General features: G+C 36.3%; 1 pseudogene; it reads right to left on the bottom strand.

The window, feature by feature from the left end:
* Positions 1 to 126,881: 126,881 nt before the first annotated feature.
* On the bottom strand, positions 126,882 to 127,310 carry LOC116623091 (annotated as a pseudogene).
* Positions 127,311 to 144,179: the final 16,869 nt, after the last annotated feature.

The following is a 144,179-nucleotide window of genomic DNA, read 5'->3' as shown; positions in this document are numbered from 1 at the left end:
GAATTCTGTTTGTGCCTATTTTTGCTTGAGCAGGTTTTTGAACACTGAATATCAGAAAGGGTATTCAAAAATTAATCCAATTTTGTAGAGTATAACACTTAACTTCCTACCTGTTTTGATTACTGTTAATGGTCAGTAACTGTCTTTTCTTTTTCAAATTTTAATTATATGCTATTTGTTTAATACATGTATTTTAAATTGACAAGTTGAGTTACCATTGTCATCCTCATCTTTATAATTAAACTGTCAAATGCATAATAAATAGCTTATATCATTTCTGTGGCAGTTTTAGTCATTTGGATGATAATTTCCATTCCATAAAGACACTGTTGGTGAACTTCAAGAAATAATCTACTACACTGTTCCTAATAAAGATGAAAGTTTCTGTTTCCATACCAAGTCAAGTGACATGATATACAAGGACATGTATATGCCCACACCATCCATATGCACATACATTGCCTGTATTTCATAGATCATAATAAAAGTTAAAAGTTAATACATTTTTAAATAATCAGAGGTGTCATAAATATTCACTGTGTAGGATATCCTCAATAGGCTGTCAGCCTGCTGTAGATTACTCTGCAGACACAGTGTAGCCCTACTTAAAGATGGGTCTCTTGAGAGCAATAGAGACAAACTGGAAAGTAGGAGGAAATAAAATTAATACAAAATGCAAAGACATTTCTGTATTTTTGCATCAGCAAATTTCATGATAATTTTTTTCATCTTGTAAATATTTGGGATAAGTCCATTTTTTTTCCAACTTTCCTTCACTAAAACTTACCTAGATTTTAGAGGTCAATGTGAAGAATACCAAAGTTCTAATACCCACTTTTAATAAAGTCTCATTCCAATAACATTTAGAGTAGTTCTATTGCATTTCAAATTCAAGTCGCCAATATATTTAGTGGATTTAAAACTGTAAAACTAGGTGCAAATGGAAAAGAGACTATAAAGGATTTAAGCAAGATTCCGACGGGCTCTGCATTAAAATGGCCAACCTTCTGACTATAAAGAAGCATTAGTGCAATGATTCACAAGACTGAAATGCCATTATTCTTGAATCTACAGATTTTTTGTCCCTTTTTTAAAATTGAACTCAAATTGTGCAAGACTGTTGAATCACAGATCTGTACCTCTGAAACAAATAATGCAATATATGTTAAGAAAAAAAAAAAAGAAGAAGAAGATAGCAGGAAGGGAAGAATGAAGGGGGGAAATCGGAGGGGGAGACGAACCATGAGAAACGATAGACTCTGAAAAACAAACTGAGGGTTCTAGAGGGGTGGGGGGTGGGGGGATGGGTTAGCCTGGTGATGGGTATTAAAGAGGGCACGTTCTGCATGGAGCACTGGGTGTTATGCACAAACAATGAATCATGGAACACTACAACAAAAACTAATGATGTAATGTATGGTGATTAACATAACAATAAAAATTTTTTTAAAAAAATCAAGTATTTGATATTTTGTTTGACTTCAGAGTATCTCAGTGATAAAGAGTTGATTTTCCTCTCCCTAATTTTAAAATATAAACAGTAGTCTCTAAGCAATCTCTTCCATTCCAATTCCAATGTTGTTTTTATTTTTCTTTTATCGTAGCATGAATTTAGAGCTAGATAAAAAAAAAAAATCACTTCAAGAACCAGAGTGCCAGTTGGGACACCTGGGTGGCTCAGTCGGTTAAGCGTCTGCCTTCTGTTCAGGTCATGATCCCAGGGTCCTGGTATAGAGTCAGGCATCAGGCTCCTTGCTCAGCAGGATAAAATAAAATCTTAGATTTTATTTATTTATTAGAGAGAGAGAGAGAGCACAGAGGGAGAGTGAGAGGGAGAAGCAGATTCCCTGTTGAGCAGAGAGCCTGATGCAGGGCTCGATCCCAGGACACTGAGATCATGACCTGAGCCAAAGACAGATGCTTAACTGACTGAGCCACCCAGGCACACCTAAATAAATAAAATCTTTAAAAAAAAATAGAACCAGAGTGCCAGCATTACACAAATATTCCTCTCTTTGACCTTACTAACATTCTGCAATGAAGGGTGCTTTGTTTCCTAGAGCATTTTTGTTAAAAGCATTCTAGGGATTAAAACTTCTCATATATGAATCTCTGGTGGACTTAAAATATGTATTATAACAACATGCTGCCAAAAATATCCCCCAATGTCTTCTTTGCAAATGTCCCCACATAAAAAATTAGAGAAAAACTATCACCTTACATCTCTGTTTTGTTCTCTGCAAATATATATAGAGAAAATAATGTTCTACTGTACACATACTCTCACCTCAATCACTCCACTTTTCAGTCAGAGGCTTCCAATTTAAGCATTTTCTAATTATGCTGTAAGAGGTGTACAATTTGTTTTAAAAATTAAGGCCAGGGTATGGGTCATAAAATTATAAGTCTGGTAAAATATTTCTATTCATCAAAACCGTCACTAATCTTAGAAATATGAGTAGAATCTTTGAGAGAGGCAGAAAAAATGTTTCCTTCTCATGTCAGCTCAGAGCAGGGTCGTGAATAAGCCCATTCTCCCATACAATAGTTAGCAAATCAATTTAATGAAATATTTATCATAAGAACAGTGTTTATACATTTTCAGACAAAAATGTATTAAATATGGGACGCATTTCTGTTGTCATGTGCATACCTGTTAAATGCTAGGTATCTAGACATATTATAGCAAAAACTATTTCACCTACTAGGTTTTTGTTGTTCTTGTTACCAGTCTCCAAGGTAGTAGGATATAGGAATTTTAATTAAGCTGGCCTCATAATGTAGATTGGTTCTGAACATTATTTCAAAAACATTGTAGAGTAAGTTAATTTTCACTATAACATCTCTGATACAGCCATATCTTGGTACTAAGTTATCCTAAAGGCACTCTCTTAGACACATACATATTTTCTCTTTCTGTCTCTGTGTTTCTCCCTCTGTGTCTCTTCTAGTACATATTCCTGAATATTGGCTTATTTATGAAATATCAATTTAGGATTTAAGTAATAGAGAATAAAGAAAATTTGGGTGACTCTATCCTCTTAAGACAGGAAAAGACCCACAGAAATAATCCAATTTGTTAACATCTAGTAAGATGAAGCAGATTGTACTTTGAAAATATCTTCACTTTCACTGAACAATGAATCTTCTATTATAAAGGCAAGATTGTTAGCTTCTATTCTTTGCCAAAGATGAGACAGAATTTGGTATGTTTTTGAATCAGTTTTTGCAAGCAAAATGTTCTCAGTGTTTCACTACTTTTATTGAATAATAATGAGAGGGCATTCATATAGGAATATTATACCACTGCTGCACTATCTGTATTGACTCTTTCCCATGGCCTTTCCAGTTTAGTGAAAGAACATTCACTGTGGTATGGAAAATTGCAATTCTACTGATGCACACTAAGACCTTGGAAAGTATTCTTACTTCTCTGAGCTTCACTTTAAGTGTCTGTAAAAATGGCCTATCTCATAAGGTTTCTGTGTGAGGATTAAGTTAAATAATATATGCAAAACACCTAATAGAGCATCTGGTATATGTTGGGAGCTCAACATAAGTGCCAGGTTTCCTAATATTTCCTCTCCACAGCCCCACTCCTTCCTTGGGGGGAAAGATTTACAAGGAGATATTGGCACTGACATCTTCAGGCCTCTTAGTAAGTTATACCATATATTTGTGAAAAGATTGGCTACAGTGAAAGAATGAGGGTTCTGTCTGAAGCACAAGGCTTTGACCAAGGTTTCTCACCCTTAGCACTATTGACATTTTGGGGTGGATAATTTTGTTGTGGAAGATATTTGCAGGACCTCTGGCCTCTACCCACTAGATGCCAGTAGTATCACCCACTTACCCCCGAGATGTGACAACCAAAATTGTTTCCAGACACTGGTAAATGTGTCTTGCAGGGCAAAAACAAACAAATAAACAACCTTAATTAAAGCCACTGCCTCAAGCTAATATAGGGGCAGAGACTTCAACTAATGAGTGCCATTGATTAACCAACTGGGCTAAATAATATATCTGTGAATTCATGTGATTTAATGACTCCAAAATTATTTTTAAACAATATAGTTAATGTAATAAGGTGTAATAATGTAATAGTGGTAATTCTAAGCCACACAACTTTGTTCTATTCTCTATTATCCACATTCTTATTGTAGAAAGCTATTTTACAAACACAATTTCATAGATGATTTGGTGGAAATTTATAAACATATAACCCCATTTGAAAAAAAAATGTCAAGGTGTATGACGTATAGAAGTTGCATTTTGATTCATCTAGATGAGATAGTTAAAGGAGCAATCTAGGAGTGAATCCACTATAGTATAAAAGGAAGATACTTTATTTCCATTATAATAATCATGTGGCTTTAATAAATGTAAATTTTTCCTCAGGGGTATATAAAATATAATGATTCAGAGGGGTGGGAAGAAAGCTTAAAATAACAGAATTAGTCATGATCACATTAAGTCTTCTCTTAATCTTACTGTGAATTACAGTGTAATTCACAAATACACTGTTAATTGCCAGTACTGCCTTCATCTTTTTTATAAAAATAAATTGTTAAAATGGAAAAGAAAGAAGAAAACAGCAAAGGGGGTCTTTGTAGAGTATAAATTCTATACCCTGACAATTCAAACAATTGAGTGAAGAGTAAGATAGCTGTCAGAGAAATCCAATCCATAAAGTCAGAGTATCTCACAGCAGCATATCATTCAATTGCCCTCTACATAGGGGCTGGTACAGTCAATGCAATAAAATGAAACTTACACTTTCTTTTGTGAAACATGCAGCAACTGCCACTAAGCTTCAGGTATGACAGTTTCCAAAGTGGTTTTTGGATATACTCAGGACCCTGTGTTGTTAGCTGGTGGCCCCTCATGACAGCTGAGCAATTCTCTACTTAAACAGACTCAAGTCCCATTGAAGCAGAAAAGAGGAAAGGTTTTCTCTCTTTGCCTGTGTCAGAGTATTACTCTGTGAATACAGAAGCGTTTTTAAAGGTGTTTGTGAATATCTCACCAAGAGCCTTTACCTAACATTCATCTCCCTTCAACTCTTTGCACCATAGAACAAACTCCTCTAAAAGTCCATTTTTCTTCAAACTTGGCTTTGTGTAACAAATTATTCTCCTTCCTCTTTTCTCTCCCTTAACCACACTTTCCCTATCTCCATCACTGGTTTCTTCCTCCCACACAGAAATATGAAAACTACTTAAGGTTCTATCCTTGGCTTTTCTGCCTTTTTTTTAAAGTAGGGCATGGAGCCCAAAGTGGAGCTTAAACTCAAGACCCTGAGATCAAGACCTGAGCTGAGATCAAGAATCAGACACTTAACTGACTGAGCTACCCAGGCACTCCAGCTTTTCTACTTTTTATTTAGCATACTTTTTTTTTTAAAGGCCTTTTATTCCATGTCTTGAACTTTTTATCACTTTTATTTAGATGACTCCCAGACCTCTTTCTCTAGACCTAACAACTCTCCTGATCTCTAGTCTTGCATTTAATGTTGCCTACTGTATAATTCTAACAGTATGTGTTTTTGATAGCAGGTCATGATGAACACAGCTTCCCTTCTAAATCTAAGTTTCTCCTCCAACCATTATATAAATATTTCTAAAAGATAGGTCATATTATTTACTCCTTGCTCAAAATCTTTCCATAAATCCCCATATGCATCAGATAAAATGTCAAATGTCTTTGTCCGATTCTTACAGCCATCCCAAGTCTGGCAGTGAGATATAGTGGAGAAGAGAGTATAATAAAAACTATTGGTTTAAAAGACCTGGGTTCAAGGCTATATTTAGCCACATTATAGCAAGAGAGTATTGACCAAGTAAATTAATGATTTGGGGTCTCAGTTTATTTACACAAAATGAATGGTTTTGAACTAGAAGATTTTTAAAAATTCTTCCAAATTTTAAATCTGTATCAATGTGGTTCTTTTTTCCAAGCTTATCTTTCAGGAAACTCACAGTATATACCCTATACATCAACCATTCTATACTATTACTATTTCTTGAATGTGAGTATTCCCACCACCATATATTTGTCATGACTATACACTTTAACATAAATATCTCTCCTTTTCTGCCTATTGAACACTTTATCCACTCTCAAGGCCTTGCTCAAATGCTACCTTCTCCAATAAAAATGCTTTGTTTGGTCTCCCCAGCCTTTACTTTTCACAAGTCCAGGAGTATTTCATTCATCTCTTTAGGTCATTCATCATACACTTATTTGTATTTTCATTTTGTGTGATCACTAGTTAATTAGTGCCTGAAGGATAAAACATCATGTCTTAAAATCATGGAATTTTTATATAGAAGCAAACTCACCTTGTACTACTTCCCATCTAGTGTAGGCAGCTGTTTTGTCATATAATTCACAGACAGCAATACAGACAATGCTTAAATAATATCTGTGATATAGTACTCTGCCTTATGAGACAGGCTATCTAATAGATAGAAAAGTTTAATGATGGAAAAGTTCTTTCAGCTAGTAAGACAAAACAGATTTCTCCATGACTTCTATGTAGTCTTATTTTTCGAATTGGTTGTCTGTGTTTCCCAAGTTTTCTCCTTTTTTAGTTATTGTTTCTGTCATGGGGAACATTGCTGCTTCATCAAAAGTATGAATCATAGATCTGTGGCATAGTTCCAGTGCTGTTGAATTTTTGCTCCAGTTTCTCCTTTGTGTCACACCAAACTCACTACAATATCTTGATACCAATTTCAGCTCCCTACCTCCTTTGGATGATTTTCATCATTTATTTATTTATGATTATTTCATTCACGATAGGGTTCATTTATCCTATCAAATATATCAGAGATTAGGAATTTATTCTTCAAGCTCATTAATCCATCCATCCAAACATAGAGTGCCTATCATGTTCCAGGCACTGTGTTGGACTCTGAAGACAAGATGGTAACAAAACTAAACACAGACTCTGTCAGAATGAAGATCACAATATAAAAATCAAGACAGACTTTGTGAAAAAATTAATATTAAACAAAAACCTGCAATGCTAAGAATGCTAATGTTATGAAGTAGAGGAGCATTGGGCAGCATTTAATAAAAGAGGTTGTCCTAGTTAGGAAGGTCAGGGAAAGCTTCTCTGAAGAAGTGATACTTGAGCTGAAATATGAGGAATGAATATCAGTTAACTAAGCAAAGCCTAGGGGAAGGAGGGAATTCCAAGCAGAGATAAAAGGATATGCAAGGTCCTGGAGCCAGGGAACACAAAGACATTTTGATAAACTGAAAAAAGATTAGAATGACTGGAATATAGGAAGTATGGTGGGAGTTGAGGTTGAAGAAGAAAGCAAGAGTGAAAGATTTTAAGGAATATTAAAGATTTTAGTTATATCTTAATAACATAAGAGATCATTGAATTTGAGTGTGGGGGGCAAGGTGGTAAATGATCAGATATGCATTATTTTTTATTGAGGTATAATTTACATATGGTGAAATGCTCATATCTTAAGGGTTCTGATGAAAACATATCAAGTCACAGAACATTTTCATCATGATGAAAATTCCCTTGTGTCCCTTCCTAGTCAACCCTTAACTCCCAGAAGCAACAACTGATCTGATTTCTATCACCTCAGGTTAGTTTTACCTACTCTAGCACTTCATATAAGTGGAATCATGCAATATGCCAGCTTCAAATTAGCTTCTTCGACTCAGCATAATATATTTGTATTGGGCTTTGTGTATATGTGTGTGTGTGTGTGTGTGTGTATTATGCTCTCACTCAAAATAACATATTTGTGTTATGTCTCACCCCTGTTGTACATAACAGTTTATTTATCCATTCTCTTGTTGATTAGATTATTAAAAATGATTGAAGAAAGCAAGATTCAAAGTGGATCCCTTTAGAAGGTTGTTACTTTATTTAGTACAAGGGAAATTTTATAATAGTATGAATGGTTTATTTAACTAGAGAAGGAAGCAAATCAGTGGTTTCAAGAAATATTTAGGAATTGGTAAACAGGATTTGGTGATGGATTGGATTTGGAGGTAAAGGTGATGAAGGGATCAAGGGTAACCCTATCTTTTTGGTTTATGTATGGTGGTATGCAGAATACTAGGAAAACATGATGAGGACCATATTTTGGACATGTTTAGAAGATTCTGTGTATTCTATTTTGGTCATGTTGAGTTTGAGGTATTGTCTTTGAGCCATTCAAGTGGCAACATCAAGTAATCAACTCAATATATGCATATGTAGCTAAGAAAAGAGGTCATGATCCCCACCTGGATGCACTCCTTCACCTCCTTTTCTAGTGGGGAGAACAGTTTTCATTTATTTCATGCAGAAATGGTGGCTGCCTTAAGCCAGAACACAAACACTGCAGCTTTTCTTACAGTGCCCAGACTTTACATGACTGAAATTATATGACTAAACTTTTAGAATAACCATAATAGACTTTATGCTTTGAATTCCTGGTTTCTAGGGGCTCTTGGGAACATAGATTTAAGTGATACTGACTAATTGACCTCCCTACTAGCTTTTCCCAACCTAGATAGATAGTTTTTCATAGCTATGGAAGAGGCTAACATCTTTCATCAAAAACAACAAATATATAGGTACCAAAATCTCTTTACTTCTTTTAGCATCTGTTTCCTATAACAATATACTTCTGTAAAAGACTGCCTTTCACATATTAATAAATGATGGATGTTCATATCCAGTGTAGTCTGCCTTCAACAAGAAACTCATAAATAATAGGACCTATGACTTATTGAGTAGTACTCTAATGTTCTATTCAGCACCACATATCTAAAAGTACTGGATAAATATATCAAATCATGACTTTAGGCACAGGTGGATAAGAGATATGGAAGAATAAGGGATATAATTATTTTAATGTATAAACCTCATTTATCCCATGATTAAAAGTATTTTACAAGAACCAGCAAGAAAATAAATAAGTTGTTCTAGAGAACATGAAGAGAATTCTTATTTTTTAAATACAAAAATAACAGGACATTACATGGTTCTTGAATCTAAAATGCCTATGGAACAGAAAAGAAAAAGGCATTTCAATAAAAATAGCAAGTTTTCAATATTTAAATAGAATGCCTTCCCAAAGCCTCTCTTCCTCTAAAAACTCATTAAGATGAATTGGCTCATTTGTTTCAAAGAAAATTTAAAGTGAATTAAGTTTGAAAAGTGGACTGAAATGGAACTCATACTAATGATGAAATGTGGAAATATAAATATAAAAGTGAATTAAGTTCTTTGTATTTAGCACTTTATTCAATCATACTGATTCACACTGATACGAATCAGTGGTTCATAAACATCTAGCCTAATATTTCTCAAAGTGTGTTTCAGGGATCACACTTAATGCTTAATCTTGAGAGATTACACTTTAATTTCAATTGAGATTGAGGTATAATATCCTTCATTACAGTTTTCTACTCAAATAACACCTTCTCTGAGAGGTCTGTTTTTACCTCGTGTCTAAAATAAACTGTACCCCTATCATTCTTCATCACCTATCCTGCTTTAATATATACTTCACAGCAGTTTCATCTACCTGATATTAACATTAAATATTTGCTGCTCATCTATGTCCTTCCCTAAAGTCTAAGCATCATGATGGCAAGGCCTTGTTCTCCTTTGTTCAACATTGGTTAAACAGTATCTGGAGCACAAATATTCATTGGATAAATAAATGAGCAAATGAATAAATAATCCTGTTTATATTTGCTTAACCAAATATTCCAAAAATTGTTTGATTATGTATTCTTCTTTCATATTACACATATTACATATTACAGATATTAACATCTTAAGGAACTGATGTTCTACAGAACACCACTCAAAAATTCTGATCTTGACTGATATAATTTGGAAAAAAGGACATTGCCAGAGGCTTAGAAAGATGAAATAATCTGATTGGTGGAATATCTTAGACATCTGGAAAATGTTTAACTCCTCATGTTAGTGTTGCAATTGAGAAGAAGAAAAGAAAGACTGTTAAATGCTCCAATTAATATACTTAGTCTATATAAAAACACTTTTAATTATTTTCAAAGATTCTTTAAACTTATTAGCTGATCAAATTATAAATTATGTTTTACTTGTGTGCTTAAAAAAAGTAATGCAAAAGGAGGCAGAGGCTATATTAGGCAAACATTTTAATTGTATTAATGCAGTAAAGGATGTTATGATTAAGTTATTTAATGAAAGAACTAACCCAGTTGGCTTAGTTAATTAGTTAACTTAGTTAAGTTGGAAGGTGAAACAACATGACTCAGTTTTTGCTTATAATTTAAAACTTTTAGTCTCCAACATATAAACATTATCTTTTTTTTTCCTTTTTTTTTCTTTCCAACTAAATTCACACCTAGAAAAAATTGAAAATGAATTTGAAGAATTCGAAGAATTTGAATGACAAAATTGTGGTCTCAAAGAAGAATTGCAGTCCAACTGGATCTGCTCGTATTTCATTCATTTCGGTATATCTGAAGTAAACTTGTACATGTAAAATAAAGTTAATGAGGTCTTTACTTGCCAGGAGATAGAAGGGTATTTTTGCTGTATTACAAAGGCAAAATTAATATCAGCAAAAGCTCCATTCAAGGTCCAGGACATAACAAATTTCTTTCCAGCTGCTTGGAGTGAGGGTGGGTGGAGGTGTGGATGGCAGGGGAAGAAGTCTATGGGTAGTGGGAAAAGGAGACAATCACTCTCATAAAATTTAGTGTGTTCTTTCTTAGACTACTGGAAAATAAGAAAAAAAAAACTATCTGATTTTCCATCTCATAAATAATAAAGCTGAGCAGTTCTAGCATCTCAGGAGAAATATGTTTGACAGAGAGATAAGATAAAATAGTGATGAAGGGTTTCAACTATCTGTTAGTGCACAAAGAAGGAAACATGGTAAAAATAAGAAAGATGTGTTTTCCACTTAATGCAAGGATTGGCACAACTACAAAAGCGATGTTAGATATTCTGTTTTTACAAGTGATGGAGAGGAAATTTTAGAAGTGACTGGGCCCTTTTTCCCAGAGTTTGCATTATGCAATAAGGACAATACATTTATGTTATAATTAGCACTCTCAGGCTTCTGAGTATGCAAAATTAAAAGTTAAAAAATTGATAATACTTACTGAATAAGAAGCTACTTTTCAGAGAGGAAGGAAATTGATGATCCATATGTATTAAGGTGTGAAACTCAAAAGAAAATTTCTAAGTAAAACAAATACATTATCTCTGATCTAGCCACATTTTGCCACCAGTAATCTTGCAACCGGTGATGTGCATTAGGGGGCAGATGAATGGAGTCAGGGATAGAGGCTATATTATTTGAACAGAGAAAAGTAATTGATATCTACAGAGATTGAATTCTAAAATTTGAAATATCCAGGTTTGGCTTCTAACATAATGAGTACCAAATGTTAATCCATGGGCCATGGTTCTGGTTAAAGCTTCTGCTCTTACTAGTCTGTGGTAAAATTATGAAAAGCACAATTTTAGGAGCACCTGGGTGGCTCAGTAAGTTAAGTGTCCAACTCTTGATTTCAGCTCAGGCCATAATCTTAGGGTCATGAGATTGAGCCCCACATCAAGCTCTGTGCTGGACATGGAACCTGCTTAAGATTCTCTCTCTCCCCTCTCCTTCTGCCCCTCCCCCCTGCTTTCTCTCTCTCTCTCTCTCTCTCAAAAAAAAAAAAAGCACAATTTAATATAATCAGTTCAATCACCTGTTCTTTTTTTCAGAAGGATTGCTCTTTATCTTTTCTATTTTGTAATGTTAACATGTTCTTTCTTATATGAAACAATGATAATACTATATGAAATCATGTGTTTTAAACAGTAAAATTGATCAGCATAATCAAAAGCTGGTAACCTAACTTGGTCCTCAAAATTTTAGGAGTATTTTATTTTTAACCCTCAAATTTAAAACCCAGTGCACATTCCCATTTTATAGCTTACCAATTTCTAAGAGATTTAAAATCAATTGAGTTTTATTTCTAATGCAATTGAATAACTCTATCATCCCCTAATCAATAAATCCTAGGAGAACAACTCATCATATCATTGAATAGAGGTACATCTTTATATAGGCAGGTATTTGTTATTTACAAATGAGTCTAATTATCTTTACATGTTAATGAATGACTGTAAAATATCAAACTTTATGGGACTTCCATTTATACTAGTAAAACCATCCAAGTATCATGGCCATTTTTTGAAAAAGAAAACCAGAAAACCATGACTGAGAACCAACAGAAACAGACAAGAGAATATTAACCCATCAAAACTTCAAGAATTGGAGCTGTAAGACACATAATGTTAAATAATTATGTTTAATGTTCAAAAAATTAAGGTGAGGTTTGAAAATACAAGTAGTAAGTTTTTAGATAAAAAAGAAAAAAATAGAATTTCAGAATATTTAATTTATAATTTTATAATTTAATAATTTTGAAAATCTGAATCATGTGTAATATCATTAAATGTAGCTAACAACATAGAAAAATGGAAGATAGAACTAAGGAATCATTGGTATGCCACATGGAAAGACATAGAGATGTAAAATACTCAAAAAGAGTTTAATAAATATGGAATAGGGAGCAAAATGTTTTGCCACCCATGTAATTGGAATTCCAAAAGGAAATAATGGAGAGAAAGGGGCAGAGGCAATATTTAAAGATTTAATGACTAAGAATTTTCCAGAACTTAAAAAAGAGACAATCTACAAGTTCAACAAGCACAATAAATCTCAAAGAGTTTACATAAAAAGAAATCTACTTTTATGTACATCATAGTGAGAGTGAAGAATACTACAAAGAGAAGATTTTAAAAGCAGCAAGAAAAGCAAAGACATGACAAATTACATACAAAAAAGTACAGTTATACTGATGGCTGACTTTTCAAAAGCAACAGTGGAAACCAAAAGACAGTGGAACTGTATCTTCTTTGTACTGATAAAAAATAGATGTGAACCCAAACAAACAAGCAAACTAACAAACAAAAAATGGACTCTTAAATACAGAAAACAAACGTGGCTGCCAGAGGAAAAGTGGGTGGAAGCATTGGTAAAATAAAGGGGATTAGAGTACACATTGTGAACAGCTCGAGTGATGTATGGAATTGTTGAATCATAATGCACACCTGAAGCTAATATAACACTGTATCTTAATTAAAAAAATAGATGTCAACCTGGAAATCTATTCCCAGGAGAAATATAATTTAAGAATGTTGGTGAAATAAAGACAATTTAGGTCTAACCAAAATATATTAAGGTTTATACTACCAGATCATCACCAAAACAAATATCAAAGGAAGTACTTCAGTCAGAAGAAAAAATATCCCAGATGGAAGGACTGAAATGCAAGAAGAATATCAAAAATAGTGGTAAATATTGACTTTATAATTATAATAATATCTCAAGGAGTTATAATATAAAAATAAAATACACAACAGTAACATATGAGTAGGAAGGGAAAAGTGTCCTTAATGTTTTCTATGATTCTTAAATCGATTGGAAGAATTCAAAGATTTGATTAATTTAGGCATTCAAAAATTAAGTAGTCATGTTACATTTTGGGAGGTTCTCATTTAAGAAATAGTTGCAGAGTATATACATTATAAAATAGTAAAGAAAACAAAAACTAATGGGAAAATGGGACACCTGGGTGGCTCAGGTGGCTCAGGTGGTTGAGCGTCTGTCTTTGGTTTGGGTCATGATCCCAGGGTCCTGCACTGGGCTCCTTTCTCAGTGGAAAGCCTGCTTCTCCCTCTGCCTCTGCCCCTCCCCCTGCTTGTGCTCTCTCTCTCTGACAAATAAGTAAATAAAATCTTTTTTAAAAAGTAATGGGAAAAAATAAAAAGCAGTCAAGAAAGGAGAGAAAAACAAATATAGAGAAGATGGGGCAAAGAGAAGTCAAAATATAAGATGGTAGAGAAATATGCAAATATACCAACATTTATAATAAATTTAAATGAACTAAATAGTCCTTTTAAAAGATGAAGATCACGTGCGGGGGTGAAGAGCTAAGATGGCAGTGTAGTAGGAGGACCCTGAGCTTGTCTCCTCCCTCAAACACACTAGATAACTATCAAATAATTCTGAATACCCAAGAAATCAACCTGAGGACTGCCAGAACAGACTGTAAAACTACAGGAAAAGGCCACATTGAGGAAGGTAGGAAGTACAGAGACATGGTTTGCAGGAGAAATGGAGGGCAGGTGCTGTGGAGGGGAGGGAGCCCTGGTTGCAAAAAAGGAGAGAGAGATCAAAGTGCACAGGAAAACCCACAAGAGAATACTTTCCCAAAGCCAGTGGATGGGTAAAAGAAAGGGACTGATTTTGATGAGTTTTTGCAAACAGCAGGGCTCAAGGACTGGAGTTTTAAAAGTTGGCAGGCTTGGCTGGGCTAGAGCTCTAAGGGCACTGCCCTATTCCTACAGAGAAGGCAGACAAACAGCCCTGCAGCAGATTGCATAATCTGAGGATCACCCAAGGCACACGGGAGAGAGACTGTTCCCTCTTCTTGGAGCTCATCTATAAGAGGTGGCATTCACAGAAATATCTCTCTGGGAACAAAAGAGCCTGTGGGTGCCATTTCCCTCCCCTGCCTCGTAGCTTATGTGCAGAGACACCTGTTGAGGGCTTCTCACCCCCAACACTGGCTGTTTAGCCTGCTTGCTCCAAGTCACACACCCCTGCACCCTGGTGCTACTGCCCTTCTTGGTCAAACTTACATCCATCCCAGCACACTGAGATTCTTCTCCAGAACGTCAGTGAAGGGCCCCACCACAGGAGGTCCCTCAAATTTGGAGGTTTAAAAGTCAGCAGACTTGACTGGGATAGAGCCCAAAGTGCACTGTGCTGTTCCAGGCAAGCAAGCAACCCAGAGATAATGAGAAAATGGCGATCTGAAAAATGCCTGAGACATAGGAGAGGAGATATTTGCTTTTCTGTGAGTGCTTCTATGAGAACAGCAAATACAGAGACCGCTCTCTGGGGACAAAGGAGCTGGCTGGTACCATGTCTCTGTCTCTGCCTCACCCATCAACATAACATTTAGTAAACAGCACAGTGCCAACACTGGCTGCTTAACCTGCTTAATGAAGTCCCTCCCCCCCGCACTCTGCTAGTACTGCTTTTCTAAGACAAGTGTGCCTAAGTCCCAGTGCAGCAGGCCCCTTCTCCAGAAGACTAGCATAAACCTTTGCACACACCACACCCCCCAAATAGAGAATTCTGCAAGTCTTCAGTTCTAGTGGAAGTAGCATCAGGTCTCATTTAACAAGCATACCAGAGAACATCTAATAAAAACTGACCACACTGGGGCCAAGGACCATACACTATCCATTGCCAGCAAGGAGAGCTTCTGCAGATGACTGGCCTGAAGGATAGAGAAGCCAAAACACAGCAGCAGAGTGCACACATCACACAACACAGACATTCTTTGAAGCACCAGGCCATGGACACTATATGACCTTTTCCTCAAAAAGCCATTACTCTCAAGAGCAGGAAACATAACAGTGTTTTCTAACATACAGAAGACAGAGACATAAACAAAATGCTAAGATGGAGGAATTCATACCAAATGAAAGAACAAGAAAAGGTCATGGCAAGAGATCTAATTGAAACAGATATAAGTAATATTCCTGATGGGGAATTTAAAGCAACAATCATAAAGATACTCACTGGGCTTGAGAAAAGAATGGAAGACTTCAGGGAGGTCCTTACTGCAGAGATAAAAGAGTTAAAAAACAGTCAGATATGAAAAATGTAATAACTGAGACTCAGAACAGACTGGATATAATGACCACAAGGATAGAAGAAGCAGAGGAACAAATAAGTGATATAGAAGATAGAATAATGGAAAATAATGAAGCTGAACAAAAGAGAGGAAGAAGAATTATGGATCAGGAAAATAGACTTAGGGAACTCAGTGACTCCATCAAACATAATAGCATTTGTATTATAGGAGTCCCAGAAGAAGAGAGAGAGAAGGGGGTAGAAGATTTAATTGAGGAAATCATAGTTGAAAACTTCCCTAATGTGGGGAAGGAAACAGACGTCCAATCCAGGAGGCACACAGAACTCCCATCAACATCAACAAAAGCAGGCCAACCAAGACATATTGCAATTAAATTTGCAAAATATAGTTATAAAGAAAAAAAATCTTAAAAGCAGCAAGGCAAAAGAAGTCCACAACTTACAAGGGAAGACCCATAAGGCTGGTGGTAGATCTCTCCACAGAAACTTGGCAAGCGAGATGAGAGTGGCATGATATAGTCCATGTGCTAAATAGGAAAAATATGAACCCAAGAATATGCTATCCAGCAAGGCTATCATTCTGAATAAGAGAGATAAAGAGTTTCCCAAACAAAAATTAATGGAGTTTGTGACCACTAAACATGTCCAGCAAAAAATATTAAAGGGGACTCTTTGAGTGGGAAGAAAAGACCAAAAATAACAAAGACTACAAAGGAACAGAGAAAATCTCCAGAAACAGGAACAAAACAACTAATGAAATGGCACTAAATATATAACTGTCAATAATTATTCTCAATGTAAATGGACTAAGCCCTCCAATCAAAAGACATAGGACATCAGAATGGATAAAACAACAAGTCCCATTTATATGCAAGAGACTCATTTTATTATTTTTTTTAATTTTATTATGTTATGTTAGTCACCATATAATACATCATTGGTTTTTGATGTGGTGATCCACGATCCATTGTTTTCGTTTAACACCCAGTGCTCCATGCAGTACGTGCCCTCCTTAATACCCATCACCGGGCTAACCAGTCCCTCCTCCCCCCTCCCCTCTAAAACCCTGTTTGTTTCTCAGAGTCCATAGTCTCTCATGGTTCATCTCTCCCTCTAATTCCCTACCCCTCATTTTTCCCTTCCTTCTCCTAATGTCCTCCATGTTATTCCTTATGTTCCACAAATAAGTGAAACCATATGATAATTGACTTTCTCTGCTTGACTTATGTCACTTAGCATAATTTCCTCCAGTCCCATCCATGTTGATGTAAAAGTTTGGTATTCATCTTTTCTGATGACTGAGTAATATTCCATTGTATATATGGACCACATCTTCTTTATCTAGACTTAAAGACATCTTCAGATTGAAGGTGAGGTGTTGGGGAAACATTTATTATGCAAATAGAGATCAAAAGAAAACCAGAGCAGCAATACTTACATCAGACAAACTAGATTTTAGAACAAAGACTGCAATAAGAGATGGAGAAGGGCAATATATCATAATAAAGGGTACTATCCAACAAGAAGATCTAACAGTTGTAAATATTAATGGCACCAAATGGGAGCACCCAAATATATAAAACAATTAGGAACAAACACAAAGGAACTCATTGATAATGATACAATAATAGTAGGGGACTTTAACATCCCACTTACATCACTGGACAGATCATCTAAGCAGAAAGTCAGTAAGGAAACAACGTCTTTGAATGACACACTGGACCAGATGGCCTTAACAGATACATTCAGAACATACTATCCTAAAGCAGTAGAATACACATTCTTTTCAAGTGCACATGGGACATTCTCTAGAAAAGATCACATACTAGGTCACCAATCAGGCCTCAACAAGTACAGAATGTTTGAGATCATACCACACATATTTTCCAACCACAGGACTATGAAACTTGAAGTCAACCACAAGAAAAAAAAATTGGAAAGGCCACAAATATATGGAGGTTAGAGAACATGCTGCTAAAAAATGAATGGGTTAACAAGGAAATAAAAATAAATAAATAAAAAGGACAGGAAACAAATAAAAATGAAAACTCAATAGTCATAAACCTCTAGGACACAGCAGAAATGGTCCTAAGAGCGAAGTATATAGCAATACAGACCTACATCAAGAACAAAGAAAAATCTCAAATAAAGAACCTAATCTTACACATAAATGAGATAGTAAAAGAACAAATGAAGCCTAAAGATAGCAGAAAAAAGGGAAATAATAAAGGTTAGAGCAGAAATCAATGATATAGAAACTGAAAAAAAAAATAGAACATATCAAGAAACCAGGAGGTGGTTTTTTGAAAAAATTAAAATTGTTAAACCCATAGCCAGACTTATCAAAAAGAAAAGAGAAAGGACCCAAGTAAGTAAAATCACAAATGAGAAAGGAGAAATAACAACCAACACCACAGTAATGGAAACAATTAGAAGAGAATATTATGAAAAATTATATGCTAACAAATTGGACAACCGGGAAGAAATGGATAAATTCCTAGAAACATATAAACTAACCAAAACTGAAACAGGAAGAAACAGAAGACTTGAACAGACCGATAACCAGCAAAGAAATGAAATCAGAAATCAAAAGTATCCCAACAAATAAAAGTCCAGGGCCAGATGGCTTTCCAGGGGAATTCTACCAGACATATAAAGAAGAGTTAATGCCTATTCTCAAACTGTTCTGAAAAATAGAAATGGAAAGAAAACTTCCAAATTCATTCTATAAGGCCAGCATTACCCTGATTCCAAAACCAAAGATTCCACTAAAAAAGAGAACTACAGGTCAATATCCCTGATGAACATACATGCAAAAATTCTCAACAAAATACTAGCAAATAAAATCCAAGAGTACATTTAAAAGAATCATTTACCACAGTCAAGAGGAATTTATTCCTGGGATGCAAGTGGTTCAATATTTGCAAAACAATCAATGTGATATACCACATTAATAAAAGAAAGGATAAGAACCATAGGATCATTTCAGTAGATGCAGAAAAAGGGTTTGGCAAAGTACAACATCCATTCATGATAAAATCCCTCAACAAAGTAGGGATAGAGGACACACCTCAACTTAAGAAAGGCCATATACATAAAACCCACAGCTAATATCATCATCAGTGGGGAAAAACTGAGAGCTTTTCCTCTAGGGTCAGGAACAAAGCAAGGATGCCCATTCTCACCACTGATGTTTAACATAGTACTGGAAGTCCTAGCCTCAGCAATCAAGCAACAGACAGAAATAAAAAGGCATCCAAATCAGCAAGGAAGAAGAAAATGTTCACTATTTGCAGATGACATGATACTCTATACAGAAACCCCAAATGAATTCACCAAAAAATTGCTAGAGCTGATACATGAATTCATTAATGTCAAGGATAAAAAATCAATGGACAGAAATCTGTGTTGTTTCTATACACCAATAATGAAGCAGCAGAAAGAGAAATGAATCAATCACATTTATAATTGCACCAAAAACCATAAGATACGTAAAAATAAACTTTAACAGGCTGGGGAGATGGGGTAATTGGATGATGGGCATTAAGGAGAGCACGTGATGTGATGAGCACTGGGTGTTATATGCCACTGATGAATTATTGAACACTACATCTGAAACTAATGATGTACTATATGTTGGTTATTGAATTTAAATTAAAAAAAGAATAAACCTAAACAAAGTGGTAAAAGATCTCTACTCTGAAAACTATAAAACACTGATGAAAGAAATTGAAGAGGACACAAAGAAATGGAAATACATTCTACAGTCTTGGGTTAGAATACAAATACTGTTAAAATGCCTATATTACCCAAAACAATCTACATATTTAAAGCAATCCCATCAAAGTACCACCAACATTTTTCATAGAGCTAGGACAAACAATCTTAAATTTTGTAGGAAATCACAAAGATCCCAAATAGTCAACAATTCCAGACTTCAGGTTATATTACAAAGCTGTAGTGATCCAGAAAGTGTGGTACTGGCACAAAGACAGACACATTGATCAATAGAGCAGAATAGAAAACCCAGAAGTGAAGTCACAACTATATGATCAACTAATCTTTGAAAAAGCAGGAAAGACTATCCAATGGAAAAAAGACATTCTCTTCAACAAATGGTATTGGGAAAACTGGACAGCAACATGCCAAAGAATGAAATTGGACCACTTTCTCACATCATACACAAAAATAAATTAAAAATGGATGAAAGACCTAAATGTGAAACAGAAAATCATCAAAATACTAGAGGAGAATAGAGGCAGTAACCTCTTTGACTTTGGCCTTAACAACTTCTTACTAGATATGTCTCCTGAAGCAAGGGAAACAAAAAAGCAAAAAGAAACTATTGGGACTTCATCAAAATAAAAACTTCTGCACAGAGAAAGAAACCATCAGCAAAATTGAAGGCAATCCTCAGAATGAGAGAAGATATTTTCTTTTTTTTAAAGATTTTATTTGTTTATTTGTCAGAGAGAGAGAAAGAGAGAGGACAAGCAGGGGAGCAGAAGGCAGAGGCAGAAGCAGGCTCCCCTCTGAGCAAGGAGCCAATGCAGGACTAGATCCCAGGATCCTGGGATCATGACCTGACCCGAAGTGAGCCATCCAGGCATCCTGGGAGAAATTTTCAAGTGACATATTTGACAAAGGGTCAGTATCCAAAAAGTATAAATAACTTATCAATCTCAACACCCAAGAAACACATAACCCATTTAAAAAATGGGCAGAAGACATGAATAGATTTTTTTTTTTCCAAAGAAGACATACAGATGGCTAACATACACATGAAAAGATGCTCAACATCAGTCATCATCAGGGAAATACAAATCAAAACTACAATGAGATACCACCTCACACCAGTCAGAATGGCTGAAATTAACAACATAGGAAACCGAAGGTGTTGGCATGGATGCAGAGAAAGGGGAAACCTCTTACATTGTTGGTGGGAATACAAACTGGTTCAGCCACTCTGAAAAACAGTATGGAGTTAACTCAAAAATTTAAAAATAGAACCACTTTATGATCCAGCAATTGCATTACTAGGTATCTATCCAAAGGATACAGAAATACTAATTTGAAGGGATACATACTCCCTGATGTTTATAGCAGCATTATCAACAATAGCCAAATTACAGAAGGAGACCTAATGTCCATGAACTGATGAACTGAATTTTACTCAGCCATAAAAAAGAATGATATCCTACATTTTTCCATGAATTGGATGGAGCTAGAGAGTAGTATGCTAAGTGAAATTAGTCAGTCAGAGAAAGACAAATACCATATGATTTCACTCAAATGTGGAATTTAAGAAAGAAAAGGAATACGGGGGGGAAATGAGAGGCAAATCAAGAAACGGTCTTAACTATAGAGAACAAACTGATGGCTACTGGAGGGGAGTTCAGTGGGAGAATGGATTAAATAGGTGATTGTTATTAAGGAGGGCACTTGTAATGAGCACTGGGTGTTGTATGTAAATGATGAATCTCTAAATTTTACAAGTGAAACTAATATTACACTGTGTGTTAACTAACTGGAATTTAAAAAAATTGGAGAAAAAAATTAAAAAGACAAAGATCATCAGAAATTTTTATATACAGCTATATTTGCTGTTCATAATAGATACAAATAAAACATAAGGGAAAAAAGAGTGAAAGTAAAATTATGAGAAAAAGTGTGGCGTATACTATTTTTAATAAAACCAGTTTGCCTATATTGATATCAAATAAAATATACTTTATGGTAAATTAATAAAGAAGAAACTAAATGACAAAATTTCATTTTACCAAGAAAATATTACAATTCTAAATATGTATGCCCCAATAACGTAGTCTCAAATTATATAAAGCAAAAACTGATACACTTAAAATAGAAATTTTAAAATCCACAATTATAGTTGGAATTTTTTATCTAACCTCTTTCTCATTATCTGGAAAAGTAAAAAGGCAAAGAATTCAGCAAGGGTATAGATTATTTGAACAATCTAGTTAACAAATCTAATCTAATGGATAAATATAGAACTTTGCAGAGTACCAATCATTCAAATCACACTTAGAAAAATAATTACATTCTGAGTAAAAATCCATGTATCAATAAACATAATATATATTGGCACTATACAGAGCAAATCTGCTGAAAATAATAGAGTTAAATTATAAATCAGTGACATAAAAATACACTAGAAAATATCCATATGTCATTAGGAAATTAAGAAACAAACTTTAAGTAACTCTGAGGTCAAAGAAGAAATTATAGGCAAAATTTAAAAATCGTGTTAATAAACAACAGTAAAATACTATATATTAAAATTTCAAAGACACAACCTGTATCACATTAAAGTTTGCTACAAATTCTTTGGCACTTTTCCCATTGAGATGTGGGGTCTATTTCCTCATATTTTCCCATCCTCTTGAATCTGGGTGTAATAGGATTTCTTTGGCCAATAGGGTAGGGTGGAAGTGATGCTATGTCAGTTCCAGACCTATCTTTAAGAGTAGAAGCTGCTGAGTCAAAAGTCCTCTGAAAAATCAGAAATTTAGAGAACCGTCTAAATGTTATCTATTCCCTGGTTCTTTTCAGAAAGCACTAAAAGTACATGCATGTGCACATACATACATACCATTCTATTTGTCCACATCTTAAACTCCTTTGCAAAACACTAGAGAAATATAGGAAAAAACAATTACACAAATTACAACGATTGCCAAGAAAGCCAGTAGAACAGGAGTAGTACTGTGTTAATTGTTGTGAATATACTATGTGTGGAACCTGGGAGAGGCAGACCACCTCTCTTCAAAAATGGAGCAGAGAAAAACATCAAATAATATTTTACCAGACTCTTCAGAAATACAGAATTTATGTAATTGTAAAGAGTTAATAATTGTTACCAAAACTGTCTTTAATATTGATGCTATGTGGAAAAAATTACAAAAGTGAGTATATATAAGAGAAAGGAAAATATTTGAGTAAGTGTGGTAATTTCTAGATTTGCCTAGGTATAATACAATGAAAGAGGGGAAAGAAAAAGGTAATAACAATTTGCACCTATGAAAGAACTTTTTTTTATACTTACATGTCCTTTTACCCTAATCAAGTTTATCTCATGTTATATTTGTTTATACTATCTCATGGCACAAACTAAGTAAACTCTTTATTATATGAAAGATTCACTTTTTACATCACTTCTTTACATAGACATTTGCAAATGACTGTTATTTTTTTAGTGTTGTTATGAACATTTTATTAAATCCCCCTTTTTTTATTATGTTATGTTAATCACCATACATTACATCATTAGTTTTTGATGTAGTGTTCCATGATTGTTTACGTATAACACCCAGTGCTCCATTCACTATGTGCCCTCTTTAATACCCATCACCAGGCTAACCTGTCCTCCCAATCCCCTCCCCTCTAGAACCCTCAGTTTGTTAATCAGAGTCCATGGTCTCTCATGGTTTGTCTCCCCCTCTGATTTCCCCCCCTTCATTTTTCCCTTCCTGCTATCTTCTTCTTCTTCTTCTCTCTTTTTTTTTTTTTTTTTTAACATATAAGGAACTATTTGTTTCAGAGGTACAGGTCTGTGATTCAACAGTCTTACACAATTCACAGCGCTCACCATAGCACATACCCTCGCCAATGTCTATCACCCAGCCACCCCATCCATCCCACCCCCCAACTCCAGCAACCCTCAGTCTGTTTCCTGAGATTAAGAATTCCTCATATCAATGAGGTCATATGATACATGTCTTTCTCTGATTGACTTATTTCACTCAGCATAATACCCTCCAGTTCCATCCACATCGTTGCAAACGGCAAGATTTCATTCCTTTTGATGGCTGCATAATATTCCATTGTATATATATACCACTTCTTCTTTATCCATTCATCTGTCAATGGACATCTTTGCTTTTTCCAGAGTTTGGCTATTGTGGACATTGCTGCTATAAACATTGGGGTGAACATACCCCTTCGGATCCCTATATTTGTATCTTTGGGGTAAATACCCAGTAGTGCAATTGCTGGATCATAGGGTAGCTCTATTTTCAACTTTATGAGGAACCTCCATACTGTTTTCCAGAGTGGCTGCACCAGCTTGCATTCCCACCAACAGTGTAGGAGGGTTCCCCTTTCTCCGCATCCTCACCAATATCTGTCGTTTCCTGACTTGTTAATTTTAGCCATTCTGACTGGTGTGAGGTGGTACCTCATTGAGGTTTTGATTTGGATTTCCCTAATGCTGAGCGATGTTGAGCACTTTTTCATGTGTCTGTTGGCCATTTGGATGTCTTTTTTGGAAAAATATTTGTTCATGTCTTCTGCCCATTTCTTTTCTTTTTTTTTTTTTTTAAAGATTTTATTCACTTATTTGACAGACAGAGAGACAGCGAGAGAGGGAACATAAGCAGGGGGAGTAGGAGAGGGAGAAGCAGGCTTCCCACCAAGCAGGGAGCCCGATGAGAGGCTCATTCCCAGGACTCTGGGATCATGACCTGAGCTGAAGGCAGACGCTTAACTGACTGAGACACCCAGGCGCCCCTCTTCCGCCCATTTCTTGAATGGATCATTTGCTCTTTGGGTGTTGAGTTTGACAAGTTCTTTATAGATTTTAGATACTAGCCCTTTATCTGATATGTCATTTGCAAATATCTTCTCCCATTCTGTCGGCTGTCTTTTGGTTTTGTTGACTGTTTCCTTTGCTGTGCAAAAGCTTTTTATCTTGATGAAGTCCCAATAGTTCATTTTTGCCCTTGCTTCCCTTGCCTTTGGCGATGTTTCTAGGAAGAAGTTGTTGTGGCTGAGGTCGAAGAGGTTGCTGCCTGTGTTCTCCTTTAGGAGTTTGATGGAATCCTGTCTCACATTTAGGTCTTTCAACCATTTGGAGTCTATTTTTGTGTGTGGTGTAAGGAAATGGTTCAGTTTCATTCTTATGCATGTGGCTGTCCGATTTTCCCAAAACCATTTGTTGAAGAGACTGTCTTTTTGCCACTGGACATTCTTTCCTGCTTTGTCGAAGACTAGTAGACCATAGAATTGAGGGTCCATTTCTGGGCTCTCTATTCTGTTCCATTGATCTATGTGTTTGTTTCTGTGCCAGTACCATACTGTCTTGATGATGACAGCTTTGTAATAGAGCTTGAAGTCCGGAATTGTGATGCCACCAGCTTTGCTTTTCTTTTTCAACATCCCTCTGGCTATTTGGGGTCTTCTCTGTTTCCACACAAATTTTAGGATAAGTTTTCCATTTCTTTGAAAAAAGTGGATGGCATTTTGATAGGGATTGCATGGAATGTGTAGATTGCTCTAGGTAGCATTGACATCTTCACCATATTTGTTCTTCAAATCCATGAGCATGGAATGCTTTTCCATTTCTTTGTGTCTTCCTCAATTTCTTTCATGAGTATTTTATAGTTTTCTGAGTACAGATTCTTTGCCTCTTTGGTTAGATTTATTCCTAGGTATCTTATGGTTTTGGGTGCAATTGCAAATGGGATCGACTCCTTAATTTCTCTTTCTTCTGTCTTATCGTTGGTGTATAGGAATGCCACTGATTTTTGTGCATTGATTTTATATCCTGCCACTTTACTGAATTCCTGTATGAGTTCGAGCAGTTTTGGAGTGGAGTCTTTTGGGTTTTCCACATAAAGTATCATATTATCTGCAAAGAGTGAGGGTTTCACTTCTTCTTTGCTGAGTCAGATGCCTTTTATTTCTTTTTGTTGTCTGATTGCTGTGGCTAGGACTTTTAATACTATGTTGAATAGCAGTGGTGATAGTGGACATCCCTGCCGTGTTCCTGACCTCAGGGGGAAAGCTCTCCATTTCTCCCCATTGAGAATGATATTCGTTGTGGGTTTTTCATAGATGCTTTTATAATATTGAGGTATATACCCTCTATCTCTATATTCTGAAGAGTTTTGATCAAGAAAGGATGCTGTACTTTGTCAAATGTTTTTTTCTGCATCTATTGAGAAGATCATATAGTTCTTGTTCTTTCTTTTATTAATGTATTGTATCACATTGATTGATCTGTGGATATTGAACCAACCTTGCAGCCCAGGGATAAATCCCATTTGGTCATGGTGCATAATCTTTTTAATGTACTGTTGGATCCTATTGGCTAGTATTTTGGTGAGAATTTTTGCATCCATGTTCATCAAGGATACTGGTCTGTAATTCTCCTTTTGGATGGGGTCTTTGGTTTTGGGGTCAGGGTAATGGTGCCCTCATAAAAGGAGTTTGGAAGTTTTCCTTCCATTTCTATTTTTTGGAACAGTTTCAGGAGAATAGGTATTAATTCTTCTTTAAATGTTTGGTAGACTTCCCCTGGGAAGCCATCTGGCCCTGGGCTCTTTGTTGGGAGATTTTTGATGACTGCTTCAATTTCCTTAGTGGTTATAGGTCTGTTCAGGTTTTCTATTTCTTCCTAGTTCAGTTTTGGTAGTTGATACATCTCTAAGAATGCATCCATTTCTTCCAGATTATCTACTTTGCTGGCATATAGTTGCTCATAACATGTTCTTATAATTATTTGTATTTCTTTGGTGTTGGTTGTGATCTCTCCTCTTTCATTCATGATTTAATTTATTTGTGTCATTTCTCTTTTCTTTTTGATAAGTCTGGCCAGGGGTTTATCGATCTTGTTAATTCTTTCAAAGAACCAGAAGCTAGTTTTGTTGATCTGTTCTACCATTCTTTTGGTTTCTATTTCATTGATTTCTGCTCTGGTCTTTATTACTTCTCTTCTCCTGCTGGGTTTAGGCTTTATTTGTTGTTCTTTCTCCAGCTTCTTTAGGTGTAGGGTCAGGTTGTGTATTTGAGACCTTTCTTGTTTCTTGAGAAAGGCTTGTATTGCTATATACTTTCCTCTTATGACTGCCATTGCTGTATCCCAAAGATTTTGAACAGTTGTGTTTTCATTTTCATTTGTCTCCATGAATTTTTTAAATTCTGTTTAATTTCCTGGTGGACCCATTCATTCTTTAGTAGGATGCTCTTTAGCATCCATGTATTTGAGTTCTTTCTGACTTTCCTTTTGTGAGTGAGTTCTAGTTTCAAAGCATTGTGGTCTGAAAATATGCAGGGACTGATCCTAATCTTTTGGTACTGGTTGAGACCTGATTTGTGACCTAGGATGTGATCTATTCTGGAGAATGTTCCATGGGCACTAGAGAAGAATGTGTATTCTATTGCTTTGGGATGTAATATTCTGAATATATCTGTGAAGCCCATTTGGTCCAGTGTGTCATTTAAAGTCTTTACTTCCTTGTTGATCTTTTGCCTAGATGATCTGTCTATTTCAGTGAGGGGGTGTTAAAGTCCCCACTATTATTGTATTGTTGTTGATGTGTTTCTTTGCTTTTGTTATTAATTGGCTTATATAATTGGCTGCTCCCATGTTAGGGGCATAGATTTTTACAATTGTTAGATCTTCTTGTTGCATAGACGCTTTAAGTATGATATAGTGTCCTTCCTCATCTTTTATTATAGTTTTTGGTTTAAAATCTAATTTGTCTGATATAAGGATTGCCACACCAGCTTTCTTTTGGTGTCCATTAGCATGGTAAATAGTTTTCCACCCCCTCACTTTCAATCTGGAGGTGTCTTTGGGTCTAAAATGAGTCTCTTGCAGACAGCATATCGATGGGTCTTGTTTCTTTATCTAATCTGATACCCTGTGTCTTTTGATTGGGTCATTTAGCCCATTTACATTCAGGGTAACTATTGAAAGATATGAATTTAGTGCCATTGTGTTGCCTGTAAGGTGACTGTTATTGTATATTGTCTGTGTTCCTTTCTGGTCTATGTTGCTTTTAGGCTCTCTCTTTGCTTAGAGGACCCCTTTCAATATTTCTTGTAGGGCTGCTTTCGTGTTTGCAAAGTCCTTTAGTTTTTGTTTGTCCTGGAAGCTTTTTATCTCTCCTTCTACTTCCAGTGATAGCTTAGCTGGATATAATATTCTTGGCTGCATATTTTTCTCATTTAGTGCTCTGAATATATCATGCCAGTCCTTTCTGGCCTGCCAGGTCTCTGTGGATAGGTCTGTGGCCAATCTAACGTTTCTACCATTGTAGGTTACATATCTCTTCTCCCGAGCTTTCAGGATTTTCTCTTTGTCTCTGAGACTCGTAAGTTTTACTATTAGATGTCGAGGTGTTGACCTATTTTTATTGGTTTTGAGAGGGGTGTTCTCTGTGGCTCCTGGATTTTGATGCCTGTTTCCTTCCCCAAATTAGGGAAGTTCTCTGCTATAAATTGCTCCAATATACCTTCTGCCCCTCTCTCTCTTTCTTCTTCTTCTGGGATCCCAATTATTCTAATATTTTTTCATCTTATGGTATCACTTATCTCTCGATTTCTGCCCTTGTGATCCAGTAGTTGTTTATCTCTCTTTTTCTCAGCTTCCTTATTTTCCATCATTTGGTCTTCTATATCACTAATTCTCTCTTCTGCCTCATTTATCCTGGCATTTAGAGCCTCCATTTTTGATTGCATCTCATTAATAGCCTTTTTGATTATGAGTTGGTTATATTTTAGTTCTTTTATTTCTCCAGAAAGGGTTTCTCTAGTATCCTCCATGCTTTTCTCAAGCCCAGCTAGTATTTTTAAAATCGTCATTCTGAACTCTAGTTCTGACATCTTACTAATGTCCATATTGATTAGGTCCCTGGCAGTCGGTACTGCCTCTTGTTCTTTTTTTGAGGTGAATTTTTCCGTCTTGTCATTTTGTCCAGAGGAGAATAGATGAATGAGAGAACAAAATGCTAACAGGATAACAATGACCCCAGAAAAATATACTCTAAACAAATCAGAAGAGACCTGAATCCGGGGGAAAAGTAAGGGAAAGAGAAAAGAAAAAAAAAAAAAAAAGATAAAAACAAACAAACAAAAAACAGAATATGATCAGGCTGGTGCATAGATCAGTGCCACACACTAGATTTTGGGCATATTTTGGTCTGTTAGAAGAAAGTGCTTCCCAAATTTTTAAAGAAAGAAAAAATTATATATGTACAAAAATAATGGTAAATATGATGAAGGGATGGAATATGACTGTAAAGATGAAAATTATAAAAGATTTTATAAAAGCAATTGATAAGAATTTGGTTGAAAAAAGAAAGAAGAGGATTTAAAAAAAGGGGGGAGAGGATGTGATCAGGCAGGAGACTAGAACAAAGCCATATACTAGAGATTTAGGGTATATTTTGGTCTGTTAGAAGAAACTGTATCCCAAAATTTTAAAGAGAGAACAACTTATATGTGTGTATGGTATAAATATATACCATATATATATATATATATATATACACATTTGGTATATATATATATATATATATATATATATATATATATATACCAAAAATAAGGTCAACTACTATGAAGGGATAGAATATGACTCTAAAAATGAAAAATAAAAAATATTTTTAAAAAAGGGATTGATAAGATGTTGGTTGAAGAGGGTAAAAGAAAAATTCAGGGGCGCCTGGGTGGCTCAGTTGGTTAAGCGACTGCCTTCGGCTCAGGTCATGATCCTGGAGTCCTGGGATCGAGTCCCACATCGGGCTCCCGGCTCGGCGGGGAGCCTGCTTCTCCCTCTGACCCTATCCCCTCTCATGCTGTTTCTCTCTCTCTCTCTCAAATAAATAAATAAATAAAATCTTTAAAAAAAAAAAAAAAAAAGAAAAATTCAAAAAAAAAAAGAAAGAAAGTTAAAAAATTAACTTTGAAAGACTAAAGAATCATGGGGAAAAAGCCATGAATTCTATGTGCAGTATTCCCCTAGCACTGGAGTTCTGCCATTCTCACTGATCACTAAACTTGGTCTTGGCTGGCTGTTCTTGCTGATCTTCTGAGGGAGGGGCCTGTTGCTGTGGTTCCCAGATGCCTTTGCCAGAGGCGGTACTGCCCCACCCTTGCTGGGGGCCAGGTAAAGTAATCTGCTCTGGTTTGCTCTCGGGATCTTTTGTTCCCTGCAAGATTTCCCTACAGCTTTGGAGGAGGAGAGTGAAAATGGCGGCCTCCCAATCTCCGCCCTGGAGGAGCTGAGAACTCGGGGCCCCACTCCTCAGTGCACCCCCAGAGAAAAGCAGTCAATCACTCCCATCTCCCTGGTCTCCGGCCGCACTCTGTGCTCACCTGGCCTGTCACCGAGCACCTCTATCTCTGGCACATGACCCCCTGTGAGGTCTCCAAACCCAGCAGAGTCCTGCGGTGCACTGCTGCGCCGTTCCTCCTGGAGGAGGAACGGGAGTCTCCCTGGTTCTGCTGCTTGTTGTGTCCCTGCTGGAAGAGCAGTGGCCTGACTGTGCCGCGGATCACGGTTTATGGCAACCCCAAGCTGAGAGCCCGCACCTTGGCTCCATCTCTGCAGCCAGCTTCCCCGCTCTGATACCTGGGAGCTCTGCTGCACTCAGGCACCCCCAGTCTTTCTGTGATCCCAAGGGTCCTGAGACCACACTGTCCCAGCAAGTGTTCCACCCCCCACTTAGCCACTGGAGCAACATCCCTCAGCAAAGCCGACTTCTAAAAGTTCCGATTTTGTGCTCTGCTGCTCTATCACTTGCTGGTAGCGGCTGATGGAGGCCCCCTCCCCCACCATCTATCTTCCCGAATATTGCCTTGGATTCAGTTCTCCGCACGTCCTACCTTCCAGAAAGTGGTCACTTTTCTGTTCAGAGGGTTGCTGCTATTCTTTTCTTTGATCTCCTGTTGAGTTCATAGGTGTTCAGAATGGTTTGATCCCTATCTAGCTGAATTCCTGGGACCAGATGAAATTTAGATCTCCTACTCCTCCACCATCTTGCCCCTCCCCCTGCAAATACCTGATTTTTAAGAGACCACATGGTTAGAATGCAGAATGCATGATAATAAATTTCAAGTACATTGTTTCAATTATTGCAATGATTCAGGACCAAGCACTGGACTGCAAGGTCAAGCAGTTGCACCAATTTACTTGTTAAGGAAAACCTAAACCATAAATCTTCTGGCTACTGAAATTATATTAACAACACTTAATTGCTAACCAGTTGAGTCATCAATAAATGTAACTAAAACAAAAAAGAAAATATATTAAAATCCTCAACATATTCAGGAGATAATATTTCACAAAGGGAATAAAAATTTATGATAGCCATCTGTTTGTCCTTGTAGGAATATATTTTTTCTAGAAAAATTTTGAATTCTCTCAAAAAACCCTATTTTATATGAAATCTTTAGTGACCTTTAGTTCTCGACACCCAAAAGTAGTTTTCTGACTCCCCTGGACATCTCAGAGAAACTCTCAGAGAAACTCTATTCTCACAAAAGAATATCTAGAAACCAGAATAGAGGGACCACCAGGCTATGCAACTCTCTCTTTTTTTTCCAAATCTCTTTTCATATTTAAGACACTGTACAAATTCCAATTTGATTTTTACCTTATTTCATTAAAATAAAAATCAATGTAGTCTATCATTTATAGCCAGAGTAATGTGAAATGCATTCCATAAATTTCACTATAAACCTAACTTACAATTTTGCTTATACTTCCTAAAAACTAGAGTGTGCCAAAATGTTAAGATACGATTTCTATAAATGGAATTTTCATTCATTTTTTAAATCACTTTTTTTCACTCAAACTATCATTATGTTCTAGCTTCTTGTTCCAAGTTCTTAACTGAGAAGTCTTGACTAAAATCTTGCCAAAGCAGAGATGACTGTGTGCCAGAACACTACATAACCTTATTAATGCTCAGTCACTCAGAACTACTCCATCTGGGTTTCTGTCCATCCAAAGAACCAGCTGCTTGAAACAAATGCCTTACTCATCTTGCCTGTTACATCACTAATTGAAATATGCTACTGCCATAATTACCATTCTCGACTTCTGAATAGAACCAACAAACAACTAACAATTTACTGAGTACATGAGCTGGTGCAAGTGTGCTCCCTGAAAATTCAATGTGGACAGCATGTTAGCTTACACACAAAATGTGAATCTGTGACACTGAAGTAAATATCAAGAACTGAAAATTTTGGAAGGTGGTGAATACCTTCGGAGGTTAACTACCAGTGAAAAGTGCTCAGATTAAAAATGATTACTTATATAGAAAGGTATAGTTTACAATTGATTTTTATTGCCACTGCTCTGAGGGTCCAGCTTGCTGGGAAGTGTGGGACATTTATGATGATATCCCTAAAGATTTTCTGGATATACCTCTCTAGCTTCAAGACTAATTCCCATGACAATAGTAACACTGAGGAAAAAGGAAATGCAAAATAAGAGCAATGCAGGAAGCCTGATCTATCTTTTACTAGGCACTATAACTGAATAAATTAGGGCAACTGTGCAAACTGCCTTCCATATCATCCATGCAAGCTCCCTACTAGAATGTAATTGAGAAGAAGGATTTTACTGTCTCTCTGGTGCCTAGATTAGTGTCTGGAATATAGTAGATGCTCAGTAAATGTTTGCTTAATAAATGTGGAACAAATTTGAGCTTACATCAACAGGTTTTTGCAGTCATCTTTCAATGCCAGATATCTACCATATTATCTAATACTTATAATATTGGAACCTAATTGTGATTTATATTTATTGAGTTAAAATGCATATGCCCTTTGAACCAACAATTCCATTTCTGTGAATATATCTAGAGATATGTTTGCATATGCACACAAAGATAAACGTGCAAGAATATTCATTGTAAATTTGTCTATAGTAGAGAAAGATTGAAAACAACCTTTATGTTCTTTAATAGGTGATGGGTTACATAAATTGTGGTACACCCATAAGATGAAATAATATGCAAATACTAATAGGAATAGAAAGCTCTCTTTATATTCAAATACAATGATATTCAATATATATTTTAATTAAAAAGGAAGATGTAGAACAGAGTATAGAGTGTGTTTCCATTATTGTTAAAACAAATGTAAATTTAAAAATTTTTTAAATATTTTCATTGGAAAAAATAAAACAAATGAAGATATGTACACATAGATTTGATTGTATATTTATAGACTATCTCTGGAAGAATATCTAGGAAATTGATATTATAGATTTTCACTGGGGAGCAGGAGACAAAAGGCATGGGGATTGAGGTATGGGAGACTCATTTGTCACTGCACAAGTTTTTGACTAGTACAATGCTTGTCATGTTCATTAATTATACCAAAGAAAATTTAAAAGTTTTTTAAAGACTTATTTATTTATTTGAGAGAGAGAGAGCAGGGAGAGGTGCAGAGGGAAAGAATTTCAAACAGACTCCCTGCTGAATGTGGAGCCTGACATAGGGCTCAATCTCAGGACCTAGAGATCATGACCTGAGCCAAAAGCAAGAGTTGCATGCTTAACCGAATGAGCCACCCAGATGCCCCCCAAAATAAAATTTAAAACAAAAGAGCATAATGTATTTTGTAACACATAAATATGCATATTTGAAGAAATAATTGGTTGGCCAAATTCTTTCAGCACACACATGTTAGTATTCTCTGGGAGGGAATATATCTGACAACTTTCAGGTCATTTGAGAATGTAGTACTGGACTCCCATAATACCTGATTCCCTGATATTCCCTTTCTGCTTTTATTTTTCCAGGAGTCAGTTTTTTTGTAATGATTTACTGAGAGTTATAAAACAGATTCAACTTTAGGCAAAATTGTAAAGGCTTAGTTGATATTTTTCAAAACTGTCTCTCTCTTCCCTTTTCTGTTACTTAACCCAGGGCCTGGACCCACAAACATACCCTGACTTCTAAAAGAAATCTTATAGAATACCTTCTTAGATTTAGCCTTTATGCACCAAGTAGTCATCCTTTACTAGTGAAATTTTTTCTCTCCAGTTTTCTAATCTTTACTGTATTGTCTAAGTGTTTTTAAAATTTTAAACATAGAAAATCCAAAAAATTCAATGTATTAATGGTTGTTGAAGAATATTATATTTTACTTTTCATTGGTCATCTATTTCAAGAAAGGGTTTTTAAAAAGAGAGTCTTTTTTAGTCAGGTGCTTGATTAAGCCAGTTGGGGGAGTTAGTCTGGAGTTCGAATCTTGTAAATCACTGACCATGCACTGAACCCATCTAATGAAACATAATACCAAGCAAGTATTTTATGGCTCAGCAAATATCTATTCAAAGGTGGCAGAAGACAAGGCTCAAGAAGAAGAAATATGATAAAAGCAGAGGGAAATTTGGTTTCTGCTGGTACATAATTTTTTCCTTTGAAATCTGAGAGAAGTCAATCAGGCAAAATAAATCCAAATGTTGGCCTATCATATGCCTTTACCACAAGTTCTTCACTACTGGACTACTGGGTGTGGTTTGATAAAGCTGATAAGAGTAAGCTCTTGATTTCTGTTTGGTTCACAAGTGACATCTCCTAGGATCTTAGCCTGTTTGGAGAAGAGACATTCTCTTTGTTTATGATACATTAGTAAGCAGTAAAAGAGACTTTTACAAAGGCTTTGAAGTAGGCTCCTCAGAAAGGAAAAGAAGTACACAGAAAAAGAAATCACAAGGATTTTCAAGAAATTTAAGAAAAAAACATAATTCAAATCTTGTTTTCCCAACCCTGACAGTTTCCTTCAGTAAACTATTATATTTAACTAAATATATATTGAGTTGAAGAGAAACACATGTTTAATCTTTCTAATTTCTATCATTTGGTATATTTCTATAGGACAAAAATCCATTACCTTTGATATATCATACAGCACATTATGTCCACACACAAAGTAAGTCAAATATAACAATATATTACAACTACATTAAGATAATGAATGCAACTAGTTTGCATCATTTTCAAAGTACAAGAGAAAATTAAATATATTGTTTCCTATAACTATAATAACATTTCTAGATCTAAACATATTAAATTGAACAGTTTATGTAAGTAGAAGGTTAAAAATTCATTTGAAATATGTTTCATTGGGGTGCCTGGGTGGCTCATTCTGTTAAGCGTCTGCCTTTGGCTCAGGTCATGATCTCAGGGTAATGGGATTGAGCCCAGTGTTGGGCTCCCTGCTCAGCAGGGAGCCTGCTTCTCTCTATCCCTCTGCCTCTCCCCCTGCTTATAATCTCTCTCCCTCTCTCTCTCTCTCTCTGAAGTCAATAAATAAAATATTTTTTAAAAAATTAAAAAAGAAATGTTTCATTGATTTTAATATTACAGATACATGACTTATAAATGTTAATTTTGGAAAGTACATTTAATTCACAAAGCAAATTGAAGTGTATTTATATGCATTTGCTTTAATAACAAAAATTCTTCAAAGGTAGAATTAGGTGGAACATTTTACCTTGTTAAATATATTTCTATCCATTCTAGTATCTAATGCAGTGACTTATACATGTAATATTTATAGTTTTATAGTTAAGCCCCATTTCTTTCCTAACAGATTTGAAGAAACTATTGTTATGGACTGAAAGTTTGTGTCTCTCCAAAATTCATATGTTGAAGTCCTAACCCACAGTGTGACGGTATTTGGAGGTGGAACCTTTGGGAAGGTATTAAGGCTAGATGAGGTCATGAGAGTGGAACCCTCATGATATGACTGGTCCTCTTATAAGAGACACCAGGGATCTCTATCTCCCAGTGTGCACAAAGAAAAGTTCATGTGAGCACATAGTGAGTGGCCCTACAAGCCAACAGCCTCAAAATGAAACCTACCTTGCTGGCACCTTGATCTGAGATTTCTCAGCCTCTAGAACTGTGATTAATATATTTCATTTCTATCATTTAAGCCACCTAGTCTACAGTATTTTGTTATGGAAACCCTAGATAAGACACTATCAAAATAAAACATAATATAATTCATGGTAATTAAAGATAAAGAAAATAGAGATCATTAAAGAGATCTAGAGAAACTGAATGTCCTTGGGTACCTGAAATATGTTAGTTACTACTGTTTAAGACTGAAATTTTCTGTTTTCTAGAAGCTAAGGCACAATAAGAAACATGCTGGAGTACTTAGAATTGTTTGAAAAGAAAAGAAAAAAAAAGCAAACATTGTGCCCATTTTCAAACTTTACCTGAGAGGATAACAACCAAAATATAGAGTCTGTGTGGAGAAGCTCCAGGAGTCAGCCCAAGGGTCATCAGTAAATGTATCAATGCTGAAGAAAGTCTAAGACCAACATGGCATTTAAAGAGAGCCATTAAGGCATATATTTTGGTCACTGAGACAGTCTTCATCCTCTCTTACTTTGGAAAGGGTAATCTTATATTTAGTTAAATAAGCATCAACTTTCACTTCTGGAGAGGCCCAAACTTCAATAATATCTTTTTACAAAGTTTTCTGTGTTGGGGAGGAAGAACTTCCTCTGTCCTATGGTCCTTCTAGCTAGACTTAGAATCACAACTGATATGATATAGATTAACAGGAGAAAATCAAGTTTAATAGGCATATGTATGGGGAAGCCACATAGAAATGAAATTCAAAAGATAATGAGGTAACATAAAGCTTGTATGAGCTAAGGAGAGGGGTAGGGGTCTGAGGATACAAAGGGGAGAAAGATGGTTAGCAAGAAAGTGAAAGGAGATGTTTGGAAAAACAAGGTTGACTTATTATTCAGATAAGTTTCATAGGTAAAGGGGAGTCTCTGTTAATAGCTCTCTTCCTGGTACAATCTCTCCTTTCCATTGTAAATTTAGGCACTTGATGCAGAAGCAGAAAGATTTTCCTGCTTCTGCTGGGTTTTGATATTTTTAACTTGAAATAATCTTTATGCCAAAGTGGCCCATCATAGAGTAGCCTGCCCTTGGCCTCTACAGCTGATATGCCTGAAGTTTCACCATTCATTCTTTCAGGTTGAGAGAAACTATCTCCAATAATTCACCATTAAGATGGAGATTAAACCTCTCACTTAATAAAAGCTGAAAACTCTTTTGAAAATGTTTCACTCTACACAGAAATTTATTCTATATAGTGACAATATGAGGAAATATTTGGGAAGAATTTTAAAAGAAGAAAATTCAATTCTGCAGTACTTTTTTCAGGATTGTAAATTGGATACTGATTTTAACCTAAAATAATTGTGTTCTCCCAGTAGGTACACAGTTAATATATTTTTATGTTTCTTTTAGAATTCAGATCTTGCATGTTGTGGACATTAATTGCCTTTGCACTGACTTGTAGATGGTACAGAATATTAGGTTGTTTGTTTATAGATATCTATCAGGATATGCCTTGGGATTCTCTTTTTTGATTAAATCTCTGTTATCACCTTGCTTTCTTCTAAAAATAAAGAAAAATGAATTTCTATATTTGAATGACTATAATCCAATTAATTGGTATTTTATTGTATCATGAGAAAGGCTACATAGGGAAAGAACAAGGTAGACCCCAAATATTCTTTTTTCAATTAAAATCAGTGTCCAGCTCACAATCCTAAACAAATATTGCAATTCTCAATTAAATTTCCTTCTTTCAAAATTTCCCAAATATTTCTTCAGATTAATTTTCACTGTATGAAAGAAGTTGCCATATATACAATGGTTACCATGACATCCTTTGTATTATCTGCATAATGCATGTGTAATTCATTCCAGTGTAAAACATAATTAGAATAATTCACCTTTACCTGAAGCATAGCAATTATATGAAATGCATACAGTCAAATCATAGGCGCTGCCACAAAGGGGAAAAATAGGAAGAAAGAAAAGAGAAAGGAACTAGGTTACTATTATTTGTAGGTTGCAAGACCACCAAATTAGTCACAAGTAGGTTGAAACCTCCACTCTAATATGCAAAATCCTAGGCATCCTAGTTTGTTTTTCTTTCTTTTTTTTTTTTAAAGATTTTATTTATTTGACAGAGAGAGACAGAGTGAGAGAGGGAACATAAGCAGGGGGAGTGGGAGGAGCAGGCTTCCTGCGGAGCAGGGAGCCCAATGCGGGGCTCGATCCCAGGACCCTAGGATCATGACCTGAGCAGAAAGCAGACTCTTAACGACTGAGCCACCCAGGCGCCGCTATTTTGTTTTTCTATTGTATGGTCAAAAGGTGGCACTGTTCCATTTATTATGAGGTTGTCATATAGTTCATGGTGTTACAATCTGTAATGTTTTCCACTGGAACTAGCAAGGCGTGCATCATTAACCATTCTGCTTCATGGGCTATAATATCATGAGGATCATACCAGCAGCTACTCTGACATACTCATTAAGAAACTGTTGTAAATAAGAATCTTGTAGAAAAGCATAATGGCAGGATGAATCAGCTTTCTCACCTCAGAAGGAAACTAAATCCTTGTGGCTGACCTGCTGTTGGGCAGAATTAAATTATTTACATCACAAATGATGGAGGCATTCCACCAAGCATGAGACAGTTACAGCTGACTCTGTGGTTTTTGATTCACTTTTCTCTCCAAGCCCCATCCAAGCAAAACGATTTATTCTCATGAGCAATGACTGAAATATTTACCTATTCACCTGGTCAGGCAGTCACGAGCACATCTTAAACAGCTATGGGAAATGGTTTTAACTGACCTTAGAGATTCCTGATTAAGAGCAAACAGGTGTTTAACTTTCTGAAACAAGTTAGCCAAAATGGGAAAAAAAATACAAAGCTGGCTCGAAGCTTTACCCAATTTCTCATCAGCATTCAACAACAGTTCCTTATGGCTTAAATCAAACAGGAAAAAGATCCTGAAAAAAACACAAAAGAGATCAGTGAAAATTTCCCATCACCTAGAGTCAGACAGAGGAGATAAGAGATAGGGGCTGTTTAAATGCCTCTTCTTTTTGGTAGAAATATGATGGATATGAACGAAGAAGTAAGATGTAGCTCCCAAAACAATATGCCCTGTCAAGTACAATGTACTAAATATAATCGCATTGCTTTTAGCAGCTTGTATTTGTTAGATTTTCTCCATCATATAAATCAATTTCACATTTTAAACCTGGCTTTAACAAAATATGTCAAATTGTTTATACCATAAATGTATATTTAATTGTTATTTTCCTGTCAGTAATTACATTCTGAGATCAAAACACAATGGAATAAATACCTGGATAATTTCAGGCAAAAATTAAAAAAAAATCAAAGCCTGGATCATTTGTATAACTGAATTCTTCAATTCTTCACTTTTCATTCTGACAGTGGAAAGTGACAGTTTAATGCAAAGGAATGGCACAGCTGAAATGTCTCAAGTTATTGTGAATGAAAAGAGGCCAGTCAAACTCAAATGATGAAGTTCTCTAATTACTAAACCCTATAGCAGTGCACCTGCCTACACTCCAGCCTGTCCCAACACACATGGGAGTGGATGGCCCTTTGTTGACCACTTAATGCACTTTGTAGTCAGAGCACTGCTTCAGTGAACAAAAAGAATGCTTTTTGAAATCACCTGTCAGGGAGATTGCAATTACTAAACTCATTAGGGAACAGGTAGAAATCTCCCTATTATGAAAATGAGACTTCAGAAGTAGTTTTACTTGAATGATATTTTGTCAAAGATCCATGGGTGCTGATGCCTAATCCTCTTCTGTTTAAATTAACAAGTGAAAAGCAGCATTTTAGAAATTAATGGAGGAAAATGAATGGGACACAATATATGTAGAGGATGGTAGTACGAGGTGACAAGAAATGTTTCACATACACACCTATAAGACACTGCATCCCCATAGCCCATGGCAAGATTTCGGGGGTTTTTTGATGTCTGCATAAAATTCCATTGTATATATATATCACATCTTCTTTATCCATTCATCTGTTGATGGACATCTTGGCTCTTTCCATAGTTTGGCTATTGTGGACATTGCTGCTATAAACATTGGGGTGCATGTACCCCTTCGGATCCCTACATTTGTATCTTTGGGGTAAATACCCCATAGTGCAATTGCTGGGTCATAAAGTAACTCTATTTTCAACTTTTTGAGGAACCTCCATACTGTTTTCCAGAGTGGCTGCACCAACTTGCATTCCCACCAACAGTGTAGGAGGGTTCCCCTTTCTTCGCATCCTCACCAATATCTGTCGTTTCCTGACTTGTTAATTTTAGCCATTCTGACTGGTGTGAGGTGGTATCTCATTGAGGTATTGATTTGGATTTCCCTGATGCCGAGCGATGTTGAGCACTTTTTCATGTGTCTGTTGGCCATTTGGATGTCTTCTTTGGAAAAATATCTGTTCATGTCTTCTGCCCATTTCTGGATTGGATTATTTGTTCTTTGGGTGTTGAGTTTGATAAGTTCTTTATAGATTTTGGATACTAGCCCTTTATCTGATAAGACATTTGCAAATATCTTCTCCCATTCTCTCGGTTGTCTTTAGGTTTTGTTGACTGTTTGCTGTGCAAAAGCTTTTTATCTTGATGAAGTCCCAATAGTTCATTTCTGTCCTTGCTTCCCTTGCCTTTGGCGATGTTTCTAGGAAGAAGTTGCTGCGGCTGGAAGGTCGAAGAGGTTGCTGCCTGTGTTCTCCTTTAGGTTTTGATGGACTCCTGTCTCACACTGAGGTCTTTCAACCATTTTGAGTCTATTTTTGTGTGTGGTGTAAGGAAATGGTCCAGTTTCATTCTTCTGCATGTGGGTGTCCAATTTTCCCGACACCATTTGTTGAAGAGACTGTCTTTTTGCCATTGGACATTCTTTCCTGCTTTGTAATAGAGCTTGAAGTCCGGAATTGTGATGCCACCAGCTTTGGTGAGTGCTGTGAATTGTGTAAGACTGATGAATCACAGACCTGTACCTCTGAAACAAATAATACATTATATGTTTAAAAAAAAAAAAAAAGAAGATAGTAGGAAGGGAAAAATGAAGTGGGGGGAATCGGAGGGGGAGACGAACCATGAGAGACTATGGACTCCAGGAAACAAACTGAGGGTTCTAGAGGGGAGGAGAGTGGGGGGATGAGTTAGCCTGGTGATGGGTATTAAAGAGGGCACGTATTGAATGGAGCACTGGGTGTTATACGCAAACAATGAATCATGGAACACTACATCAAAAACTAATGATGTAATGTATGGTGATTAACATAACATAATAAAATAAAATTTTTTAAAAAGTACACATTAAAAAAAAAAAAAGATACTGCATCCCCGTGCCTTACTCCTTACTTTTGAACTTGTAGGTCTATTGTTTATATGCTATTTTGTACATATTTTATGCTAGTAGGAGGTGTGGAAGTTGGATTGTTACATTTTCCTAGTGGTCAAGGCGTAGGTATTGAAATGTTTGAGAAGACAAAGAAGGAAGGTCGTTAATGACACTGACAGTGATTCAAGAGAGCTAGACCTACCAACAGTACACCTTAGTTCTCCTCTCCCTTCCTGTTCCCACCAGGAAGCAAACAATGCAAAATATATTTTGGGGCACTTTTCATATATGGATGGCAGTCATGTGAATAGAAATTTGCCTGAAATAATAATTCTCACCTAAAAAGAATTTTATCTGAAATAATTATGCACATCATAATATAGTCAATTAACTATAGCTTTTATGGAATTTCATAAACATATGTAATTAACAAAATTCAAAATAAAATAGCCTTTATTAGCTCCTATTTGAGGTTCCAGGTGAAACTCTCAATGGCCTCAGATTTTGCTCCTATTATTCTCCAGACTGGAATACTTTGCCTTTCATACTCTCCCACCATTCTCTGCTGCTTGTCTAGATCTATCTTTCTGCATGTTCTAATTTAATCCCCAACCTCTATGTGGTATTTTTACAGGCATCACTAATCCACATTTTGATATTTATAATCCTTTCCCACAAATATCGCATATATCTTTGAATTGACAGTAAAGGGTTATAGTGCTTTATATGCAGTAGCATTTTAAAAAGCTTTTGGTTGCTACTCCTACCAATTCACTTGATTTTTGTTCCTCAGGATTGTAACTAACACATATGATAAATATGGTGACACAATCAGCCTCTCTAAAAAGAAAATGAACTCGCCTCAGAAGGTATAAACTATTAACTATCAACTAATAACTGATTAACTGTTAACATGAGGTTCAGGCAAAAGGATATGTTCATATCAGAGGTGGTGACTAAAAACAGATCTAGAAATTGCATGTTTATGCCAGGTAAACCCAGCAGGAAGTATAAAATCCAGGCAGTTCCTACAGAATACACAGTTGAGAGCACAGCTGTACAATTTGGAAGTTTCATGAGAAATTATTTTTGTGAAATTGAGCTATTAAGCTCATGTTGTCAAACCTAAGTGGTCTGAATAAGTATAATATCATCTTTTAGCCAAATCCAAGTATATGCATATTTTTTCATCACAAATTTAAATGGCACACAAATGTGACTGGTGATATAAAATGGGTTGTAACAACTTCTTGGTTAAAATTACCATTCAAATCCTTTTAAGACAAAGTCAAATAAAGGGGAAAATCCATACATCTTTTCACTATGGAGCACTTGCTATTACCAAATGTGGGTGGTCTTTCAGAGGGAATGGCAACAGTGATCACAAAGCCATAGAATTTCTGTTGCAATGTAAGAGCTTGAGAGTACTTTGACATAATGCTATTCAAGTCAAAAGATCTAAAGGCAACTGCCTCAATACTTTGCATTTATAGATAATTAAGTTAGATCTATTTTCAGGCAATTTAACAATTTTCATTTCAAATAATTTCTTGAATATGAAAAATTAAAGGATGTCACCATGCTGTTTTACCTTTCATTTTACTTTTAGCAAAAACTCTTTGCCTTTCCTACAGTGTATAATCCATTTTTTTCCACTCACTAGAACCAGAATTTCAGAATTGTGATCATAGAAAGAGTGAATAACTGGGCAATTTGGACAATAGATACTCTTATTTCTACTTTGAGTTAGAACTTATTTGCTGTATTGATTACAACATGGTATTAAAAATATCCACATCGGGCGCCTGGTTGGCTCAGTTGGTTAAGCGACTGCCTTCGGCTCAGGTCATGATCCTGGAGTCCCTGGATCGAGTCCCGCATCGGGCTTCCTGCTCGGCAGGGAGTCTGCTTCGTCCTCTGACCCTATCCCCTCTCAGGTGTTCTCTCTCTCTCTCTCAAATAAATAAATAAAATCTTTAAAAAAATAAAAAAATAAAAAAATAAAAAAAAATAAAAATATCCACATCACTGGGCAAATTCCCGTATACGCCAGTTGGTTTCATGTCATGTTCTAATCATAGAAGTCACCCCTAATTAGTTGGCTTGCTTGCAGTTGTGTGCCACAGGTCATAAGACACAAGGAATGGAAATTATTTTTCATACAGCCCCATCCTGCTTCTGACTAAACAATCCAAAGCTCAGTACCTATAGACTCTTGATCACTATTATCTCTGAAGATTAAAGACATCACATTTCTTGTTAAAGCACTTGATTTCCATGATATATACCTTTTTAGGCATGTATGAAGCACACATTACTTTGATATTTACTTTGTCCTAATGTTTCTTATTGACTTCCATTATAATGATGTGTGCTTACTGAATTACAATGATTTTTTTTAATGAAATGTTATTAAAAGTAGAATTTCCAGGGGAATACTCTGAATTGGTGATACTAGCAACATATAACTACAAAGTCAGAAGAACACAAATATAAAAACAAATATTTTGTGGTAGAAAAACACATATACTCTGAGTCTTTGTATAGTTGAAAAACAACGACGGTAAGTTTGATTATTCTTTTAAGCTGATTTCCTTTGGCATTAGAAAAGGAGGTGTGCTACTCAGTCCTCACTTTGATGAGGGAGAAAAATCTAAGTCCTGAAGAAGATAGCATAATAAATCTCTAACACGCTAATTGCAATAGCATACATACCTGACTCTGAGATGTGTGTGGACGAGATAGGTGATACATTATATCAACCTTCATACAATCTGTATAATTAACAGGTTTTGCTGAGGTTGTTCTACACTTCTGAAATATTTTTACTACCCTGTCCTCATGCTGGAATGAAATTATGGACCGTTTGTTTCCATGAAGACCCTGAGCATATGGCTCATAGATATGCATCAGAAAATAAACAAATTGCAATCCCTTACCCCATAGTGCTCACCTGCAACACCAACTGACTGTCTTTCAGCACAGCTTATTGTCAAAAAGCATAAGTTAGCAGATGAAGAGCCACATTTTGATATTTATAGTTTTGAAAGCATTAATTCCATTATAAATTTGGAAATTTTACTCTACAGATGTTGACAGTCTATATATCTTTGTTTGTTTCTCTGTTCTGTATGATGATCATAGGGGAGAGCAGAAATAGTTCCTCTCTTCAAGTGACTTTGTTATGAGCTCATTCTCATTAACAATGCCACTGATTTTGATGACATGCTTTACATGCATATAATTAAAAAAATCTTTCCCCAGTTCTTAGTACTACAAAAAGCTTGATTAGGCAATTTGCTCTTTTCATTATGTCAGCTAACAAGACATCAACTGAAAGAACAGGGAAAACCAGTAGAAGGCATGAATATTAATATGGAAAAACCTCTCTAAATGGGAAATGCCTTAAGGACTGAAAAAGAATAGGAGATATGCCAAAATGTCTTTAACTGCTCAGAGTAGTAACAAAAGCATGACCAAATGCAGTTAGATTTGCACTGGCTCTGATAAACAAGGAAGCATTCCATAAAACAAAGTTTTCCTATGGCTTCAAGAAATGGAATCATTACAGTATAGATGCCTGTGTTACTTACCTTACTATAGAGTTTTTTGTTAAATATTTTATTTATTTATTTGAGAAAGAGAGAGAGCATGAGTGGGGAAGGGGCAGAGGGAGAGAGAGAAGGAGAAGCAGACTCCCCTCTGAGCATGGAGCCCAACGCAGAGCCCAAACTAGAGCCCAACATGGACCCCAACATGGAGCCCAATGCCGGGCCAATCCCCTAACCCTGAGATCATGACCTGAGTTGAAGTCAGATGCTTAGCCCACTGAGCTACCCAGGGGCCCCTTTTACAGTAAGGACTTTTAAAGACCCACTCTGGTTTTTAAGTTTGAGATCATCTTGTAACCCATTTTGTCATTTTCAAAGTCCACATAAGCTTTATTTCTAATGGTAAATAATGAAAGTCATTATTTAACCATACAGAAGTTTGTATATTTAGAGTGTACACCATTGCTGATCATTTTATCTATATGCTCACCCACCCACACTGATAACATAATAGGTGTGTCTCTGAGTGGTTGTTTTTTTGATTTGTATAACTATATACTAAAAATAAATGTGAATTATATATTTTGTAAATTGTCCAGTGTGTTAGAATAACTCACAAATAATAACAATGCATATCATTTCAGAGTAAAACAACTTTTTATGATTTTTCCCCAGGAATTTTCATTCCAGACGCAGTGAGTTTTTCTCAGTAAACTAGAAGTAGTATATGGCAGTCTGAAGTCCCAAAATATCTACTTTACCATTAGATATACTGTCTTTTGAGTCTTAGAATGCTATTAGAAAAGGAGAAAGGGATCCTGAATGAGGACATAGCAGGCAACTAAAGATTAATCTCACCCACTTTATAATTTTGCTGTATTTCAATTCTGCTACACACAACACAAATACTGGAATTATGTCACTTTCTGTGAATTGAGTGAATTTAAACTCAGTGATCTTGAAAGTAAAATTGCTCTCCCAAGTGACATCTAACAATGAACAATGCCTCCTCATGGTGGTAGTCCAGAAAAATTCAGTTCACTGAATGGTAGAGTGAATCATTAATTAGTGCAAGAATTTCATAAATTGCTGCTGTTCTTTGAATCAATTCAGAACAGTCTTATTATTTATTATGTAAAGTATATTTTTATACTGCAAAGATCAAAATGTAGTTGGCTCAATAGTCAACATAATCCATATCACAGAATGAGGCAACCTCGTTTGAATTACTCCTAATGCCATAGAATAGCATACCTGCAAATAAACAAACCCACCTTCTTATCTCCTTGAAAATCTCCAGAGCACTTATGTGATTTTATTTTGTCTCCATTCATATTAAATATGGAAGCTAGCTTACGAGAATGTTTATTTTCATAAGGAAAATACATTGCATCCAAGCTTTATGATCTTGAATGCATTTCTAGTTTAATAAGCAAGTAACTTAATTTAGGACCTATGTCTAATTACAGCACATGGCAATAATCTTTTTCCCATTATTATCTATATGAGGATTTTCAAATAAATTGAAAATTAATTACTTACCCCCTTGCTTTGCAGAATATTTTGTGTGCATCTGTGTACTTAAGCAAATTTCTCTTACTGTGTTAAAAGGCAAAGATATATTTGATGCATTAACCTTCTAGGTAGCATAAGGCAAGATTGTATAGATATACACAAATCAAACATAGCATCTTGGCTGAACCTCTATGTTGATGATTTTGTTTTTCTTTCTCTGAGTACAATTGCACAATTTTATAAAAATAGTCTAATTCTCCTACTGCTACTTCTAGATCTGAATTTATCACACACTTATTAATACCCTGGATTCTGAAACTTCACTATAACCTTGTTTTTATGGGTGGCATACATGAAATCAAACTACATGTGAATCAAGATGTTAAAAATAAAATTTTAACTTCTGAATAGCCTTTTAATTTTTAAATCAAGATCTAAAATGAAATCATATTACACAAAATTTTACTCTATCATGCATCATGTTATAAAGGCATCTGTATTATGTCTGTGTCACTTATGGATACACTACCTAAAAGACAAAGTACACAAATTTAACCAAACACCTTCTTTCCAACCACTTGTCGGGTACAAATTGTTTTCTTACTCAGATTGTATGAAATTATACTAAAGGTCACTATTGACTTGTAATGTCCTATAGAGTCAGTCGAACAACCATGACATTAGATTTTCAACTTCAGAGTGTGTATAGTATAATTTTTGAAATACTAACTTTAAAAATGGGGCATGGCTCAACATCTTCAAAGAAAAATGTGGCTAGATTTGTTTTATTCTTGAAAGCAAGCACTTTCTGGTATAATGCCATCAGAGCTAACCGAGCACAACAGGTATCTGCTGTGTGCCTACATTTTTAGGGTTTTTAAAAATTAAAATGGATTAGTAAAGTTGATTTTGCCCTAGGGGTCCTAAAATTTAAAGCTTGTACATGTTTGGGACAATCTGGTATATCCTACCTGAAGGCAAGTGTGTGAACTCAATAACCTCCAACATTATAATTGGATTTTTTTTTTTTACTCCAAATCTTATTAATAAGACTTATGAGAAAACTTTTCTGTCTCCTTTTGAAAGTTTTTGTTAGGGAGAAGCAAGGGTAAGATATGATTTGGAATATAATACATCTGTCTTTTAATCATTTGAATTTTCAATTACTTATTCAATGTAATCAGAGAACAAAAAAATCATTTCTCTGTGTAGCTATAAACAGACTATTTATTATTATCCAAATATGCTGGGTATTACTCAGTTTTGTCTTTGGCCATATTAAGTGGCATGATCTATTTGACAACTCAGAATCCAAAAGGAGATTATCCTCAAAAGAATAATTTTTAAATATCAAATGATTTATATAATGGAGATAAAATTATGAATAAAGTTACTTTCACCATTATCATTCTCAAAGAAACAGGAGGAGATTTTCACAAATGCGGACAGTAAACAGAATGGAATACTAAATAGCTACCACGTTGTTAAAAATCACACCCTTATAATGGATTATTGTGAGTCCCTAGAATGAAAAAATAATAATAGAATAATAGAATAAATAGGAAAATAGAATAAACCTTTGAAAACAGGGTGTGTTTTCTTCTGCAATAATGATCTGAAAGCAAGATGGACTATTTCAAAATAGCCCTTGCCCATGAGGTTCTGGGAAGCTATTGTTTTTCCAATTTGGGGAAGGTAAAAGAGATAGTAAACATAACTAAAGTGCCCTAAGATAACCACCAAAATCTTGCAAAATCATGAGTATGGTCAGAAACAAGTTATGGTGGATTAGTAAGTGAGAAACAAAATATTTTGTTAGCTAACAGTAGTGAGTGTGGTAGTGCTTCTTGCCAGGAAGAAAAATGTTAAAGATAATAAACTTAATCTCTATGAAGAATATTCACTTAATGACTTAAAAAAAATAAGGACAAATTTTCTATCTAATGGGCAGTTGCTTAAGAAATTGATTTCAAGAAGCTTGAAACTAAAAATTATATGTCCTTATAAGACATTGTAATGGTTACTTTTATGTGTGAACTTGGCTAGGCTATAGTACCCAGTTATTTGATCAAACACTAATCTAGATATTGCTGCAAAGGTACTTGCAAATGTAGTTAATATTTACAATCAGTTGATTTTAAGTAAGGGCTATTACCCTAGACAATGTAGGTGGGCTTCATCCAGTTGAAAGACTTTAAGAGCAAAAAGTGAGGTTTCCCAGCAAGAAGAAATTCTGATTCAAGAATGCAGCATCAAGTCCTACCTGAGTTTCCAGCCTTCCATTTGTTCTACAGATTTCAGACCTGCTAGCCCCCACAATTATGTAAGTGAAGGGTAGCAAATTTCCCCCCTCCAATATATGCCTCTTTGGCATATTCAGTACTTTAAGTTGGTTATTTTAAGAAACTGCAGACATAAGAGAAGTTCTGAAAACCAATAGAAGTTACCTTTTTCTGAGATACATTTGCAAAGGAAATCTCCATTGATATGGGTATCTCCCTTGCTATACCAGGAAGAGGGGAATGACAAAATTTCTAGGCACTCTTATCAATGGAGAAACAAGGACTTAAATCTGCATAAAAATCTTACCCTTGTTTACTGTGCTTTTCCTGGCAATCTTCCATAACTGACTCCTCACCCCCAGTATCTTTGTCTTTAGCTGAGGATGGTATGCATATAGTGATGGCTTTGGCCATTTTGGGGAGTTACTCAATTTTTCTGGGTCTCTCCCATATATACATATTATTAAATTTTTTATTTGTTTTCCCCCAGTTATATCTGTTTTATGTCAATTTAATCCTTAGACCAGCCAAAGAACCCAGGAGGATGGAAGAAAAAATATTTTTCTCCCCAACATGGCCAATTCTTTAAATTTCTCTCTTTCTCTCTCTCTCTATAGATGATATAGATATAGATAGATATAGATATAGATGATATAGATAGATAAAAATATATAGATAGAGATAGAGATAGAGACATAGATGATATAGATATAGATATCTCCCCCTCCCTCCTCACATACACATAAATATATATCATATTATATTGGCTCAGTTTCCTTCTCTCGAAAACCCTGACTGATACAGATATGTGCACATACACTCATGCGTACACACAGTCTTTAAAGATTTTCACAAATGGAAATGACAAAGATTCTTATTTTGAATTATCTGGCAAGTGAAATGATACAGTATACATACCTAGAACTTATAGCTTATATTTCATAATATGGGTCAGTATAGAGAAGTCAAAACTCAGGTAAGGTCACATCTAAACAAAAACTGATTTAAAGCAAACTGGAATTTTTGTTCTAAAATAATGGTTTCATAGTTATTTGCACAGAGCCAAACAGAGTCCAACCTAAAGAACAAATAATTTTGTGAGTGACCTCATTACTATCCTCATAATATTGGGGCCTCCAAGGAAGTGAGAAATGAGTTGCTTCACATCCCCTCAGGTTCTTCAAAAACAATACCCTGATAAAAAATAAATTAAAAGGACAACTACCCTGATCTACCACCAACAAAAAGCAACAACAACAACAACAACAACAAAGTAATGCACTTCTTGTAAAAATTGACTGTTCTTGGGCCACCTGCATGGCTCAGTCACTTAAGTGTCTGACTCTTGGTTTTGGCTCAGGTCATGATCTCAGGGTTGTGAGATCAAGCCCTGTGTCGGGCTCTGTGCTTAGTGTGGAGTCTCCTTGAGATTCCCTCTCTTGCTCTCCCTCTGCCTCCCCTGCTCGCTCTCTCTCTCTCTCTCTCCTCTCTCTCAAATAAATAAATAAAATCTGTAATAAACATAAATGGCTGCTCCTGGTATCTGAGAAGATGGCAGTGGAGTGGGAGGACCCTAGGCTCACCTTGTCCCACAAATAAAGTTAGATAACTATCAAATCATCCTAAATACCCTAGAAACCGACCTGAAGACTGGCAGAACAAACTCAACAACTAAAGATGGAGAAGAGGCCACATGAAATAGGGTAGGATGTGTGGAGATGTGGCCTGGGAGAGAAACAGATTGTGACCACCATGATGGGGAGGGAGCCACAGTCATGGAGAAGAACATAAGACAAAGTAGCACACAGGGGAGTCCACACAGGGAAAACAAATCCCCATAGCAATTGGCTGGAAGCACAAGAGGCACTGAATTTCCTGAGTTCTTTCAACCACAGGGCTTGGGGACTGTTTTAAAGGTCAGCAAGCTTGGCTCAGGCAGAGTTCAGAGGGCATTGGGATAGCTCTTGGAGAGAAGACAGGGCAAACAGATCATGGACATACAGCATAGAAACAGTGATCTGAAGAGCACCAGGGACACACAGTGGGGAGGTTATTTGCTCATCTCAGAGCTTGTTCCAGAGAGGCAGCATTCACAGAGAGACCCTCCCAGGAACAAAGGAAATTGCACGTGTCATTTCCCTCCCCTTCCCCTCAGGCCAAGCACAGGGCCACCTGTGGGAACCAGTGCAGTGCCGACACTCCCTACCTAACTTGGTCACACCAATCCCACCCTCTCCCAAGCTCCAGTGCAACTGCCCTTCTCAGTCACATTTGCTTCAGCCCCAGTGCAGAACCGAGCCCCTGCCAACACTGTATCTCCCAACCCAGGAGTTTTGCAGGGCCTCACTTCTGTTGGGAGTGGTGACAGGTCTCATTTCACAAGTAGACCAGAGTACACCTAGTTAAAATGTGCCACATTTAAGCAAGGAACCAAACATTGTCCACAACAGGCAAAGAGAGCCTCTGCAGACAACAGCCCTGAAGGATAAAGCATCCAGGACAAAATAACAGAACACATGCAACACACATTGGAGACACTCCCTTAAGTGCCAGGCCCTGGGGAACAGGGGACACTACACTGCAGGTCACTACAGGACCTCTTCTTCATAAGGTCAATACCCACAAGAAAAGGAGACATAACAGACTTTCCTAACACAGAGAAACAGGCACAGAAACTTAGATGAAATGAGAAGACAGAGGAATTTGTCCCAAATGAAAGAACAGGAGAAGACCATGGCCAGTGAACTAAGTGGAACACATATCAATAACATGTCTAGTAGAGAATTCAAAGTGGTGGTCATGAAGATACTCACTGGACTTGAGAAAAGAGTAGAAGTCATCAGTGAGACCCTAAATGAAGATATAAGGAATCATATAGCAGAGATAAAGGGTTAAATAAATGAAGTTAGAGACACACTTGCTAGAATGTATAACAGAATGGAAGAAACAGAGGAACAAATTAATAACCTAAAAGACAGAATAATAGAAAGTAATCAAGCTGAACAAAAGAAAAAAAAAGAATTGTGCCAAATGAGAATAAACTTAAAGAACTCAGTGACTCCATCAAACAAAATAACATTCATATTATAGGATCCCGGAAGAAAAAGAGTGAGAAAAAGGGTCAGAAAATTCATTTACTGAAATAATAGTTGAAAAATTTTCCTACTCTGGGGAAGAAAACAGATATCCAGATACAGCAGGCATAGAGAACAACAAAATCAACAAAAAAAGATCCACAACATGACATATTGCAAATAAAATGACAACATGTAATGATAAAGGAAAAAATTAAAAGGCAGCAAAAAAAAAAAAAAAAAATGGAGAGAGTTATATACAATGCAAACTCCATACAGCTATCAGCAATTTTTTCAGCAAAAATGTGGGAAGCCAGAGGGGAGTGGCATGATATAGTCAAATTGCTGATGGAAAAATCTGCAGCCAAGAATAAAAGGAGAGATAAAGAGTTTCCCACACAAACAAAAACTAAAGGAATTCATGACCACAAAACCATCCCTGCAAGAAATATTAAAGGGGACTCTGAGTGGAAAAGAAATACCAAAAGTGACAGTATGAAAGTAGGAAACACAAAAACATTAAAATGAATATTTCTGTAAAAAATCAATCAAGGAACTCACAAAACAAAAGGAAGTAAAATATGCCACTATATATCTAAAATATGGGGAAGAGAGGAGTAAAGAATGGGTTCAAAATTAAATGATGATCAACTTAATATAGACTGCTATATGCAAAAGATGATATATACAAACCTAATGGTAACAACAAATAAAAAAACACTAGTAGATAGGGAAAAAAAATAAAGAAAAAGGAATCCAAATACATCACTAAAGAAAACCAGCAAAACATGAAAGAAAGACAATAATGGAACAGAGAAAAACTTTGGGAAAAAAAAAAAACACAAAACAAGTAATAAAATGGCAATAAATACATATCTATCAATAATTACTTTAAATGTAAATCGAATAAATGCTCCCATCAAAAGACAGGGTGACAGAGTGGATAAAAAACAAGACCCATCTATATGTTGCCTACAAGAGACTCATTTCAGACCTAAAGACACCTGCAGAATGAAAGTGAAGGGACCAAGGAAAATTTACCATGCAAATGGATGTCAAAGGAAAGGTGGAATAACAATACTTATATCAGAAAACTAGATTTCAAACCAAGGACTATAACAATAGATGAAGAATGACAGTAATAATAATAAAGGGTACAATCCAACAAGAAGATATAACAATCATAAATATTTATGCAACCAATATATGAGTACCCAAACATATAAAACAGTTAATAATAAACATAAAGGAACTAATCAATAGTAATATAATGATAGTAGGGGACTTTAACACCACACTGACATCAATGGACAGAGCATCTAAACAAAATCAATAAGAAAAAAATGGATTTGAGGGGCACCTGGGTGGCTCAGTCGTTAAGCGTCTGCCTTCGGCTCCAGTCATGATCCCAGGGTCCTGGGATCGAGCCCCACATCGGGCTCCCTGCTCCGCGGGAAGCCTGCTTCTCCCTCTCCCACTCCCCCTGCTTGTGTTCCCTCTCTCGCTGTGTCTCTCTCTGCCAAATAAATAAATAAAATCTTTAAAAAAAAATGGATTTGAATGACATATTGGACCAGGTGGATATAACAGATATATTTAGAACACTCCATCCTAAAACAACAAATTCTTTCCAGGTGCACATGGAACATTCTTCTGAATAGAACACATACTAGGTCACAAAACAAGCCACAACAAAGTCAAAAAGATCATAGTTATACCATACTTTTTTTTTTTTCTGAACACAACACTATGAAACTAGAAATCAACCAAAAACCTGGAAAGACACAAATACATGGAGGATAAATAAAATGCTACTAAACAATGAACGGGTTAACCAAGAAATCAAAGAAGGTATCTAAAAATACATGGAAAGAAATGAAAATGAAAACACAATGGTCCAAAACCTTTGGGATGTAGCAAAAGCAGTTCTAAGAGGGAAATTTATAACAATACAGGCCTAACCCAAGAAGCAAGAAAAATCACAAATAAATAACCAAACCTTACACATCTAAAAAAGGAGAACAAACAAAACCCAAAACCAAGAGAAAGAAGGAAATAATAAAGATTAGAACAGAAATAAATGATATATAAATTTTAAAAAAACAATAGAAAAGATCAATGAAACAGGAGATGGTTGTTTGAAAAGATCAACCAAATTCATAAACCTTTAGTGAAACTTATCAATAAACAAAGAAAAATGACTGAAATAAAATCACAAATGAAAGAGGAGAAATAACAAACAACACCACATATATAAAAACAATTGTAAGAGAATATTATAAAAAACTATATGTCAACAAATTGGACAACCTAAAAGAAATGGATAAATTCTTAGAAACATACAATCTACAACAACTGAAGCAGGGAGAAATAGGAAATTTGAATAGACTGATCACAGGCAAGGAAATTGAATCAGTAATCAAAAAAGTACCAAGGAACAAAAGTCCAGGACCAGAGGGCTTCACAGGTGAATTCTACCAAACATTTAAAGAAGAGTTAATACCTATTCTTCTTAAACCATTCTAGAAAGGTGGAAAAATAAGGAACACTTCCAAATTCATTATATTAGGCCAACATTACACTAATATGAAGACAAGATAAAGACACCACAAAAAGACAGAACTATAGGCCAATATCCCTGATGAACATAGATGGAAAAATCCTCAACCAAATACTAGCAAACCAAATACAACAATACATTAAAAAATTATTCCCCATGATCAAGTGGGATTTATTCCTGGGATGCAAGGGTTCTTCACTTTGGCAAATCAATCAGCATGATCCATCACATCAATAAGACAAAAGATAAAAACCGTATGTTCATTTCAATAGATGCAAAAAAAAAGCATTTGATAAACTACAACATACATTCATAATAAAAGCCATCAACAAAGTAGGTTTAGAGGAAACATATCTCAACATAATTAAGGCCACAGATGAAAAACCCAGTGAACATCATACTAAACAGGAAAAAATGAGAGCTTCCCCCTAAGATCAGGAACAAGACAAACATGTGCACTCTCACCACTTTTTTTCAATATAGTTCTGGAAGTCCTAGCCATAGCAATCAGTTAACAAAGAGAAATAAAAAAGCATCCAAATTTGTAAAGAAGAAGTAAAATGTTCACTATTTGCAGATGGCATACTATATATAGAAAACCCTAAAGACACCATAAAAAAAAAAAAAAAACTAGAACTGATAAATGAATTCAGAAAATTCATAGAATACAGTACCAATGTGCAAAAATCTATTTCATTTCTATACTCTAATAATGAACCAACAGAAAGATAAATTAAGAAAACAATCCCACTTACAATTGCACCAAAAATAATATGATATCTAGGAATAAACCTAACCAAAGAAGTAAAAGACCTATTCTCTGAAAACTATAAAACACTGATGAAAGAAATAGAAGACAACACAAAGAAATGGAAAGATATTCCATGCTTATGGCTTGGAAGAACAAGTAGTGTAAAAATGTCTATACTACCCAAAGCATTCTACACATTTAATGCAAACCCAATCAAAATACAACCAGCGCTTTTCACAGAACTAGAACAAACAATCTTAAAGTTCGTATGGAACCCCAAAAGACCCCAAATTGCCAAAGCTATTTTGAATAAGAAAAACAAAGCAGGAGACATCACAATTTCAGACTTCAAGTTATAATAAAAAGCTGTAGTAATCAAAACAGGATGGTGCTGGCAGAAAAATACACACGTAGATCAATGTAACAGAATAGAAAACCCAGACATTAACCTACAATCATATGGTCAATTAATCTTTGACAAAGTGGAGAATATCCAGTGGGAAAAAGACAGTCTCTTCAACAAATGGTGTTGGGAAAACTGGTCAGCTACATGCAAAAGAATGAAACTGGATCACTTTTTTACACCATACACAAAAATAAATACAAAATGTATTAAAACCTAAATGTGACACCTGAAGCAATAAAAATCCTAAAAGAAACCACAGGCAATCAGGTCTCTGGCATCGGCCATAGCAACGTTTTTATAGATATATATGCTGAGGCAAGGGAAATAAAAGCAAAAATAAACCATCGGGGCTATATCAAAATAAATAGCTTCTGCACAGTGAAGGAAACAATCAACAAAACTAAAACACAAAATTCTACATGTGGAACTACTAATACATTATATATTATTTAATTGATTTTAAATAAAATTAAAAATAAAGAAAAAATAAAACACAAGCTACTGAAGGGAAAAATAAGATATTTGCCAAAGACATATTTCATAAAGGGTTAGTACCCAAATATATAAAGAACTCATAAACACTTTAAAAAAATAATCCAATTAGAAATGGGCAGAAATCATGAACACACATTTCTCCAAAGAAGACATCTAGATGGCCAGTACACACGTGAAAAGATGTCAATATCACTCATTATCAGGGAAATGCAAATCAAAACTACAGTGTGGTATCACCTCTGACCTGTCAGAATAGCTAAAATCTACAACACAAGAAACAAGTATTGGTGAGTATGCACAGAAAGGGGAACACTCTTACACTGTTTGTGGGAATGCAAACTAGTGCAGCCACTCTGGAAAACAGTATGGAGGTTCCTCAAAAAGTTAAAAACAGAACTACCCTAAGGTCCATTAATTGCACTATGACGTATTTACCCAAAGATTACAAAAATACTAATTCAAAGGGATTACTTGCACCCTGATGTTTTTAACAGCATTATCTACAATTACCGAATTACAGAAACAGACCAAGTGTCCATCAATTGATGAATGGATAAAAATGTGGTATATGTATACAATGGAATATTACTCAGCCATAAAAGAAGAATGAAATCTTGCCATCTGCAACATCGATGGAGCTGGAGGCATAATGCTAGGTGAGATAAGTCAGTCAGAGAAAGACAAATACCATATGATTTCACTAATTTGTAGAAGTTAAGAAAAATGAGCAAAGGGGAAAAAATAGAAAGACAAATTAAGAAACATACTCTTATTATAGAGAATAAACTGATGGTTACAAGAGGGGAGGTGGGGGAATGGGTAAAATAGGTGATGGAGATTAAGTAGTTACACTTGTGATGAGCACTGGGTGATTATGGGAATGTTGAATCACTATATTGTACACCTGAAACTAATATAACACTGTGTGTTAACCATATGGTTAAGCATCTGCCTTCAGCTCGGGTCATGATCCCAGGGTCCTGGGTTCGAGCCCCACATCCAGCTCCTGGCTCAGCGGGGAGCCAGCTTCTCCCTCTGCCTCTCCCCCTTCTCATGCTCTCTCTCTTTCTCTCTGTATCTCTGTGTCTCAAATGAATAAATAAAATCTTTAAAAAAAAGAAATTAGTTGTTTTAAAAATAAAATTTTAACTATGTACATGTGCTACCAAGTCAAATAAATAAGTTTTAAGATAAAAAAAATACTGATTGTTCTTTCAACAATGGATATATCCATCACATATATGTGGCAGAAAAAGAAAACCATTAAATCAATGGAATTCTCTTTATGGGCCATTTTTAAAGTAAAAATCATGGGCGCCTGGGTGGCTCAGATGGTTAAGCATCTGCCTTCGGCTCAGGTCATCATCTCAGGGTCCTGGGATCGAGTCCCGCATCGGGTTCCCTGCTCAGTGCAGAGCCTGCTTCTCCCTCTCCCTCTGCCACTCCCTCTGCTTGTGCTCTTCTGTCTATCTCTCTGTCAAATAAATAAATAAAATCTTAAAAATAAATAAATAAATAAATAAATAAAGTAAAAATCGTTATTTGATTAAGGAGATTAGAATCTTCTCAGATACTGAAGTCAAACAATGTAATAAATTGTGTCCTTAAGAGAGTCAATGGAAACCCAAGTTCGCTATTTCTCCCCCTTTAAAAATTTAATGGGCATTCTAAGACACAGTTTTATCACTGAAATGCTTGCTTCCATTTAATCTTTTCAAAATATGCACATGCTTTCTATAACTTAGATTTAAAATATTTCTCTATCATTGCTCCTCTCCTTCTCTTATGTTAGAACGCAAACACCTGAATGATATTTGAAATTATGATGGATATAATGTGTCTTTTCTCCTAGAAATAGTTCTCAAGAACTGAGGTCAGCTTTTTGGGAAAAAAAAAATTACACCATTTTCCTGGAAGGAACAAACCTAAGGCAACTATAAGGATAAAAGAAAAAAAATAGAAATAGTTTCCTTTTATTCCCAAATGATTTTTTCCTATGATTCATTGAAAGCCAGACTACTTGTGAAGTAATGAATATTCAATAGAGCATTCTGCTACTACAGTGTTCTAAGTGAGATTGACCCAAAAACCAAAACCAACCCCCCCCAAAAAACAAACCAAAAACAAAACAAACAAACAATAAAACATGCAACCAGCTATCATAGTACCACTGTAAAAAGTGTCTTTCAAATTTAACTATTAAGTATTTCCTTCTTAAGTATTTTTCATGGCAAAATATGCCCCTTGTTTTTCCTTTGGGAAAATGTTTAATTAGTATTATTTTATGTTTATTTTTCTTTTCACAAAGGAAAGGATGTCTATGATAATATTCCTTGCAAACACAAAGAGAAAATGAAACAAGGCATTGGTATACTTAGACAGAATGCAGTGTAACAAAAATTATTTAATAAATATGCCCAGTCATATTCATATGACCAAGGAACTTTTAAAATATTCTCATCCTCTGAAGAACCTAAGGAAAGGATCATCAAATTTTTAAAAATTTATAATCAGTAAAATATTGATTATCCAGAACTCTCATTAGGTTTTCAACTCTTGCTATTACTAAATATGTATTTCAAATTTATATACTAAACATAGAAAATGTTTAAAAGATACTAAGCATAATTTTACTGTTCCTAATAATTGAGTGTCACCCTAATAAGTTCAAGGTGTACTAAAGAACAGGAGTCTTTGCCCCACCATATTATCCTTTGTGAGCTTTTTTTTTTTATCACCTCCTGGATGTAAGAAAATTCACTATGACTTTCTTCTGCCATCAGAGAACCTGCCTATAATAGTATCACTTCCCTTTCTTCATTTGCACCTTTTATTCTCTAATGGCTTTAGAAACCAGATAATGAAGGCTTTTTGTCATTTTATTTTATTTTTTCAATTTGTTATTTAAATTCTAGTTAGTTAACATAGAGTGTAATATTGATTTCAGGAGTAGAATTCACTGGTTCATCATTTACATTCAACACCCAGTGCTCACCATAACAAGTGCCCTCCTTAATACCCATCACCCATCTAGACATTACCCTACCCACATCCCTCCATCAACCCTGTTTGTTCTCTATCATTAATAGTCTCATATGGTTTGTTTTCCACTCTCTCTCTCTCTCTTTTCCCCTCCTACATGTTCATCTGTTTTGTTTCTCAAATTCCACATATGAGTGAAATCATATGGTATTTGTCTTTCTCTGACTGACTTATTTCACTTAGCATAATACACTCTAGCTCCTTCCATGTAGTTGCAAATAGCAAGATTCCAACCTTTTTTATGGCTGAGTAATATTTCTTTGTGTATGTATGTGTGTGTGTGTATATATATATATATATATATATATATATATATATATATATGTATGTATATATCACTTCTTCAACATAGTTAACACAGTGTTATATTAGTTTCAGGGGTACAATATGGTGATTCAACAAATCCATAATCACCCACACCCCACTTCCCCTCTGGTAACCATCAGTTTATTCTCTATAATACTAGATGAGCTTGAGAAAAGCATAGAAGACACTAGAGAATCCCTTTTTGGAGAAATAAAAGAACTAAAATCTAAGCAAGTCAAAATCAAAAAGGCTATTAATGAGATGCAATAAAAAATGAAGGCTCTAACTGCTAGGATAAATGAGGCAGAAGAGAGAATTAGTGATGTAGAAGACCAAATGAGGGAGAACAAAAGCACTGAGATTAAGAGAGATAAACAACTATTGTATCAGGAGGGGAGAACTCAAGAGATAAGTGATACCATAAAGTGAAACAATATTAGAATAATTGGGATCCCAGAAGAAGAGGAAAGAGAGAGACAGGCAGAAGGTATAATTCAGCAAATGATAGCTGAGAGCTTACTTAATCTGGGGAAAGAAACAGACATCAAAATCCAGGAGGCACAGAGAACCCCCTTCAAAATCAATAAAAATAGGTCAACACCCTGACATCTAATAGTGAAACTTACAAATCTCAGAGACAAAGAGAAAATCCTGAAAGCAGCTCAGGACAAGAGGTCTGTAACCTACAAGAGTAGAAACATTAGATTAACAGCAAACCTATCCACAGAGACCTGGCAGACCAGAAATGACAGCCCTGATATATTTAGGGTGCTAAATGAGAAAAATATGCAGCCAAAAATATTTTATCTAGCTAGGATGTCATTCAAAATAGAAAGAGTGATAAAAAGCCTCCACAACAAACAGAAACTAAAAGAATTTGTGATCACCAAACCAGCCTTACAAGAAATATTAGAAGGGGTACTTTAATCAAAGAGAGAGCCCAAAAGTATCAAAGACCAGAAAGGAAGAGACAACTTTACAGGCAACACAATGGCACTAAATTCGTATCTTGCAATAGTTACTCTGAATGTAAAAGGACTAAATGCCCCAATCAAAAGACACAAGATATCAGATTGGATACAAAAGCAAGACCAATTGATATGGTGCCCACAAGAGACACATTTTAGATAGAAAGACACCTCCAGATTTAAAGTGAGGGGATGGAAAATCATTTATCATGCTAATGGACATCAAAAGAAAGTTGGGATGGCAATCCTTATATCAAACAAATTAGAGTTTAAAACAAAGACTGCAATAAGAGTTGAAGAAGGACACTATATCATACTTAAAGGGTCCATCAAACAAGAAGATCTAACAATTGTAAATATGCCCCTAACATGGGAGCAGCCAATTATATATTATATATAATATAATTTATATATTACATATTTATTATATATATAATTATAATTAATATGCCATATTAATTATATATAATAAAATTAAATATAATATATAATAATATTAATTATATATAATATAATCATATTACATATATAATATTATATATAATAGATCACATAATTATATAATAATTATTATAATTAATTGGTTTATATAATATATATTATATAAGCCAATTAATAACAACATCAAAGAAACACACTGATAATAATACAATAATAGTAGGGGACGTTAACACCCCCCTCACTGCAATGGACAGATCATTTAAACAGAAGATCAACAAAGAAATAAGGGCTTTGAATGACATACTGGATCAGATGGCCTTCACAAATATATTCAGAATATTCCATCCCAAAGCAACAGAAAACTCATTCTTCTCGAATGCACATGGAACATTCTCCAGAACAGATAACATCCTGGGTCACAAATCAGGTCTCAACCAGTACCAAAAGATTGGGATCATTCCCAGCATATTTTCAGACCACAATGCTTTGAAACTAGAACTCAATCACAAGAGGAAAGTCGGAAAGAACTCAAATACATGCAGGCTAAAGAGCATCCTACTAGAGAATGAATGGGTCAACCAGGAAATTAAAGAAGAATTAAAAAATTTTGTGGAAACAAATGAAAATGAAAACACAACTGTTGAAAATCTTTTGGATGCAGCAAAGGCAGTCCTAAGAGGGAAGTATAGAACACTACAAGCCTTTCTCAAGAAACAAGAAAGGTCTCAAGTACACAACCTAACCCTACACCTAAAGGAGCTGGAGAAAGAACAGCAAATAAAGCCTAAACCCAGCAGGGGGAGATAAATAATAAAGATTAGAGCAGAAGTCAATGAAATAGAAACCAAAAGAACAGTAGAATAGATTAACGAAACTAGCTTCTGGTTCTTTGAAAGAATTAAAAAGATCAATAAACCCCTGGCCAGACTTATCAAAAAGAAAAGAGAAAGGACCCAAATAAATAAAGTCATGAAAGAGAAGTGATCACAACTAATACAGGAGAAATACAAACAATTATAAGAACATATTATGAGCAACTATATTCCAACAAATTAGTCAATCTGGAAGAAATAAAAGAAGAAATGGATGCATTCCTAGAGACATATAACTACCAAAACTGAACCAGGAAGAAACAGAAAACCTGAACAGACCCATAAGCATCAAGGAAATTGAAGCAGTAATAAAAAATTTCCCAAAAAACAAGAGCTCAGGGCCGGATGCCTTCCCAGGGGAATTCTACCAAACATTTGTTTAATTAACATATAATGTATTAATTGTTTCAGGGGTACAGGTCTGTGATTCATCAGTCTTCCACAATTCACAGTGCTCACCATATCACATACCCTCCCCAATGTCCATTACCCAGCCACGCTATCCCTCCCACCCCCCTCCACTCCAGCAACCCTCACTTTGTTTCCTCTGATTAAGAGTCTCTTGTGGTTTGTCTCCCTCTCCAGTTTCATCTTGTTTCATTTTTCCCTCCCTTCTCCTATCATCTTCTGCCTTGTTTGTCAAATTCCACATATCAGTGAGATCATATAATTGTCTTTCTCTGATTGACTTATTTTGCTTAACATAATACCCTCTAGTTCCTTCCATGCCATTGCAAATGGCAAGATTTCATTTTTTTTGATGACTGCATAATATTCCATTTCTACCAAACATTTAAGAAAGAATTGATACCTATTCTTCTGAAGCCCTTTCAAAAAACAGAAATGGAAGGAAAACTTTCACTCACTCTATGAGGCCAGCATTACCTTGATCCCCAAACCAGACAAAGACACCACCTAAAAGGAGAATTACAGACCAATATCCCTGATGAACATCAATGCCAAAATTCTCACCAAAATACTAGCCAATAGGATCCAACAGTACATTAAAAGGATTATTCACCACGACCAAGTGGGATTTATTCCTGGGCTGCAACTGGTTCAACATCTGCAAATCAATCAATGTGATACACTACATAAGTGAAAGAAAGGACAAGAACCATTTGATCCTCTCAATAGACGCAGAAAAAACACTTGACAAGGTAAAGCATTCTTTCTTGATTAAAACTCTTCACAGTGTAGGGCTAGAGGGTACATACCTCAATATCATAAAAGCCATTTATGAAAAACCCACAGTGAATATCATTCTCAATGGGGAAAAAAATGAGAGCTTTTCCCCTAAGATCAGGAACATGGCAGGGATGTCCACTATTACCACTGCTGTTCAACATAATACTAGAAATCCTAGCCTCAGCAATCAGACAACAAAAAGAAATCAAAGGCATTCAAATTGGCAAAGAATTTAAACTCTCATTCTTTGTAGATGACATGATACTCTATGTGGAAAACCCAAAAGACTTCACCTCAAAATTGCTAGAACTCACACAAGACTTCAGTAAAGTGGCAGGATATAAAATCAATACACAGAAATCAGTGGAATTTCTATACACCAACAGTGAGAGAGAAGAAAGAGTTAAGGAGTCCATCCCATTTACAATTACACCCCAAATCATAAGATATCTAGGAATAAACCTAACCAAAGTGGCAAAGGATCTGTACTCAGAAAACTATATAATACTCATGAAAGAAATTGAGGAAGACACAAAGAAATGGAAAAACGTTCCATGCTCATGGATTGGAAGGAGAAATATTGTTAGAATGCCTATGCTACCTAGAGCAATCCACTCATTCAATGAAATCCTTATCAAAATACCATCAACTTTTTTTCACAGAACTGGAACAAATAATCCTAAAATTTGTATAGAACCATAAAAGACCCAGAATAGTCAAAGGAATGTTGGAAAAAAAGAAAAAAAAAACTGATTTTATCACAATTCCAGACTTCAAGATCTATTACAAAGCCGTAATCATCAAGAGAGTATGGTACTGGCACAAAAACAGACACAGATCAATGGAACAGAATAGAGAACCCAGAAATGGACCCTCAATTCTATGGTCAGCTAATCTTTGACAAAGCAGGAAAGAATATCCAATAGAAAAAAGACAGTCTCTTCAACAAATGGTGTTGAGAAATTTGGACAGCCACATGCAGAAGAATGAAACTGGACTGCTTTCTTACAACATACACAAAAATAGACTAAAAATTGATGAAAGACCTAAATGTGAGACAGGAATCCATCAAAATCCTAAAGGAGAACACAGGCAGCAACCTTTTGACCTCAGCCACAGTACCTTCTTCCTAGACACATCTCCAAAGGCAAGGGAAACAAAAGCAAAAATGAACTATTGGGACTTCATCAAGATAAAAAGTTTTTGCACAGCAGAGAAAATAGTCAACAAAACCAAAAGAAGACTGACAGAATGGGAGAAGATATTTGCAAATGTCTTATCAGATAAAGGGCTAGTATCCAAAATCTATAAGGAATTTATCAAACTCAACACCCAAAGAATAAATAATCCAATCAAGAAATGGACAGAAGACATGAACAGATATTTCTCCAAGGAAGACATCCAAATGGCCAACAGACACATGAAAAAGTGCTCAACATCACTCAGCATCAGGGAAATATAAGTCAGAACCACAATGAGATACCACCTCACACCAGTCAGAATGGTTAAAATTAAGTCAGGAAATGATAGATGTTAGCAAGGATGCGGAGAAAGGGGAACCCTCCTACACTGTTGGTGGGAATGAAAGCTGGTGCAGCCAGCCACTCTGGAAAACAGTATGGATGTTCCTCAAAAAGCTGAAACTAGAGCTACCCTATGACCCAGCAATTGCCCTACTGGGTATTTACCCCAAAGATACAAATGTAGTGATTCAAAAAGGGTACCTGCACCCCAATATTTATAACAGCAATGTCCACAATAGCCAAACTATGGAAAGAGCCCAGATGTCCATTGACAGAGGAATGGATAAATAAGATGTGGTATATACACACACACACACACACACACACACACACACACACACACACACACTGGAATATTACACAGCCATCAAAAAATGAACTCTTGCCATTTGCAATGACGTGGATGGAACTAGAGGGTATTATGCTAAGTGAAATAAGTCAATCAGAGAAAGACAATTATCATATGATCTCACTGATATGTGGAATTTGAGAAACAAGGCAGAGGATCATAGGGGAAGAGAGGAAAAAGTGAAACAAGATGAAACCTGATCGGGAGACAAACCATAAGAGACTCTTAATCAGAGGAAACAAAGTGAGGGTTTGCTGGAGGGGAGGTGGTTGGGGGAATGGGATAACTGGGTGATGGACATTGGGGAGGGTATGTGTTGTAATGAACACTGGGAATTATATAAGACTGATGAATCAGATACCTGTACCCCTGAAATAAATATAACATTATATGTTAATTAATTGAATTTAAATTAAAAAAATAAATAAAACCAAAGTCATTTTTCTGGGAACCATCACCATACCCAACAATTTTTTTCTTCATTTACTGTCTTAACCTCACATTCTATTGTCTTGCACACTAAGAATGGTTTGAATGTTGAGGTACTTATTATTGGGTTAAATTGAATTAGATAGTCTTAAATAAGTATTCAGTTTCATTATCAGGGCACAGAATATGTGACTAAATGGGCTATGACCAAATTTGCAGACAGTGACAGAGGTATCTGAGCTTCTGTACTCACATTATGCCCTCCTGCCATAATTCATCATCATAATGAATGGGTCATATCCACCATAGGTGGTGTTCATTTGGCAAAACCATGTTTCCTATCAAAGCACTCTCTGCCATCTTGAATTTGCCCCAAATGGCAATTTATATTATTGAAGATGAAATCATTTGGGATAACTTTATTATTTTTTAAAGGTTTAACACCAATTTATTATCTTATAGTTCTGTAGGTTGAAGTGTGACATGGTTCCCACTGGGCTAAAATCAAGGTGTTGAGAGGAACTTTCTTTTTGGTGGCTTTAGGGGAAAATTTGTTTCCCTGCTCATTTGGGTGCTTGGCAGGATTCAATTTTTTGCTGTCATAGGGTTGAGATCTCTTTCCTTGGTGGTTGTCAGTCGAGAGCTGTTCCCAGCTTCTAGTGGCCAACTGCATTCCTTGGGTTATGGATTCCTTCCTCATCTTCAAAGCCAGCAACAATGGATTGAGTCTCCTGCTTTGAATTTATCCTGCCTCTTCTTCAGTCTCACCTCCCTGACCCAAACTTCTGCCTCCCTCTTCCACTTTTAAGGACTCATGTGATTAGATTGAGCCCACCTGGATAAACCAGGCTAACTTCCTCATCTCAAGGTCTTCAACTTTAATCACATATGCAAAGTCCATTTTGCCATATAAGGTATGTATTCACAGGTTCTGAAGATTAAGATGTGGACATCTTGGGAGGGGCATTATTCTGCCTACCACTTAACCAATTTTCTAGTTCAAGGGAAGACAAATCTTAATTCTCCTATTTTCTTTCTTTCTTTTTTTTAATAGGTTCTATGCCGAACATGGGGCTTAAACTCATGACCCTAAGATCAAGAGTCACCTGCTCTACCAACTGAACCAGCCAAGGACCCCTAATTCTATTCCTCTTGTGTGATTTCTTTTTTTTAATTTTTATTCAATTAGCCAACATATAGTACATCATTAGTTTCAGATGTAGAGTTCAGTTATTCATCAGTTGCATATAACACCCAGCCTCATGTAGGATTTAAAAAGAATTTCTTCAGGGCATCTGGGTGGCTCCGTTGGCTAAGTGTTTGACTTTGACTCATGTCATGATCTCAGAGTCCTGCGATCAAGCCCCATGTCAAGCCCCATGTCAGCCTCCCCACTCTCCATTCAGTGGGGAGTCTGCTTGTCCCTCTGCCCCTCCCCCCACTAATTTTCTCTCTCTCTCTCTCTCAAATAAATAAACCTTATAAAAAAGAGTTTCCTCCACCAGGACTAACTACCCAACACATAGCTTGTATACATTTAAGAGATTCTAATTTAGAACCTGAAAGATGGAAGCATCCATATTTCTTCTCTGCCCTTCCCTTTGTGCACATATCTGGCTTTCCTACTAGATTGTAAATTTTTTAGAGTATAAGCATTGGGTCTTAGGAACCATTACATCCCACACTGTACTGTACAGTCCATGTAATAATTGTTAAATAGTTTTAAAGAATGATACTAATGGGTCTCTTCCTACGCTGAAGGCTGAAATGAGATTTACAATCCAGGATATTTAAGGACATTTCATCACAGTTGCTGGGGATGGAAATGTTAGGATTCTATAGGTGAAAACAGGACAAATCAAGATTAGGAGAGTGCCCTTTGGTGTGGAATGAAAAGGGATGGATTTGAACCCCTTTTTACCATTTTGTAAGAGATTGGCAGTGGAAGTGGAGATTTCCTATATTCCATAACCATGCCAGTAGCAACTAGGGTAGAGCCTCAACTGAAGAGCAGAATGGGACCCATAATGCTAGAGCTTGTTATTAGTTCATGAAGTAGAAGCAGTGAAAGTGGCAGGTGGCTACAAATAAAAGGACTAAAAGGCATTCCTCTGGTAGCACAGGGTACAGAAAAGTTGCTCTAATTATAGGAGCAAGTCACAATTCTTTGTAAGACAACTGTCCTGAAGTGCATAAATGTTATCTTCTAGATTTAGCAGTTACAACCAGAAAGCATTACATTTGAGGACAGGGGTCTAATTTTTCCAAAGTATTAAAGTGAAAAATGAGAAAGCTATATAAATATACTATGTTTTCGGTGACTGAACCAAATTAGGTGTTCTTAAACTGAAGTACGTAGTGTCAAGAGTCTGTGAGCTATTGAATTTTTAAGTAAAAACATTTCTGTACACGGCTTTTGGTGGATCATCCATAGCTTTCATCATATTCTTAAGGGAGCTTCTGAGCCCACAGAAGCTTAAGACCACTGATAGAGGTACTATTTAAGTTTCCTTTTTACATATTGTTTATTATGTTTCATTGAAGCCTAAAACAGTTGTCTTTTAACAAAATATGTTGCTATTTCTACAGAACACTGATTTTTTTCTGTAGAAAACTCAGGCAACTTTATAACTCAATATTTTAATATTAAACATTACAACAATATTTTTTTTGGTGATTTTTCAGATTTTGCAATTGCACAAGACAAATATTTATTTTACTTAACAATAAAATTCTGAAGCAATTGATAGGTACCATTAGAATACTAGGTTAATTTGGAAATGCTTAGAATTATTACTAATGCCAAAAAAAATTAGATTCTATTTAGACCAGAAGGTTAACCTAATCTCATTGTACTTGCTAATATTTTTTATAAGAGCTAAATATTTTCAATCATTTGAATTAATAAAATAATTATTAAGCTATTAAAAATAACCACTAAGTATAATATTTTCTTTCAAATTTTTATTTAAATTCCAGTTAGCTAACATACGGTATAATACTAGTTTTAGGTGTAGAATGTAGTGACTCGCCACTTAACATACAACACCCAGTGCTCATCACAAGAGCCCTCCTTAACACCCATCACCCATTTAACCCATACCCCTGCCCACCTCCACTCCAGTAACCCTCAGTTTGTTCTCTAGAGTTAAGAGTCTGTTTTATGATTTGCTTCTCTTTTTATTTCTCTCCTACGTTCATCTATTTTATTTCTTAAAATCCACATATGAATGACCTCATATGATATTTGTTTTTCTCTGACTGACTTATTTTACTTCGAATAATACTCATTAGCTCCACCCACATCATGGCAAATGGCAAGATTTCATTCATTTTTTATGACTGAGTAATATTTCATTGTATATATATATACCGCCTATTATTTTTTTTACTTATTTATTTTTATTATGTTATGTTAATCACCATATATTACATCATCAGCTTTTGATGTAGTGTTCCATGATTCATTGTTTGCATATAACAGCCAGTGCTTCATGCAGTACATGCCCTCTTTAATACCCATCACCAGGCTAACCCATCCCCCTTCCTCCTTCCCCTCTAGAACCCTCAGTTTGTTCCTCAGAGTCCATAGTCTCTCATGGTTCATTTCCCCTCCGATTCCCCCCCTTCATTTCTCCCTTCCTGCTATATTCTTTTTCTTCTTCTTCTTCTTCTTCTTCTCCTTCTTCTTCTTCTTCTTCTTCTTCTTCTTCTTCTTCTTCTTCTTCTTCTTCTTCTTCTTCTTCTTCTTCATCTTCTTTTTCACATATAATGTATTATTTGTTTCAGAAGTACAAGTATGTGATTCAACAGTCTTACCCAATTCACAGTGCTCACAATAGCACATACCTTCCCCAATGTCTATAACCCAGCCACCCCATCCCTCCCACCCCCCACCACTCCAGCAACCCTCAGTTTGTTTCCTGAGATTAAGAATTCCTCATATCAGTGAGGATATATGATATATCTTCCTCTGATTGATTTATTTCGCTCAGAATAGTACCCTCCAGTTCCATCCACGTCATTGCAAATGGCAAGATTTCATTCCTTTTCATGGCTGCATAATATTCTATGGTACATATATACCACATCTTCTTTATCCATTCATCTGTCGATGGACATCTTGGCGCTTTCTATAGTTTGGCTATTGTGGACATTGCTGCTATAAACATCCTGGTACACGTACCCCTTCGGATCCCTACATTTGTATCATTGGGGTAAATACCCAGTAGTGCAATTGCTGGGTCATAGGGTAACTCTATTTTCAACTTTTTGAGGAACCTCCATACTGTTTTCCAGAGTGGCTACACCAGCTTGCATTCCCACCAACAGTGTAGGAGGGTTCCCCTTTCTCCACATCCCCACCAACATCTCTCATTTCCTGACTTGCTAATTTTAGCCATTCTGACTGGTGTGAGGTGGTATCTCATTGAGGTATTGATTTGGATTTCCCTGAGGCCGAGCGATGTTGAGCACTTTTTCATGTGTCTGTTGGCCATTTGGATGTCTTCTTTGGAAAAATGTCTGTTCATGTCTTCTGCCCTCGTTTGGATTATTCTCTGGGTGTTGAGTTTGATAAGTTCTTTATAGATTTTGGATACTAGCCCTTTATCTGATATGTCATTTGCAAATATCTTCTCCCATTCTCTCAGTTGTCTTTAGGTTTTGTTGACTGTTTGCTGTGCAAAAGCTTTTTATCTTGATGAAGTCCCAATAGTTCATTTTTGCCCTTGCTTCCCTTGCCTTTGGTGATGTTTCTAGGAAGAAGTTGCTGCAGCTGGGAGGTCAAAGAGGTTGCTGCCTGTGTTCTCCTTTAGGATTTTGATGGACTCCTGTCTCACATTGAAGTCTTTCAACCATTTGGAGTCTATTTTTGTGTGTGGTGTAAGGAAATGGTCCAGTTTCATTCTTCTGCATGTGGCTGTCCAATTTTCCCAACACCATTTGTTGAAGAGACTGTCTTTTTGCCATTGGACATTCTTTCCTGCTTTGTCGAAGATTAGTTGACCATAGAGTTGAGGGTCCATTTCTGAGCTCTGTCTTCTGTTCCATTGATCTACGTGTCTGTTTTTGTGCCAGTACCATACTGTCTTGATGATGACAGCTTTGTAATAGAGCGTGAAGTCCAGAATTGTGATGCCACCAGCTTTGCTTTTCTTTTTCAACATTCCTCTGGCTATTTGGGGTCTTTTCTTGTTCCATACAAATTTTAGGATTATTTGCTCCATTTCTTTGAAAAGAGTTGATGGTATTTTGATAGGGATTGCATTGAGTGTGTAAATTGCTCTAGATAGCATTGACAGCTTCACAATATTTGTTCTTCCAATCCATGAGCATGGAATGTTTTTCCATTTCTTTGTGTCTTCCTCAATTTCTTTCATGAGTATTTTATAGTTTTCTGAGTACAGAACCTTTGCCTCTTTGGTTAGATTTATTCCTAGGTATCTTATGGTTTTGGATGCAATTGTAAATGGGATTGACTCCTTAATTTCTCTTTCTTCTGTCTTGTTGTTGGTGTATAGGAAGGCCACTGATTTCTGTGCATTGATTTTATATCCTGCCACTTTACTGAATTCCTGTATGAGTTCGAGCAGTTTTGGGGTGGAGTCTTTTGTGTTTTCCACATAAAGTATCATATCATCTGCAAACAGTGAAAGTTTGACTTCTTCTTTGCAGATTTGGATGCCTTTGATTTCTTTTTGTTGTCTGATTGCTGTGGCTAGGACTTCTAATACTATGTTGAATAACAGTGGTGATAGTGGACATCCCTGCCGTGTTCCTGACCTTAGGGGGAAAGCTCTCCATTTTTCCCCATTGAGAATGATATTTGCTGTGGGTTTTTCATAAATGGCTTTTATGATATTGAGGTATGTACCCTGTATCCCTATATTCTGAAGAGTTTTGATCAAGAAAGGATGCTGTACTTTGTCAAATGCTTTTTCTGCATGTATTGAGAGGATCGTATGGTTCTTGTTCTTTCTTTGATTAATGTATTGTATCACATTGATTGATTTGCTGATGTTGAACCAACCTTGCCACCCAGGGATAAATCCCACTTGGTCGTGGTCAATAATCCTTTTAATGTACTGTTGGATCCTATTGGCTAGTATTTTGGTGAGAATTTTTGCATCCATGTTCATCAAGGATATTGGTCTGTAATTCTCCTTTTGGATTGGGTTTTGGGATCAAGGTAATGGTAGCCTCATAAAATGAGTTTGGAAGTCTTCCTTCCATTTCTATTTTTTGGAACAGTTTCAGAAGAATAGGTATTAATTCTTCTTTAAATGTTTGGTAGAATTCCCCTGGGAAGCCATCTGGCCCTGGGCTTTTGTTTGTTGGGAGATTTTTGATGAGTGCTTCAATTTCCTTAGTGGTTATGTGTCTGTTCAGGTTTTCTATTTCTTCCTGGTTCAGTTTTGGTAGTTGATACATCTCTAGGAATGCATCCATTCTTCCAGATTATCTACTTTGCTGGCATATAGTTGCTCATAACATGTTCTTATAATTATTTGTATTTCTTTGGTGTTGGTTGTGATCTCTCCTCTTTCATTCATGATTTTATTTATTTGGGTCCTTTCTCTTTTCTTTTTGATAAGTCTGGCCAGGGGTTTATTGATCTTTTTAATTCTTTCAAAGAACCAGAAGCTAGTTTCGTTAATCTGTTCTACTGTTCTTTTGGTTTCTATTTCATTGACTTCTGCTCTGATTATTATTTCTCTTCTCCTGCTGGGTTTAGGCTTTATTTGCTGTTCTTTCTCCAGCTCCTTTAGGCTTGGGTTTGGTTGTGTATTTGAGACCTTTCTTGTTTCTTGAGAAAGGCTTGTATTGCTATATACTTTCCTCTTAGGACTGCCTTTCCTGCATCCCTAAGATTTTGAACAGTTAAATTTTCATTTTCATTTGTCTCCATGAATTTTTTTAATTCTTCTATGATTTCCTGTTTGACCCATTCATTCTTTAGTAGGATGCTCTTTAGCCTCCATGTATTTGAGTTCTTTCTGACTTTCCTCTTGTGAGTGAGTTCTAGTTTCAAAGCATTGTGGTCTGAAAATATGCAGGGACTGATCCTAATCTTTTGATACTAGTTGAGACCTGATATGTGACCTAGGATGTGATCCATTCTGGAGAATGTTCCATGGGCACTAGAGAAGAATGTGTATTCTATTGCTTTGGGATGTAATCTTCTGAATATATCTGTGAAGCCCATTTGGTCCAGTGTGTCATTTAAAGTCTTTACTTCCTTGTTGATCTTTTGCCTAGATGATCTGTCTATTTCAGTGAGGGGGTGTTAAAGTCCCCACTATTATTGTATTGTTGTTGATGTGTTTCTTTGCTTTTGTTATTAATTGGCTTATATAATTGGCTGCTCCCATGTTAGGGGCATAGATTTTTACAATTGTTAGATCTTCTTGTTGCATAGACACTTTAAGTATGATATAGTGTCCTTCCTCATCTTTTATTATAGTTTTTGGTTTAAAATCTAATTTGTCTGATATAAGGATTGCCACACCAGCTTTCTTTTGGTGTCCATTAGCATGGTAAATAGTTTTCCACCCCCTCACTTTCAATCTGGAGGTGTCTTTGGGTCTAAAATGAGTCTCTTGCAGACAGCATATCGATGGGTCTTGTTTCTTTATCTAATCTGATACCCTGTGTCTTTTGATTGGGTCATTTAGCCCATTTACATTCAGGGTAACTATTGAAAGATATGAATTTAGTGCCATTGTGTTGCCTGTAAGGTGACTGTTATTGTATATTGTCTGTGTTCCTTTCTGGTCTATGTTGCTTTTAGGCTCTCTCTTTGCTTAGAGGACCCCTTTCAATATTTCTTGTAGGGCTGCTTTCGTGTTTGCAAAGTCCTTTAGTTTTTGTTTGTCCTGGAAGCTTTTTATCTCTCCTTCTACTTCCAGTGATAGCTTAGCTGGATATAATATTCTTGGCTGCATATTTTTCTCATTTAGTGCTCTGAATATATCATGCCAGTCCTTTCTGGCCTGCCAGGTCTCTGTGGATAGGTTTGTTGTCAATCTAATGTTTCTACCATTGTAGGTTACAGATCTCTTCTCCCAAGCTGCTTTCAAGATTTTCTCTTTGTCTCTGAGACTCGTAAGTTTTACTATTAGATGTCCGGGTCTTGACCTTTTTTATTGATTTTGAGGGGTGTTCTCTGTGCCTTCTGGATTTTGATGCCTGTTTCCTTCCCCAAATTAAGGAAGTTCTGTGCTATAATTTGCTCCCATATACCTTCTGCCCCTCTCTCTCTTTCTTCTTCTTCTGGGATCCCAATTATTCTAATATTGTTTCATCTTATGGTTCACTTATCTCTGGAATTCTGCCCTCGTGATCCAGTAGTTGTTTATCTCTTTTTCTCAGCTTCTTTATTTTCCATCATTAGGTCTTCTATATCACTAATTCTCTCTTCTGCCGCATTTATCCTAGCAGTTAGAGCCTCCATTTTTGATTGCACCTCATTAATAGCCTTTTTGATTTTTACTTGGTTAGATTTTAGTTCTTTTATTTCTCCAGAAAGAGTTTCTCTAATATCTTCCATGCTTTTTTCAAGCCCAGCTAGTATCTTTAAAATCATCATTCTGAACTCTAGTTCTGACATCTTACTAATGTCCGTAATGATTAGGTCCCTGGCAGTCGGAACTGCCTCTTGTTCTTTTTGTTGAGGTGATTTTTTTCTGTCTTGTCATTTTGTCCAGAGGAGAATAGATGAATGAGAGAACAAAATGCTAACAGGGTAACAATGACCCCAGAAAAATATACACTAAACAAATCCGAAGAGACCTGAAACCAGGGGAAAAGAAAGGGAAAGAAAGAAGAAAGAAAAAGAAAAGAAAAAAATATAAAAAGAAACAAACAGGGCACCTGGGTGGCTCAGTTGGTTAAGTGACTGCCTTCGGCTCAGGTCATGATCCTGGAGTCCCTGGATCGAGTCCCGCATCAGGCTCCCTGCTCGGCAGGGAGTCTGCTTCTCCTTCTGACCCTCCCCCCTCTCATGTGCTCTCTCTCATTCTCTCTCTCTCAAATAAATAAATAAAATCTTTAAAAAAAAAAAAAGAAACAAACAAAAAAAAAACAGAAAATAATCAAATATGATCAGGCTAGTGCATAGATCAGTGCCACACACTAGATTTTGGGCATATTTTGGTCTGTTAGAAGAAAGTGCCTCCCAAAATTTTAAAGAAAGAAAAACTTATATATGTACAAAAATAAGGGTAAATATGATGAAGGGATGGAATATGACTGTAATTTGAAAATTATAAAATATTTTATAAAAGGAATTGATAAGAAGTTGGTTGAAAAAAGAAAGAAGAGGATTTGAAAAAACAAAACAAAACAAAGGGAGAGCATGTGAACAGGCAGGATACTAGAAAAAAGCCATACTCTAGAGTTTTAGGGTATATCTGGGTCTGTTAGAAAAAACTGTATCCCAAAAATTTAAAGGCAATACAATTTATATATATATACCAAAAATAAGGTTAACTACTATGAAGGGATAGAATATGACTCTAAAAATGAAAAATAAAAAAGATTTTTTAAAAAGGGATTGATAAGATGTTGGTTGAAAAAGGGAAAAAGAAAAATTCAAAAAAAGAAAAAGAAAAAGAAAGTTAAAAAATTAACTTTGAAAGACTAAAGAATCATGGGGAAAAAAGCCATGAATTCTATATGCTGTATTCCCTTAGCGCTGGAGTTCTGCCATTCTCATTAATCGTTAAACTTGGTCTTGGCTGGCTGTTCTTGCTGATCTTCTGGGGGAAGGGCCTGTTGCAGTGGTTCCCAGATGTCTTTGCCGGAGGCAGAATTGCCCCGCCCTTGCCTGGTCTGGGCTAAGTAATCTGCTCCAGTTTCCTCTCGGGAGCTTTTGTTCCCTGCAAGCTTTCTGTACAGCTTTGGAGGACGAGAGTGAAAATGGTGGCCTCCCAACTCCGCCCTGGAGGAGCCGAGAACTCAGGGCCCTACTCCTCAGTGCACTCCCAGAGAAAAGCAGTCAATCACTCCCGTCTCTCTGGTCTCCGGCGCACTCCGTGCTCACCCAGCCTGTGACCGAGTGTTTCTATCTCTGGCACACGACCCCGTTTGGAGTCTCCAAACCCAGTAGATCTCTGCGGTGCACTCCTATGCCACTCCCCGCCCTGGGGAGGAAGGGGGGTCTCCCCAGATCTGCTGCTTGTTGGGTCTCTGCTGGAAGAGCAGTGGCCTGACTGTGCCACGGATCACGGTTTATTGCAACCCCAAGCTGAGAGACCACTCCTCGGCTCCGTCTCTGCAGCCAGCTTCCCTGCTCCGATACCTGTGAGCTCTGCTGTACTCAGTCTTTCTGTGACCCCGAGGGTCCTGAGACCACAGTGTCCCAGCGAGGGTTCCACCCCCCACTCAGCCACTGGAGCGACGTCCCTCAGCAGAGCCGACTTCTAAAATTTCCGATTTTGTGCTCTGCTGCTCTATCACTTGCCCGTAGCGGCTGACAGAGGTCCCCTCCCCCGCTGTCTATTTTCCCGAATATTGGCCTGGGATTCACTTCTCCGCATGTCCTACCTTCCAGAAAGTGGTCACTTTTCTGTTCAGAGTTGCTGCTATTCTTTTCTTCGATCTCCTGTTGAGTTCATAGGTGTTCAGAATGGTTTGATCCCTATCTAGCTGAATTCCTGGGACCAGACAAAATTTAGGTCTCCTACTCCTCCGCCATCTTGCTCCTCCCTACCATCTATTCTTTATCCATTCATCATTCAATGGGCATTTGGACTCTTTTCATAGTTTGGCCATTGTTGATAATGTTGCTATAAACATCAGGGTGTATGTATCCTTTCAAATCAGTGTTTTTGTATCATTTGGGTAAATAATTACTAGTGCAATTGCTGGAACATAGGGTATTTCTAATTTTAACTTTTTGAGGTAGCTCCGTACAGTTTTCCAGAGTGGCTGCACACTTTGCATTCCCACCAACAGTGTAAGAGTGTTCCCTTTTCTGTGCATCCTCACTAACACCTGTTGTTTCCTGTCTTGTAAATTTTAGCCATTCTGAGTGGTTTGAGGTGAGATCTCATTGTAGTTTTCATATGTATTTCCCTGATGATGAGTGATGTTGAACATCTTTTTATGTGTCTGTTGGCCATCTGTAGGTCTTCTTTGGAAAAATGTTGATTCATGTCTTCTACCCATTTTTCTAACTGGATTATGTGTTTTTTGATGTTGAGTTTGAAAAGTTTTTTATATATTTTGGATACCAACCCTTTATCAGATATGTCATTTGAAAAAATCTATTCTGTAGGTTGCGTTTTATTCTTGTTGATTGTTTCCTTTGCTTCACAGAAGTCTTTTATCTTAGTGAAGTCCCCAACAGTTTATTTTTGCTTTTGTTTCCCTTGCCTCAGGAGACAGATCTAGCAAGAAGTTGCTACAGCCAATGTCAAAGAGGTTGTTGCCTGTGTTCTGTTCAGGGTTTTGATGGTTTTCTGTCTTACATTTAGGTCTTCCATCTATTTTGAATTTATTTTTGTGTATGGTGTGAGAAAGTGGTCCAATATCATTCTTCTGCATGTTTCTGTCCAGTTTTCTCAACACCATTTGTTGAAGGGACTTTTTTTCTGGTGGATAGTCTTTCCTGCTTTGTCGAAGATTAGTTGGCCATATAGTCGTGGGTTCATTTCTGTGTTTTCTATTCTGTTCTATTGATTGATGTGCCTATTTTTGTGCCAGTACCATACTGTCTTGACCAATGCAGCTTTATAATATAACGAAGTCTGGAATCATGATGCCTCCAGCTTTTCTTTTCTTTTTCAAGATCGCTTTGGCTATTCAAGGTTTTTGTGGTTCCATAAAAATTTTAGGATTGTTTGTTCTAGCACTGTGGAAAATGCTGGTTGTATTTTGATAGGAATTGCATTAAATGTGTAAATTGTTTTGGTTAATATACACACTTTAACAATATTTTTTCTTCCAATCCATGAACATGAAATGTTTTTCCATTATTTTGTGTCATCTTCCATTTCTTTCATCAGTGTTTTATACTTTTCAGAGTAGGGATCTTTTACTTCTTTGATTAGGTTTATTCTTATGTACATTATTGTTTTGGTGCAATTGTAAATGGGGACAATTCCTTGATTTCTCTTTCTGCTGCTTCATTATTGGTATATAGAAATGCAACAGATTTCTGTACATTGATTTTATATCTTGCTACTTTACTGAATTCATGAATCAGTTCTAGCAATTTCTTTTTTTTGGTAGAGGCTTTTGGGTTTTCTCTATAGAGTGTGATGTCATCTGTAAATAGTGAAAGTTTGACTACTTCCTTGTCAACTTGGATGTCTTTTATTTCTTTTTATTGTCTGATTGCTGTGGCTAGGACTTCCAGTACTATATTAAACAACAGTGGTGAGAGTGGACATCCCTGTTTTGTTCCTGACCATAGAGGAAAATCTCTCTGTTTTCCCAGATTAAAGATGATATTAGCTGTGGGTTTTTCACATAAGACCTTTCTTATGAGGTATGTTCCCTCTATCCCTGGTTTGTTGACGGTTTTTAATCAAGAATGGATGATGTAATTTGTCAAATGCTTTTTCTGCATCTATTGAGATCATATGATTCTAATCCTTTCTCTTATTAATGCAGTGTATCAAGTTGATTGATTTATGTTCATTGAACCACACTTTCAGCCCAGGAATAAATCCCAGCTGATTGTGGTGAGTGATTCTTATTATGTACTGTTTGGATTCAGTTTGCTAGTATTTTATTGAGAATTTTTGCATCCATGTTTATAATGGATATTGGCCTATAGTTCTCTTTTTTAGTGGAGTCTTTGTCTGGTTTTGGTATCAGGGTAATGTAGGAGTTTGCAAGTTTTCCTTCCATTTCTATTTTTTGGAACAGTTTGAGAAGAATAAGTACTAACTCTATTTTCAATATTTGGTAGAATTTGCATGTGAAGCCATGTGACATTGAACTTTAGTTTGTTGGAAGATTTTTGATTACTGTTTCAATTGCTTTCCTGGTTATGGGTCTATTAAAATTTTCTAATTCTTCCTGTTTCAGTTTTGGTAGTTTTTTATAATTCTAGGAATTTACTCATTTCTCCCAGGTTGTACAATTTGTTGACAAATAGTTTATCATAATATTCTCTTATAATTGTTTGCATTTCTGTGGTGTTGGTTGTTATTTCTCCTCTTTCATTTGTGATTTTATCTATCTGGGTCCTTTCTCTTTGTGATAAGTCTGGCTAGGGGTTTATCAATTTTATTAATTTTATCAAAGAACCAGCTCCTGGTTTCATCAATCTGTTCTACTGTTTTTGTTTGTTTGTTTCTATGTCATTTATTTCTGCTCTAATCTTTATTACTTCCCTTCTTCTGCTGCTTTAGGTTTTGTTGTTCCTTCTCTAGCTCCTTTATGTGTAGGTTTCGGTTGTTTATTGGAGACTGTCCTTGCTTCTTGAAGTAGGCTTATATTGCTATATACTTCCCTCTTAAGATTGCTTTTGCTGCATCCCAAAAGTTTGGGATGTTTTAATGTTTTAATTTTCATTTGTTTTCATGTATTTTTTTATTTCTTCTTTGATTTCCTGCTTGACCCATTCATTGTTTAGTAGCATGCTGTTTAACCACCATGTATTTGTGGTCTTTCCAGATTTTTTCATGTGATTGACTTCAAGTTTCATAGCATTATGGTCAGAAAATATGCATGGTATAATCCCAATCTTTTTGTACTTGTTGAGGCCTGATTTGAGACCTAGTATGTGATCTCTTCTGGAGAATGTCCCATGTGCACTAAAAAGAATATGTATTCTGCTGCTTTAGGATGAGATGCTCTGAATATATCTGTTAAGTCTATCTGGTCCAGTGTGTCATTCAAAGCCATTGTTTCTTTACTGATTTTCTGCTTAGATGATCTGTCCATTGATGTAAGTGGGGTGTTAAAGTCCCCTACTACTACTGTATTATTATCAATGAGTTCCTTTATGTTTGCTTTATATATTTGGGTGCTCCCATATTGATGCCAAAAATATTTATATTTGTTAGATCTTCTTGTTGGATAGTCCCCTTTATGATGATATAGTGTCCTTCTTCAACTCTTGTTATGATCTTTGGTTTAAATCTAGTTTGTCTGATATAAGTATTGCTACTCTGGTTTCTGTTGATGTCCATTTGCATGATAAATATTTCTCCATCCTCTCACTTTCAATCTACAGGTGTCCTTAGGTCTAATGTGAGTCTCTTGTTGGTAGCATGTAAATGGATCTTGTTTTTTCTTTTTTTTTTAATCCATTCTGTCACCCTAATTCTTTTGACTGGAGTTTTAGTCCAATTATATTCAGATTAATTATTGAAAGATATGTATTCGGTGCCATTTTATTAGTTGTTTTGTTCTTGTTTCTGAAGATTTGCTCTGTGCCTTTCCTATCTTTGTCATTTTTTCTTCCCTTTCCTCTCAGTGTGTCTCCTTTAATATTTCTTGCAGGGCTGGTTTAGTGGCAGGATCTCTTCTAGTTGTTGTGTTGGTGTTGTTGTTGTTGCTGTTTTCTGGGAAACACTTTATTTCTCCTTCTGATCTGAATTATAGCCTCGCTGGACAGTGTTCTTAGCTGCAGATTTTTCCCATTCAGCACGTTGAATATATCATGCTATTCCCTTCTGGCTTGCCAATTTTCTATTGATGGCTCTGCAGCTAGCCTTGTGGCTCTTCCCTTGTAAGTTAGGCACGTCTTTTGTCTTGCTGCTTTTAGTTTTTGTTTGTTTGTTTTTCTATGTTTTGCAAATTTAATTACAATATGTCTTGGTTTTGGTTTGCTTTTGTTGATATTGATGGGAGTTCTCTGCTCCTTCTGGATCTGGATGTCTGTTTCCTTCCCCAGATTAGGCAAGTTTTCAGCTATGATTTCCTGAAATAATTTTTCTTCTCCCTTTTCTCTCTGTTCTACTTCTGAGACTCCTGTAATACAAATGTTAATAGGTTTGAGAGAGTCATTGAGCTCCCTAAGTCTATTCTCATATTCCATAATTCTTCTTTCTCTCTTTTGCTCAGCTTCATTATTTTCCATTATTTTATCTTCCATATCACTTATTCATTCCTCTGCTTCTTCCATGCTTGTGTTAATTACATCAAGTCTATTTTAAATCTCAGTTATTGTATTTTTCATTTCTGACTGTTTTTTAACTCTTTTTTCTCTACAATAAGGGTCTCCCTGAAGACTACCATTCTTTTCTTAAGTCCAGAGAGTATCCTTAAAATTGCTGCTTTAAATTCTCCATCAGGCATATTATTTATATCTGTTTCACTTAGATCTCTGGCCTTGACCTTATCTTGTTCTTTCATTTGGGATGAATTTTTCTGTCTCAGGATTTTCTAAGTCTTTGCCTTCTTCTGTGTGTTAGAATAGCCTATTATATCTCCTGCTCCTGAGGGTAATGGCTTTATGAAGAAGAGGTCATAGTGTCTAGGGCCTGGTGCTTCTGGGATGTCTCTGGCATGTCCTGCTTGTGCTCAGCTGTAGTGTTTTGGCTGCTCTATCCTTCAGGTCAGTCTCTTCAGAGGCTCTCTTTGCCTACAATGGGCAGTGTTTGGTCCTTGGCCAGAATGTGGTGAGTTTTAACTAGGTGTGCTCTGGTCTGCTTAAGTGAGACCTGGTAGTACTCCAAGTAGAACTGAAGTCCTACAGAACTATCTGGTTGGGAGATGTGGTTGGGCAGCAGTTTGTGCTGGTATTCTGGGGAAGGGGGCTGATGCTCTGGGTTGAGACAGGCTTGACGGAGAAGGGCAGTACCACCAGAGTGCTGGGGTTTGGGACTTGGTGTAAGGAGGTTATGCAGTCAGTGTTGGCACTGTACTGTTTACCACGGGTGGCTCTGCATTTATGCTGAAGGGTAGGTGAGGGAAATGGCTCCAGCCAGCTCCTTTTTCCCTATAGAGACACCTCCATGAATGCTGCCTCTCAGGGTAGCACTTGAAAAAGAGCAAATAATCTCTCCCCTGTGTGAACCATGCATTTTTTCAGATCACTGTTTCCACACTGTCTGCCTCTTCATTGTTTGACTCCTTTCTCTCCAGTAGCAGCACAGTGCCCTCTAGGCTCTATCTCAGCCAAGCCTGTTGACTTTTGAAACTCCAGGGTTTTGGGACATGGTGTTGGCAGGGACCTGCACTGGTCTTCTGTGGGGAGGATCTCACCCCTCTGGGACTGAGGTAAGCTTGACTGAGAACGGCAGTCACACCAGAGCACAGAAGTGTGGGACCTGGTGTAAGCTAGTTAGGTAGGCAGTGCCTGAGCTGAGCTGCCTTCTACAGGTGGCTCTGTGTTCATGCTGAGAGGTGGGGGATGGAAGTGGCACCAGCCAGCTTCTTTGTTCTGGGAGAAGCATCTCTGTGAACACTACACCTCAGGGACCTGCTACAAAAAGAGTGCATAAATTCGACCCTGTGTGCCCTAGGTGGACTTCACATTGTTGTTTCCATTTTGTTTGCTCCTGGGTTGTTTGCCTGCCTTCTCTACAGGAGTAGGCCAGTGCCCTCAGGGCTTTATCCCAGCCAAGCCTGCGACCATTAAAACTCCAGTCTTTAAGCCCCATGTTTGCAAGAACTCATGAAAATCGGCCCCACTCATTTTCCCAGCCAATGGCTTTGGGAAAGTGTTCTCCTTTTACATTCATCTGTGTACTCCTCTCTCTCACCTTTCTCCACAACCATGGCTCCCTCCCCTCTGCAACACCTGTGATTTGTTTCTTTCCCAAACTACATCTCTGCATTTCCTACCTTCTTTGATGTAGCTTCTTCTCTCCCTTTACATGTGTATTTTGTTCTGTCAGTGTTCAGGTTGATTTCTGGGGTATTCAGAATGATTTGATAGTTATCTAGTTGTGTTCAAGGGACAAGATAAGCCTAGGGCCCTCCTACTATGCCACTATCCTAGTTCCCCTAGTTTTGGATAACCTTAACACAAACAAAAAGACTGTAAAGATGTCTATAAATGAAAAAAAAGAATAAAAGTCTATTCATTGCCACTAATTCTAAACTACATTTGACACAACAAAATTTGAAGATCTTAAAATAATTTAGAAAAAACTCCTAATGGGTTTTGATCTGATAGAATTCAGTTTTAATAACATATAATAAAATTTTTCTAAATCTAAGAAATAATAAAATGGAAATGTCTAACTAATTTTTGTGATAAAATATGCACAATATTTATAATTTCAACTACTTAAATGTAGAGTTAATTAATATTAAGTAAATTCATATTGCTGTGAAAGCATCATAGTATCCATCTCCAGAAAACATTTTCATCATCCCAAATTGAAACTCTACACCTATTAAATAATAGCTCACCATTCTTCTATTCCCCTAGCCCACAGTAATCACTATTCTACTTTTTGTCTCTATAAATTTGATTATTCTAGATACTTTATATAAACAGAATCATACAATACTTGTCCTTTTCAGTCTGGCTTATTTCACATAGTTTATGTCTCCAAGATTTGTCCATTTTATAGCCTGTGTCAGAATTTCATTCCTTTATAAGGATGACTAATATTGTATTGTAGTTACATGACCATTTGTTTATCCATTCATCCATCCACAGGCATTTGGGTTGTTTCCACCTTTGGACTATTGTGGAAAATACTGCTATGAACATGGATGTACAAATATCTGTTTGAATTCCTGTTTTCAGTTCTTTTGGGTATATACCCAGAAGTAGAATTGCTGCATGATACGATTATTTTTATATTTAATCTTTTGAGAAACCACCATACTGTTCCCATAACAACTATACCACTTAAATTCCCACCAGCAATGTACTGGGGTACTCGTATTACTCAGGGTTCTTCAGAGAAACATAACCAGCTTTTATATAGATATGAGAGAGAGTCTGAGAGAGAACAGGCCTTATGTTAAGGAACTGGCTCTTACAATTGTGGAGGTACACATCCAAAATCTGCAGAACAGGCCAACAGGTTGAAAACCCAGGGAAGAGTTACAGTACAAGTCAAAAGGCAGAATGCTAGTAGAATTCCTCCTTTCTTGGGGGAGGTCAGTCTTTGTTTTATTAAGGCTTTTGGCTGACTGGGTGAGGCCCACTGACATTATGGATGGTAATCTTTACTAAATGTCCCCTAGTTTAAAGGTTAATTTCATCCAAAAACACCTTCACAGAAACATATGAAATAATTGAACAAACATCTGGGCACCACAGGCCACCCAAGTTGACACATAAAATTAACCATCATAAGCCTACCCTTTGCCACCTTGGCACACAAACACATCTGCTTAAATTATATTTAATCTTTAAATAAAGGAAGTAACAATATATTTCCAACTAACATGATACAATTATCCTGGATACAACTTAAAATGCACTAAGTCTTTCCCCAGAAGAGGATGTAAAGTCCTTGGGTGATGTTTAATCTTTTCCTTGGTATCCCCTAATTAAATACTATGCAGTATGGTGTAAAATTATCCATACTTAAAAGCTATATTCTGAAATCAGGGACACCTGGGTGGCATAGTCAATTAAGCATCTGACTCCTGGTTTCAGCTCAAGTCATGATCTCAGAATCGTTAAGATTGAGCCCTGTATCAGGCTCAGTGCTCAATATGTAGTCTGCTTAAGACTCTCTTCCTTGGTCCCCCCTCTCTAAAATAAATAAATCTTTTAAAAAACTATGTTATAAAATCAATACATCTTATGTTTCATGACAAGGACATAAAAGGAGGAAGAAAACAAAGGTATTTGATACACATACAAACATATTCATAACAAAATAAGGAAGTAATACTCATGACAATTAAAGTCTTAGTTGTTGTAACTGACCACATGGTCACAGCTGGGAGTTATCATTACCTTTTTCTACTATCCATTCTGTATTACCTTTGTTCTCAGCAAGGACTGCATCTGATTCTGGTTGTTTACCTGGTGGGATGACTCACACTTTAATTCTTAAAGGGTCTGGGCCATTAGTAATCCTACCAAAATTAGGTTATTGTAGTTTTCCATTGACCTTAATCACAGTGCATGATAATAATAGGAGACATATTAAGGGACATCCTGTATTCCAGAAATATTGGAGTAGCAGCCCAATTTCTCCTTGGTGCTCAAGATCAATCAAAACCCAAATTAGTTTGCTAGGGTTGTGTGATGGTTAATTTTATGTGTCAATTTGGCTGGGCCACGAAATGCCCAGATATATGGTCAAACATTATTCTGGGTATGTCACTGAGGGTGTTTGTGAATAAGATTAACATTTGAATCTGTAGACTGAATAATGTAGATAGTCCTCCCTAATATGGGTGGGTCTCATATTATCAGTTGAAGACCCAAATAGAACAAAAAGTCTGACTTTCCTCTTAAGAAGAAAAAATTCTTCTTGCCTGATTGTCTTCAAATTGGGATACTGGGGTTTTTACCTTTTTTGGACTTAAACTGAAACACTGGCTCTTCCTGTGTCTTGAGTCTGCGGCCTTTAGACTGAAACTACACCATCAGCTTTCCTGATTCTCAGGCCTTCAGACTCGAAATGGAACTAAACCATCAGATCTCCTGGGTCTCCACCTTGCCTATTGTCTCTGCAGATCTTGGGACTTAATCCTTAAAATGAATCATAGTAGTGATAATAAATACATGTTTATTATATATATAATTTGTACATATAATTGTACTCTTTATTTATCATAAACAGTAATATTACTTATTTATTTATTTATTTATTTATTTATTAAAGGACTATGACTTATCATTAGATTTCTTCAGAGAAACAGAATCAATAGGATGTGTGTGTGTGTGTGTGTGTGTGCGCATGTTCTATTTATCTGGAGAATCTTGATTAATACAATGACACTACATGTAAAAAAAACATGCATGCTATAAACACTAACAACTTTACACCTACGACTAAATTACTATCCTTGGTTAGTTTACAGCTATCTTTGCCCCTGCTATTCATGATGACCCTCTCCCCTGATTTGGTCCTCTCCAAAACATAAGCACCATACCTTGACATTTTTCATCTTAGAATAAATAGCATTAGAAGGATATGGCATTAAAGAGGCCATGTGATGTGATGAGCACTGGGTGTTATATGCGACTGACAAATTATTGAACTCTACATCTGAAACTAATGATGTACTATATATTGGTTAATTGAATTTAAGTAAAAAAATAAAAATAAAAAAAAGAAGAAGGATATGAGATATACAAAGGAGTGTCTTGACTAAAGTAAAGGATGAAAATGAAGCAGAAAAGTACTTTTCTTGTGACCTGAAATACTGATTGAAACTAACTGAGCTATACATACTTGGGGAAAGATGGAAGGAAAGAAAGAAAATAATGAGAGGAAAACAGGATTTTAAACATCTGCCAACTCAAGGCAATAACTGACTAATAAAAAATAGAAAGAAAATAATAAAATGAAAATACAAATAAAGAAAACAGAAAAAGGGGCGCCTGGGTGGCTCAGTCGTTAAGCGTCTGCCTTTGGCTCAGGTCATGGTCCCAGGGTCCTGGGATCGAGCCCCACATCGGGCTCCTTGCTCGGCGGGAAGCCTGCTTCTCCCTCTGCCACTCCCCCTGCTTGTGTTCTCTCTCTCGCTGTGTCTCTCTCTGTCAAATAAATAAATAAAATCTTTAAAAAAAAAAAAAAAGAAAAGAAAACAGAAAAAAACACAGATGATATTTATTTTTATTTATTTTTATTTTTTGAGAGAGATAGAGCATGCACATATGAGAGCAGGGGCGAGGAGGGGCAGAGGGAGAGGGAGAGAGAGACTCTTCAGCAGGCTCCACACCCAGGATGGAGGCTGACAGGGGACTCAATCTCACAACCCTGAGATCATGATCTGAGGCAAAATCAAGAGTCAGACACTTAAACAACTGAGCCACCCAGATGCCTGGATGATATTTATTTTTTAAAAAGGCCTGTGAAAAGGAGTCCTCATGGGCAGAGTGATCAAATGTTTTCTGTAACCAGAAAAGCCTTGGAGAAGGCTTTTAAATAAGGAGAATTTACTGGTACTTCAAAATAAGCAAATTCATGTAGTTCTTGCTCCTAATTATATAAATAAACACTAAAATTAATCATTAGCATGTAACATATTCCCTCCTATGTCAGTTTTCTAAAAACCAGAAAATACTTCACCCTTATATGAAAATGAAGATGAGACATGAAAAACAAGTAGGAGCAGGAAAAAATAAAATAGTATATGGGAAGGCATTATACAATGTTGCAAGATACACTGTCTCTACACTCTAGACATTTCCTGTTTATATCAAGAAGATAGGCTACATCTCTCTCTCTCTTTCTCTCTCTCTCTCTCTTTTTACATTAAATAGCTATTTTAGCCAAACTCCTTTTTCAGTATCTTAACTCAAAACCACAGGCTGGAGAAAGAGATGGGATTTACGTGTTCATGTCCAGTGAGAAGTCAACAGGAATTTGTTCTTTATTTTGTTTCAGCTTGGGTGATGTCTGGGAATTAAGTAATTAAGCAACAATGCCTGGGTTAGATCAATTTTTTCTATAAAGATAAGGAAGGTTATAGTTCTCCATGTTTTTCTTCATTAGCGTGTGCTTGTCAAAATAATTTAATAAAATTTATTTAAGGGGGAAATAGTAAATCTATTTCACTGTGTCAGGATGTAGAAAATTGCTCCATGAATGAAGATAAAAAGGAAAGATAGCTCCAAATTGATTTTTTTTCTTATCAGTATACCTTGCTCTATATTTTCAGATACTAATGTCTCTTTTCTCTTTTCAAATTTTTATTTAAAATTTACTTAACATACAGTGCAATATTTGTTTCAGGAGCAGAATTCAATGATTCATCACTTATATGCAATACCCAGTGCTCATCATAACAAGTGCCCTCCTTAATACCTATCACCCATCTAGCCCATCCTCACCCACATCCCTCCATCAACCCTCAATTTGTTCTCTATCATTAAGAGACTTATGGTTTGGGGATGCCTGGATGGCTCAGTCGGTTAAGAGACTGCCTTTGGCTCTGGTCATGATCCTGGGGTCCTGGGATCGAGTGCTGCATCTGGCTTCTTGCTCAGTGGGGAGCCTGCTTCTCCCTCTGCCTGCCACTCTGTGCTCTCTCTCTCTCTCTCTCTGACAAATAAATAAAATCTTAAAAAAAAGTCTCATGACTTGGGTTGCCTGGCTCAGGTCATGATCTCAGGACCCTGAGTTCGAGCCCCATGTCAGGCTCCCTGCTCAGCGGGGAGTCTGCTTCTCCCTCTCCCTTCTCCTCCCTCTCCCTCTGTCCCTCCCCACCACTTGTCCTCTGATTGTGGTGAGTAATTCTTTTAATGTACTGTTGGATTCCATTTGTTAGTATCTTGTTTGAGAATTTTTGCATCCATGTTCATAAGGGATATTGGCCTGTATTTCTCCTTTTCAGTGGGGTCTTTGGTTTTGGAACAAGGTAATGCTGGCCTTATAGAAGGATTTTGGAAGGTTTCCTTCCATTTCTATTTTTTGGAACAGTTTCAGATGAATAGGTATTAACTCTTCTTTAAATGTCTGGTAGAATTCCCCTGGGAAGACTTCCTGCCCTGGAATTTTGTTTGTTGGGAGATTTTTCATTACTGTTTCAATTTATTTGCTGGTTATGGATCTGTTTAAATTTTCTATTTCTTCCTGTTTCAGTTTAGGTAGTTTGTGTGTTTCTAGGACTACTAATGTCTTAATTTTTAATTTCCACTGCATTTTAGGTACAATGGCTGCCCTTAAATCTTATTTTTCATCCTAGTTCAATTTTTTCTTCCTGTAAAATAGTGTCATCATATATGCAAATACCCCTTTAAATGTAGTGTAAATAAATATATAAGTTGCAATATAGATCATCACCATTAGGCATTCCGTAGATTTTCTTTTTTTTTAATTTGCTCTACAGAGTTTTATCCAGCATACTACTTTTTACTAAACCAGCTGACAGCCATAAATAAAATGGGTACTGCTTTTTAAAAACTAGTTCTTTGAAGCACTCAAAAGAAGTAAAAGAATGACTATGATTTAAAAAAGAAAAATTATACTTGCTTTTTTTTTTTCCCAGATAACTGGAACAGTCAAACATTCTGAGGTCTTAAAGTCTAAGTCACTATATATGATTAAATTATCCAGGCATGGCTCTAAGACCTCTGGGATCTTACCTGCATAGTTTGGTGTAGTTACTTATAGATGGCATTGCCCATTATCTTGGTTTGTGTAAGTAAAGGTGTACTCTTAATTGTAAGGTCCCCAGAGGAATGTTACCTTACTTTAACTTCTGTAATTTTAAAATCCTTTCCCAGCCACAGCATGTACTACACTCAGTATGTTTTTATAGGACAAATTGACTATTAAAATATTACCATTATATTAAACACATATGCCATTAAAGAGATACAGAAACTAAGGATAACTGAAAGCAAGAATGAAAAAAATATAAAACCTAGAAATATATTGAAACTTCCCTGTTGTTATAATATGTCAGTTGAAAACCTTTTTCCTTTTTTTGGAATCATTAACCCTTGCTTTCTACTTCTATGGCTCTGGTGTTATAACAGTTATAACCCAATAACAGAGTATAATGGCCATTTTCTTCTTCTTGAGATAGAGCAGTGTTTTTACTTCCACTTTCCCCTTTTCATTTCAGGCTTTCCTCTCTGGAACTGCTAGGTTCTTCATCTAACATTGTCCTTCTCTAACACCAGCAAAGCCAAAGGGAGGAAAAAAAAAAGGAATTACAGTATGTCTTTACCAGAAATGATCTTTCCTTCTTCCAAACCAAAAATTAAAAAAAAATAAGAACATTAAATATTCACATTTGAGTAGCAGTTCACAATTTAGAAAGTATAATGTGGCAGCTCTTTTAAGATAGTCTGAATAAGAATCATCCAATTTTCCTGGTATGTCCCTCTCAATATAGCAAAGATTAATTAGATGATTATGTTACTATCTTAGCCAGTTTCATTCTTTATTTTACACTTGTCTCTCTGCTTACAATTTTTCACTGCCCCACACTTTTTAAATGAACAATTTAATTTATATGAATTTGGATTTCAATACTAAAATTGGTGACCTTAGCACTTTTGACACATTTTACAAGCTAAGGTAACTCTTTACTAAAAAGGTTTGGTCTACCTTGGAGATGACTAAACATTTTTGAACTAAAAACAATTGTGGTAAAGGATAGAATGACGAAGGATTCAAGCAATGCATCATCATCATTCTCATCAACATCACCATCATCTCTTGCCCGGATCGTAGAAATGGCCTCCTAAATAAACCATCTTCCTGTTTCTATTTGTGCTTTCCTTTAATCTGTTCTTCACATAGCAACCACAGTAAATATTTTAAAAAGCATTACTCATGTTATATGACCACCCCATCCAAAACAGGCCAATAGCTGTGTTCTACCTGTCTTTCCAACATCATCTCCTACCATTCTCCCCTTTGCTCACTTTACTCTAGTTAGATTGGCCTTGAATAAGTCAAACTCATTATCACCTCAGAATCATTGAACTTGTTCTTTTCCTCTGCCTAAAGGCATGTCTCCCTGATCTTTGCATGCCTTGCTCTATTTGTTTGTTTGTATTTTTGAAGATAGAAGCATTTTTTTAATTTAAATTCAATTAACCTGCATGTCTTGCTCTTTAACACAAATCCTACCTAAAACAATGTACAAATCCATGCTTATTCCTATTAAAATACCTATTTATTCTGCTTTATTTTTCTTCACAGCATCAGTATTACATCAATTATATTATACATTTATTATCTATCTATCCAACTAAAATATAAGCTGCTTGAGACATTGGACTTTGTCTTCTCTTCATTGTATTGCTAATACCTGATAAAGTGTCTAACAAATTAAAAAGTATTCAATGAGCATTTACTAACTAAATGAATTAATTAATTACTGACTAAAAGAACATGGGTATTAACCTTGATTCATAATTGTCAGTGATTTTGATATACACATGAATGATTCTTGGATCATGGTTTCTCTATTTCTTAACACCCTTTCCTCCAATGATCTTCTCTCCCACTCTACCTCAGCCCCCAGTCCCATGGATATAACCCTAGATCTTGTCATTACCACTAACTACAATGTTTCCATAATCTCAGTTTCACATATTCAAATCTCTAACCACCATCTCCTATGTTTCCAGCATATTCCCACTAGTACTTCAACTACAACAATCATTTTATCTCACTGGGCCTGACTATCTACCCTACCACCTTTTCAGACTCTCACCATGTTTTCATTTCCCTCCTTACACAGTTTAAATACCATACTCTATTGCATTCCAACTCCATTGCACACACTCTCAAATCCCTTGTCCTTTTCTCCCTCTGTGATAATGATGGGAAAACCCATAACTCTGCATCTATTCTGTGCTATACTGGGCAGCTGGACATGGCTAAAGAAAAACAGAACCATGACAACTCATCTCATTTTCAAAGTATTATATAAAGCCTGAAGTTGGCCATTAGTGCTGTTTTGCAATCTTACTACATTTCTCTGAACTCTTCCACTGTCCAAAAAGATTAAATCAAACTGATTTTTCTTTTAAACCTCTAACACCTGTTTCCCCATCGTTACAATCAGCCAATGGTGTTGTTTCTTATTTCCCCCTCTTCAGTTCATTCCCATCAGCATACAACATTCTGCAACATCTCCCTTTCTAACACATACTGCAGTGTGATCTTCAGCAAGTTATTTCACTGCTCTGTGCTTCAATTTCCTCATTTGTTAATGAAGATAACTTTAGTATCTGAACCTCTGTATGTGTATATGTGTGCTTGTTAGTGTGTGTGTGGTGGTGGTGGGGGTCTGAATTAAATGAATTAGCATAGGTAAAGCACTTGAAACTATTCCTGGGGCTTGGTAAGTGCTGTATCAGTATTATTATTATTCTATCAGTACTATTATTATTTTTTCTAAATCTCCCTTCATCTCACATTCCCCTTCAGTAACTGTCACTCTTTCCTTCTCCTTCTCACAGTAAATTCTCAATTTGCCTGTACTTGCTATCTTTACTTCCTCTTCTCTCATTTTAATTTTTTATGTTGATATAATTTAAAACTTACCAAAAAGTTGTAAGAATAACGCAAAGAAACCCTTTGTCTTTTTTACCTTTCATCTAGACTTCCCAGTTAATATTTTGCCAGGTTTGCTTTATCATTCTTCCTAGACATATAATATATATACACTTATATTTACATATCTATCTATATATATATATACATATTTTCCCACCACCATTTGAGAGTAAGTTGCTGATGTTATGTTCTTTTATCTCAAAATATTTCAAAGCACATTTCCTAAGAACAAAGACATTTCCTGCATAACCACAAAACAACTATCAGAAAAAGTAAATTTAACATCATAAAATATTATTTTCTAATGTGCAGTCTATATTCAAATTTCACCAATTGACTCTCTAATATCTTTTATAGGTATTTCTTCTTTCCATTTCACAACTCAATTCTGGATCACACATTGCATTTGGTTATGTCTTTTAGTCTCTTCTGATCTGGGACAGTTCTTCAGTCTTATTTAATCTTTATTTACCTTTACATACTTGAAGAATACAGCAGTTTGGTAGAATTTGCTTTGTTTTGGGTTTTCTGATGATTCCTCATGACTATACCCATATTGTGCATTTTTGGCGATAGTACCACTCTTGACTAAGGTGATGTCTGATATGTTTCTAATACATGAATTTTCATTATTTTTACCTTTGCAATTTGATATTTTAGTATTCTTTTCTCATTGTGATGAAAAATGAGTTATGTATGGTTTAATTTGTTCTGTTGATCTGTATTTTTTTTCTTTTGAGAATTCATGTATACATTTGGGTTTACATAGCCAAGTATTTTCTCTTGATTCTTCTTCAATCAGCCTTTTACCACTCTATTCAATGTTTTTAGGGTTATCAATGAGCTGTATCTTGACAAACACAATAATAATTTTGTAGTTCTTATCATACTTGAACTATCAGCCTGGCAGTATAATTTGACACTCCGTCCTTCTTAAATAATTTTTTGTCCACTTTGCTTCTGACACTCCCTTCTCTCTGGATTCTCCTTCTACTTTAATAAATTTTCCTTCTTTTCTTTGTTCTCCTGATGTCCATACTTGTACAACCAAATACCTATTAGATATATTCACTTAGATGTCTAACATGCATCTCAATATAACACCCCATTGCATTATTGTCTCTCCTTCTTCCCTGTCACAGTAAATTACATTCCATTTGTCCAGATGCTAAGATTTTTTTTAATTATAGTCATCCCTGACTCTTCTCTTTCTCTCACGCTTCATATTTAATCCATCAGCAAATCGCATTGATTCTATCTTCAAAATATACCCAAAATTTGACTACTTGCCATTGCTTTCGACACCAACACTATGGACCAGACTATTAAAACCTAACAGCTAAATCTCTTCAGTGGCATCCTAACAGGTTTTCTGCTTTCATTGTTGCTCCTTATATATCTTTTTTTCACAGAGTAGTCAGAGTAATTATTTTAAAAATCATAAGTTGGATCATGTCACTTCACTGTTTAAAACCCTCCAGTAATTTCCTATCTCCAAGTAAAAACTGAAATCTTTAATATGGCTTTCCATTCTTTATGAGTCAACCATAATTTTCATACCCCCAAGACTATCTCTGTGCGTTAATTTTCTTCCACAGTCCTTTAAGCTTACCACATACCACCCATACTAGCTTCCTTGGCATTGCTAGAACAAACCAAAGACTCTCTTGTTTCAGAGCTTTTGCACTTAGTGTTACCCTGCCTAGCATTATCTTTGCCCAGACACTTATGAAGGAAAACAATTTATCAGAAACCGCACAACAGCAAAATGTGAAAGGTCTTTTATCTGAATATTATTGAAAAGGAGTGAATAAGCTGTCATTTAAGACAATGTATGTTCCACATAGAAAATTAATTTTGAATCAAAGGGCCTTTTAAGCACTTAACATGAATTAATCAATTTAATTCTCACAACAAGCCTATGAACAATTGGCACAATGTTAGCACTGCATCAACACCCAAGGGTCAAGGGTCATCAGTAGAAAGGGTGGGCTTCTGGTTTGGCAGGAATACCAAAGGAATACCTGTCTCTGTACCTTCTTATCACTTCTGAGAAACTGCCTTTGACAAACATTTAGATGCTGGAAAAATCATCACTGTTCTATTGCTTAGCCACAGGTAGACAGTTTATTCTTCTTTTCATTTACTGAGAAATACTTTAAATTGTTTCCACGGACTTTTCATAATTTTGGCTGAGGAAGACTTCCACTTCCAAACAAGATGCAGTAACAGGGATTAGAAACAATAATAAACAATACAGATTTTATAAAACAATAATTTAAAAGACACTGGAGGGGTGCCTGGGAAGCTCAATCAGTTAAGTATCCGACTCTTGATTTTGGCTCAGGTCTTGATCTCAGGGATGTGAGATCAAGCCCTGTGTCAGTCTCTGCACTCTGAGTGTGGAGCCTGCTTAAAAGAATCTCTCAAAAAAAGAATCTCGCTCTCCCACTTTCTCTTCCCCTCCCCCAATTCTTGTGCTCTTGCTCACTTTTTCTCTCTCTCTAATAAACAAAAATAAATAAATAAATAAATAAATAAATAAATAAATAAAGATACTGGATATCAGGTAACAAAGGACAGTGATCTCTGAAAATAGGAAACAGATAAGGTGAGCCATGCCATTACCCTAGCTTACTGCGTGGAGAGAATTTCCAGAACATGACCCAGGGAGAAGAAGCTGAGGTGAAGTCTTAAGGGATCCCCAATTTAAGGGTCCACAGGTCCCCTGGGTGGCTCCGTCGCTAAGCGTCTGCCTTCGGCTGGGGTAATGATCCCTGGGTCCTGGGATCGAGCCCCGCATCGGGCTCCCTGCTCAGCGGGAGGCCTTCTTCTCCTCTACCACTCCCCCTGCTTGTGTTTCCCTCTCTCGCTGTGTCTCTCTCTGTCAAATAAATAAATAAAATCTTTAAAAAAAATAATGGTCCACAGGTGACAGTCCAGGGAGACCAAGCCACTTGGAGTTCATGGTACAGATTACCAGAGAGTAGCGAACTTTCCCAAATAAAACCCCCTGAAGAAAGTCTTCCTTGAGTTTTCAGTACAGTACTGATCAGTGTATGAGTACAAAGAAGCTACTTGAGGGTGAGAAAAAACTTACTACAAAGCTAAGAATAGTGCTTATTCCCACCAGCCAGAAAGCAAAATTTCATAATTCTTGGGCCATTGAGTAGAGTATGCAGGGGCCTTGCTTCACTAGTGGAGAAGAATTAGTCCTAAACTAAACACTTCTTGTCATACCTAACAAATCTTTACAAGCAAGATTTGTGTATTAGTTTCCTAAGACTGTCATAAACAAATTACCATAAATAGGGTAGCTTATAACTACAGAAATTTATTTTCTTACAGTTTGGGAAGCCAGAAGTCTAAAGTCAAGGTGTCAGCAAGGTTGTTTTTTTGTTTTTGTTTTTGTTTTGTTTGTTTGTTTGTTTTCTGGAGACTCTGAGGGAGCATCAGTCTCATGTTTCTCCATTAGCCCTTAGTGGTTGCTGATAATCATTGGTATTATTTGGCTTATACCTGAATCACTCCAATCTCTGTCTCCATGGTTATGTCTCCATAGTTCTTCCCTGTGTCTTCAGATGGCCTTAAAAGACAGTAGTCATTGAACTTAGGGCCTGTCCTAATCCATTATGACCTCATTTAACTAATTATATCTGCAAGACTTTATTTCTAAATAAGATCACATTCTGAGGTTCCAGCTGGACACTAATTTTGGGTGAACATAATTCAGTCCACTACAATCTGAAAGAATCAAATTGTTTCCAATTAACTATATTCCAGAACTAAACTCAAAAAAATTTATAGTAATACAAAAATAACCAGTACTCAAGATGAAAATTGACAATATCTGGCATCAAATCAAAGATTATAAAGGTAGGCAAACCAGAAGGAAAATACAATCGATAATAAGGAGAAAAAAATCAATCAATTGAAACTGAACTAGAACTTACAGAGATGTTAGAATTTGCTTACAAGAACATCAAAGGAGTTATTATAAGTTTAGTCCATAAGTTCAAAAAGTTAGACATGAGAATATAAAAAATACCCAAGTAAGAGTTCTAGATATGAAAACCATAGTTTTCTCATAATAGATGAAAAAACTCTGCATGGAATTAACATCAGATTAGAAAATGCAGAAGAAAGGATTAGTCAACTTAAACACCTAACAATAAAATTATTCAAATAAAACAGAAAACAATTTTTTTAAAATGAAGGGTATCAATGATCTGCTGAACAACTTCAAGGATTTTATTATATGTATAACTGGAGTAATCAGAAGGGGATGGAGAGCAGAAACAAAATTTAAAGAAATAATGGCCAAATTTTCACTATTTTTTGAAAAGTATAAATATATAGATCCAAGAATCTCAACAAAACCCAGACACAAGAAACATGAATAAAACCACACTAAGGCTCATCATAGTTAAACTGCTAAAAACCAGTGTCAAAGAAAAAAAAAGCACCCAGGGGGTAGGGGGCACAAACTGTATACAGAGGAAAAATATAAATACTATAGCAGATTTTTTGTTAGTAATAATGCAAGTAAGAAGACTGTGGAGCAACGTTTTTATTTTTTAAGATTTTACTTAAATTCTGGTTAGTTAACATCCAGTGTAATATTAGTTTCAGGTGAACAGTACAGTGATTCAATATTTCCATACATCACCCAGCGCTCATCACAAGTGCACTCCTTAATCCACACCATTTATTTAACCCATCCCTCCACCCACCTCCCTTCTGGTAACCATCAGTTTTGCTCTTTATAGTTAAGAGTCTGTTTCTTGGTTTGGCTCTCTCTCTCTTTTTTCCCTTTGCTTATTTGTTTTGTTTCTGAAATTCCACATATGAGTGAAATCATGTGGTATTTGTCTTTCTCTGACTTATTTTGCTTATCATAATACTCCCTAGCTCCATCCACACCATTGCAAATGGAAAGATTTCATTCTTTTCTATGGCTAAGTAATATTCCATCATATACATATACCACATCTTTATCCATTCATCAGTTGATGGATACTTGGTCTGTTTACTTAACATGGCAATTGTAGATAATGCTACTATAAATATTGGGTTGCAAGTAATCCCTTTGAATTAGTATTTTTGTAATCTTTAGGTAAATACTTAGTAGTGCAATTGCTGGATAGTTCTATTTTTAACTTTTTTTTTTTTAAAGATTTTTATTTATTTATTTGACACAGAGAGACACAGCGAGAGAGGGAACACAAGCAGGGGGAGTGGGAGAGGGAGAAGCAGGCCTCCTGTCGAGAAGGGAGCCCGACGTGGGGCTTGATCCCAGGACCCTGGGATCATGACCTGAGCTGAAGGCAGACGCTTAACGACTGAGCCACCCAGGTGCCCCTTTAACTTTTTTTTAAAGATTTTATTTATTGATTTGACAGAGAGAGACACAGTGAGAGAGGGAACACAAGGAGGGAGAGAGGGAGAGGGAGAAGCAGGCTTCCCACTGAGCAGGGAACCCGATGTGGGGCTCCATCCCAGGACCCTGGGATCATGACCTGAGCCAAAAGCAGATGCTTAACGACTGAACCACCCAGGTGCCCCTATTTTTAACTTTTTGAGGAACCTCCATACTGTTTTCCAGAGTGGCTGCATCAGTTTGTAGTCCCACAATAGCGTAGGAGAATTCCCCTTTCTCCACATCCTTGCCAACACCTTTTGTTTCTTGTGCTGTAGATTTTAGAGATTCGGACAGGTATGAGATGATATCTCACTGTAGTTTAGATTTGCATTTCCCTGGTGATAAGTGATGTTGAACATCTTTTCATGTGTCTGTTGGCGATCTGTATGTCTATTGTTAAGATGTCTCTACTACTGGAAACAATCTACAAATTTAATATAATCCTTATCAAATTACCAACAGCATTTCTCTCAGAGCTAGAACAAACAATCCTAAAATTTCTATGGAATCACAAAACACCCTGGATAGCCAAAGCAATCATGAAAAAAAAAAAAAAAGCAAAGCTGGAGGCATCATGATTCCAGACTTCAAAGTCTAATACAAAGCTATAGTAATCAAGACAGCATGATACTAGTACAGAAATAGGCACATAGATCAATGGAACAGAACACCCAGAAATGAACCCACAATTATATGGCAAATTAATCTTCAACAAATCAGAAAAGAATATCCAATGGAAAAAAAGACCGTCTCCAACAAATGGTGTTGGGAAAACTGGATAGCAACATGCAAAAGAATGAAATTGGACCACTTTCTTACACCATACACAAAAATAAATTAAAAATGGATTAAAGACCTAAATATGAGACCTGAAACCATAAAAATCCTAGAGGAGAACACAAGTAGTAGCCTTTTTGACATTAACCATAGCAACTTCTTTCTAGATATGTCTCCTGAGGCAAGGGAAACAAAGGCAAAAATAAACTATTGGGACTACATCAAAATAAAAAGCTTCTGCACAATGAAAGAAACAATCAACAAAACTAAAATGCAGCCTACTGAATGGGAGAAGATATTTGCAAATGATATATCTGATAAAGGGTTAGTATCCAAACTATATGAAGAACTTACTTAACTCAACACCCAAAACCCGAACAATCCAATTGAAATATGCAGAAGACATAACAGACATTTTTCCAGTGGAGCAACTTATTTAAATTACTGAAAGGAAACAAACATCTGTCAACCTACACCCGCTGTATAGGGTACATCTAGGTTACATCTGTCAGTTCTATACTTAATGAAATTAAGAGTAAAAAAATGAAAATGAAACTAAACATTTTCACACATACAATAACTGTAAGAATTCATTATTAACACACCTGCACTATGAAAAATTTCAAAAGAAATCTCTCAAGCAAGAGGAAAATGACATTAGATGGAAATATGGATCTACACAGATGAATAAAGAGAACCAGAAATGGTAACTACTTGCGTAAACACAAAATATTTTTAAATTATCTAATAACTTTAAAGTTAATTGAAATTGAAAAAGAACAAGAATTTATGTGAAGCTTAAAATACATAATAAGAATCACATAAAAGCAGAAGGAATGAAGTCAAAATATACTATTATAAGTTTCTTATACTACATGTTAAGAACCATAACAGAACTTGAAGTTAGACTGTGATACAATAAACCCTAAAACAACCATTAAAATAGCAAAATAAAGCTATTTTTATAAGCCAACAAGTGTAATGAAAGTAAATCACAAAAATCAATATAAAAGAAAGCAGAAAAAAGAGGATAAAAGGGGACAAAGAACAGACGGGAATTAAATCTAATTGGTAATCACATTAATTGTAAAGATTTAACCTATTTGAATTAAAAGTCAGAATTTGTCGGATTAGATAAAAATGCAAGACCCTACTAACCATACATTTCCTATAAGAAACACACTATAAATGTAAAAAAAAAAAAAGGAAAGTTAAAAGGATGGAAAAGGATGTATAATGCTAATACTAATTAAAAGAATGTTTGAGTAACTATATTAATAATCAACAAAGTGGATTTCAGGACAAAAAATATTACAAAGATTAAATAAGTAATTTCATAATGATAAAGGATGAAGAGATTGTCAAGAGAACATCATGAAGATAGAACAGTCATAAATGTTTATGTGCCTAATAACAGGAATCCAAGTTACAGGAGACAAAAACTGATATAACTCCAAGGAAAAATTAACAAAACCAAAATGTAGTCAGAGATTTACTTACCATTCTCTTAATAACTTACATAATAAATTGTTAGATAATCAGCAAGGATATAGTAGGTCTGAACAACACCAGCAACTTGACCTAATTGATATTTATAGAACATTCCATTTCACTCAATAGCAACAGAACATACATTCTCATCGAAGGTACATAGAACATTTAGCAGAAAGACCACATACTAGGCCATAAAATAAGTCCATAAAACTTAAATGGACTCAGTCATACTAAGTATTTTCTCTGGCCACAAGGGAATTAAATTAGAAGCCATGAAAAAGAGGATGAGTAATATAGTGTTAACCAATTTCTAGGCACCATGTACCTGGAATGAGAGAAAAAATCATGGATACTAATCACACAAAATTTCATATGAAACTATGGTGATCTTTCTTGGGTCCATAAATTAGCTTAGTGTGTATTCCTGTTCACATATTCCTTGCCCTGGAATTATGTAGTAAATCATGCATGGAATAAATGTAGTTTCTTTTGCCAATATCTTTGTTCAAAAGAATCTAGAGTATATAAGTGGGTTAAATTTCATCTTAATATATAGATGGAAAATATACAAAATGAGAGTTAAAAGAAGGGGTCATGGGAAGGGGCACTTTTCCCTCCATAACCATATCACTGATTTCAATAAGAATAAAAAAATCCTTGAACCAAGTCAGTAAAAACAATGTTGTAACAATACTTCACATACAGAAACTGAATGCCACAGAAGTAAGCCATTACAAGTGAGTGTGGGTAAAGGAATCCCAAACTCTGAAGCACAACTAAAAACACAAGATCATCAACAATAGCGATACACCATTTTTCATTTCATTTATTTCAATCACAAGGGAAATTACTATTTCAGAGCTTAAAGGCAAAGAAACAACTTGGCTTGCCTCCTCCCTGGAACACAGCTAGATAAATATCAGATCATTCTGAATACCCAAGAAATTGATCTGAGGATGACAGAACAAACTAAACAACTAGAGATAGAGAAGAGGCCACATGGTGGAAGATAGGAGGTATGAGATGTGGACTGATGGAGAAACGGATCATTGGTGCTGTGGAGGGGAGGGAGTCCTGGTCACAGAGAGAGGAGAGAGAAAGAGACAAACGGGATTACACAAGGAAAACACTTCCCCAAAGTCATTGACTGGGAAAATGAGAGGGGCTGATTTTCATTTTCACAACCAGCAGGTCTCAAAGACTGGAGATTTAGAGGTCCTCGGCTTGGCTGGTGTGGAGCTCTGAGGGTGCTGCACTGTTCCTGTGGAGAAGGAAGGCAGAGAACCCTGGAGCAGATGGTTTGATCTGAGGATCCCCTGGGACACACAGGAGAGGTGGTACTCCCTTCTTGGAGTGCATCTGGGAGAGGTAGCATTGCCATTCCAGGGACAAAAGAGCCACCAGGCACCATTTCTTTCACCTGCCCCTTAGCATAAACTAACATCAGTAAGCAGCACAGTGTCAATATGGGCTGCCTAAACCATTTACAACAAGCCCCACGCCCTGTGCTTTCCTGGTGTTGCTTTTTCCAGTTAATATACCTGAGAACCAGAAAGTGGGTACCTCCCCCAGAAGACCAGAACAAGCCCTCTCCCACACACACACACACAAAAACACTGCATCTATTTTCCATATAGTTCTAAAAAGTTTCAGCTATAGTGGAAATAGCATCAGGTCTCTTTTTTTTTTATTTTTTATTTTATTATATTATCTTAATCACCATACATTACATCATTAGGTTTTGATGTAGTGTTCCATGATTCATTGTTTGCGTATAACACCCAGCGCTCCATTCAGTATGTGCCCTCTTTAATACCCATCACCAGGCTAACCCATCCCCCCACCCCCTCCCCTCTAGAACCCTCAGTTTGTTTCTCAGAGTCCATAGTCTCTCAGGATTCCTCTCCCCAACCGATTCCCCCCCTTCATTTTTCCCATCCTAATATCTTCATCTTTTTTTTTAATATGTAATGTATTATTTGTTTCCGAGGTACAGGTCTGTGATTCAACAGTTTTACACAACTCACAGCACTCACCATAGCACATACCCTACCCATTGACTATAACCCAGCCAAAAATCCCTCCCACCCCCCACTACTCAAGCAACCTTCAGTTTGTTTCCTGAGATTAAGAATTCCTCATATCAGTGAGATCATATGATACATGTCTTTTTCTGATTGACTTATTTCACTCAGCATAATACCCTCCAATTCCATCTAGTCATTGCAAATGGCAAGATTTCATTCTTTTTGATGGCTGCATAATATTCTATTGTATATATATATATATATACCACTTCTTCTTTATCCATTCATCTGTTGATGGACATCTTGGCGCTTTCTATAGTTTGGCTATTGTGGACATTGCTGCTATACACATCAGGGTGCATGTACCCCTTCAGATCCCTACATTTGTATCTTTGGGGTAAATAACCAGTAGTGCAATTGTTGGGTTGTAGGGTACCTCTATTTTCAACTTTTTGAGGAACCTCCATACTGTTTTCCAGAGTGGCTGCACCAGCTTGCATTCCCACCAACAGTCTAAGAGGGTTCCCCTTTCTCCGCATCCCTGCCAACATCTGTCCTTTCCTGACTTGTTAATTTTAGCCATTCTGACTGGTGTGAGGTGGTATCTCATTGAGGTATTGATTTGGATTTCCCTGAGGCCGAGCGATGTTGAGCACTTTTTCATGTGTCTGTTGGCCATTTGGATGTCTTCTTTGGAAAAAATGTCTGTTCATGTCTTCTGCCCATTTCTTGATTGGATCATTTGTTCTTTGGGTGTTGAGTTTGATTAAGTTCTTTATAGATTTTGGATACTAGCCCTTTATCTGATATGTCATTTGCAAATATCTTCTCCCATTCTGTCGGTTGCCTTTCGTTTTGTTGACTGTTTCCTTTGCTGTGCAAGAGCTTTTTATCTTGATGAAGTCCCCATACTTCATTTTTGCTCTTACGTCCCTTGCCTTTGGCGATGTTTCTAGGAAGAAGTTGCTGTGGCTGAGGTCGAAGAGGTTGCTGCCTGTGTTCTCCTTTAGGTTTTGATGGAATCCTGTCTCACATTTAGGTCTTTCACCCATTTTGAGTCTATTTTTGTGTGTGGTGTAAGGAAATGGTCCAGTTTCATTCTTCTGCATGTGGGTGTCCAATTTTCCCAACACCATTTGTTGAAGAGACTGTCTTTTTCCCATTGGACATTATTTCCTGCTTTGTCGAAGATTAGTTGACCATAGAGTTGAGGGTCCATTTCTGGGCTCTCTATTCTGTTCCATTGATCCATGTGTCTGTTTTTGTGCCAAAACCATACTGTCTTGATGATTACAGCTTTGTAATAGAGCGTGAAGTCCGGAATTGTGATGCCACTAGCTTTGCTTTTCTTTTTCAACATTCCTCTGGCTATTTGAGGTCTTTTCTGGTTCCATACAAATTTTAGGATTATTTGCTTCATTTCTCTGAAAAAAGTGGATGGTATTATGATAGGGATTGCATTGAATGTGTAGATTGCTCTAGGTAGCATTGACATCTTCACAATATTTGTTCTTCCAATCCATGAGCATGGAATGTTTTTCCATTTCTTTGTGTCTTCCTCAATTTCTTTCATGAGTATTTTATAGTTTTCTGGGTACAGATTCTTTGCCTCTTTGGTTAGATTTATTCCTAGGTATCTTATGGTTTCAGGTGCAATTGTAAATGGGATTGACTCCTTAATTTCTCTTTCTTCTGTCTTGTTGTTGGTGTATTGGAATGCCACTGATTTCTTTGCATTGATTTTATATCCTGCCACTTTACTGAATTCCTGTATGAGTTCTAGCAGTTTTGGGGTGGAGTCTTTTGGGTTTTCCACATAAAGTATCATATCATCTGCAAAGAGTGAGAGTTTGACTACTTCTTTGCCAATTCGGATGCTTTTTATTTCTTTTTATTGTCTGATTGCTGTGGCTAGGACTTCTAATACTATGTTGAATAGCAGTGGTCAGAGTGGACATCCCTGCCATGTTCCTGACCTTAGGGGGAAAGCTCCCCATTTTTCCTCATTGAGAATGATATTTGCTGTGGGTTTTTCATAGATGGCTTTTATGATATTGAGGTATGTACCTACGCTGTATCCCTATACTCTGAGGAGTTTTGATCAAGAAAGGATGCTCTACTTTGTCAAATGTTTTTTCTGCATCTATTGAGAGGATCATATGGTTCTTGTTCTTTCTTTTATTAATGTATTGTATCACACTGATTGATTTGTGGATATTAAACCAACCTTGCAGCCCAGGGATAAATCCCACTTGGTCATGGTGCATAATCCTTTTAATGTACTGTTGGATCCTATTGGCTAGTATTTTGGTGAGAATTTTTGCATCCATGTTCATCAAGGATATTGGTCTGTAATTCTCCTTTTTGATGGAGTCTTTGTCTGGTTTGGGGATCAGGTAATGGTGGCCTCATAAAATGAGTTTGGAAGTTTTCCTTCCATTTCTATTTTTTGGAACAGTTTCAGAATAGGTATTAATTCTTCTTTGAATGCTTGGTAGAATTCCCCTGGAATGCCATCTGGCCCTGGGCTTTTGTTTTTTTGGGAGATTTTTGATGACTGCTTCAGTTTCCTTAGTGGTTATAAGTCTGTTCAGGTTTTCTGTTTCTTCCTGGTTCAGTTTTGGTAGTTGATACATCTCTAGGAATGCATCCATTTCTTCCAGATTATCTAATTTGCTAGCATAGAGTTACTCATAACATGTTCTTATAATTGTTTTTATTTCTTTGGTGTTGGTTGTGATCTCTCCTCTTTCGTTCATTATTTTATTTATTTGGGTCATTTCTCTTTTCTTTTATAAGTCTGACCAGGGGTTTATCAATCTTGTTAATTCTTTCAAAGAACCAGAAGCTAGTTTCGTTGATCTGTTCTACTGTTCTCTTGATTTCTATTTCATTGATTTCTGCTCTAATCTTTATTATTTCTCTTCTCCTGCTGGGTTTAGGCTTTATTTGTTGTTCTTTCTCCAGCTTCTTTAGGTGTAGGGTCAGGTTGTGTATTTGAGACCTTTCTTGTTTCTTGAGAAAGGCTTGTATTGCTATATACTTTCCTCTTAGGACTGCCTTTGCTGCATCCCAAAGATTTTGAACAGTTGTGTTTTCATTTTCATTTGTCTCCATGAATTTTTTTAATTCTTCTTTAATTTCCTGGTTGACCCATTCATTCTCTAGTAGGATGCTCTTTAACCTCTATGTATTTGAGTTCTTTCTGACTTTCCTCTTGTGATTGAGTTCTAGTTTCAAAGTGCTGTCATCTGAAAATATGCGGGGAATGATCCCAATCTTTTGGTACTGGTTGAGACCTGATTTGTGACCTAGGATGTGGTCTATTCTGGAGAATGTTCCATGGGCACTAGAGAAGAATGTGTATTCTGTTGCTTTGGGATGGAATGTTCTGAATATATCTGTGAAGTCCATTTGGTCCAGTGTGTCATTGAAAGTCTTTATTTCCTTGTGGATCTTTTGCTTAGATGATCTGTCCATTTCAGTGAGGGGGTGTTAATATCCCCCACTATTATTGTATTGTTGTCGATGTGTTTCTTTGCTTTTGTTATTAATTGGCTTATATAATTGCCTGCTCCCATGTTAGGGGCATAGATATTTACAATTGTTAGATCTTCTTGTTGGACAGACCCTTTAAGTACATATAGTGTCCTTCTTCATCTCTTATTACAGTCTTTTGTTTAAAATCTAATTTGTCTGATATAAGGATTGTCACCCCAGCTTTCTTTTGGTGTCCGTTAGCAGGGCAAATGATTTTCCACCCCCTCACTTTCAATCTGGAGGTGTCTTTGCATCTAAAGTGAGTCTCTTGCAGACAGCATATCGATGGGTCTTGTTTCTTTATCTAATCTGATACCCTGTGTCTTTTGATTGGGTCATTTAGCCCATTTACATTCAGGGTAACTATTGAAAGATAGGAATTTAGTGCCATTGTATTGCCTGTAAGGTGACTGTTACTGTGTATTGTATGTGTTCCTTTCTGGTTTCTGTTACTTTTACGCTCTCTCTTTCCTTAGAGGACCCCTTTCAATATTTCTTGTATAGCTGGTTTCGTGTTTGCAAATTCCTTTAGTTTTTGTTTGTCCTAGAAGCTTTTTATCTCTCCTTCTACTTTCAGTGAGAGCCTAGCTGGATATAGTATTCTTGGCTGCATATTTTTCTCATTTAGTGCTCTGAATATATCATGCCAGTCCTTTCTGGCCTGCCAGGTCTCTGTGGATAGGTCTGTGGCCAATCTAACGTTTCTACCATTGTCGGTTACATATCTCTTCTCCCGAGCTTTCAGGATTTTCTCTTTGTCTCTGAGACTCGTAAGTTTTACTATTAGATGTCGAGGTGTTGACCTATTTTTGTTGGCTTTGAGAGGGGTGTTCTCTGTGCCTCCTGGACTTTGATGCCTGTTTCCTTCCCCAAATTAGGGAAGTTCTCTGCTATAATTTGCTCCCATATACCTTCTGCCCCTCTCTCTTTCTTCTTCTTCTGGGATCCCAATTATTCTAATATTTTTTCGTCTTATGGTATCATTTATCTCTAGAATTCTGCCCTCATGATCCAGTAGTTGTTTATCTCTTTTTCTCAGCTTCTTTATTTTCCATCATTTGGTCTTCTATATTACTAATTCTCTCTTCTGCCGCATTTATCCTAGCAGTTAGAGCCTCCATTTTTGATTGCACCTCATTAATAGCCTTTTTGATTTTGACTTGGTTAGATTTTAGTTCTTTTATTTCTCCAGAAAGGGTTTCTCTAACATCCTCCATGCTTTTCTCAAGCCCAGCTAGTATCTTTAAAATCATCATTCTGAACTCTTGTTCCGACATCGTACTAATGTCCGTATTGATTAGGTCCCTGGCATTCGGTACTGCCTCTTGTTCTTTTATTTGAGGTGATTTTTTCCATCTTGTCATTTTGTCCAGGGGGAATAGATGAATGAGAGAACAAAATACTAACAGGGTAACAATGACCCCAGCAAAATATACACTAAACAAATCAGAAGAGACCTGAAACCAGGGGAAAAGAAAGGGAGACAAAGAAAAGAGAAAAAAAAGAAATAGAAAAAGAAAAAGATAAAACAAACAAAAACAATACCAGAATATGATCAAATATGATCAGGCTGGTGCATAGATCAGTGCCACACACTAGATTTTGGGCATATTTTGGTCTGTTAGAAGAAAGTCCCTCCTAAAATTTTAAAGAAATAAAAACTTATATATACAAAAATAAGGGTAAATATGATGAAGAGATGGAATATGACTGTAAAGATTAAAATTGTAAAATATTTTATAAAAGGAATTGATAAGTTGGTTGAAAAAAGAAAGAAGAGGATTTAAAAAAAAAAAAGAGAGAGAATGTGATTAGGCAGGAGACTAGAACAAAGCCATACTGTAGAGATTTAGGGTATATTTTGTTCTGTTAGAAGAAACTGTATCCCAAAATTTTAAAGAGAGAGCAACTTATATATATATAACCAAAAATAAGGTTAACTACTATGAAGGGATAGAATATGCCTCTAAAAATGAAAAATTAAAAAGATTTTTTTTAAAAAGGGATTGATAAGATGGTGGTTGAAAACAGGAAAAAGAAAAATTCAAAAAAAAATGAAAAAAAAAGAAAATTAAAAAAATTAACTTTGAAAGACTACAGAATCATGGGAAAAAGCCATGAATTCTATGTGCAGTATTTCCCTAGTGTTGGAGTTCTGCCATTCTCATTGATCAGTAAACTTGGTCTTGGCTGGCTGTTCTTGCTGATTTTCTGGGGGAGGGGCCGGTTGCAGTTGTTCTCAAATGTCTTTGCCGGAAGCGTAATTGCCCCACCCTTGCTGGAGCCAGGCTACGTAATCTGTTCGGGTTTGCTTTCAGGAGCTTTTGTTCCCTGCAAGCTTTCCCTACAGCTTTGGAGGATGAGAGTGAAAATGGTGGCTTCCCAATCTCTGCCCCAGAGGAGCCGAGAACTATGGGTCCCACTCCTCAGTGAGCCCCAGAGAAAAGCAGTCAATCATTTTTGTCTCCCTGGTCTCCGGCCTCACTCCGTGCTCACCCTGCCTGTGACTGAGCATTTCTATCTCTGGCACACAACACTGTGTGGAGTCTCCAAACCCAGCAGGTTCCAGCGGTGTGCTCCCGCACTGCTCCTCCAGGGGGAGGAAGGGGAATCTCCCCAGATCTGCTGCTTGTTGGGTCCTTGCTGGAGGAGCAGTGGCCCAACTGTGCTGTGGATCACAGTTTATGGCAACCCTGAGCTGAGAGCCCACTCTTCGGCTCCGTCTCTGCAACCGGCTTCCCTGCTCTGATACCAGGGAGCTCTGCCACACTCAGGCCCCCCAGTCTTTCTGTGACCCTGAGGGTCCTGAGACACACTGTCCCAGTGAGGGTCTACCCCCTACTTAGCCACTGGAGCAACATCCCTCAGCAGAGCCGACTTCTAAAATTTCCGATTTTGTGTTCTGCTGCTCTATCACTTGCCGGTAGCGGCTGACAGAGGCCCTTTCCCCCACCATCTATCTTCCCAAATATCGCCTCAGATTCACTTGTCCACATGTCTTACCTTCCAGAAAGTGGTCGATTTTCTGTTCAGAGAGTTGCTGCTATTCTTTTCTTTGATCTCCTGTTGAGTTCATAGGTGTTCAGAATGGTTTGATCCCTATCTAGCTGAATTCCTGGGACCAGATGAAATTTAGGTCTCCTACTCCTCCACCATCTTGCTCCTCCCGCACAGCAGGTCTCTTTTAACAAGCAGACCAGACCACACCTAGTTAAACTTCACCACATTCTGGCCAAGGTCCAAATACTCCCCCACTATAGGCAAGGAGAAATTCTGCAGAGGACTGACCTAAGGGAAAGAGCAGCAAAAACAGCAGCAGAGTTCACACAACATATACCAGAGACACTTCCTGAAGTGCCAGGCCATGGACATTATATGACCTCTTCTTCATAAAGCCCCTACTCTCAAGAGGAAGAAACATAATAGGCTTTCCTAATACACAGAAGAAGATAGACCCTTGACAAAATACCAAGACAGAGGAATTCATCCCAAAAGAAAGAATAATAAAAGGTCACAGCCAAGAATCTAATTGAAACAGATATAAGTAATATGCGTGATCCAGAATTTGAAGCAACAATCATAAGGATGCCAGCTGGGCTTGACAAAAGCATAGAAGACAACAGGGAGTCCCTTATCACAGAGATAAAAGACCTAAAAACTAGACAGGGAAAATGAAAATTACCATAACTGAGATTCAAAACTGACTCGATGTAATGACCAAAAAGATGGAAGAAACAGAGAAACCAACAAGTGATATAGAAGCTAAAATTACAGAAAATAATAAAGCTGAAAAGAAGAGGAAAAGAAAAATATTAGATCACAAATGTACACTTAGGGAACTCATTTACTCCATAAAGTATAATAATATTCATGTCATAGGAGACTCAGAAGCAGAAAAGAGGGAAAAGGGGTCAGAAGGTTTATTTGAGGAAATCATAGCTGAAAACTTCCCTAATCTGGGGATGGAAACAGACATCCAGATCCAGAAGGCACAGAGAACTCCCATCAAAATCAACAAAACAGGACAACACCAAGACATGTCATAGTTAAATTTATTTTTCTCTTTTTTTTTTTTTACTATGTTCAGTTAACCACTGTATAGTAGTACATCATTAGTTTTTGATGCAGTGTTCAGTGATTCATTAGTTGCATATAACACCCAGTGCTCATCACAACTCATGCCCTCCTTAAATTTAAAACAATATAAAGAAAAATTCATAAAAACAGCAAGACAAAAGAAGTCCCTAACCACAAGGGAAGACAGATAAGTTTAACAGTAGATGACTCCACAGAAACTTAGCAAACAAGAAGAGGGTGGCATGGTATATTCAATGTGCTGAATGGGAAAAATCTGCAGCTGAGAATACTCTAGCCAGCAAAGCTATACTTCAGAATGGAAGGAGAGATAAAGATTTTCCCAAACAAAGAAAAACTAAAGTAGTTCATAGCCCTGCAATAAATATTAAAGGGGACTCTGAGATGGAAAGACGAAAAGTCACAAAGACTAGAAAGGAAGAGAAAATCTCCAGAAACAAGGACAAAACAACTAATAAAATGGCACTAAATTAATATCTATCAATAATTACTCTGAATGTACATGGATGAAATATTCCAATAAAAAGACATAGGGTGTCAGAATGGATAGAAAAACAAGACCCATCTTATGCTGCCTACAGGAGACTCATTTTAGACCCAAAGACACTTGCAGATTGAAACTGAGGAGATGGAGAAACATTTATCATGCAAATGGATGTCAAAAGAAAGTCAGAGTAGTAAAACTTTTGTCAGAAAAAATAGATTTTAGGGGCGCCTGGGTGGCTCAGTCGTTAAGCGGCTGCCTTTGGCTCAGGTCATGATCCCAGGGCCCTGGGATCGAGCCCCGCATCGGGCTCCCTGCTCCACGGGAAGCCTGCTTCTCCCTCTCCCACTCCCACTTCTTGTGTTCCCTCTCTCGTGTCTCTCTCTGTCAAATAAATAAATAAAATCTTTAAAAAAAAAAAAAAAAGAAAAAATAGATTTTAAACCAAAGACTGCAATAAGAGATGGAGAAGGTTACTATATCATAATAAAAGGGAGTATCCAACAAGACGATCTAACAATTGTAAATATTTATGCCCCCAACATGGGAGCACCCAAGTATATAAAACAATTAGGAACAAACAAACATAAAAGAATTCATAGATAATAATACAATAATAGTAGGGGACTTTAACATCCCACTTACATCAATGGACAGATCATCTAAGCAGAAAATCAACAAGGACACAATGGCTTTGGATGACACATTGGACCAGATGGATTTCACAGATATATTCAGAACCGTTCATTTTAAAGCACCAGAATATACATTATTTTCAAGTGCACATGGGACTTTCTCCAGAATAGATCACATACTGGGTCATAAATCAGGCCTCAGCAAATACAAAAAGATTGAGATCATACCATGCATATTTTCCAACCATAACACTATGAAATTTGAAGTCAACCACAAGAAAAAATTTGGAAAAACCACAAATACATGGAGGTTAAAGAACATCCTACTAAAGAATGAACAGGTCAACCAGGAAATCAAAGAAGTAATTTTTTAAAAATACATGGAAAAAAATGAAAATGCAAACACAATCATTGAAAACTTTGGGGATGCAGCAAAAGCAGTCCTAAGAGGGCAACCCTGTCGGGACCCCTCTCACTCTGGAGAGCTTTTTCTACATCTTCACTTAATAAACTTCTATGACTTTACTCACTCTTCATTGTCCGCAAGATTCATTCTTCAACTCCGTGAGACAAGAACCTACTCTCCCGCATCATTTTGGTACCAAAACTAGGATCACTTCCACTGAAGGAGTTCCCAGCAGCCTCACCAGGTGAGTCAAGAATGTCACTTCCTGGCAGGTGCAGGAACCTCAGGATACTTTGGGGACCTCAGTGAAGAGGAATCCACCGAAATCTACAGGTATTGCAGGTATGTCTGATGGCAAGTACTTGGCTTGGCTTATGGCCTGGAGAGACTACTAAGAGTTCAACCTAGAGATTCCTTATAAAAGTTCCAGCAAAGCAGATTCTAAAAGATGATACAATCAATCATTATTCTTACTGAGCTTATGTAAATAATTATGTCATTTGTTAAAACTGGACTTGTTTTTCAAACAAATTGGTCTTATTTGCCTATCTCTGGAAATGAAGGTTATTATAGAGAGAAATTATGTTTCAATAACACACCTTTGTGGATGCTAAATTTTAGTTCTGATTGTCTTTGAATGTTGTTTGCCTAAGCTAGACAACTTGAGGTAAACACAATAGCTCATGTATAGACAATCTCCTTGTTTGTTATTGTGTGGGGTAACAGGACCCCATGGCACATGATTACTTGAACAACTGGAAAATGGGATAGATTTCCCCAACAATTGTATAACTCAGCTATCACCTTGACCAATTCTACGTGGCTGGGATGACAAAATTGCTCTTTAAAAGCCAGAGCATACCCCATGGAGATAATGGATGGCCCTACTTTCTTTATGATTAGATTGGATGATGCCCTTGGGGGAGCACTTATGTCCTGAGACAAGTCTCTCATTTGCCAGTGATTCCTTGGATCAGTTAGGATATTGTTAAGACTGGACCTCAAACAAAAAGGGCTTCTTGATGGTTTCATCTCTGATAGTCTTTTATCCTAGAAGCCACCTCGACTGACCCACAATTGCAAAGTCTTTAACCAAGCATCCAACAGCCCTCATGGTAAAAAGAGCCTAAAAGCTCACTATGGGACTTCCAGGACTTACGTTAGGACTGCAATATAAAATAGGCAAAACAGTATGCTTGTTCAGCAGGGCTCTAAATGATACTTCCCAGGCACTGGATGCACTCAACCAAGAATTAAATGAAGTCAGAGAAAGAATTCTTGAGACTGTCAACTACTGCTACACCCTTTGGGGTGTGAAAAATTTCCTCACATGTGTTGTTTTAACATTACAGTTAACTTCTGCAAAGTGTCCCAATTAATGGGAGACATTTGTGATCAATTAAATAAGATCAAGATATCCACTGATCCATTTGACAAAATTGGTAATTGGGGATCTTATCTAAAGGATGTGATCATAATTTTGGGCCTAATACTTGTTTTATGTCCATCCTTTTGCATGTGCTGATGCATGTACCATTTGCTGCCCATCATGACTTGCTGGAGCCATACCACAAGCCCCTGGACTGACCCTTGGATACATTCTAACTGCCACACAGCCTGCCACCCCATTTCAGCAGGAAGCAAGCAGAGCAGTCATCATCCCATTCCTTAAGGATAGTTAGGGTTACTATTCCAGGGAGAGGAATGAGTAAGGGACAGGTGGGGCTAGGTAGGGAGAGATAGGGGGTTATGCGATCAGGCTCACAGAAATCCCAAAAATGTGAAGGTGTAGGAAAACCAGAGATAAGGGAATAAACCAGACCACCCTGCCCTAGGACCACCCTGCCCTAGGCATGGGGGGTGGGTGTCTTTTATGATAATCACCTGTGACCAACAAAGAATAACCAGACCCTGAAAAGGAAGTAAGCCATTGATGGTGGTGTTATCTCTAGTCCTTGCTCAATGCTGGTATCAGTAGAAATGTTAAAAGGATTTAAATTCCCTGGTTAACTTTCTATAAAAGACCAACCCTAAAGGCCCTCATTGGCAACCCTGTTGAGAACCCTCTCACTCTGAGAGCTTTTTCTATATCTTCACTTAATAAACTTCTATCACTTTACTCAAAAAAAAAAAAAAAAAAGAAGAAGGAGAAGAAGAAGAAGAAGAAGAAGAAGAAGAAGAAGAAGAAGAAGAAGAAAAGAAGAAGAAGAAGAAGAAGAAAAAGGAAGTATATAGCAATACAGGTTTATCTCAAGAAGCAAGAAAAATCTCAAATATGCAACCTAACCTTACACTTAAAGAAACAAGAAAAAGAACAACAAATGAAACCTAAATCCAGCAGAAGAAGGGAAATAATAAAGATCACAGTAGAAATAAATGATATAGAAACAAAACAAAACAAAACAAAACAAAACAAAACAAAAAACAATGGAACAGATCAAAGAAACCAGGAGCTGGTTCTTTAAAAATAATAATAATAATAATAAAAATTGATAAACCCCTAGCCAGACTTATCAAAAATAAAAGGGAAAGGGCCCAAATAAATAAAATCATAAATAGGAGAGGAGAGATCACAACCAACATCAGAGAAATACAATTATAAGAGAATATTATGAAAAATTTTATGCCAATGAATTGGGCAATCTGGAAGAAATGGATGAATTCCTAGAAACATATAAACTACCAAAACTGAAAAAAGAAGAAATAGAAAATTTGAACAGACTGATAACCAGCAAAGAAATTCAATCAGTAATAATAAAAAAAAAATCTCCCAACAAACAAAAGTTCAGGGTCATATGGCTTCACAGGGGAATTCTATCAATCATTTAAAGAAGAGTTAATACCTATTCTTCTCAAACTGTTCCAAAAACTAGAAATGGAAAGAAAACTTCCAACTCATTCTTTGAGGTCAGCATTACCTTCATCCCAAAACTAATGACTCCACTAACAAAGAGAACTATAGGCTAATATCCCTGATGAACATGGATGCAAAAATTCTCAACAAAATACTAGAAAATTGAATCCAACAGTACATTAAAAGCACCATTCACCATGATCAAGTGGGATTTATTTCTGAGTTGCAAGGTTTGTTCAATATTCACAAATCAAACAATGTGATACAGCAACCATATTAATTAAAAAAAAGATAAGAACCATATGATCCTCTCAATAGATACAGAAAAAGCATTTGGCAAAATATAGCATCCATTCTTGGTAAAAACCCTCAATAAAGTAGGAATAGAGGGAACATACCTCAACATCATAAAGGCCATATAGGAAAGCCCAAGAGCTAATATCATCCTGGATGCCTTTTATTTCTTTTTGTTGTCTGATGGCTATGGCTAAAACTTCCAGGACTATGTTAAATTACTGTGTTGAGAGTGGACATCCCTGTCTTGTTACTTGTTCCTTTTTCAGGTTGATTTCTGATGTATTTAGGATGATTTTATCCTAATGTTTGTGGGTCGAGATAAGCCTAGGGTCTTTTTAACTCCACTGCCACCTTCCCACAGCCATCTGTCCTTGGTTCTTAAAACATGGGGCAAATTTAGGCTTTGGAAACATTTATGTATTTAAGAAGTCTCAAAACAGACCAATCTGTAAACAGGAGTGATGTGTTTGAACTGTTGCATAGAAACTTGAGGGGCCTAACAACTTGTATTCACCCCTCTATGGGAAACCTTTTAAATCTTGTTGAGGAATCTCTAAACCTTCACAGAGCAGATTGAAAGCTCATGTTCCAACACATCATATTTAATGGCCACATATTTTCCATTAAATAGGTCGCTATTATTTATTTACCTTTAAATATCATATTATTACACATTTAGATTGTGTAGGTGGGCTTCATGTGGGTATCATCCAGTCAGTGGAAGGCCTAAATAGAACAAAGATTGACCTCCCCTGAGCAAGAAAGATTTCTGCCAGCAGACTGTCTTTGGACTCAGATTGCAATTCTTCCCTTAGTCTCTAGCTTACTGACCTACCCCATCAAGCCACCACAATCACCTGAGCCAATTTCTTAAAATAAATCTCTCCCAGGGCACCTGGGTGGCTCAGCTGGTTGAGCATATGCCTTTGGCATGGGTCATGATCCCCGGGTCCTGGTATCGAGTCCCACATCCAGCTCCCTGCTCAACAGTCTGCTTCTCCCTCTGCCCCTCCCCCCCACTCGTTCTCTCTCTCTCTCAAATAAATAAATGAATAAAATCTTTAAAAAATTACATATATTGTTTATTGCAGGTCTCTGCTGGGGTGCAAGCTCCATGAAGGCAGGGTGCTTGGCCTGCTTTGCCCACTACTGTATGTCCAGCACCTACACCTCTTTCTCTCTCTCTCTCTCACAAAAATGAACAAATAAAAAATCTTTAAAAATTAAAAAAAATAAGTCTCTCCCTATATATATGCACACAAACACTATTGGTTTTGTTTCTCTGGAGAACCCTGACTAATATAAATGCAATATGTTTTAAAGAATTACTTTTTTTCTAAAGAATTTATTTTCTTTGTATCCTCATCTAAATGTATAAGTGGCCACAGGAGATTTATCCCTTTTCATCATCATGCTTACCCACACACTATCCAGTTAAAACTTCCTGTGAGTCTCCTGAGAATTATTTCTAAAATACATCCTCTTTTCCATTATTATTACCAATTCTATAATATACTCCATTATTGCTTCTCACCCAAACTGTGACAATAGCCTTATACCCATTCTTCCCTGTTTCTACTATTGTCCAACACACAAATTCATTGTGTGCAATAGTGCCAGAGTGAAATTTCTAAAAGAAATCTGGACATGTTATTACTTAAAAATGTTTATGGCTCAGTATTTTTCTTATCTCCTTAGTATGTCTTAGAACACTGTTATTCTATGTGTAGTCCATGGGCCAGTGGCAATGTCATCACCTGGGAGCTTGTTAGAAACGTAAATGCACAATATTAAATCCCACCCTAGACCAACAGAATCAGAATCTGCATTTTTACAAGGTCTCCAGATAATTCTTATATACATTAAAACTTAAGTAGCACTTCAGAATATAGTTTCCCAAACTTGGTTAATCACTACAATAACTTGGAAACCAGCTTTAAAAATATTCCTTTTATCCCAGATCTTTTGAATACAAATTTCCAGGACTAGGATCATGTAATCTGTATTTTTACAAAGCACAAGGAGATTTTTTTTTTTATAATCAGCAAGTTTTGGGGTCCACTTATTACTAGAACTCTTCAATGGCTGCAATCAGATTTCTAACACTTCAGTTGCATCTTTTCATGCTTCCTTTGTTATCTCATTTTTTTCAGATTTCTGTGATTTCTTTGTTTTTACATAATTATTATTTGGCTTGGTAGATCCGTCCCCCTTTTCTCACCAGGCAAAATCTCTTATTTATTACTTAAGGTCCAACTCAAATACTTTTAATGTGAAGCTTTTCCTAATTCTTCCAGAGAGAATAACATTATTTCTTCTGTGTTCCTGGAAAACTTTATACAGCATTCCATTATAACATCTATTGCACTGCTATTGTTATTTATTTATATATCTTCTCCTCCACTGCAGGCTGTGAACTCCAATTTTTAGTCATTGGAACTTTATCAACTTCATATATCCTCTTGCTCAGGACCCTGGACACAAGAGATTCTTAGTACATAATTGATGAGTGCTTGTTGAATAGATGAATTAATACTCTATCATATTATATAAAGTAAGCAAAAAAATGCATTAGCTTTTTTTTTTTTTTTTGAGAGAGAGAGAGAGAGAGAGCTTGAGCAGGGGAGGGGAGGGGCAGAGGGAGAGGGAGAAAGAGAATCTTAAGCAGGCTCAGGCCCAGAACAGAGCCCAATGTGGGGCTCAATTTCACAACCCCAAGATCATGACCTGAGCCAAAAATCAAGAGTCAGACACTTAACAGACTGAGCCACGCAGGCACCCCCCCAAAAATTCATTAGTCTTAATACATAAGTCTACAGTACTTTAAAAATAGCTATTTAATAGCATTAAAAACATGTAATATCATATGAAAATTTCATTTTTGAGCAATAAAATGTTAGAATTTCTGGACCAATTTCTTCCATTACGTTTTTCTCACACTGAAATGATCTGGTGTTTCTATAAAAGCATATGCATTCATCTTTCTTACCCCTCAAGTTTGATTCATAGAGTATTCTTTGTGTTTACCAGGGAAGGCATTTAGCCAGAGGGACCCTGTCATCCCACTATATGATATTTTTGTATTCAGCATTGAAAACCATGGAGCCAAATTTTATGTCACCCCAAACTTCTGAACTCATTTCTGTTTCATATTGCCATTACAGGGAACTTTTAAGCATTGTCTTGAATTGTCAAGGTAACCAGACATTCCCTTCAATAAGATAAAATATTTGAGGTTAGAGTTATAAATGTATATTGAGAGGGGTTGTCCTCAGAGATACCCTATCATTTACAAGATTTCAAATAACCCTGTAAAACACTTACTTCAGCCTTTACCATTCTATATCCCCAAACTCTCTGAGTGGCCAATTAATACTGCCTCTACATATTCCATTGAAAAATATATATATAATGTGAGAGGGAAATTAAATTTAAGTAGTAGTTTTAAAGTTCAACTTAGTTCACTGGAGCATCAGAGTCCTTTTCATTATCTGACTCTCACTCTTTCCAGGCAACTACAATGATGTTGTCTCATATGCATATTAATGATGAATTGTTCCTGTGCTTTTCAAAGGAAGCTCTGGTCATAGTCTTCTTCCTTCACATTCCTCCCCACCACCCCCCCGCCACACACACACCACCACTACCATCACCACCACCACAACAACAGTTTGCCTGTTAATTTTCCTTGGAGTTTTGCTGGAAGACACATATTTCATATTAGCACTACAAATTCTGGAATTTTCCAATATATTTTGCTTTAAAGAAAATGAGAAAGAAAGGACAAGTTTGCTATACTAGACATCTACAACCAGAACCTGTACCATAAACTGTGTCAAAACACTTTCAAATTATAATTAGTCAATAAGGAAATCAAGGCAATACTTTTAAGGTGCTTTTGATTAAAAAAAAAAAAAAGATCATCAAAAAAAAAAAAAAAACACAAGTTCCTCTCTCACCCAAAAGAGTATAACATTTCTGCTTATTACAAATATGAATTATTCATTTGGCAGTTAGAGAAATATGAAGTTCTCAGAGATAGAGAAGTGCCAAGTTTGGGAGATGTTATGCCATGAAAGCATTACATTCTCTTTAAAAATTCAACAAATAATGATATTTCCCTATAATTTTTTAGTCAGAAGAAGTCACTGATAAAAATTAGAATTTATTAATTATTAATCAGGGGCTTTGGCATGGATGCAACATCATACATGTAGATGATATTTCAGGGAGAAAATAGATGCAATTTCAAGTACTAATATAAAAATAGAGTACAGAAAAATGTTTAATTTTTTAAAAGATTTTATTTATTTATTCGACAGAGAGAGTGAGAGAGTACAATCAGGGGGAGCAGTAGAGGGAGAGGGAGAAGCAGGCTTCCTGCTGAGCAGGGAGCCCAACGCGGGGCTCGATCCCAGGACCCTGAGATCATGACCTGAGCCAAAGGCAGACGCTCAACCATCTGAGCCACCAGAGGTGCTCCAAATGTTTAATTTTCTTTAAGGAAAGAAAAAACAGAGTTCATTTATTATGCTTAATTTTGTGTTCAGAGATCAAGATGTGGTCACCTGAAGCACTTTTATTTATAAAAAACTTGTATTTATTTACAAAGCTTTAATTCTTTAAAAGCTTTTTCTGAGTTTTAGGAGATTTAAATAAGTATAAGGTATAATTGCTACTTTCAAGAAGCTTACCATCTGTGTGATGAGATAAGGTACAAACAAGCAAGACATATGGGTCCCAAATCGGTGATATAGAAAGCAATGCTTAATTAATCCAGAAGAGGTAGATATTACTATATGTTGATATTGTTGAAAGACTTTGTAGCAATAGTGTTTGTTCTGAGTATTGAAAAAGGGTTTGATTTTAGATAGGCGAAGAGGGAAAGAAGGAAATAAGTAAGAAGAATGTGTTTATACCCTGTTGATTGTAAATCATTGACAGGAGCATAAGGATCCTATTTGGGATAGTAGAATACAGGATTGGAAAAGTATGCATAGGCTACAAAATGGAAGTCTTTGAATACCATCTCAAAGAGTTTGGATATTATATTCAAGAAAGAGCTTTGAGTAAGAGATTGTTATAGATGGGGAGAAAAGGCTTTTAATGAATATGAAACAGACCATATTGTGAAGAATGGTTTTGAATGGGGAGATGAGAGTTCTGAGCTAGAATCGTAAATAGAATGTAAGAAAATCAATGAAGCAAGTTTAGTGATAGATATAATAGGGGACAAAGGAAACATAAATGCCATAAATTATTTCAAACTTTTAAGGCTGAATTACTAAAGGAGTGATGGTTTCATTGATTAGAAATAGAATTTTTTTACCCTAATATGAATTATTTCCATGTCAATTCTACCAATCAGAAAGAATATACTTGGTGAATGTCACTGCAACAGGAATATTTCTATTTTTATTTTATTTTATTTTATTATGTTATGTTAGTCACCATACAATACATCATTAGTTTTTGATGTAGTGATCCATGATTCATTGTTTTCGTATAACACCCAGTGCTCCAAGCAGTACGTGCCCTCCTTAATACCCATTACTGGGCAAACCCATCCCCCCCTCCCCTTTCCTCTAAAACCCTCAGTTTGTTTCTCAGAGTCCATAGTCTCTCATGGTTCATCTCTCCCTCTGATTCCCCCCCTTCATTTTTCCCTTCCTTCTCCTAATGTCCTCCATGCTATTCCTTATGTTCCACAAATAAGTGAAACCATATGATAATTGACTTTCTCTGCTTGACTTATGTCACTTAGCATAATCTCCTCCAGTCCCATCCATGTTGATGTAAAAGTTGAGTATTCATCCTTTCTGATGGCTGAGTAATATTCCATTGTATATATGGACCACATCTTCTTCATCCATTCATCTGTTGAAGGGCATCTTGGCTCTTTCTACAGTTTGGCTATTGCGGACATTGTTGCTATGAACATTGGGCTGCATATGGCCCTTCTTTTCACTACATCTGTATCTTTGGGGTAAATACCCAGGAGTGTAATTGCTGGGTCATAGGGTAGCTCTATTTTTAAATTTTTGAGGAACTTCCACACTGTTTTCCAAAGTGGCTGTATCAACTTACATTCCCACCAACAGTGTAAGAGGGTTCCCCTTTCTCCACAATCTCTCCAACATTTGTTGTTTCTTTCCCTGTCCATTTTTGCCATTCTAACTGGTGTAAGGTGGTATCTCAAGATGGTTCTGATTTGAATTTTCTGATGGCTAATGATGATGAACATTTTTTTCATGTGTCTGTTAGCCATTTGTATGTCTTCTTCAAAGAAGTGTCTTTTCATGTCTTCTGCCCATTTTTTGACTTGATTATTTGTTTTTTGGGTGTTGAGTTTGAGACGTTCTTTATAGATCTTGGATACCAGCCCTTTATCTGTAGTGTCATTTGCAAATATCTTCTCCCATTCTGTGGGTTGCCTCTTTGTTTTGTTGACTGTTTCCTTTGCTGTGCAGAAGATTTTTATCTTGATGAAGTCCCAAAAGTTCATTTTTGCTTTTGTTTCACTAGCCTTAGGAGAGGTTGAAATAAGTTGCTGTGGTCGATGTCAAAGAGGTTACTGCCTATGACTTTGATAGATTCCTGTCTCACATTGAGGAATATTTCTAAATGACTGCCAATTGAAGAGTTGTAAAAATGTACATAAATCCAAAGGCTACTAATCAAACATCCATACTAGTTGCCTCATATCATGAAAATTACAGTTTCAAAAGGTATAATTGGTATTTTCCCATGTGTCATCTGGTGCCCCTCTTCCCTACTGGCCACTCAATCCAGGCCAATTTTACAAACCAAAACCAGACCTGATAGTGCTCCATGATTTGATTGTAGAGATTCTTATCTGTCCTCCTCTCTCTTTCTTACCCTCTGACTCATCTATCAAAACGTAAATGTTTTGTGCTTCATTTAGCAGCCTTTCCTCAGATTTCTGTCAGTGGGAAATTATATTATATTGTAAATAATTTCCAAAACTATATTCAGAAGTACAAACTATAGTGTCTTTTACTATTTATTTTAATTAGCGTTCATGGTCAAATAGGGTTTGGAAATACTACATATTCTAATTTCTTTAAGTATTACAATGTACATTAGATTACTAGAGAGTCTGAGAAGACCCCAAGGGAAAAAATTGTTTAATTTTATTTAAATTATTGTTTCCCAAACTTTTTTTGTCATTTTTCATAGAATAACAATTGACGGTTTATGAAACTGTGTTCCAAAAACAAAAATCAAAAGAAAACAAAGAGAAAAAACACTTTGGGAAATAGAGGCTTATTATGTTGCCTGCCAACACACACTTTTGCATTTTAGCAAGAGACAATACCTAAGCAAATGGAATAAATCCTAAAAATATAATTTAAGATATTATCTGAGATCATAAGGATAAAATTATTTCCGTAGAAATTAATTCCATGTAAATAGTTTGTCAAATAGTTCACTTATACATAAGGTTAGATATAACATGGTACAACCACTTTGGAAAACAGACTGACAGTTACTCAAAATGTTAAGCATAGTGTTACCATACAACTCACTAATCCCACTCCTTGGGTATCTAAGTGAGAGATTTGAACACTTAAGTTCATAACAAACTTGTATATGAATAATCACAGCAAGATCATTTATAATGTACAAGAAGTGGAAACAACCCATATGTCTAACCACTTATGAATGGATAAATAATATATAGTATACCCATGTATCCCATATGAATTCACATACACTATAAAAAATATATTGGACAATCACTCAACAATACAAAGGAATCAAGTACTAATACATGCTACAGCATGGATGGACTTCAAAACTGTTACAACATTTATATTAAATACATACAAAGCTAAGCATTTCATATAAAATTATCATTATAAATGCACTCAGCAGTATCTGTTGGCCATTTGTATGTCTTCTTTGGAGAAATGTCTGTTCATATCTTCTGGCCATTTCTTGACTGCTGTTTTTGTTTTTTTGGTGTTGAGTTTGATAAGTTCTTTATAGGTTTTGGATACTAGCCCTTGACATTTGCAAATATCTTCTCCAATTCAGTAGGTTGTCTTTTAGTTTTGTTGATTGTTTCTTTCACTGTGCAGAAGTTTTTATTTTGATGTAGTCCCAATAGTCTATTTTTGCTTTTGTTTCCCTTGCCTCAAGAGACATACCTGGAAAGAAGTTGCTATGGTTGATGTCAAAGAGGTTACTGCTTGTGTTCTCCTCTAGGATTTTTATGGTTTCAGGTCTCACATTTAGGTCTTTGATCCATTTTTAATTTATTTTTGTGTATGGTGTAAGAAAGTGGTCCAATTTCATTCTTTTGCATGTTGCTGTCCAGTTTTCCCACCACCATTTGTTGGAGACTGTTTTTTTCCATTGGATATTCTTTTCTGATTTGTTGAAGATTAATTTACCATGTAATTGTGGATTCATTTATGGGTTTTCTATTCTGTTCCATTGATCTATGTGCCTATTTTTGTGCCAGTACCATACTGTCTTGATTACTACATCTTTGTAATATGACTTGAAGTCTGGAATTGTGATGCCTCCAGCTTTGCTTTTCTTTTTCAAGATTGCTTTGGCTATCCAGAGTGTTTTGTGGTTCCATAGACATTTTAGGATTGTTTGTTCTAGCTCTGAGAAAAATGCTCTTAGTATTTTGATAGGAATTGCATTAAATGTGTGGATTGCTTTCAGTAATATAAAACTCAACACCCCCAAAACCAAATAATCCATTTTAAAAATGGGAAGAAGACATGGACAGATATTTTTCCAAAGAAAACACACAGCCAGCCATCAGGCACATGAAAATATGCTCAACATCACTCATCATCAAGGAACTACAAATCAAAACTGCAATGAGATATCACCTCACACCAGTCAGAATGGCTAAAATTAACAATACAGGAAACAATAGGTATTAGCAAGGTTGTGGAAAAAGGGGAACCCTCTTACATTGTTGGTGGGAATGCAAACTGGTACAACCACTCTAGAGAACAGTATGGAAGTTACTTAAAAAGTTAAAAATGGAACTACCATACAATCAGGCAATGGCGCTACTAGGTATTTAACCAAAGAATACAAAAATACTAATTTGTTTTTTTTTTTTTTTTAAAGATTTTATTTATTTGACAGAGAGAGACACAGCGAGAGAGGGAACACAAGCAGGGGGAGTGGGAGAGGGGGAAGCAGGCTTCCTGCTGAGCAGGGAGCCCGATGCGGGGCTCGATCCCAGGACCCTGGGATCATGACCTGAGCTGAAGGCAGACGCTTAACGACTGAGCCACCCAGGCGCCCCCAAAAATACTAATTTGAATGGTTACATGTACCCCAATATTTATAGCATCATTATCAACAATAGTCAAATTATAGAAAGAGGTCAAATGTCTATCTACTGATGAATGGGAAAAGGAGACATGGTATATATACAATGAAATATTACTCACCATAAAAAAGAATGAAATCTTTCTATTTGCAACAACATGGATGGAGCTAGAGAGTATTATGCTGAGAAAAATAAGTCAAAGAAAGACAAATACCATATGATTTCACCCATATGTGGAATTTCAGAAACAAAACAAATGATCATTGGGGGAAAAAAAGAGAGGAAAACCAGGAAACAGACTCTTAGAGAACAAACCGACAGTTACCGGAGAGGAGGTGGGTGGGGTGATGGGTTAAATAGGTGATGGGGATTAAGGAGTGCACTTGTGATGAACACCAGGTGTTGTGTCTAAGTGTTGAATCACTAAATTGTACACCTGAAACTAATACTACACTGTACGTAGTACACTGGAATTTAAATAAAAACAAAACAAAACAAAATAACAACAAACAAATCTACTCAATGTTGGTATTGATGTGGAGCATTTAGAACCGCCATTCACTCCTAACAGAATTATAAAATTGTATAATTACTTTGAAAAACAATTTGACATTTTTTCATAAAGTTAAACATGTATATAACCCTCTCCAAAGGATTCACTCAACAGAAACAAAAACTTACATACACCCACAAAAATAGTAAATGCAAAATGTTTATAGCAACATTATTTATGATAGTCCTAAACTAGTAGAACTCAAACTGAATGGAAAACAAATTGTGGTATATTCATACAATGGAATACTTCAAGTAACAAAAAAGAAACTTATTAGTGGTGCACACAATAACAGATAAAACTAAAAAATACTATAGGGATAGATAGTAGCCAGACACAAAAGTGTACCTCTTCATGATTCCATTTATATAAAATTCCAGAAGAAGTAAAACTAATCTATAGTGATAGAGACAAGAACAATGATAGTCTCTGATAGCGATGGGAGTTGGTAAATTGTCAATAAAGATACCTGAAGGGACTTTCTGGGAGATGGATATGTTTTATATGTTGATTTTTTTAGTGGTTACACAAGTGTATATATTTGTTAAAATTCATAAACTGTATACTTAAAATCTATGTTCTTTATCTTACTAAATTATATCTCAAAAAACCTCACACATTCATAACACATACACATATGGAAATTTTAATTGCATAAGAGTCCCCACTCGGGTTTACTCCTAACATGGAACCTAGAGCAAGAGTACAAATGGAGACCCACATATCATATATCTAAATATTTACTAGTTATTAATCAAGCTTAAAAATATGTTTGGTCCTTCTACATTGACCAGTATACTTTCCTAAATACAAAAAAAAAAAAAAAAAGTGTAAAAGTCTGACTTCCGTATGGCTTAATTTTGACAAAAATTAAGACAAAATATATAGCTGAATTTAATCATTATTGCATATGTCTGTGTGATCTTTTCATGGACCAGGAATGGTAGATAAGTAGTAAGATAAAGTATAAAAATTATAAATTGAGGGATGCCTGGGTGGCTCACTTGGTTAAGTGTCTGCCTTTAGCTCAGGTCATGATCTCAGGGTCCTGGTATCGAGTACCATGTGGGGCTCCTTGCTCAGCAGGAAGCCTGCTTCTCCCTCTGCCTGCAGCTTCCCCTGCTTGTGCTCTCTCACGTTCTCTCTCTCTCTGACAAATAAATAAAATCTTTAAAACAATTATAAATTAGTATATAATATTTATTCCTTAAGTTAATTTTTCCTCCCTTCATTTCAGCAAAATCATTAATTAGGAATTCATAATCAAGGGGTGTCTGGCTGGCTCAATTAGTAGAGCATGCAACTCTTGATCTCGGAGTTGTAAGTTTAAGTCCCACATTTGGTGTAGAGATTATTTAAAAATAAAATATTTTTTTTAAAAAAAGGAATTCATAATCAAGATTTTTATGTAAGTTGAGTCCTATTGATGGTAAAGAATCAAAGGTAATGAATAAAACATAACCACATTAAAAGTATATAGAATTTCCAATGGCAGTTTTCAAAGTGCTGGAACAAACAATCCTAAAATTTGTATGGAATCAGAAAAGACCCTGAATCACCAAGGAAATGTTGAAAAAGAAAAACAAAACTGGGGGCATCATGTTGCCTGATTTCAAGCTATATTACAAAGCTATGATCACCAAGAGAACATGGTACTAGTATAAAAATAGACACATAGATCAATGGAACAGAATAGAGATCCCAGATATGGACCCTCAACTCTATGGTCAAATAATCTTCGACAAAGCAGGAAAAAATATGCAATGGAAAAAAGACAGTCTCTTCAATAAATGGTGCTGGGAAAATTGGACAGCTGTATACAGAAGAATGAAACATGACCATTCTTTTACATCAGACACAAAGATAAACTCAAAATGGATGAAAGACCTAAATGTAAGATAGGAATCCATCAAAATCCTAGAGGAGAACATAAGCAGTAACCTCTCTGACACTGGCCACAGCAACTTCTTTCAAGACAAGTCTCCAAAGGCAAGGAAAACAAAAGCAAAAATGAACTTTTGGGACTTCATCAAGATCAAAAGCTTCTGCTCAGCAAAGGAAACAATCAACAAAACTAAGAGGCAACCCATGGAATGGGAGAAGATTTTTGCAAATGACACTACAGACAAAGGGCTGATAGCCAAGATCTATAAAGAACTTCTCAAACTCAACACCCAAAAAACAAATAATCAAGTCAAAAAATGGGCAGAAGACATGAACAGACACTTCTCGGAAGAAGGCATACAAATGGCTAACAGATACATGAAAAAAATGTTCATCATCATTAGCCATCAGGGAAATTCAAATCAAAACCACATTGAGATAACACCTTACACCAGTTAGAATGGCAAAAATTGACAAGGCAAGAAACAACAAATGTTGGAGAGGCTGTGGAGAAAGGGGAACCCTCTTACACTGTTGGTAGGAATGCAAGTTGGTACAGCCACCTTGGAAAACAGTGTGGAGGTGCCTCAAAAAATTAAAAATAGAGCTACCCAAGACCCAGCAATTGCACTACTGGGTATTTACCCCAACAGCACAGTTGTAGTGGAAACAAGGGCCATATGCACCCCATTGTTCATAACAGCAATGTCCACAATAGCCAAACTGTGGAAAGAGCCAAGATGCCCTTCAACAGATGAATGGATAAAGAAGATGTGGTCCATATATACAATGGAATATTACTCAGCCATCAGAAAGAATGAATACCAAACTTTTGCATCAACATGGATGGGACTGGAGGAGATTATGTTAAGTGAAATAAGTCAAGCATAAAAAGCCAATTATCATATGATTTCACTTATTTGTGGAACATAAGGAATAGCATGGAGGACATTAGGAGAAGGAAGGGAAAAATAAAGAGGGGGGACAAGGTGGGGGAGACATACCATAGAGTCTATGGACTCTGAGAAACAAACTGAGGGTTTTAGAGGGGAGGGGGGGAGGGGGATGGGTGAACCTGGTGATGGTATTAAGGAGGGCATGTATTGCATGGAGCACTGGGTGTTATATGCAAACAGTGAATCATAGAACACTACATCAAAAACTAATGGTGTACTCTATGGTGACTAACATAATAAAATAAAATAAAAATTTTAAAAAAGTATATAGAATTTGATTTTCACAAACAAAAATGAAAAGTAAGACAAAAAATAAAATTATTTTTAATATTGGTTCAGTTATTCTGATTTATCTATTAAATTGTTTATTAATTTTAATTAATTAGTATATTATTAATTCAAAATTAAGCTATAATTTTTATTTATTTTGAAAATTTAATTAAATATGTCAAATACTTTACATAAATAAAGCTATTTAGTAATTCTATCATTCAGTGTCTACTACTTGCCAAAATAAATAATTGATATCAATGCTTTTTGCATGCTATGTCTAGACCTGCCTGTATACACTTTGAAGAATATGCATTGTTTAATATTGCAAAATGTTCTTCAGCTGTAATGTGCAACTCTTGTGAATTTCATGCTAATTCATTAATTCCTTTAGCATCATGAAAAGAACCAAGAAAGCATACTGTAGGCACTACTGGGAAATAATTTCTCACTGGGTAAGAAACTAGTCATTTATAGCACCTGAGAGAAAGGATTTGATAAGTCTTTGCTGTTACCTAACTAGTTCTGCAGCTCAGATCTCTGATAAGGGTAGAAGCATAGTCAAATAACCTTCCCAGATGTCATCCTCATTTTTTTTCAAGGAATAGGGCAAGAAAAGTGGCAAATTATTTCCTTGGAACTGAAAGGTGTTAGTCATGGAAGGAGATGCTCAGTACTACGTACTGAAACACAAGTGCCAGAAACACCCCCATATTCTTCAATATATCTATCCTCTGGATTTCTAATTGCACTTTCCCTCTATAATGCTGAACTCTGGTCTGGGTACCCTCTTTCTTGCTCTAAGGATGATAGTACAACACTTGCTATCATCCCTGTTTTCAGTTTTTTCCTTCCCCATGAGACCACACATCACTATGTGCTTCTCTGAAATCATATTACACTTCTGATTAAATGCCTTCCATGGATTTATAACAGCTATAAGATTAAACTGAAATTTCTCAGCCTTGCATTCAAAAATCTCTAAAATCTAGCTTGATCTTTCTTTTCCAGCCTTCTCTTTCGTTTCATAGTGCATATGTCTCTATTCCCGAAAAAATAAATAAATAAATAAAATTAAAAATAAAGGAGAATAAAAGATTTTACTTTGGGTCCTCTTAGCACAGTCCTGTCTTTGTACTTTTGGAAATTACAAGGTCACATTATTACCCTCTATCTAGCTGACCCATATGAATTGACCTAGATTTTGCCCAAATCTCACTTTTTTTTAAACTGCAAAAAAAAAAAAAAAAAAAGCTACATCTTTATTGAAATAAAATAATCCAGTGAGTGGGTCTGAGAAAGCACAAATCAGTTGGTTAGGGCAATAAGAGCCTCTACCACGTTGCCCATGTGTTCCCTCAAGGTCCGTTCTGCTGCTGCTCTTGAGATTTCCATCTCTGTCATTATCAGCTCCAGATCTTCCTTCTTAATGGTGACTTTGGCCAGTTCCTTCTCCCGCTCCTGTTTGTCTTTCTGCTCCCGGGACCGTCTGTCTCCAATCACATGGCCGTATCCAGATTGGAACTCTGGATCTCCTTCTCCTACGCGTAGTCGGTGACTCTCTCCAGGTCCGCTGCACCGCTGTCATGCTTCCGTGGCTTCTCGGGAGGCCGGTCCGGGCCACTGGTCTCAGTCTCCAACTCCAGCTCCATATCCCCATCGGTAGCCATAACGATCCCACCGTGCCGCTGCACAGGCCCCCCCAAATCCCACTTTTATAGGGAGATCTTCCTTAGAAAATAATCCTAGCAAGACTCTTTCTCTTCTGCGAGTCTTAAACAATTATTGCCTATATATATTAACTCATTGTTTACTAAGTTATGTTCTATTTTCCCTCAAACAGATTATACATTGCTTGAGGACCAGAGCTGTGTTTTATACTGCTTTGTGCTATGAACAGAACCTATCACATAATGGGTGATTAATTAGTATTTGCTGATAACATATTTAAGTGATAGTGTAGATTATTGAACAGTAACCATTTAAAGTATAAAGTCCTCCTGCATCCCAAGGGATTACATTACATTTAAGAAACATTTTTATCTCAGAATAACCTTTTTTGTCTCACCACAAGTAACTAATATTCACCAGGCTCCCAGGAGTTAAGATGCCTATGAAATGCCTGTCTTCAACTTCTGTATGAAATAAGAGAAATAAGCCAAGCAAACATTGTGTTATTATTAATATGTCCAGTGAAAGAAGCCATGCAGAGCTGAATGAGCTGTTGTCATAACCTTAAATGTTTTCTTTGTGAGTTCATTTTACTTTAATTGCATTTCTGTGTGGCATCTAAGTTTACAGTGGGAGATAAAACTATGGAAGAAAATAGTATAGTGTTATGACTATTTTTATAGCCATCTTTTATTGGTTATTCACAATAAAAAGCATAGCATATTCAGGTGCATTAATAAAAAATGGAGACTATAAAAAGCTATTAAAATAGAATGTGCATTATGTTCACTGAGAACACTATGGGATTGAGGTGCCATTTCCCCACCCGCATAAGATGTAAAAGCAAAGTGTTCAGAACCAAGAGGCTCAAAACTAAACTTCAGGTCATACTCCCTTTTATTAATATAACACGATGACCACAACTTAGAAAGAAATCTTATCTACCTTGTGCTTTTAAAATGTTAATTTATATGGACATTTGATAAAGGTTTAGTTTATTTAGTAAGACTTATTTATGCTAAGCGTATGTAACCAGAGAAACTCAAGGATTTATCAAAGGTATCTAGTTCCTTTCCCAAATATATAATACCATGGAATTTCTCTCTACCTCCAATGAACAACAAAAATATAATAATCAAAATTGTGAAGCTCCTGATAGAAATCCAAGAAATTTCCTCATCAAGAAACCGCATCCATGTGGGGAAATCATTAGATACTTTTTTCTATCAACCTCCTTTGAATGGACTTCCCACTGGTGTATTTTTTTAAATTGCATTATGTATTTCTGAAAGTAAATACCCAAACATTTTTATAGCCTTTGTCCTTACAACCTATTTCCAAATGCACAAAAGACAAGTCTGTTTATCTCTCCAAGATGGAAATTATTCAACCAACTAAGTGATTTGTTCACAGAAACTGACACTGACACAAGTAACAGTCAATTCTTTTTCTTGTAACCAAGTACACAACATTGTATTTCTGAAGATATTCCAAAGGGCTTCATGTCTGGAATCTGGCCTTCATGGCCAAAGATGATCCCATTTTAAAACCAAGAGTGAAATCAAACCAACATAGTTTGTCTTGATATGTTTGTGAATCTTTACATCCCTTACCTAATTTATTGAGAAAAGAAAATTTGGAAGCACATGAAAAGTTTACCCAAGGTTTTCTTTGCAACACAAAGGCAGTTTTATGGTTACTTTAAATTAACTCTTGAAACTCTTAGGTAAAGAGTTCCAGGCTGGAAGATAATTAATTTGAAAGCTTCACTGTTCCTCTCCCTGGCAGTGAGGCTGTGAAAAAGCTACTGTAATGATCAGTCTTTTCATTAGGAACCTTTGGTTGAACTAGAGTTGGGGCAAGGTGGGGTAATCAACTAGAGAGCTTCTCAGGGCAGAAAATGGCCCCAGAAAGTGGGGCCTTCAGAAAGGCCACTTATCACAGAAGCCCTCCCCCCACCAGCTAAGGTCATCATCCTACCCTGAGTGTTAATACAAATTTGCTTAGAATTATGACGTTTTTAATGTTTGGATACCCCCCAATACACACAGTATTAGAGAAATCATACAATAACGCAAATGTATTGATAAGCATTAAACTAAATAGAGGTACTGTACTCAGCTGTATTCATAACCAGATGAATCACAAACTTTTCATGTCATCATGGTTCTTGAGTTGTTGCTTAATGGCAAACACACTATGGGAATTCAAAGACATCACATGTTTAAATACCTTTGTTACTTTTTAAAATTTTTTTGATTAAATGACAAACTTACAGAAAACTTGCAAGAATAGTACAAAGAACTCCCATATACTTATCACCCAGAGTTATCAATTGTCAACATTCACTACATTTGTTTTATTATGCTAGGCATCTTTGGACACATCATTCAAGGCTTTACTAATTAGCTAAAGCCATACATTATTGTAACATATTACCTAATTATTAGATATAGACCTGACCTACATAGAATGATAATAATGATAATGATAATAATAGTCATTTTCACATTAAGTAATTATAAAAACCTTACAGGGTAAGGTTTTGTTCAGATTATGCTTATTATGCATAATCTTATTATGTTCAGTTTATAGAAAAAAAATTGAAGTCACACAGCTAGGAAGTGGCATAACCATGATTCAAATTCATGTCTTTCTGACCCTACAGCTAGTGCTCAAAAACATTACTGAATTGGGGCACCTGGGTGGCTCAGTTGGTTAAGCGTCTGCCTTCAGCTCAGGTCATGATCCCAGGGTGCTGGGATCACCCTGCATCAGGATCTCTTCTTCTCCCTCTCCCTCTCCCTCTGCAGCTTCCCTGCTTGTGCTCTCTTGCACTCTCTCTCTGTCAAATAAATAAGTAAAATCTTTAAAAAAATTACTGAATCTCTCCCCTTATCAAATGTACTAAGTATATTCATTATCCTTAGTCTATCTAATCCACAATAAGTTATCCCTTCACTTGGGAATTCCATCCATATTCTTAAGGGCTGTGCAATCTAATATGGGAACATGAATCAGTAGCAAAAATCCAGCTGTGGCTGAGGAAAATTTCAGTCTTTTATCCTTAAAGATGATGTTCTCTTTAATCTGCAAAATTAAAACATTCACATATTACTATTTGGGAGTAACCAGCGTGATTTTGAACTTTTTTTGATGTTAAATTGCCTATTCCTGGTATAGGCTTATCTGAATGAGCAATTCTTTGAGAGTGGCTCTTATCCATTTACTACCACACTATTTCCTGTGACAATAGCAGCTCAGGGTTTGCTACTTCACAGGATATCATTAAGGAACAGCCAGAGTAATGAGAGTGAAATAAAACTTATCAGTGACTCAACCTGTAAGTTCAACCCTCCAAAACATTGGAATATTCTAAGATGTCCCTGCCACATTGCTTAAAGCTTACTAAAAATATTAGAGAATTCCAGCATGTGTCAGCCTGGGTGTTTGTGCATGTGCAAGTATGTTTGTGTGTGTCTTTTAATGATGTGCATGTATGTGTTGAGTATAGTGTATCTGTTTTAAATAATATCTCAACCTCCTTTGAACCTAAACTCTATTCTCTTAGAAAGACTTTATCTCTAAAAAATAAGAACACTCTTTGTGAAGTTGGACAACTGATTTTTTATTTTTCCATTCTGAATCCTTTTGCTTTGACCAGGTGTTTTATAGCAAGCTACCAAATAATCTTCTTTATTTCCATTAGACAATAAGAAAAGATCAAGAACTATAGATGCTCCTGAATACACACTAACACTATAGTAGGCCCATGGAATTGGATGTTTTAGTTACTTTCTCTGGAGAAGTAAGTTCAAAAATTATTTCTTGAAGTTTTAGAGAAATAATAGAACCCATGACTAATTTTCTAAACTTTAAGCCAACACTATTCAATTTAAATGCTTAGCAGTAATAATGCTAAGGTTTCCATTTTCTGGAAAGTTTAAAAGCTTGAGCAAGTTTGTACATTATCTTATCTGGTGAACCTTAACTAATTAATTCAATAAAATATATTAAAAGCCTGCTCTGCTCGGCATAAAAAATACAAATATAAAAAGGGTTTTGTTTTATTAATATTAACAATAATAGAAGATACTATTTATGGAATCCTTACTACTGACAGTCAATGTGCTAAGTTTTTTTTAAAAAAGATTTTATTTATTTATTTGAGAGAGAGAGTGTGTGTGTAAGAGAGAGCACAAGCAGGGAGGAGGGACAGAGGGAGAAGCAGACTCCCTGATGAGCAGGGAGCCTAAAGTGGGGCTCCATCCCAGCTCCCTGGGATCATGACCTGAGCTGAAGGCAGATGCTTAACTGACTGAGCCACCCAGGCACCCCTGTGCTAAGTTTTATATACATTTACAAACATTTTTTCATGTACTGCTTACAGAAACACTGTAAAGTATGTATTGATACTATCCTCATTTTAAACATGAGGAGGGTTTAGAAAGATTAAGGAACTTGCCATTTGGTAGATCTGGGATAAGAACCTAGGTCATTTTGACTGAAAACATTCCACCTTTTTTTGTTGTGTTATAAGAGACATACTTATTCAATAAATGCCCTAAATTTTATGAGTGCTATAATACAAGTATGTTCAGCAGGGCATAAAAGAGGACATTTAAAAGATGGCTCTTGAGAGAAGCTAGGAAAGATGGCAGAGTAAGAGGAAACTGAGATCACCCTGTCCCATGTTTTCAATTAAATATCATCCACTTCCAAGTCAATAAACTGGAGATGATCTGAAGACTGGCAGAACAAACTCCACAACTAAATATAGAAAAAGTGCACCTGAAAGGTTAGGAAGGCCAGAAAGGCAGAGGGAGGCTGCTTGAAGGAGGGAGGGAGAGGGACATTTGCATAGAGGACAGAGAAATGGACCCTTACACCAGGGATCTCACATGGCGAAGAGTAATCCCTATAATATTTGGCTTTAAAAACCAGAGGGGCTGAATTTCACAAGATTGTATAACCAGTGGGACTTGGAAACTGGAGCTTTAAAAGCCCTCTGACTCAATACTGGGCTATCCAGAAAGTGAGTGATATCTGGGCTGCTGCCATTAAAGAGACAGTAGCCTGTGTGGAGAGATGACATAGAATCAGCAGTTTACACAATGATGGGGGAAGAAAACAGGAGACAGATCTGTTCACAATGATTTTGGAACATGTTGGGGAACTTCAACAATGAGGCAGCTGGCAGGTGTCATTTTCCTCCTTCTCCCCTAGCATAAACACAAAGACACCTGTGGGAGATGGGGCTGCACAGACACTTGTCACCTATAATCCTAGGAGTGTTCCTCACCTACAAATTCTTCTGAGGACTCACCCATTCCAAGCCAGCTGGCTTTGGCCCTGAGCTCAGGGCAGATTTTGTTAAAGTAGCATGGGTCCCCTGCCCAACAGCCTGGTGCATAGCTGCCACCCTGAATTATGCACATCCACCATGCCATACCCCAGTGAGCCCCACCAGCCACCGTGCATGCTGAATTCAGTCAGTTGTGCACCCCCAGGCATTCTTAGCATGACATACCCAGCTACATGCCTTCAGCCACTATCACATACCATGCCCAACCAACAGGCACACAGCTGCAGGGGTGCACAATGCCCAGCAGCCACACTGGCCCAACTGTCACACCACACATAGGCACACCCCATTAGCTAATATCCTATGCTGTGCCAAGCCTCATGCCCCTGGTCACTCCAGTGCACAGCCCTGAGCTGCCTCAGTGCTTCTGGGGACTCAGCACAGGAATAGTGGCCCAGCAGAAATTTTGTTAACACTGCAGACCTGTTCCCAAGTATGCCAGGTAGCACACCCCCACAGAGCTGGCCTCCCTGTGTCTCACTACCATGACAGAGGGCAAGTGCAACCCACAATAGGTAGAGAGTCAATGCAGACAAATGTGCTGAAAGGAAAAGTGACTGAGAAAAAAACAGCAGGGCATAAGCAACCTGCATAGGATATAATCCTGAAGTGCCAGGTTCTCATAAACAGGGCACACTGCACTGCAGGCACTCCAGGACATATTCTTCATAAAATCACTACTTTCAAGGAGAAGACACAACTGACTTTCTTAACACAGAGAAACAAATTCAGAGAGGCAGATAAAATGAAGAGACAGAAATTTATCCCAAATGAAAGAATAGGGCAAGGCCACAGCCAGAGGTCTAATGCAAACAGATATAAGTAACATGCCTGATAGAGAATTTAAAGAAATGATCATAAAGATAATCATTGGACTTGAAAAAACAGTGGAAGACATGAGTGAAATCCTTAACACAGAAGTACAGAATAACATAACAGAGATAAAGGGTATAGTGAATGAAATGAGAAACACAATTGATGGAATAGACAGCAGGCTAAAAGCAGCAGAGGAATGAATTAGTGACCTAGAAAACAGAGAAATGGAAAGTAATCGAGCTGAAAAAAAAAAGAGAAGAGTTATGCAAAACAAGAATAGACTTAAGGAACTCAGTAACTCCATCAAGTGTAATAACATTCATATTATAGGAGTCACAGAAAAAGAAAAGAGTGAAAGGAGAGCAGATAATTCATTTGAAGAAATGATAGCTGAAAACTTCCCTAATCTGGGGAAGGAAAGAGATAACCAGATCAAGAAGGCACAGAGAAACCCCAACAAAATCAACAAAAGCAGACCAACACCAAGACATATTTGTAAAATATAGTGATAAAAATTTTTTAAAGCAGCAAGACAAAAGAAGTCATGAACTGACCTGTACCTCTGAAATGAATAATACATTATATGTTAAAAAAAGAAGATAGTAGGAAGGGTAAAATGAAGGGGGGGAAATTGGAGGGGGAGACGAACCATGAGAGACTATGGACTCAGGAACAAACTGAGGGTTCTAGAGGGGAGGGGCTTTGGGGGATGGGTTAACCTGGTGATGGGTATTAAAGAGGGCATGTATTGAATGGAGCACTGGGTGATATACACAAGCAATGAATCATGGAACACTACATCAAAAACTAATGATGTAATGTATGGTGATTAACATAATAAAATTTTTTAAAAAAAGGGAAAACCCATAAGAATACCAGGATATTTCTTAACACAAACACTGCAAGCCAGAAGGGAGTGGCATGCTATATTCAAATTGCTGAAAGGGAAAAATATGCAGCTAAGAATACTCTATCCAGCAAGGCTATCATTCAGAATAGAAGGAGAGATAGTTTCCTAAGCAAACAAAAACTAAAGGTGTTTGTGACCACTAAACCAGCTCTGCAAGAAGTATTAAAAGGAACACTTTAAGTGAAAAAGAGAGACCAAAAGTGACAGTATGGAAGTAGGAAACACAAATACAGTAAAAATGACTTTTTCCATAAAAAATCAGTCAAGGAACTCATAAAAAGGCTATAAATTATGATAACATACACCTAAAATGTAGGGAGGAGAGGAGAAAAGAATGATTCAAAATTACATGGTTGTCAACTTTTATATAGACTGCTATAATGCAAGAGAGTTTATATACAAACTTAATGGAAACCATATATCAAAAACTGTTAACAAATATGCAAAGAATAAAGAAAAAGGAATCCAAATATATCACTAAAGAAAATCAGCAAAACATGAAAGAGAAAAAGACAAGAAAGGTCCAGATAAAATCTTCAGAAACAACCACAAAACAAGCAATAAAATAGGAATAGATAAATACCTATAAAAAATTACTTTGAGTTTAAATAGACTAAATGCTCCCATCAAACGTCATAGGATGACAGAGTGGATAAAAATAACAAGACCCTTCTATATGTTGCCTACAAGAGACCCATTTTAGATCAAAAGATGCCTGTAAATTGAAAGTGAGAGGATGGAGAAATATCATGGAAATGGATGTTGAAGGAAACCTGATGTAGCAATACTTCTATCGAACAGAGTGGACTTTAAAACAAAGACTGTAACAAGAGACAAAGAAGGACAATATATAATAATAAAGGTAACTATCCAACTAGGACACATAGTAATTGTAAATATTTATGAACCCAACATAGGAGCATCCAAATACATAAAAGAGTTAATAACAAACAGAAAGGAACTAACTGATAATAATACAATAATAATAGGTGACTTTAACACCCTGCTTACTACAATTGGACAGATCATGTAAACAGAACATCAACAAGGAAACAATGGCTTTCAATGACACACTGAAACAGATGAATTTAACAGATATATTCAGAATATGACATCTTAAAATAGCAGAATACACATTCTTTTCAAGTGCACATGGAACATTTTCCAGAATAGATCACATATTAGACCTAAAAAAAAAAAAAAAAAGTCTCAACAAATTCAAGAAGATGGAAATCATGCAATGCATCTTTTCTGACTACAACACTATGAAACTAAAAGTCAACCACAAGAAAAATACTGGGGGTGCTTGGGTGGCTCAGTCAGTTAAGTGTCTACCTTTGGCTTAGGTCATGATCTCCAGGTCCTGGGATCCAGCCCCACATTGGGCTTCCTGCTCAGCAGGGAGTCTGCTTATCTCTCTCTCTCTCTCCCTCTGCCCCTGCCCACCACTCATTCTCTGTCTCTCTTTTTCTCAAATAAATAAATACAAACTTTAAAAAAAGAAGAAAGAAAAATTCTGGAAAAACTGCAAATACATGGAGGTTAAATAACATGCTACTTAACAATGAGTTAACCAGGAAACCAAGGAAGAAATAAGAAAAATACAAGGATACTAATGAAAATGAAAACACAACAGTCCAAAACCTTTGGGATACAGCAAAAGCTGTTCTGAGAGGAAAGTTTATAGCAATGCAGGCTTTCCTCAAGAAGAAAGAAAAATCTCAAATAAACAACTGAACCTTAAACCTAAAGGAGCTAGAAAAAGAACAACAAATAAAACATAAAACCGGCAGAAGGAAGGAAATAAAGATTAGAGCAGAAATAAATGACATTGAAACAAACAAACAAACAAACAAAAACAGTAGAACAGATCATAAATCCAGGAGCTGGTTCTTTGAAAAAAAATAATAAAATTGATAAACCCCTAGCAAGACTGATGAAGAAAAAAAAGAGAAAGAATTCAAATAAACAAAATCACAAATGAGAGGAAATAACAACCAACACCACAGAAATACAAATAATCATAAAATATTATGAAAAACTATATGCCAACAAATGCAACAACCTAGGGGAAATGATTAAATTCCTAGAAACATAAACTATCAAAACTAAAACAGGAAGAAATACAAAAGTTGAACAGATCAATGACCAGCAATGAAATTGAGTGAGTAATCAAAAAACTTCCAACAAAGTCCAAGACCAGATGGTTTCACAGGTGAATTCTATCAAACATTTAAAGAAGAGTTAATACCTATTCTAAAATTATTCCAAAATATAGAAAAGGAAGGAAAACTTTAAAATTCATTCTACAAGTCTAGCATTACCCTGATGCCAAAACAGATAAAGATACAACACAAAAAAAGAGAACTGCAGGCCAATATCTCTGATGAATATAGATCCAATAATTCTCAATAAAATACTAGCAAACTGAATCTAACAATACATTAAAAAATCAGTCACCATGAAAAAGTGAGATTTATATCTGAATTGCAAGAGTGGTTGAATATTTGTAAATTGTTCAAAGTGATACATCATATCAGTAAGAAAAAGAATAAGAACCATATGATCATTTCAATAGATGCAGAAAAAGCAATTGACAACGTGCAACATCTATACATGACAAAAATCCTCAACAAAGTAGGTTTAGAGGGAATATACCTCAACATATTAAAGCCACTGCTAGCATCATCCTTAATGGCGAAAAAGCTTTTCCCCTAAGGTCTGTAGCAAGACAAATATGTCTACTGTCACCACTGTCATTCAAATACTACTGGAGGTCCTAGCCACAGCAGTCAGACAACCAAAAGAAATAAAAGGCATTTAAATTGGCAAGGAAGAGGTAAAACTCAATATTTGCAGATGGCATGTTATTATATATAGAAAACCATAAAGACTCCACACACAAAAAAATATTAGAACTGATCGTGAATTCAGTAAAGTTACAGGATACAAAATCAATGTATAGAAATTTGTTTCATTTCTATAGACTAATAATGAAGCAGAAGACAGAGAAATTAAGAAAACAATCCTATTTACAAGTGAACTCAAAATAATAAGATACCTAGGAATAAACCTAACCAAAGAGGTGAAAGACCTGTACTGTTAAAACTATAAAACACTGATGAAGGAAATTGAAGATGACACAAAAAAATGCAGACATTCCATGCTCATGGATTGGAAGAAACAAATATTGTTAAAATGTCTATAACACCCAAAGCAATCCAGAGATTTAATGCAATACTTATTAAAATACCAACAGCATTTATCACAGAGCTAGAACAATCCTAAAATCAGTATGGAAGCACAGAAGACCCCAAATAACCAAAGCAGTTTTGAAAAATAAAAGCAAATCTGGTGATATCATAATTCCAGAATTCAAGTTATATTACAAAGCTGTAGAAATCAAAACAGTATGATACTAACACAAAAATAGACACATAAATCAAAGGAACAGAATAGAAAACCTGGAAATAAACCCACGATTATATAGTCAATAATTTTCCATAGCAGGAAAGAATATCCAATGAGAAAAAGTCTTTTCAACAAATGGTTTTGGGAAAATGGCACAGCTACATGGAAACGAATGAAACTGGACCACTTTCTTTCACCATACCCGAAAATAAATTCAAAATGGATTAAAGACCTAAATTTGAGACCTGAAACCATAAAAATCCTAGCACAGAGCACAGGCAGTAATTTTTCTTATATCAACTATAGCAACACTTTTCTAGATATGTTTCTCAAGATAAGGAAAATAAAAGCAAAAATAAACTACTGGGACTACAATAAAAGAAAAAGCTTCTGCACAATGAAGGAAGCAATCAATAGAACTAAATGCAAGCTACTGGCTGGCAGAAGATTATTTGCAAATGACATCTCTGATAAATGGTTAGTACCCCCCCAAAAAAAATCTATATCTATATCTATATCTATAAACTCATACAAATCAACACCCAAAGCAAATAATACATTTTAAAAATGGACAGAAGAAATGAATAGACATTTCTCCAAAGAAGACATCCAGATGGCCAACAGACACATAAATATACACTCAGTAACACTCATCATCAAGGAAACGCAAATCAGAACTACAATGAGATATCACCTCACATCTGTCAGAATGGCTAAATCAGAAACTCAAGAAACAAGGGTTGACAGGGATGTGGAAAAAAAGGAACACTCCTGCACTTTTGGTGGGAATGCAAGTTGGTGCAGCCACTGTGGAAAACAGTATGGAGATTTCTCAAAAAGTTAAAAATAGAAATACCCTATGATGCAGTAATTGCACTACTCTGTATCTACCCCCAAATTACTGAAACACTAATTCAAAGTGATACATGCACCCCCATGTTTATAGCAGCACTATCAACAACAGCCAAATTATGGAAAGAGCCCAAATGTATATATACCCCCACACTCACAGTGGAATATTTTTCAGCCATAAAAAGAATGAAATGTTATTTACAAAAACATGGAAGGAGCTAGAGGGTATAATGCTAAGCAAAATAAGTTAGAGAAAGACAAATACCATATGATTTTGCTCATATGTGTAATTTAAGAAACAAAACAGACAAGCAAAGGAAAAAGAGAGAGAAAGACAAACCAAGAAACAGATGTTAAACTGTAGAAAACAGACTGATGGCTACCTGAGGGGAGGTAGGTGGGGTCAAGGGTGAAATAGTTAATGGAGATGAATGACTGCACTTGTGTTTTTCTTAAGTTTTTATTTAAATTCTAGTTAGTTCACATACAGTGTAACATTAATTTTCTGTGTACAATATAGTGATTCAACACTTCCTTACAATGGCCAGAAGAGTGTACTTATGATGAGCACCGGGTGATGTATGGAATTGTTGAACCACTATATTGTACACCAGAAACTAATATAACACTGTATGTTAACTATGCTGGAATTAATACAATACAATATAATACAATGCAATACAATACAATGCAATAATGAAATAAAAAATAATCATGCAAAGCTCTATGTGTATTATAATAAACAATACTTCTGTTTAAATTCATTTTGAATTTCCTTTTCTGGACAGTTTTCTCAATCTGTGGAGCCAGTTCTGACACTCTCAATCTAACTTGCTAGCATCACTTGCCAAACCCTAGCATTTTCCCATGGATCTATCCCACCCACCCAATCTGCCCACACAGGCAGGTATCCCTCCGATGGAATTTCCACCTCACCACATCCATAGTACAGCCTCAGTCAGGACTACCATCCCCACACAGTGACTAAAACCCACCAACTCCCAGTGGGCAGCCCCAAATAGGTCTGGCATTCCTCTAAGGTGATTCCTGCCCTGGGGGAGGGGGCATCTCTGCCCACTAGTATACCCACAGCAGTTGTGGGGTTGGGATTCTCATCCAGCTGCACCAAGGGATGACCCCACTCACCAGAATGCTTATAGCATATACAGGCAGTCCTCTTGGCCAGCTATACTGGAGGCTGTCCAACCAGTACACCTGTACCAGCTGCAGCCAGACCTTTCAGCCAGCTATGATGGGGGCTGACCTCACTCACAAGAATACCTGGCTTCTTAACCAGTTGCACCAAAAGCCATCCCTGTCCATCAGCATGCCTGTAGCAGTTGCAGCCCAGCCACAACTGGAGGGCATATACAACCCACACAGCCTGGAGCACCTGGTTCTGGTGACCAGGAAATATTGCACTACTGGGCCCCACAGGACACTTCTACATTTCTTTCAGACCAGGACATGCAACTGATCAACCTAACACATAGAAGCAATCACAGAGAGTCAGACAAAATGAGGACACAAAAGAATATGTTCCAAATGAAAGAGCAAAACAAAATCTCAAATAGAGAACTAAATGAAATGGATGTAACAATCTATCTGATAAAGAGTTAAAAATAATGGTCATAAATATGCTTGCTAAACTTAGGAGAATAGATGAACACAGTGAGAACTTCAACAAAGAGAGAGAAAACATAAGAAGGTGCCAAAGAGAGGTCAGAGAACTAAAGAATAAAATGACTTAAGTGAAAAATACACTAGAGGGAATCAACAAAAGAGTAGCTGGTGCAGAACAATGGATCAGTGATCTAGAAGACAGGGGAGTGGAAATCATATAAGCTGAACAAAACAAACAAACAAACAAAAAATGGAATTTTAAAAAGTGAGGGTAGGTTAAGGAACCTCTGGGAAGTCAAGTGTAATAACATGTGCATTGTAGGGGTCCCAGAAGGAGAAAAGAGAGAAAGGGGCAAAATACTTAGTTGAAGAAATAATGCTTGAAAACTTCTCTAACCTGGGGAAGGAAACAGACATCCAAGTCCAGGAAGCACAGAAAGCACCAAACAACTTAAACCCAAAGAGGTCCACATCAAGACATGTAATAATTAAAATGTCAAAACTTAAAGATAAAGGATAAATTTTAAAAGCAGCAAGAGAAAAACAACTAACTACACACAATACAACACCCATAAGACTTTTGGCAGATTTTTTTAGCAGAAACTTTGCAGGCCAGAAGAGAGTGGCATGATATATTCAAAGTGCTGAAAGGAAAACAAACAAACAAAAACAAAACAAAACAAAAACCTACCACCGAAAGTACTCTATCTGGCAAGGTTATCATTCAGAACTAAAGGAAATATAGTTTTCCAGACAAACAAATATTAAACAAGTTTATCACCACTAAACTACCCTTATAAAAAATGTTAGAGACTTCTTTAAGTAGAAAAGGCCATAACTAGGAGTAAGAAAATTGTAAAAGGAAAAAATTCACTGGCTAAAGCAAATATGTAGTAATGGTAGTAGATTAATCACTTACAAAGCTAGCATGAATATTAAAAACAAAAGCAGTAACATTAATTATATATAAAAATTTGTTAAAAGAGTCACAAAATAAAAAGATGTAAAATATGACATCATATACATAAAATGTGGGGGTGGAGAAATAAAAATGTCATGCTTTTAAAATGTGTTCAAACTTAAGCAGCCATTAACTTAAAATAGACTGCTATATAGAAAGGGTGTTATATATGAGCCTCATGGTAACCAAAACTCAAAAACCTATAAAGATACACAAAAAATAATAATATAAAAATCCAAACATAACACTGAAAAAAGTCATCAAATTGTAAGGGAAGAGAGCAACAGAAGAAAGAAATGTGATTCTTAGTTTGAACTGGGTAAAAACTCTTGAATTTTAGCAGTCATTTGGGGAGGGATATTTTGTCCAAAAATCCTATATGTTAATGAGCTTGAGACACCATAACAAAATACCACAGACTGGGTAGCTTAAACACACACATTCATTTTCCCACAGTTAAGGAAGCTGGAAGTGTAAAATAGAAGAGTGCAGGTTTGGTTTCTGGTGGACCCTCTCTACCAGGCTTGCAAATAGTGGCTGCCTTCTCATTGTATTCTCATATTATGTTTCTTCTGTGTGCACAAGGAGAGTGAGCAAGATCTAGTGTCTCTTCCTCTTCTTATAAAGACACCAATCCTATCAGATTAAGGCCCCATTTTCATGACCTCATTTAACCTTAATTATTTCCTTGAAGGCCCTATTTCCAAATATAGTCACGTTAGGGTTAATGGGCAAATATATGAAATTTGAGGGACACAATCCAGTTTATAATATCCTGGATGTGAGTATCATTACTGCTGTAATACATGCTTTCTGGTGTTATGCTAAAATATTGGTACACTGCTTTTCTTGATGCAATATTGTTCTTTTAATACCCATCTAAGGAATTCACCATATTAAATAGTTTAAAACTTTGGTATAAAATGATCTGTTTTTGTTTTGTAAGAAATATTTTTGTATTAAGGTATTACAATTATGTAACTTTTTCTCAAAGGCAGAGCTTTCAACAGTAGACACTTGATATAAATAATGCACAAAAGTCTCATAATTTAAACAGAAATCTGTAGAGATGATGTTACAAATGCTATCAAGATATGCATTTATAAAGAGAAGCTTAATAAAACTCCACTGGGACCAGGTTACAAAATGAAAGTGTGTCAATATAGCATATCTCCATGATAATGAATAAAACAAACAAAACCATAAAATACTGTTGAACTTTTAATTATATTTTCAGCTAGGGTTTCTGAAGCTGTAAATTAAAGAGCTTTAAAAAATGCCATCTATGCTCTTCCATTTTCACAGAATTGCTGATCATTTGAAAACAAATGTTATAGGGGCGCCTGGGTGGCTCAGTCATTAAGCGTCTGCCTTCGGCTCAGGTCATGATGCCAGGGTCCTGGGATCAAGCCCCACATCGAGCCCCACATCGGGCTTCCTGCTCTGCAGGAAGCCTGCTTCTCCCTCTCCCACTCCTCCTGCTTGTGTTCCCTCTCTCGCCGTGTCTCTCTCTGTCAAAGAAATAAAATCTTTTTTTTTTAAGATTTAATTTATTTATTTATTTGAGAGAGAGAGAATGAGAAAGAGAGCACATGAGAGGGGAGAGGGTCAGAAGGAGAAGCAGACTTCCCACCGAGCAGGGAGCCCGATGCAGGACTCAATCCAGGGACTCCAAGATCATGACCTGAGCCGAAGGCAGTCGCCTAACCAACTGAACCACCCAGGCGCCCAAAAGAAATAAAATCTTAAAAAAACAAAACAAAACAAAAAAACCAAATGTTATAATTGCAGTTAAGCTTGATTTTACCATCATTGTTACATTTATTTATTGAGTGTTCTAATGTTCAAAGCACTATGTTTGATGCATTACAGGACATTACCTATGACCCCTAAATAATGTACTATGGCATAGTGAATCCTATGTTTTTGTTCATTTTAACAATCCAATTGGATCAAAGCACATTTAATCTGATGGATTGCTGCACAAGCAATCATTAAGATAGTCTGAACTACCAAATTGTGCCATGGCCAATTGAGTAACTGTATATAGGCTTGGACGTAGAGAAGACACAACCCCTTATCTTCAAGCAATTACTTTCTAAATCACTAAAACATTATTGTTATAATACCAAATAAAATTGAAACACAATGGCTTTCAATATTTCTGGTTTCAGTTAAATACTCTGTGATGCAAGTATAGTAATATCTTATACAGTATGTCCAGAAGTGATCAAATATTGAAGGCCTGAACCATAATGAGTTGCTTCAAAGCTTTGGGCTGCAATAGAAATAATCCTACAGATACAATTATAGAATAGTTTTGAGCCAATTCATTCACTCCACACACACACACACACACACACACATATATATAGTTAGTACTTACTATGTACCTGGTACTATACAAGGGATAAAATATCACTACTTAGGAACTGTTAGACTTAAATAGGTCACTTGATCTCTCAATCTCCCATTTTATGTAAAATAGATATAATAATTTTTCTTTATGAAAAATTTAAAAAGTTTAATGAAAGGAACTTTCCTTACTATATATGAAGTATAGTAATAACTATGGGTTGCTATTGGCAACAAAAATGGAATAGAACAAGGAGGTTGTAAAATATCTATGTTTGCTGGTATTTATAGGATATTTTTCTAATTCAAGTATAATTAACATACAGTGTTATATTAGTTTCAGGTGTACAATATGATTCAACAAGTCTATACATTTCTCCATACTCATCAAGATAAGTGTATGCTTAATTTCCATTATCTATTTCACCAATTCTCCTACCCACCAACTCTCTCAACTTCCAGTTTGTTCTCTGTAATTAAGAGTCTGGATTTTTTGTTGTTGTTATTGTTTATCTCTGTTTTTGTTTGTTTCTTAAATTCTAATTTTGCTTTCCCTGACTAACTTATTTCACTTAGTATTATACACTCTAGGA

The sequence above is a fragment of the Phoca vitulina genome, unplaced genomic scaffold, assembly GCF_004348235.1.
Source record: "Phoca vitulina isolate PV1807 unplaced genomic scaffold, GSC_HSeal_1.0 scaffold57, whole genome shotgun sequence".
Taxonomy (NCBI): domain Eukaryota; kingdom Metazoa; phylum Chordata; class Mammalia; order Carnivora; family Phocidae; genus Phoca; species Phoca vitulina.
This window is presented reverse-complemented; position numbering and strand designations above follow the sequence as displayed.